Source organism: Lepidochelys olivacea (genome assembly GCF_965140295.1).
Source record: "Lepidochelys olivacea isolate rLepOli2 genome assembly, chromosome: 13".
NCBI lineage: Eukaryota > Metazoa > Chordata > Testudines > Cheloniidae > Lepidochelys > Lepidochelys olivacea.
The window spans coordinates 4508179-4652357 of record NC_140423.1 but is presented as its reverse complement, the minus strand read 5'-3'; the positions used below and the strand labels follow the sequence as shown (position 1 = coordinate 4652357).

The following is a 144179-nucleotide window of genomic DNA, read 5'->3' as shown; positions in this document are numbered from 1 at the left end:
GGCTGGGGGCCGGGGCAGAAAGCCTAAGCCCTGCTGTGTGATGCGGAGGCCTGGGGCCTGAACCCTAAGCAACTGAGGTAATTGCCCGGCTTGCGACCCCCTAACACTGGCTCTGGCTCTTATATGCAGAATAACAATTGCACAGGCGGGCACAGGCGGGCCATGGAGTTTGTATAGCAGGGGGAGGGCGGGGGGAGGAGGGGCTCCGAAGGACAAATGTTACGAACCCCCAGCTCGAGTGCCTTGCATCCAAGGATCTCAAAGCACTTTGCAAACAGTTCTCTCAAATAGGGTCTGTCAATACCGGGGACATTTGCACACCCTCGGGGCAGAGGCCCCCGCCCTGGTGCTGCCTGCGCCTTGCGGTGGTGCCGACTGGGGATGGCACCAGTGCAGACAGGGGCTAAGGCTCCCAGCACCTTTCTCCCTGTCTGGTGGGTCCTACCCCCATTCTAAAGAAGGGGAAATTGAGGCAGGAAGCGGTGACTTATCCAAGGTGTTGGGCATAGAGTCAGGAATAGAACAGCGGTGACCGAGCAGTTCTTTAACCACAAGAGCACTTCTCTTCCCCAGTAACACGTGGCCCTCACAACTCAACGCCTCGGCCACACTGTGCCCTTCTCCAGCTTCTACTGCAGAGAGTTTGCAAAAGCAGCATTTCCATGCGGTTTCACAGGAGCCAGAAAAAGGCAGGTAACATTCCCCTCCACCCCTTGCCCCATGTTTGCCCGCTCACTGCTATGCACATCACCAGCCGGAACATAGCCCAGGCGTGGAGACACAAATTAGGCAAGGAGCAGCCAGCATCTTGGTCTGGAAACCAATGTGCTCCAGGAAGCAACGTGATCTAATGTGTCCGGGACAGGCTTGGCTCTACTCCTGACTCTGCTACGGGCTAAGTCAGGCCATCTCTCGGACCATGGGCCCATCACGGATCTTCTCCGTACCACAGCGTCCCCGTCTTCTCAATGGGATAATGCTAGTCAATCTCTCTTGTAAAAAGACAAGGAGTACTTGTGGCACCTTAGAGACTAACCAATTTATTTGAGCATAAGCTTTCGTGAGCTACAGCTCACTTCATCGGATGCTGTAGCTCACGAAAGCTTATGCTCAAATAAATTGGTTAGTCTCTAAGGTGCCACAAGTCCTCCTTTTCTTTTTGCGAATACAGACTAACACGGCTGTTACTCTGAAACCTCTCCTTTGTAAAGTACTTTCAAATCCGCTGATGCAAAGTGCTCCGTAAAAGCAGTGTCTTTTATTGCACCCCGTTTTTCACCTCTGCCCTCATTTGCTTTTTAAAGGCCCACATTTCTTTAGCAAAATGTGTTTTCTCTGCTTCTTTCAAACAACAGAGGCTCTTCTAGGCTTAGAAAGCGATGATGTAAAAATCACTTCTCACTGCACAGCCCATTCTTTGGGCATGGCCATGCCGGCTCTACTGCCCTTCGTAAGGAAAATACACTTCTGTGTCGTGGTGCTCTTCTCTGCCCTGCAGAGTCAATACAGCCCTGGGAGAGGGAGCTAGGGTCTAATCTGGATCATGCATTGTCAGAAGGGTTATTAGCTAAAATCCCACTTGCAGATCTGTGCCAGCGAGCTGGATACTGGAACCAAACCTCAGCTGGGTCAGAGGTTCCTGGTGCAGATGCAGACGCTACCTTGACTGTCAGACCCCAGGCTGAGTTTGCAGAGTTGGCAGCTAGAAAAATGCACGTTTCTTCTTGTAAACGGAGCACATTGTACCTAGGTTCCTTGAGTGGGGACGTACAGAGAACCTCCTGGTAACATTTGCACAGAGTCTCTTCTACCTGTGAAAGTTTCCATTCTAACAAATGCCCCAGTGACCCAGTATCGTGTAGAAATTAAACCCAGGGATCCATGAAGCGAACACAGATTTTCCCTGTTCCTGGGGGCACCAGACCTCTGGTCTTACCACTAAGGAAACCCTCTTTTAAGTCTATTTTAAAAGCTGAGTGGCTCAGAAATGTTCCCTTCCTTAATTTCGAGTAAGCTTAAAGAACCTCTTCATTGTAAGCCTTTTTTGTTCTTCTTCTTCTCTGAGCAATTTTGCCGCCTCGTCTGTCCAGTGGTGTAATGGAAATTTTACCACAGACGTAAGCAATGAACAAACAGGAAGCCCGCAGAATGTGTGGCAATTTGCTACTAGCTGGCTCAACTCAGCCTAGTGCCGAGGAGGGCCATAAAAGCAGGCGTGGGGGAGGCAGTGGAGGAGTGAATGTGAGAGGCGGGGACCTGAGTCTGGAGCTGGGGAAGCCAAAGAAGAGAGACCAGAAACCATCAGCTCTCCTCCCAGAAGAAGTCACAGTTTCACAGGTAAGACAAACACTGCTCTGCACCTTCTTCTCCCCCCCCCCACCCTCTTTGCAGAGGTAATTTCTAAGTATCCTTTGGCATCCTGCAATGTATTTAAATGTCAAACCATTTTTATGCAATGGCTCGTTGCTCAGGAATTTGCTCAGGAATTTGCAACTGTTTCATCAACGCTTTATAAACATATTAAAGCTTCACACTGCTGCTGCAAAGGATATGGGAGAGAAGGGCACAGGGCGTATTCTAATTGATTAAATGTACCCTTGCCTTTTGGCCTTAACAAACCAGGGCATGGGAGCTAAATCAGCCTATAGAGCTTCGTGCATTTAAAAAACTTGTTGCTTAGAGATCTGGCACCCTTCAGGATAAGCGCATGGCACAACTTGGCGATTCTCATCACCCCCGGGAGCCAGCTGTTGCTTTCATTGGCGTTGGTGTGAACCCTGAGTAACTCCACTGAAATCCGTCAAGTTCACACTGGGGGAGCTGGGAGGTGAATTTGGTTCAATGCACAGTAGAGAGTGTGAAAATAATCCAATCAGGGAAACTAACCGGTAAAACCAGTCAAGGAATTGAGGACAGACAGCAGGTTCCTTTATGCATTTTTTGAATGAGTTACTGGACCTATTGGGGTTTTTCATGAAGTATTGTCAGCCATACAAAAGAAAAAAAATCTCTCTTCTGAGATGTTTCAAATAATTCACTTTTTAAGTCTGCAAAACTTAACTAAGCAGTTCCCCTGCTTGTGACAAAGTGCCTTATGATAAGACTGTAAAATGAACAGATCAAAGAGAGCATGCCTGTGTGCTGGCCCAGGTATAACGCAGCATTGCACAGAGTTAAGAAAGTGAAAAGGAGCCTTTTGGGAAGTGTGCTGGTGAATGGATGGGTGACCTCTCAAATATGCAGGAGCTCTTGTGTGGCTGAATTTCAGACTCCAAGGAGCCCTTCTAGAAATACACTGCAGCACGCGGCAGCAGCAACCCAAATGCCCACGGCTTACAAGAGTGCCACTGTGGTGCTTTGGACCACTACTGTGCTGTTAAATATGTGATCAGGAAACCCCCAAATTTTGCTCCTTTATCCGCGCTCGATGCTGCACAAGCTCGCACCAAAGTTTGCAATTAATGGCTCAGCCCCACAAGGTGGTTGGTGGGCTCTCTGGCCCTTATCCAGCACAGACCTTGCTTAACTTTAAGCGTGAGAGTATAAATAGTCTGGTTTGATCTCAGTGCGCACACTAGTTGGCTGGAGAGCTCCATCTCTATACAAGGAGATCTTAGGCTGCTGCCCTAAATTGTTCTTAAGCACTGCCTGACACCCAGCCTCTGCAGAAATTAGCATGCTGGTTTTATGGTGTGCATTCATACATAGGCACAGAAATAGGAAGAAGAGTCTACTTCTATCTAGCCCAGATAACCATTAGTGCAATCCATGTATATCTATGTCACACACACAGAGGGAGAGTACATCTCTGTGTAAGCCATAATGCACACACCTTTATGTAAGCCATAACACATGACAGAGCACGTAGTTAATATGCAGTAAAAACCACACGGGAGACATCGTGGGCCAGAATTTCAAAGAGTCGGGCACACACCACTACCACAGTGGGAACTGGGTTCTGCAGTGCTCCCCTGAAGGTGTTGGCAAACCTCCAATTGACTTAAAATAACAGCAGATTACCCTGCAGCCCTGCTCGCCTTACCTAGAAATATCTGGCCCTGCAAGTCCATCCTGCGTGGGACAGAGCCCTCGCTGGCCTCCATTTGGATTAAAAATGCCAGCCTACCATTCCACTGTCTGCTCGCACATGGTGGGAAGCTCTGGCTTGCCCTCTTTGTGGCCCGGCTTGTAGAACCTCGTGCTAACCATGCCATTGCACCCTAACGCCCTGGGCTGACTTCCACCCTGAACCTCGGCTGGTGTCTAGCTTCTAACCCGGCACCTTGTCCTGGAAATCTGTAAGGCATATTTACAACATTTAGAAATGTATATTGTCACACGTTGCTAGAGCACGGGGGTCACAGAGTAACTCTTGCCCTTCCAACGCAAATGTCCATTAACAGCACGCCCCCTCCTCAGTAGCTATTAACAGACGACACAAAGCCTTCCTCTCCCCAGCCTACATGTGCGGGTGTGACCTACCTATCTGCACCTTAGCTTTGCCGACGCAAGCACATGTGCTTTGCAAATTTCTTGCAGGTGCAAGGACGGGTGCAAAGTCTATGGGACTGCCCATATTGCAAAGCTGCATCTGGTTTAACTTCAGGTCAGAATTTAAAACCGTGCACAGCTCTTTGTGGACACTGAGTTTGGTTTAAAAGCGGCTTTCTTTGGTTTAGCTTTAGTCAGTTGGGAACAGGCTCGACCACAATAAGTTGCTTTTAAACTGGAATAAGAGTGTCTATACAGGGGTTTGCACTGGCCTAACTAAATCAGTTTCAAAAGCGTGTGAAGTTAACCAGTTACAGTGTTCCCCTGTACAGTGGCACGGGGGCCCTTGCACCTACGGGTGGGGGCCCCAGCCGGCCACGTTTGCCAAAATCCCCAATGCACAGGCGGGTAAAGTGCTGGAAGGCCTGCAATGGCAATCACACAAACACCTTGCTGGAGCACACACCAAACTGCCACATGCCCGTTCAGTGCTCTGCCTCGGACGCCCACGCCGGGAGCTGCCAAGCCTCTCCTGCAATCCCTGGACTCCACAGCGTTTTACATTCTGTGCTGGGTTGAAATGAGCCCCGCTGAAGGGGAGGTAGGCAGTGCTGATGTGCCATTCCCCAGCCCAGGGGCTGACCCTCTCTGCCCCTCCCCGCATTAAGACAGGGGGAAAAGGAACCTGTGGTCACAGCCCGGAAGGCCTGGGGTACTAATGGGGGGCCATTTAGGGATCTGGGGCAAAAATTGGTGATTGGTCCTGCTTTGAGCAGGGGGTTGGACTAGATACCTCCTGAGGTCCCTTCCAACCCTGATATTCTATGATTCTATGATTCTAATTCCACATGTGCAGCAGTGCACAGCCCTATCAGGGAAGCACGCGGAAGCATGGCCACTTATAAGACTGGAGTTAGGCATTAGACAAGCGCTTGCTGCCCAGGCTGGGGGCATCATGGAGCCAACGGTCGCCATCCCAACGGAGGAGGAGGAAGGGTCACTGCTCTCGACACAGTCAGCTCTGTCTCTCACAGCAGTGACAGCACATGGAAAAGCTTCCACAGGAAAGGGAGGGAGAGAGGGATAGCTCAGTGGTTGGAGCATTGGCCTGCTAAACTCAGGGTTGCGAGTTCAATCCTTGAGGGGGCCATTTAGGGAGCTGGGGCAAAAATTGGGGATTGGTCCTGCTTTGAGCAAGGGGTTGGTCCTGAGGTCCCTTCCAACCCTGATATTCTATGATTCTAAGCTACCCCAGGCCCAATCAAGCTGTTCTGCAGGCCCATTTGATGGCGATCATCAGCTGCCCCAGCCTCAAAGTGATATTTACCCTTGTATGGTCATAATGCAGGTGCCTGTTGAACGAGCGAGCAATGCTAATGTTACCAAAGGGGCCTTCCCTGGGGTGGGCAGGGTCTCCAATCGCTACGTTCGCCACTAGGCCAAACACAGTGTCGTGAGGCACTGGCCAGGCATAAGTACAAGGATGCCAGCAGCAGGAGAATCCCAGCATCCTAAGGTGTATTTTTGCTTTGCCAGATGGTACCCTCCCATCTATCTGCTTAGGCCTTCCCTGGCCCAGAAACCCACTCCCGGAAGCCAGCCCCTGCCCAGCCCTGTGAGGGCTTTAAGAAGGTGATATTTTACTGCATTACAGGCTGGTGTGGAGGTGAAGAAGCTGAAATGCCTGGCTGGGAATAGAGGGATTGTAACTAGGAACGTGGATCAAAGGAATGGTTCACGAAATGTTTCCTCAGCTCTTCCACCCCAAACTCACCGCGTGCAAGAACGCAAGCACAATTGCAACTCTCTGTCAGTGCTCATGCAGTTCCCATGACTGCACACGCTGTAGCCATGGGCAGGCAAGGGAGTTGCACGTGCTCTCAGGGTAACCCTCTGCACGTTCTCTTTTGCATATGGACCTTGGGTTCTGAATCCTTGATCCCCCCACAAATGCAGGAGACCAGTCTTGTGATATTTCAACCATCATCCGCCGTGACAGCAACAAGTTGCCACTGAGTTTAGGGAAGGCCTAAGATCAATACAATACATCCACACAGGCCCCCCGCTGCAGTAGGGAGAGGTCAGTAAGGGAGCCCCTACAGCACTTACAAGGGGGAAACTTTCCAGCGCAGGTATACGACTGAATGGCTGTCACAGCAGCCACTTCTGGCCTAGACCATGGTAGACAGCTACACAATTTGCTACCATTAACTCATGCCGTCAGCTGGCTGCTGTTTCGATAACTAGCCCCCTGAATGGTTATTAATACAGCGCAGTAGCCGCAGGTGGCATTGGGGGTGAGGGCTCTAATTCACTCTCGTCCATGAAGAGCTCCGACACGGTGAGCAGACATGGTGTGTAGACATTGTTGCCGGTACGTAAAGAGGGAGGGGGAGGTATAACGCTTCTCTCTCTCATCTCTACTGCAGGGGACAGGCGGGGGAAGACGTCCCACAGGCGGAGCCTGGCCGCTGCCCAAGTGAGGGGTGTTTCGAGGACTGTCTAACCTGAGAATGGTGAAACATGAAGGTCAATCTCAGGTTCGTCAGCCCATGAGACGCCTTCTCCAGAGCTGGAGAGGCAGCACAAAACCTGTACGTCGGGCTGGCGGCTGGACCCATCCCAGGGATAAGATGTTTCCATGCGGTTTGTGGGGGGTCACCCTGTCCCTCTCAGAACGGGGCACAAAGCAGCCCCACGCGGCCTTCCAGGTGAACCACAGAAATGTTATGGGTGATGCTCAAGGCACTGGTGTTACCCTATAAAGCCCTGAGGGAACCCCTCTGCCTATGGCCTACACCACAGCGAGACCAGCACCGATTCCCTTAATATAAACCAGAGGGCACTGCTGGCAGGGTGTTCTCCGGGAGGGGGTACTGAGTTGGGGACTCACTCCCCCGCCCCCGCACACCTTGGCCCAGGTGTGTAATCTTCCCCTGCACACTGCAAGATCCATCTCTCCCCCTCGTTGCTAAGGCCGCTGATGAGGGTGTGGGCTGAGGTGGAGAGCTGGATGGGCCATCCGTGGGTGTGGGGAGGGCTGGGCTTTCTAACGTGTGGGCTGGGCACCTAGAGCACTGGCTGGCGCTCAGAGGGGGAATTTTTTTTAAAAAACGGAAAAACAAATAAATGAAACTATGCCTGTTCCACGTCCAGGCGGCTGAATTGACGCACAGGCACTCATAGAGGTGCCCCAAGCATGGGAATGCATGAATTCTAACCCCAGGGTAGCCAGCCCAACAGAGGGCATTGGAGCCAAGACGTTCAGCACGAAAAATATGAACCTGTCACACCCAAGCTAAAGGGCTAAGGCCTAGATCTGCAAATGTGACTCGTCATCTTGGGTGCTTCCGGTTTAGCTGCCCAACTTGAGGCGCCTGAAAGGACTTGATGCTTCAGAGGGTGGCTTCCCAGCAATTCCTGAACATCAAACCCTTTGACGTGCCTCGAGTCAGACACCCAAAAACAGGGGCACCTAAACGTAGCTGTCCCTTCGGAAATGCGTGGCCCGAGTCCATAAGCATTAAGCAATAACAGAGTTGGAAGCCTTCTTGGTTAACCATCCACTAGATGGGGCTAAAGACTCACATTCATCTCGTTGTGGGGGTCGCAACAACATTGCCACTAGTTTGGCATCTGACCTTGGATAAGTCATTTCACCTCTCTGTGACTCAGTTTCCCCACAGTAAAATGGGGATGACACCGCCTCTGTCCCTGGGCTGTTGTGGGGCTTACCATCAGCAAAGCCCCAATGGAAGGTGCTGTGTAAGTGCAGGAGACTCCTCCAGTTACAGTGAAGGGATGTCTGCGTCTCAGTGGCAGAGTTTCCACAAGTGCAAGTTCATTTCAGTCTCTCCCCAGAGGCTGAGAGCAGCGATAAGGGCATTGACTCATCTCTTCCTTTATATCTGGCCACCCTTCAGCACTCACCAATGTTATCAGCACCGACCGCATCTCCCCCAGGGCTCGGATGCAGTCAGTGCTGATCCTACCTGGCTCATCCCTGCCCATTGCAGAGCTTTATCTGTACTGCTTTCTGTCCAGCCATACATGCCAGGGCTTGCGCCAAGCCAGGGTGGCACCTTACCAGCTCTTCTCAGCAGGCTTCAGCTGGGAGACGGGAGAAACGCGGTCAATGCCAGCTCCACCTAGCTCCACCCTTTGGCCTAGTTTTTAATCTCAAAGGGGTGAGTGGGGTTGTTGTTCTGGGGAGCAGGGAGAGGTCTCTCATTTCTTTCTCCCCACTAACTGACCAAAACCTCCCGTGCCCTTCTCTGAAAGCAAACCTTGCTGCCGAAGGCCAAGTGCCCTGGAGTGTTCCACGCTGGTCACCCAACTCCTAGTGAAATAGAGCTGCCTCAGCCTCTCCTTTGGGCTCACTGCAGCCATGCAGATCTGGGAGAGACCAGACATAGAAATGGGTTCGGACCCTGCTGCAGGTTTAATGAGACCAGTCACAGCTGTGCCCTGTTCTGCCTCCCCTCATGCCCACATAGAACATTCCCCTCTGTGAGAGCACCCAGACTGCCCCACAGGCAACCCATTGACCAACCCATGCCCTTGCACAATGTGGCGAACGCCGGCCTCCAGAACAGAGGCGAACCTACATGACATAAGCCAATGAGTCTGCTGGGGAATGAGTGCTACAAATTCCTGAGCCTCTGTTTCCGGATGTTCTCATTGCTCTGAATGTTACACAGCTAGTTTATTAAAACTTTCTGCGAGACAAAGTTGCGACACTATTCCCCCATATTCTTCATCGAGATGTTGTTATGGTATGATTATGGCATGACTATTATGTATTTTCTGCAAGATGAGGCATGTGAGGTGTCATTGGAAAGGTTCTGATTTACTGAAGATGAGTATCCTAGTTGTATGCATGTATCATTTTTGTAGCTGAAGTTGGGAATATTGTCTATGCATCTATTACAAATGTGTTTACACCTGAGGAACACCCACTAGACAGAAAATGAATCAATCTGGTTGGCTCACTGGGAAGGGACATTAGGGAAAATAATACATCTTTGAAGATGTCAATCTCCCACCAGGAAGCCTTCCTGAGGACACTGAAAGCAGCCCCTGAGCTATGACTGCAGGGACATATGACCAAGTCACCTGGTACTGGATTTCATGATAATACTAGTGTTTTTCCACTGACCAGGGGTGGGAATCAAACTGGGAGACAAAGGATTCCCACCATATGCAAAGACTATTTATAGCAGGGGAGTGACATCATCGTGATTCATTCTTCAGTGACTCCCTGCCCAAGAAAGAGGATTGCTGGAAACACCTAAGAACAAAAAGACTGGACTAGGGGAGAAGGGCTGAGCCCAAACTGGGAAGGTGTCTGGCCTTTGAAAGATATATCTGGAGTTTTAAGCTGCAAGCAGGTGCTGTTTGCCTTCCAGAATCTCTGCAATCTGCCTAAAATGTTTAGGGTGAGAATTTGCTACTTATAACCAGTTTCTTTAGTATATTAGCTTAGTTTGTGTGTTTGTTTCATTTGCTAGGTAATCTGCTTTGATCTCTGTTAGCCCTTATAATTACTTAAAATCTATCTTTTATAGTGAATAAATTTTCGTTTGTTTTGTCTAAAACCAGTGTGTGTGGAAACCATAACTGGGAGCAGAAAGCTGTGTGTATCCCTCTCCACATTGAGGGAGGGGGTGAATTTCATGAGCTTACACTGTACAAATCTCTGTGCAGCACAAGATGGTACAATTTTGGGTTTACCCTCGGGGGGGGTGCACCTCAGTAGTGGGCAATTCCTTAGCTGAGCCTTCCCATGCAGAGCTGATCTCAGCATCTGTGTGTATAGCTGCAGCTGGGTGTGTCCCTACCTGTTTGCATGCTGGTTAAGTGCGTCTGAAGCCTCAGGAAGGGCTTGACAGGCTGCATAGCAGTACAGTGGAAAGGGAACACAGGCTGGTGAGTTAGGCAAGCTCAGTGGTACCCCAGTCCCAGGTGGCACCCAGGGGGGGGGGCATCACAAAAGTATTGTCTCTCATTTGGCTGTATGGATCAGGTCTCAGCCCGGCCCCATCATGTGTAGGAAGAATCAAAACCACTTGGAGCCTCCAGCCTAAAATGTTAGTAAGGACTAAGGAAAGGAATTCCTAGTGGAGAAAAGTTTTCAGTGCTGCTAGGAAACACACGTTTGCCAGGAGAAAGAAGTGAAAATTATCCATGCTTTGCTGGAGCTGAACTTGTCATGTTCCCTAGTTCAGAACTGCCACATCTAGCTGTTCAAGAGAGGGAAAGCTCCCATGACAAGTCATCCCTAATTGGGAGGCTCTTTGAGTCCCAAGAGCCATGGGACGGACCGCTTGGATGATCCAATGAATGGAGCTGACTGATGAGCTTGACATCACTGAAAGCTTCATGAACACTTAGCTGCCTTCTGTTTTTACTAGAGGAAAACAAAATGGCATCCTTAACAATAAAGCCATAATTAATCCCCAGGCTGCCTGTCTGCATGTGCTTTTCAGCTATGAATGTGTCATTGATTCTGTGACAGAACAAAAATGTTTAAAAAATCCTGAGACGAGATCTCTAAATACTATGCACACCACTTATTAGACTCAGCTGTTGGTAAAGTTTTAAATGTCTCTCCTATGATTAAATGACTAATCCTAAAACACCAGGGGCAAAAGAAAAATGTTCCAAAGCACTATCACGCAGGATTTGCCATAAGGGAAACAGAGATACCGAGGGACAAAACTAGCTTTACAATCCTGAGGCAGCTCTGCCTGATAAATGTAATCTGCAAAACAATCTCTACTCATCGAGTTAGGATCTGACTTTCAAATTGAGCTGAAACCACTCACACCATCACACAGAGAAGGGCAGGGACGAAGGGTCTTAGCAGCTCAGTTGCTGTGTGACAGTGAGCTAGGGGTGTTTGATCTTGCAGCTAAGGCACAGGACCAAGACTGGGTTCTGTTCTCTGTCCTGCCACAGACTCCTGGGAGACTTTAGACAAGTCTCTGAATTACTGTGGCTCAGTTTCCCCTTCTTGACCGGACTGGGGACAGACCCGGTGCTGATTTTCAGAGCTGCAGGACCCACAATTCCACTGAAAGTCGTTCAGCGCTGCAGGTGATGAGCATGATGAAAATCAGGCCCCTGGCATGTTTCTAAAACCAGGCCCTGAAAAAAGGACAGGTCTGAAACTTTGGGCCCGCGATATAAAGGTCTTATGGGGGTAGATCCTCAAATGGTGAGCTCTCTGGAAGTGCAGAGCTGTTCTTAGTGCAATGCCAAAGTAAAGAATTCCACAGCGTGCCTTTGGAAACCTTAGTGTCTCCAACAGATGAGACTAGAGAGAGCTTTACAGCGAGTATATAACAGAGCAATGCAGGTGTGACGAGCTATGGTCACAAATGAATTCTGGAGGGGACAAGAGAGGATGCTGGAGGCGGACAAGCTATTTCATGTAAATACCTTCCGGTGCAATGTGGCGTAGGCTAAGCTGATCAAACGAACACATTCAGACACTTTAACAAGACACAACCTGAGCCATTTGCTTACCCTGTAAGAGATCCGGGGTCTTCAGAGTGGGGGGAAAAAACAAATCAGCCAACCTCAGGTTGTAGCTCACTTCCTGCCCTTCAGCAGCTGGTGCTGTTTACTCCACCAGTATGGGCAGGCAGAGAAGCTTGTACTCCAGAGTGGTTAGCATTGACCCCATAGCCCCAGTAAAAGGACAGAAACCAGAGGCCTTGAATTGCTGAGACATGTAATGCTGCCAGGCCCAGGCTGAAGTGTCTGCATGAGTTAGCTAAAGCAGAGGTAACAGGAAATGTAAATCAAGGGGCGTAAAGGATTTAGTGCCCAAATCCCATTGAAATCCAATAGCAGTTTGCCCCCAAAGCCCCTTAGACCAGGCCTGCAGGAAAAGGGTTTCCAGCATAGTTAGCCCTTTAGACAGCAGAGCCTAGACAGGTTCCCCAAGTGACATAAGCTAGGCCAGCAAAAGCACTTGCATGCTGGGGAAGCTTCATCTACCTCAGGGCTTTTGCCAGGATAGCACTTAGGGGTGTGATTTGTAATGCCGTTGCTATACTGCTAAAAGCCCTAGTGTGGATGCAGCTATACAAGCCTAAAAGTGCTTTTGCTGGTAGATCTTATTGCACTCACTGAATCAGTATAAGCTGCACTTTTGTCTGGAATAAGCTGTTTTTACCCTCGGTGGGTTTGCTGGTATAGCTAAGCTGGCAAAGCTTTTCTAGTGTAGACCTGGCCAAACACTCCTTGCAAATCTGACACTAAATTAACAACCTTTGCACTTCCCCACAGCCTGCACACCGGATCCAAAAGGAATCCGTGCTATCTCTACACTTTAGCACTCAAGCAGGGCTACGTCTGAGCTGATTACCTGCTCCACATGCCACCAGTGTCTCCGGCCAAATCTAGGTTCTAGACAGATTTGGCTGCATCTATTCACAAAGCAGCACCAGCCAGCTGGCTCCCTTTTGAATCTGGAGCGATGCTGCAACCTGACACCCAGGAAAATTCATCCACCTCCAGAACCACCATTTAAAAGAAAAAAAATTTTTTCAACTTCCCCACTACTCACTCTGCAGGAGCTGCACTGCTTCTCATAAACAAGCATATGAATGAAACACCAGGCCTGCAGTTCGGTGATTGCCTTCACACCCCTCCATGCCAGAGCTGTTCCCCAAAGAGCCAGAACATCCTGAGGTGCAAGCTAGAGCAGGGCTGAGAACTGCTGTCACACTCAGAGGAGGACCCAGAGCCCACTGTCCCAACAGTCAGCTCCCTGCTGGTTTTAATTCCATGTGCAGTGCTCACATAAAGTGGGGAGAGAGGGAGAGATAATCACATCAAATAGGGAAATGCTCCAAAACTTTAGTCCTCCATCTCACACTTATGGTTTCAGCAGGACCATCTGTTAGGGAACTAATTTAGGGCCTGATCCTGCACAGAGGTCCACTGCTGCCCATCATCTTCTATGCAGCTACAGGGGGTCGGCCTGTCCGGTACTCATTGCTGGGCCCTTAGGCTAGCTCATTCCTCTCAAAAAGGAGGGGAAAATATGATGGTTTCATTTTAGACTCAGTTATAAAATGTTCTCATCTGGACAGCAATTTCTTTCCCACAAAGGAATTTGAATGGCAAAAAAGAAAAAAACAACCCAGTGACCCACAATTACAGAATTAGAAGATATTCTGACACTTCTTTCTCAGGATAATAGATGGTTTAATCATCATAATACTTGTTTCTTCACAGTTTTTGAGCATATACATAAAATAAAACCTAGAAAATAAACTTGGACTTCAAGTATCACTATGTACCACCCCTTGGCAAATGTAACTACATCATACAAACTAGGACCCTGAGTCTGCCAATGTTTATGCATCTGAGTAACTTTACACACACAGGTAGTGCCATTAATTTAATTGGGACTGTTCATTTGAGTAAAGTTACTCACGTGTGTGTGTGCAGAATCAACCGCTGTCTGACTGCAAGTGACTCTTGTCTATGGACATCTTCATTCATTTATGACACTAAGAACTTGTTAAATGTTATAAATCTGTCATGGGTGCATTCGCTCTCAGGAATAACCATCCATATCAATTATTTAACGGTCGGACCTCCTCTGTACCATTCTCAGAATCAGATGTCACGAAAAGAAAAAGGCAAAACATTATGAAAGACATGGGCAATCTGTACTGAACAGCGACTTGCATTTGAACCAGGAGGGAAAATGAAGATTAAAAGCGTCTATCACCAGATCTTCCTTTTCTTTAGGTAATGATAGCTGCAAGATGCCATTATGAATGATTGCTCAGTTCCATTATACTAGGAGTTACTATAGATGATGCCTTCACACAGTAGCAGTTGTTATCTGTGTCTGTTACTTGTCATCACGTCTACCTAGGGAGAATTGCATTTTATAAGGTGTAATCACTGTAGATTGGCCTTTATTATCTGAGTGAGACATGGTGCTACCCATAACCAAGTAAAATGTGTTCTCTTGTTAACATTTTCCATGTTCAGAAGATCCATCAAAGCTTTCACTTGAGTTTACAATCCTGATCACAACCCAAATGGGACTCAGCCTCTCTCTCTCTCTCTCACTTCCCCACCCCCACCCCACACACACACCATTTCTAGAGCTCTGAGCCTCACGTTCAAACAGAAAAGGGAGACATTCACTTTTTTTTTACTAAACTTACATCAGATCCTAATATTGCTTGACAGGAAAATGGATAGGGAACTGACAGGCTGTATCAGACCTACAGTCTAGCCCAGTATCCTGTCTCTGGCCAGCACCAGATGCTTCAGAGGAATACCTAAGAACCTCACAGTAGCAGTTGTGAGATAACCTGCTGGCTACATTAGGTCTCATTCTGGTCCCCTTAAATTAGAGATTGTCTTAATCCCTGAAGCACAAGGTTTAATATCCCTTCCAGAACTAAGGACTCTGTATACTATCCCTATATACCTCCAAATCAGAAAGCCACCATTTGATCACCTGGATTGTGGTCCATGGAGAGACGGCTGGTGATATGGTCCTTGTTTCTAGCTGTTAAATGCCAAAAAGAAGCTGAAAAGACATTAAGGAGGAGATTTTTCAATGGCAGGAAGGGCAGTTCCACACCCACTCCCCCGGGAGTTGAGCGCCTCGCTCTTCTGTGTGTCTTTGAAAATCTCTCCCTAAATACTTTCTTGAAGTGACTGTGCCATGTGAGCAACTGTTGTAGTTGCCAGAGGGATGTTATTCAGCTGCCAGTGAGAGGGGAGATGGCCACAAATGGGAAGGGAGGCTTCTGTCTTCTGGCACGTGGTCCACACCAGAAAAAACATGACAATCCATGGTACATCTGACTGCCTGTCGCCCTTATAAGGCCGCCCTCTTTGGACCAGCAAACAGAGCTGCCTTTGGCCTCATCATTGTGCAAGGCCAAGATTTTCAAATGTGACTGGTAATTTTGGGTACCAGACTTGAGACACCTTAAAGGTGTGGCCTGATTCTGGGGGAAAGGGGCCATCCAGCACTTTCTGAACATCAGTCTCAAGCTGAGCACCTGAAATTACAGCCCTGGGTAATAACTGAAACCAACAAAGGAGCAGATACCAAAGAACTCCAGTAAAGGGAAAGTGGGGAAGATGAAATGTACATTGCAGTCTCAGTCCCTGGCCAATTATACTTTTTGCTGTTGCTTTAATTCAATTTTCATTTGAATGGGTTTCAGGCAGCAATGCTCAGGCTGGCTGGCAGGCAAACGCTGCTTAGAATATTTTGAATGAATAGCAAGAAAGCAGCCTCCCTTTTGTCTTCAGAACGAGCCTGCACATAGGGTCACCTAAACTAAGGATGGTGCTTCTTTCCACGCAGCCAAGCTCTGGCCTGGCAGAAATCTCTTTACCCTTGAGCTGTTTATTGAGCAGAATCTTAATTCTACAAGATCACCATAATAACTGAGCATTTCACTCCAAAAGCTGAATGATGTAAGCACCAGTGGGGGGGGGGGGGAGGAGAACCACCCCGCAAGCCACAATTTGCAGGAAGAGGCATATACCTTGGTGGGTGATTAGGCAAAGAAATGTATTTACCTCTGTACTCAGCCAAAGGAGGAAAATTGCTTTCAAGAGCGTAAGTGAAGTTTTAATCTCCATGAGCTCATAAAATGAATCACTCTAAGAGGAGAATTGCAGACAGGCTAGTCAGGTAAATCACTTCGCTTCCCAACTTATGAAAGAGACACTGCCGCTCACATTTTTCACTCATATAAACCTGCAAGGCTTCATTGCGCAGGCCAGTGGTTCTGGACCCACTGGGGGGCCCCTTGCAGCCCGGTCAGCGCCCAGCTGCAGGACCATGTGACGTGCTCAGGGCCATCCAGGTGATATAGCTACTGTGTGAATAGGGCCCCCGTAACACAGAGAGAGCTGCACACGGGGCCCGCAAGGGTAAACAGGGTGAGAACCACTGGCTCCTTCCAATGCAGGCCACGTTAGTGGCCAGTCGCCAACGTCCACCGGGCACATAGGCGGAGAGAGAAATAGAAATAATATTGATCTTTTGTCCTTTCGCACAGCACCCCCCCCACCCCAGGCATACGCCACACATGCATTGGCATATATCAGCGTGTGTGTGGACCTATATAGGTACCGGGTTTTTAAAGAATGCCTAAAATAAGCCCCCACATCCTTAGCCGGGCTCCTTCGCACTAAGTGGCTCCCTTGCAAAAGCCCTGCACACCCAGCCGTGTCCACTGCGGGGCGGGAACCCGGGCCACTTTCGGGGGCCTGTGTCGGGAATTCGGGGGCTGACCTCCGGCTCTGAATTTTGAAAATCGGGGGCTGGGGGGGGGGAGGGAGAGCCGCGGGTGCCTGTGAATTTGCGAAGGAAAGAGGGCTACACAGCCGGCTGCTGGGCGTGTCAGACAGAGGGAGCCTGCCCCCCCCCACCCCCCAGCCATACCGGCCGAGACAACAAAAACAAAGGGCCAAGTCCTGTCTTTTCGGCTACCGCCGGTTTGCTCGGGTGGGACAGGCGGCCCTGGCCCCGCGCCCCCGCCTGTCCCTGCCCTGGAAGCGCCCGCACCAGGCTCCTCCCGGGAGCAAGCCCCGCGGCGTTTCAGCACCTTGGGCAGCTCCGGCGCCCGAGGCCGGCCCCAGCCTGGCTGCGCCCGCAGGGATGGGCGCGCTAACGAACCCCCAGCCCCGGCTCCCCTGTGCGCAGCCCAGCGACCCAGCCCCGCTCCGCGGGGAGCCCAGCTCCCCTTCCCCAGCTGGTCTCTAGCGCGTCACGATTCCAGCAGCTCCCCGATCCGGGGCGCTGATCTGTGCCCCCCCCCCAGCACACGCCCGAGCAGCCCGTCACGTGGTGGGGTGCCTGGCAGGCTGCCGGGGGTATATAAAGCCCTGCCTGTATGGCTCGCCATGGTGCTCATGTGTGAGGGGCTCCTGCCACCTGCTGCGCTTGGGACCAGCGGCTGAATTCTCCAGAGAACCGCAACTGTGAGTCCCCCCCCCCCAGCGCTGCGCCCGGGGCGAGGGTCCTTGGCGGGGCTGCAGCCGTCCGGCCTCTCCAAGGGCGATGCGGGGCGCTCCTTGGCTTCCCCTCCGCTCCCGGGGCCCCTAGTCCAGCGGCTGCCGCTCAGCAAACTTGAAAGCCAAGCGGCACCGCTCTCCGGCAGATGTAACTGAAGCTCCGGGGTGGCTGGTACCCCCCTCCCTCCGCCCCCGGGGCAGGGCTGGGGATCGGGCGGGGACAGCTCCTTTGCCCTGGCTGGGGCGAGCCTTAGGAGCCTGGCTTGGAGGGCGGAGAACGGGGGGAGTTTCTATCGCCTCCCTGCCATGTGTTCAGGGGACAGGGCTGGCTCCTGGTAACCGCCCCGCGGATGGATCCGGCGGGGTGGGGTGGGGTGGGGGGCTCGATGCTGCTCGCCCCGGGAAGGTGCCTGGGTCGGGGCTGCCCGCGGCGGAGGCTTGCAGCGCCCCGCTGGCTTTGGGTAACCCCTCCCGGGCTCTCTTTGCAGGCGCCCAGCCCCAGAAGCAGAAGCTATGAGGATCCGGATGATGTCGGCTGCCTTCGTCCTCGTCCTGCTGTTTCTCCCGTCGGAGAACGGCTCCCCGCTGGAGCTGCCCCGGGGAGCTGCCCCGCAGTTCGCTCTGGTCCCCGGTCCAGCCTGGGAACTGTGGCCGAGGAGACCGGGGCTGGGGGCCAAGCCCCCGCTGCCTTCAGCGGGCACAGAAGCGGGGCTCCCCTCCCTCCACAGACTGCTCGGTCCCTGCGAGGCCGGGGGCGCGGAGAGCACCCCGGAGCTGCGAAGGAAGGAGCGGTCGCCCTACTCCTCGCGGCGGAAAGACGGCAGACCCAACTCCCTCGACCTGACCTTCCACCTCCTGCGGGAGTTCCTGGAGATGTCCCGGGAGGAGAGACTGGCCCAGAAAGCCCTGAGCAATCAGCTGCTGCTGCAGAACATCGGGAAGTGAGGGCGGGCTGGGGGAGGAGAGAGGGGGCTGTGGGGGGGGGAGCGTTTTTAGGTTGAACATTTAAATATATTCTTGTAACAAGTGTCAATGGGGGGATCGGCCCGGCGCCCCTGAATCGCTGGGGCGCGAAGCGGACCCGGAGCGCGGGGCAGGAAGGGAGATAAACACCCCGCTCTTGGGGCAAGGGGAGGGGGAGGGCAGGGGGGGCGCTGCCAGGTGTGCGTCCCACGGGGCCAGGTGTGTTCTCGCTCCGTCCCGCGCCGCTGTTGCCTGTGTTCTGTGTGTGCCGTGGAGTAAAGCATGGCAATGCCCGAGCTCGCAATAAACTCTATTTTAACAAGCCTGCTTCTCTTAACGCCCGCCGGCCCCTTCCTGGCCCCGGCTGGAGCCTCCGGGCTGGCGCTACCCGGCCTGCTGCAGGCACGATGCCAGGGGGATGGCCGGGTTCTCACAGCGGCGCCCTGATGGGCTGGGGACGCACGGAGGGGGGGGGGCGCCCCAGAGCTGCCCCCCCCCAAGGAGGTCAAAGACCGAGGGAGGCCTTTCCCGAGAGGGACAGGTTCGAACCTGCTACAGGGGCTGGATTTACACAAACTTGTTTGTTGGCATTTCGGACCCGGCTTGACTCCGGTGTTCCATTGGCTCCACACGACGCTTGTTCAGAACCAGAGTGAGACGAGTCCCCGAATGCATCCCAAGCAGGCAGCGCTGGCCGGGGCACGGATCCCCCTGGGTCCCCGTTGGCAAGCTGGGACTCAAAGGGCTTTTCAATCAGCATCTTATTCCATCTGATCCCCCTGAGCTTTCAGGTAAAATCCTGGAGGTGATGCCAGAGGCTCATGCCTTGCTGAAACCCAGGGGCTGCCAGCAAAGCCACCTTACAGTGGCAACATATCTTCCCTCCCCTCCATGCCAATTTCTCCAACGCCGGGGTGTCCAAAGTGCAGGAGCAAATGCAACCAGCAGACGCCTGGAGCCCTTCACTTTCTGTTCCCTCACTGTGCAGAATCAAGACAGCTGCAGCAATCCCTATTCACCGCCCCAGGCACAGATACAAGCAGACACTAGGTGAGCGTGCGGACGCTTGGGGTTTTATTTATTTACAGGTACATTTCTTTGCGCATTCTATGCAGCCCTGGGGCTCCCGGTTAGTGACCATCCTGGCCTTTGCTATTCTAAATGTAGGCAGCCCTGCTCCTAGCAGTCCCATGCCACCTTTCCACTTGCTCCCATGATTCAGTCTAGCCGCCTTATCTTCTTCCAAACAAAAATCCAGATGGGTGGACGGGGGGTTTCAGATCAGAAAATTTCACCAGGAAAACAAGAAACTATAACTCTGGTGGTTTTCAGCTGTTGAGCTTGGAAGGTGGACCTGGGAGAAAAACCATTACAATCGTGTTAGATGTCTGACCTGGTTTCTCTAGTGTCTGAATGAAAGACATTGAGGCGGTAACATCAGTGTCCACAGAGTACATTTCACTGAAATGGAGTTCAATGCTTAAAAAAAAACAAAAAACCACACACCAGTACTGGGTGTCTAACACCCTTTTAGTCTTCCAGACACTCCTGCTACACCAGGGCTCTGAAATGCAGGGAGGAAGACTGTGCATGGCAGAGGCAGACACACTAAATAGCTAAGGATTTTCCATGGCTTTCCCAGGACATATTTAATGAGGATTTTACATTTTTGCACATTTCCCTCCAAAGACTTCTTGATGGAGAGCACACATGGCAGATGTTTGGAGGTCAGAAGGGGCCCTTCTGATTGGCTAGTCTGATCTCCTGCACTACAGGCCGAGAACTTCAATACAAATTAGAAACAAAAGGCCGGACTTTCAGCTGTGCTGAGCACCTACAGCTTTCGCCAGATTTGTAGGTGTTCGGTGCCTCTGAATATCAGGATGCTAATGTATCAGTTACTATTACTGAGGTAAGAAACCAGCGCAAGTTATCCAGTGTGTCTCTGCCCAGTCTCAGCCAAGGGTGGCTCTACCTATGAAAATGAAAAAGGAGGGCAAGGGATTGGGGGCAATGGGGAATTGCCCACCCCAGGAAGCAGAAGGAGCCCTGCACCCACCTTGTCTTCATCTTGACATCACAGAGCAGGACTGAAGTTACTCCCAAATGGAGCTTCACTGCTTTCTTCACTCTTCCCATCCACCACAGAGGGGTCCTGGAGAAGCAGGAAGGAGCATATATTCAGTGCCGCTCCAGAGAGCAGGGGCAAGCTCCTCATTTCATCCCTTGTAACTCTCTAACCTGCTCTCTAACAGAGGGAGAGGGAAGGAGGAAGCTCAGTAACCATCTGTGGTTCAGGGTATTATACCTGACTTGAAACGCCACACTCCCATCCCCAGAGCAGTCACATGGCCACTGAGTTCCAAAGGCATGTCAGGATGATCACCCAGGCCAGCACTGAAAGGGAGAAAGCTACAGCCTGGTGGAGAATCTCTCACGCACACAATGCTGTGATCAGATGGGAATGCAGGCAAAGGAATGGGGATGTACAACAAACAGAAAGTGGTGTCCTCTGTGTATAAACATAGAAGCCGGCAAGGCAGGTACTAGTCCATAGGCTCCTGTCAATACTGTAAGCTCCTTGGGGCTCTTCGTTCTATGTTTGTACAGCAGCACCTAGCACAATGAGGTTGTGGTCTATAAGTAGGGCTCCTAAGCGCTGAGGTAATACAATCAATCAATCATAATATACCATTTTCCCCAGGCCTCTGAACTGCCCTTCGTTGTGAGACAGCTCTCTCATTCCAACACCAAAGCCCCCTAAGTCTCATAGAGATGTGAAGACCCCTCTCGTTGACTGCTGAAAATTGCTTACAGCAGCATCAAAGAGGCCTTTAGAAATCTCACCCCTTTTTCAGTTTTCTGCAGGAATCATTCTGATGGCGACCTTCATTGTGTGTCCATATCACCCCCTCCGCTCAGCTGGGATCTAAACAACCCCAGGCTGACAGTTCATGGTGGAATGGACTTTCAGAGGGGTTGGGGGCTTAATCTGTGAGTGCAGGTGCAGTAACTTGGTGCAAATCCATCCAAATAGTGATTTGCATGAGCAATTACCTGGTGCATGCACAGGCCCCTGTCTGAAAATCTGTCCTCTCAGTGCTTCATTATCTCCATTACAGAAGGGGAAACTCGCACCCATCTCTGCAAGAGCCTTTGAGATGAAAGGCACTGCACAAGTGCAGAGCATCATTAGATCACTACAATCCTTCAGAAAGAGGAGGACAGGAACAGATTCTCTAAAAATACATTTAGTTGGAGCAGGCAAGGGCAGTTCAGGTTCCCCAGCCTAGAAGGGAAAAAGCTTGATCATGGCCGAAGCAGCAGCTCGCTTTGCAGGGCTAATGCACGTGGGTTATTCTGGGGTATTTTTTTAAAAGTACATTTTTCCCCATCTGTAAAATACAATGTAGGAAATACCTAAACCCTGCTATTTCTACTGGGGATGGGAAGAATGGTTTCATGGTTAAAACAGGGCCATTTATGCACAGTCTGTGCTGGCAAAGAAGTTGCTGGTGATATTAACCCTTCACATGAGTGCACCTCAAGTTCTTAACAGCTGTAGGTGAATAGTTACATAGACTCTGGTCCAGTATCTCTCAGTTGAGAGAGGGATGAAAAGGGAGCCAGTGGCTGCTTCCCTGGTCCTGGATGGGGTTCTCTTTGAACAGGCTGATCTTCAGAAAGACCTGAAGTGTAATAACCATACCAAAGTGAACAGAGGTTCTCCAAATACATTAAGAGAAAGATGAAGGAAAGCGTAGGTCCTGGAGTACTGTATTCAGATCTGGGTGCCACTCTTTAAGAAAGATATGGACAAATTGGAAAGAGTCCAGAGGAGAGCTATAAAATGATAGAGAAGCTGACTTATAAGGAAAGGTTAACAAATCTGGGGATGTTTCATCTTGAGAAAGGAAAGCTGAGGGGAGATCTGATAGTCTTCAAATATGTTCAGGGCTGTTGGAAAGAAAACAGTGATCAATTGTTCTCAGTGTCCATTGATGGTAGGACAAGAAGGAATGGACTTAATCTGCAGCAAGGGAAAATTAGGAAGTTTACCTAACTATAAGAAAAGGAGGACTTGTGGCACCTTAGAGACTAACCAATTTATTTGAGCATGAGCTTTCGTGAGCTACAGCTCACTTCATCGGATGCACACTGTAGCTCACGAAAGCTCATGCTCAAATAAATTGGTTAGTCTCTAAGGTGCCACAAGTCCTCCTTTTCTTTTTGCGAATACAGACTAACACGGCTGTTACTCTGAAACCTAACTATAAGGATAGTTAAGCTCCGGAATAGGCTTCCAAGGGACCCCATCATTGGAGGTTTTTAAGACCCAGGTTGGACAGAGATTTGTCAGGGATAACTCGATCCTGTCTCAGTGCAGGGGGGTGGACTTGATGACTTCTTGAGGTCCCTTCAAGCCCTACTTTTCCATAACTCTATTATTCTAACAGTCAGAGGATTGTTTCTGGCATTTGGAGAACTCTGCCTGCAGAAGTGCCAAGTGTGAAAACAGGGAAGACTAATATATGAAAGGTGACCAGCGATGGGGGGCAATTCACATGCACCAGTGGGCATTCTGTTCCCTTCTCCCTTCTGCAGGGATTTACTGCTGCCGCTTGGCCAGCAGCATTGTCTCCTCTGGATCTAAAGGACACAAGTTACACCAGGTTTTGGAGTCAGCCGCACCACAGCTGCTGCAGTGCAGCGGTAGGGGGGTGCTGAACTGGCCTCAGAGCCTTCCATGGGTAAGGCATTGAATCAAGATCCCACCCACCCATCCCTGTTGACTATCCAGAAATGAAAGATTCCAGAACATTTCCTGAATAATAAAGGAACCCCCACCCCCCACCACTTACATTGAGAGCCGTGAGACTAACAGGGTTTTCAGTTCACTGGTAATGCCAAAAAATTGGGGGGCGGGGTCAGACTCGAGGGAAAAAACTTTCCAAAATTTTCAGTGAATCAAGAAGTCCATAAAAAGATCATATCTGGTCAAACTCAATGTTTTCCTTCAACCCAAAATGAAATGTTTCATTTCCATGTCAGGCTTCTTTCAGAACCTTTCGGTATTGTTTCTTTACCAACATGGGGGAGGGATAGCTCAGTGGTTTGAGCATTGGCCTGCTAAACCTAGGGTTGGGAGTTCAATCCTTGAGGGGGCCATTTAGGGAGCTGGGGCAAAAATTGGGGATTGGTCCTGCTTTGAGCAGGGGGTTGGACGAGATGACCTCCTGAGGTCCCTTCCAACCCTGACATTCTATGGTTAAAAACCTTTTCTGGTCATTTCAGCCCCAAACCATGGGGACATTTCCATTTGAAACTGCCCAGATTAAATGTTTGGATTATTTTAGGGGGGCGGGGGGGACATTCCAGCCGCCACAATTGAGGTGAAACCGACACAACTTGGCAACATGTTTCCTTGTTGCCAAATCTGCATTCCCCCCCCGCAACACACACACACTAAGAAAGAAAAATGTGGATGAAACCTTGTCTCCAGCTCCCTCTCCGGGTGTAACAAACTCGGGAAGTCGCTCCCCGGCTGGAAGGCTTCAGGGATTACTTCCCAACGGCAACAGGCGTTGCCAACGCACCCACACCTCCTGGGCCATAAGTGGACCCTGCCCAGCCCGAGGGCCCCTAACCAGCCGCAGGGGCTCACTGACCTGGCCGGAGGCAGACGCCACAGCGAGGCCCCCCTCCACGCTGTCTCTGGCGGGACCGGTACTGCCCTGGCTTGGGTCAGCACCCTTCTTGCTCCCGGCTGAGCTGTCCGAGGGGCTGAATGTCTCGGCTGGGACAAAGCAAGTGGCTTCTTCTGCCTCGATAGTTCCCCTGCCCTGGGCTGCGGAGTCAGCTGGGGTTTCCAGGGCATTTTCCTTGGGGTTATTTTGCAGGGCAAGATTTGGGGCGGTCATTTGCCAGGCGTTGCTAGACTCGGCAGCTTCGGCCCCGGAGCCCTGAGAGTCTGAAGCAGTCCCACCCGGAACAGCTGCATCCTTCGAAAAAGCAAACACCAGGGAGGGGCAAAGGGGAGGCAGTGAGAACACCTGTAAGGGAAATGCTCGGGTGTGGAAGGAATTTATACCAGATGCCTTCTAGAAACCCTGTCCAAACGGAGCCCTTCCTGGGGGAGATGGGCCTAATGACCGGACTAGGTTTGTCCCCTCTCGAACACCTCTGACACTCTCTCTGGAGGGTCCAATTTGTGTAATGACACCATCGATCGCTCGACCAAGCGTGGGCTGGGGGCAGGATTTCATTAATCCTGAGCTTCTCCACCCCCTCAGCTCTGCCACTCCTCTGTGAAGCACTTTCATGATAGCATAGGATGGGGCGGGGGGGGGTCAAGTTGGAGGGTGCAAATAGGTCTCAGGAGAGTCACAACCACCATGTGGCTAAAGGGGGATGGGGGTTCTGGTCTGGAGAAGATGGGGGCCATTGGCCTAGACCACCCTAACGGGGATTATATTACACATGTCCGCACAGACATGTCGTACACGGCTCGCTTGTATGTCATGCATGAGTGTATATCTTTGGCTTTTGAGAGGACAATCCTACCACAGCAAGTGTGGGTCCCGGGTGCTTCCGCATCACTGCTGTAGAGATCAGGAGAGTCCTGAAGCCATTACCTGCTGGGCAGTGCCCGGCTCTCTCTCAGATCCCTCTTTGCCAGCTGGGACATCCAACTCCGCAGCTTGAGCTGAACCTGGTAGTTTAGCCTTGGCATCAGCTTCCCCAGCAGTCTCACTCTCAGCCTCCTTTAACATCAGGGCTTTTCCTTCTGCCTCCTCTTCCTTTCCATCTGCAGGGACATTCAGGGTCTCCTCTCTGCCCTCACTGCTGGCCACTTGCTCGTCTGCCACAGACTCTGCTGATGCACCTTCAGCATCTCCCCACACAGCATCTTCCTCTCCTTCCTCTGCCCCTTCTTCAGATTCATCAACTACAAGGATAATAAATAGGCCTGGCAATGTGAAAGGGATGCAGAAAGCACCTAGTCCAGATGGGCACAGACACCTAGATTTCATAGACGCTGACGTCAGCAGAACTGTCAGCTGAGAAAGTCTCAGAGCAGCCGAACCCCGCAGTCTATCAATTTACAGGGAAATAGGAAAACTACAGAAAATACCTGGATGTTCCTCCCCAGTGTGAATGGACTCTGGGGAAGAACAACTCAAATGGGGATTCTGCTGAAGGGGAAGGAGCTGAGCTGGATTCCTGTTTCCCTCTCAAAGGAACTTTGGGGTCAGAGTAAGCTGAGCTGGATTTCCGTGCCCAGAATGGAATAGAAACTGGAATCCTGATCCAAAGCCCATTGGGGTGAATAGGAACCTCTCCACTGACTTCAGTGGGCTTTGGATTCAACCCTTAGGAGGAAAAGGTTCCCCAACTGAACAAAGCACAAAGGTACCATGAGGTGCTGGTTTTGTGGCATCCTACACCATATGTTTCGTTCTTCTCTTTGCTCACCAGCTGTCTCCCTCCCTCCCTGTCTCTTTCCTTCACTCATTCATGAGAAATGCACCCAGTGAACGCAGCACTGCACCTCCAATGCTTCCATCCCAGGACACAGAGTGGAGAACCCCAAGGAGGTGGCTTCCAGAGGAGCAGCCACAGGCCTCTGGTTAACAGTGATAAACATCCAATGCAAGGAGAAAGGCTCTCGGCTCCTCCCCCACATAAAGACAGGATGACGGCTGGATTCTGACACCTGTACTCACCTCAGGAGTACACATTGTCCCACTGAAATCAGCGACCAGTGAAATGGACAAGGTGGCAGAACTGGGACACAAGTGACATTAGAATAAAAAAAACGAGGAAGGTTTTTATGCTGGTTGAAGTAGCCCCAGATACCACAGTGAACGGAACATTGTGAGCCCGCAGACAGACCAGCAAACCCTCCTCTCCAAGGCCCCCATTTCTGACCAGCCCAGACCATTTCCTCTCACCTTTAATGAAGTCCAACTGATAAAGCACCCGCTCCTCGGCGTTGAAATCCACAGCGTAGTGCTCCATATTGTCATAACCAGACTCCAGCGCCTCCACTTCACAGCTCTGGGTCACCTCGGAAATTCTGGGAAAGGGAAGGAAGATACGATTCCACGTTATCCAGTCCCTCAGATAAATTGGGGTCAGAATGTGAATGTGAAAATAGGGAGTTCTACTTACTTCTGTATGAGAACTTTGGCATTCTGAGTAGCCAGAAAAGGAGAAGAGAAGAAAGGTGCGATTATGGGAATAGAACAAAAAAAATCAAGATAAAAACATGTGGCGAGCGTGTGCGCATTTGTGTGTGTGTGTGAGACAGACAGACAGAGAAAAACAGGTGGAGTTCCCACATAAGAACGGCCATACGGGGTCAGACCAAAGGTCTATCTGGCCCAGTATCCTGTCTTCCGACAGTGGCCAATGCCAGGCGCCCCCTAGGGAATGAACAGACCAGATAATCATCAAGTGATCCATCCTCTGTCACCCATTTCCAGCTTCTGACAAACAGAGGCTAGGGACACCATCCCTGCCCATCCTGCTCCTTATAAAGGACACACACTGTATATAAACCCAATACACCACCTTTGGGGTTTTGCTGAATTGTGAACCCAAACAACAACAAACAAGCACAAAGCCCAGCCCAAGTGCTCTCCTCAAGCCTGGCTGTCCTTAGGGTTTTCCCTACAGAAGCTGTCTGCCCAAGAACCTAGTTTCCTCTGCCTTAAAAGTGGTGACAACTCCTTATTCCAGAGCCACACCTTCCTGGACTTGAAGGATCTCAAGCAAGTGGGAGACTCCAAGCTATCAAGGTGTTGGTGGGAAAGGAAGATATGACTCCATTCCCATGGCACTGAGTTACAAGTCTGCCTTGAAAAGCAATGGTTGCTTGTATTTTAAAGCCAGTCTTGTCCTACTCATGACTTCCCCCTACCCTGTTCATCTCTTGGCTCTGGGAAACAAAGCATACTGGTTGGCAACAGGAGACCCAAGGTTGAACAAGATGACAATGGCCACTCAGCCTCCTGCCACGTTACCTGCACAAAGACTGTCATCTGCAGCTCCTCCATGGACTGCAGCGCTGCATCCACCAGCTTGGAGGATGACTCAATGTGTTCACTGTACAACCTGGTGAGGGCCTTCAGATGCTGGGTCTTCTCCTCCTGTTCATAGGTGATCCTTTGCAGCATGATCTTCCTCCTCTCCTCCAAGATGGCATACATGCGGTCAAACTTCTCACACAGAGCCTGCTTCTGGGCCTTGCTGTTGTCCTGCTCGAAGGATGCAAAGAGCACATTCACTAGCTCAACTGGCTTGGCTTAGACATAGGTTTGGACAGCTGATTCATGAAGTGAGGGGCAGGGGCTGAATATACTTTTTCATCAGTAATATTGGATCATCTGACATTTGTATTGAGCATTTCAAAATAAGAGGATTCCAATGCCCCTCAAAGCTATATTGGAGGCAGCATGATTTCATAATTAAACAAAGATCTGGGTAGATTGGAGTGAAAATCGGAATTTCCATCCCGTGGGAAATTCTGATATTTTGACATTTGTTTTAGTTGGGATGAAGTTGAAATCTCAAAAAATTTCACCAAATGCAATATTCCAAAAAATGTCAGTTTGGAATCATCATTTCTGGAGTTCATTTCCTGTACCGTGGTCAAGTGACTCCCAGAATGCACTATGCTGCTCAGTCCGTTGAAATCAACATGCATCATGGGAGATGCAATCCAGACAAGGAGCCTGCCCCGTATGAGAGAATGGGAGCACAAAACACCCAAACTACATCTCCCATGAGACTCCACAGTTCTATAGGCAAATACAGTCTAATGTTGGACTGATTCAAAATGAAATGTTTCAGGTCAGCTCACCAAACCAAAATATTTCAAGCTGGATTGACTGGAAGCAAAATGAAGTATTTTATACTGTTTATCCCAAGGGAAAATTTTAAAAATTGATCAAAAACAAAAATCAGCAAAGACCTTTGAATTTGCTGAAACTACAGGTCATTTTGACAAAAAATTCCTGAGCAGCTCTACCTGTGGGAGTCAGGACTCCATGGTTCTAGTCCCAGTTCTGCCACTGTGTGCTCAAGATACATCCCCGCTGCTTCCCAGCTTCCCCAACTGTCTAAGGAGTGAATGAACTTCTCTACGTCACAGGAGGCTGAGTTCATTATTGCCAGTAGAGCCCTTTGGCAGCCTCAGATGGAAGGTACCTTAGAATGGTATAGGCACTTGGCCACTGAAATGCAGCCCCAGAGCAGCCAGCCAGCCAGTCAGGACTCATTGTATCCCAGTGCAAAGAAAAAAGGACATCCCAGCAAACTTCTGCCCTGGAGTGTCCACGCAGGGCAGACAGGGACTTTGGTTTCCCAGGTTGTCTTCAAATGCAGCCAACTAAAGGAAAATGCATCTGTGCCAACAGCAGGAGCTTCCAAACTATCTGGGCCCAAAGAGCTACCCCTCTCTGAGCTCAGAAATGTTTTATGGGGCTCCCCCTCCTCCTCCCCAAAAAGGATCCTGAGAACCTGCATGCAGTACCTCGATGTTCCTGCAAGTGCCTTGCAAGTTATCAATGAAGGCCTGGATTCTGTCATTGGTGGCCACAAGGGCTCCAATCCCATCTGTCAGAGCAGACTGTGGGGGGGCGGGGGAGGGAGAAAGAGAAAGAGAGAGCTCAGATAATTTACCATTCAGCACCGAGAACATGGCCAGCAATGCACAAGACACCAGGAGATTAAGATGGTCCAGGCTCCAAAGAGCCTGCCGCTGTGACAGACCATTCCCTCATTCACTACCACCCTGGCTCCCAGCACAGGTGCCTGCTGTGGTGGAAGGCAAGCTTCACGTTTTCAGAGACAAGAGGGAATGGCTTCATGTTGTCACCATTTGTGTAGTGTTCCCAAGCACCTCTTCCAGGGGGTGCTGGATAAATAAGACATCAGTGTCTTCCCACCCCACCCCAAGACCCATCTAAGTCTCTGTCCATCTGCTGACAGCACTGTCCCAGCAAAAAACATACAGTCTGGCTTTAAATTTATCTCACCAAGTACAAGTTAGAGTGTAGGATGGGAATCAAGAGACCCACAGCATCCTGATCCCAGTGTGACCTTGAGGATGTCACGGGCTTACCTCCATGCCTCAGCTTCTCCATCTGTTAGGAGGAGATAACATGTGCCTGACAGGGGTGTTGTGAGACTTAATTAATGAGCATCAAAGTCTTTGAGATCCTTAGGTGGACATTGCAGGCATACTGTGTGCACCATCTCCCTACCTCCACCCCACCCCAATGAACCTCGGGTCTATCTTGTTGCATGTTCTGTATAGTCCCTATGTACCAGTGGTGTGAATGAACAGTAACACTGAACTCAGCACCTGAAGCTTCTGAATGGTCTTCTCTAGTGGACAGGACCTACACTGATGCAATGGGAGAGCGGCTGGTATGCATGCATCATTTTAAATCTTTGTTTTGTCTACGACCCTCGTAGCAGAGCCTGGAGTGGATAAAAGGCTGCGCTCTGTAAGAACAAGATGCCCAACTTTCTCCCCTCCACCCTGGTAGCAATGATCCAGGTACCGGGCACCCCATGAGCAAATGCCAGGGAGAAGCCAACCTTCTGTTTCATGTAGATGTCCGACAGGGGAGCTACTTCACACTCCTTGTGCTCTCCAAAGACCTTGCAGAGGGAGCAGGTGGGCACCCCACATGTCATGCAGTAGATGTTGATCTTTTCTTCCTCATGCTCTTCGCAGCTTGGATGTTCTGTCTTTAACAGAGGCCTGGAGCTACATGGGGGGAGAGGGCATGTGAGAGAGGGAGGCGGAAAGTCAAGATGGGGTTTTGATTTTTCTTCCCCCTACCAGTGCCAAGACTTGAAGCCCAACAGGGCAGATGCTACATGCTGAGAAGTCAGTACTGAGACCCAGGCTCTGGGGCAATGGAAACCAACCAGCTGCAAGCTCAGGTGAGCAGTGCCATCTGCTAGGAGTTCTGCACTGGTGTTAGCACCAGAGAGGCTCACCTCATTTCCTTCCTACCAAAACCAGCAGGAGCAGGAAATGAAATAGGGGAGGCAACATCCAGTGGACTGGAGGAGGTCAGGAGATCTGGATTCTCTCCCAGCCCCCAACTGAGGGCCAGTCACTTTCAGCTCTGTGCCCCTCTCACCCTTGGTCTGTCTCGTCTACTTGCGCTGTAAGCTCTTTGGGGCAGGGCCTGTCTCTCACGCTGCGTACATACACCTGCGGGGCACTTGCATAAATGACAACTTCTTACTCCACCAATCTATCCCGTCAGCAGCCCAGCTCTGCTGATGTTAGTAGGGAAGCTTCCCCCACTTTTTTTTACTTCTGTTAGCCCTGCAGAGCCAACCCAGCTGAGAGCGGGGGGACCAGGGTTCTATTCCCACTCGTGGATCAACAGCAGAATTGTTTGCTAAGTTCTACTTGCAGATGTGCAAACGCCCTGGAGGAAAGGGTGCTACAGAAAGCACAGTTTGGCCTGTAAGACCGTTAGTCCGAGGTGATGATGCACGAAAAGGAAAGACCCAAGTTTTTCTCTTAGATCCCACAGTGAGTTAACAGTTAGAAAAACTCTTTTTTTGACTTATAAAGTGGGCACGTTTGATCTGGAGTCGCCCTCTCATTTACACAGAGGCAGAGTCGCGTCTGTCGTAATCTATGGAATCAAAGCTCGTATGCAGGAGACATTGATTAAAGAAAACAACGACAACTATAGACACAACCAGGCTTCCACACAGGTTGATTTTTAGCTTTGACGTCTGCCTTTACCAGGGGACCGGAGCCTGTCTGGAACGCTATACAGTACACAGAGACCTCTAATGGCGGAATAATATTTTGCAAGAAGACACATTATAGAGTCTGCAGGCTGTACTGATGGATTCTCTCTCTCTCACACACACACACACAAGAAATGAACGGGTTGGGACACCTTGCCGACTCCTGTTTGTAAATATCAATGATGTTCTCCACCAGTAGATTCCTCTGCAGGCCATAGACACCGTGCCTGTCCAGGACCACTTCATGGCGACAGGATGGGCAGCGAAAGCGGCCTGCAGAGCCCAGGGTTGTCCCACGAGACTGAAACACAAACAAGGATCTTCATTAGATGCTGCTACAGGGGGGTTACTCAGCTGACCACAGACTGGTTTGATAGGAATCACATGACCCTAAGTGCACACTGCAAACCTGTCACATAGGAAGCAAAATGAGAAGAGGGTGTACTGTTAAAGAGAGGGATTGCGGTGCAGCAGCGAAGTGTAAACACAAGATATTTAATAGCCCAAAGGCAGGTGATGAAAATCCCCCAGGACAACAGAAGGATTGGAATCAGAACATGCAGAACCCCTCAGCTATGCTGAGCCATCTGCACATGACTCAAGAAGATAAATCTGGTACTGCTACCGGAAGAAAAGCCTTCTCTTGAAACGTTAAGTTAGTGCCCTCAGTTCTTCTCAGTTAATTTCAATCAAATAAGGAATTAGCCCTTCGAAGTCAGCGGTGGTCAGCAGCAAAGAGCCATGAAGGAGTTAAAAGCTATTAAAACTTCAGAGTGTATCATCACCATACCCAACATTCCTGCATGATGTGATGTGAGAACATGAACACTTCATGCTGAGGGAGATCCTGATCCAATGGCCCAAGCACAGGATTAAGAGCACCTATATTGTGATCATGGCTCAAACAGGCTCCCAGCACAGCCTTGGGCATGACACTTCACCCGTCAGTGACTCAATCTTCCCATCTGTAAAATGGAGACAGGAAGACTAACAGACCTGTCTCAGGTGTGGTGGTGCTCCTTAATGAAATGCCATGTGTTGCTGTGAATGCCCAGATTGCCACAAAAGAAAATGATGTATTACTGAGCTGCCAGTATGCCAGCCCATTCCTTATGAACACACTAGAATAGTTTCTCCTAACAGGTTTGGCATGAGCGGCCCCTCAAGTCTGTTGACAGCTCCTCCACATTTAGGCTAACATTTCTCACTCTTGCTCTGCATAAAGACGTTGCTTGACTTTCTGGGAAACTTGAGTCATTTTGTTAGAGGTCAGTGAAACACACACTTCTCTACAACACTGCTAGGTGTGTGTTATAACAGCCCGGAGCAGGCAACCATCAGAGCTTCATGTTCTCTTGCCCCAGAAATGGAGCACTTAGCATTTTCATACATTTAAAAAGGACACTGGCCCTGTAACAGGGGAATCAGGTGCATGAGTAACACTAGCTGGGTCCCTCCCAACTTTCTGCTCAAGCTTTCTGTACATTAACGTTACAAATAGAGGCTATTCCTTGTTGGGGGTGCGGGATGGGAAAACATGGGACAGATGTTAAAGGATGGTCTCGTGGGCAGGGCACTTGACTGGAACTCAGATGATCGGCATTCTAGTCCTGGCTCTGCACACAGGCTCCCCGTGTGACTTTGGCCAACTCATTTCACCTCTCTGTGAACAGGGGATAGTTCACTCCTACCTCACAGTAGGCTGGGCTGTTAATCGTGAATGTTTCTAAGGCTCCCAGGTCCCTTGACAGAGCGAGCGGTCGGCCCTGACACTTGAACCAGCAGGAAAGGAGTTCAGTGCATTACTTTCCTTTCCTGAGAGGATTGTGTGTGAGAAAATTTAGCAGAAGCTGGAAAGGGTTGACGACTAGGACGATTTGGGGGCATTCTCCTTTCCTACCCAATTGACCAATCCATATTTCAATAGCATGATCTCTTCCTGCCTACTTAGAAACACAGACACAGGACCCTGCAGTATCAATTGAATTAAATAAATAAAAAAAACCTCTCCCCACGAGCGGAAGCTGCAACTCGGATTACTCACCTGAAATATGTCATTTGCGCATTTCCGGCACAGGTTGTGCTGACAAGGCAGGATTACCACAGGTTTGGTGAACACCTCCAAGCAAATAGGGCATATGAGCTGCCTCTCCAGGCTGTCGATGGGGTGATCCCGCCGATAGGAGTTGTATTCCATTTGGATGGACATGACAAGAAAGCCAATGCAGCCCTCGACTCTCCCTGCTCCCCCAACTCCCAGCAGCACTCAAGCAACAGAACAAGGAAGCACTGTGTGGCTCGGCCTGTTTGGCTCTGGACTGTGGTGCCGAGGAAGAGCACAGGAAGATTGGATGGGGAAAGCAGCCTGCCACACAGATTAAGAGCTGCATGCAGCTGTTGGCCTAGTAGGTCTCTGGGGCTCTGCTTCAGCTCCACTTTAGGACTCCTGGAATTTGATGGCTGAGGCTACTCCCCTCTCATGTTACTATTAAGGTTCTTGCTCATCTCTGGAGGGAAAGAAGGCTCATTCAGTCTGAATTCATAGCCCAGTGTCAGCAGATTACCCAACAGAGACATCCACTATAGGTGGTGAAGCTAAAAAGGACTCAAGCACATTTTTAGTTCACACAGAGCCAGGGTGCACACATCCAGGCACACAGTACGCATAAGCTCTTTGGCACAGGGGTTTCCCTAGTGCAAGGAAAATCTGACTAGCAACCTTTGGGTGCTGCTGAAATATAAACAAATGTGAGATTGAGAGCAGTTAAAAGAATAGTCAGGAGAAAAGCTCAGCCATTTGATTATGGGATGGAGAGAGGGTTGCACAATGGCTACTCCCGACCACAGCAGCAGTCAACTAACTAGAGGATAAATCTTGATCTTGCACAGCACTCATTACTGGGACTTACATAAGAGGTTGCAAAGTGAGGAAGGATGATCCAGTGGTTAGAGCACTAGCCTACAACTTGGGAGAGCTGGGCTCAAGTCCCTGCCACAACCCTCCTGAATAACCTTGGAAAGTCACTTAGCCTCTCTGCCTCAGTTTCCCCATCTGTACAAGGGGGACAATCGCACTGCCCTACCTCACAGGGTGTTGTGAGGATAAATACATTAAAAGATTGTGAGGTGCTCAGATAGTATGGAGTCGGCGACCATGTATTTACCTGAGACAGAAGAAACCTCTCCTTTTCAATGTGTTCTTGACAGACAGGCAAACTTAACAGTTTTCCACACCCTATGAATTCTTAGCTCTATCAAGGCAAAGATATGATGTGCTAGCGGACAAGCTTCACATGATGTATGCTAGTTCCCATTTTATTCAAATGGTCTCTTGTTATATGATTAACGGAGTAATCCTTCATGAATTTTTTTTTAAGATTAATAGAATGCCAATCTGATCACATGTACAAAAAATTCATAAAAGCAAACAAACTTGAGAATAAATGTGTGTCAAGGGGTTTATTTTCATATGTAATTCTGGGAAAACCAACTATGTATTGGTAAAGCCTTATAAGTATATGCAACAATTTTGGCCATTTATGAGAGGTTTTGCATTTTTTTTTCCTTTTGAAAATTTAAGTTGTCTTCACGTATTTTACATGTTCAATATTTAAATTTGCCTACTTTTTGCATGTATGACACAAGGAACTAAAATTTAACGTTGCATTACATATCACAAAAGCCTTTTGAACCAAAACAGCACAATAGATGCTGGAATGTAGAGTTACGGGAGAAAAAAAATGGTGATTTGGGGGCCAAAGGTGAGGAAAATTGAGAAACACCAGTGTAAGGGAATCCTAAACCAGGTTATTTTAAGGAGGAGATTTAAATATTCACAAGTCAAGAGCCAACAGGTCTGTGCACACTCAGTAACGGGAAAACCTTTAGTGAAATCAAGTACAAACAAAACTCCACCTTCACCTGAAATCCAACCTAAACACCCCTACTATTCCAGTCTCTTCTGAGTAGCAACCACAAAGTGTGTGGTGAGGTTCATGATGTGGACAAGTGTTCAAAGGTGCTAGGTAACATCCTCTGTGCTGTGGTTGACATTGCAAAGTGATGCTCTTGGTAGCCAAAGAAGGCTGCATTAAAGATGGAAAGAAAAAACCCAAACAAATGTTTCTGCATTGAAAACATTTATTTTACAACAGTGGTTTCAGATAATTTAGCAATCTTTATTTTAGTTTATACTGAGACATACATTACACAAATTACCATGCTAAAACATAAAATAATTCCTTCTGCTTTAACCGTATGTATGTATGTACAGGAGCTCAGTAGTATCGAGTGTTACAATCCACAAAGTTCAGACAGCCACATTTACTTACATACAATTCAAAGTATGGTCCTTTAGTTACATAACAAAATATATATATGTCTATACATATATAATTGCTTTTCAGATGCTTTAATCCTTTGTTTTTACAACTGCTAACATTTTTTAAACAAGGGCTTTTCCCTCACCCCACCAGAGCTGAAAAACAGTGCAAATGTGAAATGCATTCTCTCATTACATCTTCAGCTCCCACAGGCTTCAGAAGAGGCTGATATGACAAACCCATAGTGAATTGCTTATCTCAGGTCCTTGCTCACATGCAAAACAAATATAAACCTTGTTGGATGTCAGTGACCAGGCAAACCAGTAGCCTCTCCTCTCCTACCTCAAAAAGGAGAAGGAGGGGATGTGGCAGAATGAATGGAATGACAGCAATTGGCTTAAGTGGCACACATGCACCAAAAAAGGAAACCTCAACAGCAAAAGTTTTCTGAACTGGGCAAATGTCAAGGTCCATCTATTGTGACAGACACATATGTCAGTTCAAACATTTAAGTAGCAAAAGGAACCCCTCCTTGATCCCTATAGATTTTCACATTTGTGCTGATTGCCATTAGCAAATAGAAAAACCAAATGTGATTTGTGCATGTACTTTGTGTTCATGCTAAGCAACACCTTCAGGGACATGGGGCCCAAGAAGGACCACCTGGCATTCTCTAACCAAGATGACTAGAAGTAATTTGGTGGTAGTAATATGAACACTGGCCACAATCTGTGTGGCTTTCAAGTCACCACTAGTTTTACCTCACAATTCATAATGAATTCCATGCCACCCTTCTGAAGTCAGTCTGTCTGTAAGCAACAAAAAATGGGATTCCTCAACCAGACAGTGCAAAGGCATCTTATTATTCAAGATACAGCCAGTCATTCTAGCAAGGAGGGAAGACTTTGTGGACACACAGAAGCTGAGAGGATTTTTACCCCCCTTACATATGGCATGACATTCTTACTCAAATACTTTACCTAATTCTATTTATACAACAGGATCTGTTCATTTTTTTCCTTCACCTGTCATTCACTCACAGATCTACTTCTTTTTCCTGCAGCTGAAAGGAGAAGTTCTGATTCTGGGCACACAAAACTAACTTCTTCACTTGTCTGGCTGAGAGTTCATAAGAGCAGTGCTGGGAAGCAAATTTCGTGTTTTACCACCAAAGAAAGACAGCAGCAGTACCAGGTGCACACACGTTGTATAAATATATACATATGTGCATACACACACACACACACAATATTGCAATCCCATACTTACAGCACAAGGTTTGGACCTCCTTGATTTGCAAACTACATTGAATCCCCCACTGCACAGGGTACAGTGTAGCTAAAACCAGCACAGGAATCAGGAACTATCAATGTTTTTTGTTACACCTCCAGTCACACAGTCTCCTGGGACAGGATCAAAGGGCAGTTGACAGGGTTCAAATAAGTCAAGTCTTTTGGAAACCCATGCTGCACACAAAATATAATCAGCAACCATCCACAAACAACAACAAGGAAACATTCTTTGTTGGTTGTGAAAATGTAGTAGGGAAGAAGACAGCCATTAATTCTTGAGCAATCTATTCGGGTTACAGCTGAATGTAACCTACCAATACCCAGCATTTCCCTCGAGGAATAAACAGAATGGTGCATGGGATATTGGCATTTTTCTTCCAAATGAAAATGTGTCTTCCCGAATTATGGAGTTTGGCATGGCGGGCAAGAGACAAACAGTTGCCCTGATGTAGCTTAGCCTTTGAGGAAAGCACCTTCTTGGAATGAAACAGGGACTTCAGGCTTGTAGTCTCTCATTTAGATAACAGTGAAGTCTCCAAATGCAGTATGTGAAACAGACTATCAGTTCTCATAGGACTTGAACACTGACAAGATTTCCTGTCTTTTCCCTTCCCAATATAGCCAACAAAATTAAACTTTCCAAGCTATCAGTGGTATTTCTTTTAAGGTGTATAAGCAGTTCAGTGGTACACTACAAACTAGAAGGCCCCCTCTATAGAAGGGAGCAGTGGCGTTCAAATGGTTATGCATGTTCAATTCATACTAACCTCACACTATAAACATCTGTACAGGAGCTGGGTTTCAGTGCTCCAGTCCAAGGATTAATGCAGGCTGAACAGCACCCAGAGGGGTCAGTAAGATGGAGGAACTGCAAAGCGGCAGAAGCCTATCAATCTACCTAGCCAGGATCCTGTGTAAAAGCCAAGCCAATATCCAGTTGCACTAGGCAGGGAAAACTGCAGCACGAACACATTTCCTAAATTATTTGGAAATGTCGAGAACACTGAAGGGGATCAGACAGATTTTAAGGGCACAGGGCACCTCTTTCAGGGCCGGTGTACACTACCAATACTCAAAGTCTAGCCCTGTAAAAGCACACACAGGTCCCACCACACTACATAAAATGACCCTAGTAAAAAAAAAATGGATCAGGAACAAACTTCAATCAGCTCCCTAACTTAGTTATATCTGTAGTGTAAACTGGCTCTGACAGAATGGGTTTTAAAAATTGTTGTCCCTCTACCACAACATTGTTGAAAGACTTAGTACCTTGTTCTAGTACCACATTAACAACATCTTTCTGAACAGGTTCTGCACATATAAATCTCAAAAAGCATCATATATTTTAAACACTGAGCACTAATATCTAAAGCAGTTTAAAAATGTTACAAATCTAAAAATAAGACTGAAGATATGGCTCTAAAATGTTACTGCATGGAATTAGCAGAAATCTACATATCAAATGCCATTAAGACGTTTACATAAACAAATTTAAATACAGATAAATAGTTAACTTCCTACATACATTACCAATGAAATTAAACTGGCATTTAACAGGCACAGTGCCCCTTCATTCACTTAAAGTGAAGATTTTGACTCATCATTTGTTGCTCTAGATGAAGTTTGGGGATTTCCACATCCAGAGGAAGAATGGGGTACAGTAAATCCATCACCAGCTACTTCAATGGCAGTTCTGCCGTTATGAAAAACTGATGGTATGTAAGTATTCGCTGATACTGAAGAGCTGCTTTGTTTACATATCCTCTCTAGGAGTCACAACAAAACTTGGAAGTAAAGTCAGTGGTCCTTAATATCACTCATTAGGGTACTCCCCAGACTGGGCTGTCTCAAAAATCCCACCTCCTAGATACCAAGCGGTTATGTTTCTATCTACTAAGGGAGCTAGTGCTCTGAATAGATTTTATGAGCTGGATGGGAACGACTAAATAACCGAAACAAAGACCTCAGGAAACAGAGAAACTTTCTCTTATAGTGTAACTTTTAAAAAAACCTTAAGTTTAAGTCTCTGGCAATACACTTAACACAGAACAAAGCTGCTTAGGTTAAGTGTTTTGGAAAGAAACATTCTGCATCTAAGCCAGTAACAATGGCCTTTAAGTTGACTTCCTTTTTTATTTCCCAGGCTTTGGTGCCTGTTCTAGCCTTCAAGTGAAGCTGCTATTCCAATTCTGGTAAGTATAATGCAGTCATCCCATAAAGTTTGGAAATGCTTGCTGCTGCTTAGCATGTAAGATTTTAGCTAAGGAACCACTATTTACATTTTGTACTCCCTGGGTGTGTGTACAAACTTTGGCCATTTTGCAATTATAAAAGTGCAAGCAGTAGTTTTAGACTTGTGGTGTTTATGTATAATGTATATGTCAATTAAAAATAAATGTGGCAAGTTATTTATTGGCAGGGCCCTTTTTTAAATAAAAAACAAAGATGAAAAGGAGAATGGATAACTTTCAAGTCTTCTGGATACATAATGCAGTTTAACATCCTTTTCTGAAATAACAAACTACATTTAAAATAACCACGTGTTTCATATAAAAACTGAGCAGTCAGGGAAAAAAGGGATGACACTCCTGCAACAAATCTTACGTTGAAAAGATTTAAGATGTTAAAAAGTAAGGGAGGGAGTGCACTATGTCCTGAGATCAGAGTTCTGGTGTTTCCCTTACAACATAAGCACATACAATGATGCATGGTCTGCTAATTTACTGTAGATGGATGTGGACACATCAACTGTTGAAGGAAACTACCACTTTCTGAATTTGGGTCTTGCTAGGTAATTAGAAAGGAGGAAATTATGGACTTATGTAGTGGATAATCAAGTATATATAAATGTGTTACAAGTCTGAATCTTGGGTTTTTTTTCCTCCCCTAACACCATTGTGGTGCACTTTTAAATGTACCCTTTCATGGCTCTTTTTCCAAACAGTGCAGAACATGAACTGAGGTGTCATCTTTAACTTTGATTTTCTGATCTTCCTCAATTTCAGTTTTAAGGTTAGTTCGTATTTAAAAGTACACAGGGCTCCTACACTGTGACATTGTTTACAAAGAATGCAGCAAGTGACTTCAGTGGAGTTTGAAGCTAGAGTTAAGAAGCCTCGTCCTGCATTTAATTCTTACATTGCACATGGAAACATCCTGATGATGTTTACTGACGCAAATGAAGTGCTACGGAAACTAAGAAATAGCATCTGTAATTTCAAAACTAACTAAAGATCAAAACTAACTTGGATCCCTGATACAAGGAGTCACAACTTCTTCACAATAAAGTGACAATTCAAATGAACTGATGTTTTGCATCAGTTGTTCTAGACCAGAGGAAGGAAGAATATTCTGCAGTGTAATTAATATATGCGGAAAGAGTCTCTCCCTCATTTTACCAGCCCCTTTTGTCAGCTATGCAGATAAATGTATAGTTAACGTCTACCCAGTAGCATTCACTGAGATGTTCAGACCACAAAAGCAGCTTTGGCCAGTAAGCTTTTAGGGAATTAAGTTTGCATATATATCCTAATGTACTCCAGAGTAGAACATAACATTAAGTACAGGTTTAGGTAGAGTCTATACAAGGCCACTGGGACCCTAGTTTTGATCTGGAAACTTAATTTATTCCCCATCCAAAGCAGTTAAATAAAGTCTTTACTTAAGCAAGGATCTAAGATCAGTTTGTGACTGATCTCTTGAAACAGCAACACAGGCCTTTTCCTGATACTAAGTACTGAAACAAAGAGCAGAGCAGTAAATCACTGGTAGCCCAAGATATGCTGGTAATAGTGTCCAAGTAACTTCAAGTTTGTAGGATTACCAACTTTACTCAAATGCTACAGGGGGAAATGGCTCATAAATGTCTATGGTAGCTAAAATCTGTTTAGTTAAGTAGAATGACAGATTCCCTTTTGATACCACACCAGGATCCAACATAGTCAAAAGCACACTTTTGCTTGCATCAGACTTCCATGCATGCAATTGTGTTCATGAACCAGCAGTTATTAGGGGGGAAAAGTCTGCTTTTAGAACAACCTGATTCAGCATGGAGAGTTGAAATCTTTTTTGGCTAATATGTTTGGCAGGATTTCAAGCCAGAGGTTTTAATTAATCTTTCACTATGTGCAAGGTTACAGTGAAGGATATTCACATGGACATTTCTGCACATCTTTACAAGGCACAAGCTACAGCCTTCAATAACAAAGAAACTATGCAAGGTTAGCCCAATTGTAGTGCTTTCCCTGCTATGGCAAGAGACCTTAGTTCAGTTCCTGGGCTCTTCTTCTTTAGGCTGGCAGGGAGACTTGAGCAGTGCTAAGCACTTTCTCCAAAGTGACCCCTCTGCCTTGTGAAAGAGCAGAATGGAAGAGTCCCAAAGGGAATGTTGGCTGGAAGGATGTCAGTCACTTTGTAGGGCCTGAAAAAGTGTGTGGTGGGGGCATGTGATGTGAAGAAACAGATGCAAAGGGAAGAGAGGAGAAGTGATATAGACATAAAAGATCAAAGCAGAAGAGGCATAACTAACTACCAAAAGCTCCCTGTGTATAAGTTTACTAGTTGTTCCCCTAAATCCTTATTCAACATTTTCTAAAGAGAAATCTGTTAAAATCAAAATATATCAGCTGCAAAGTAAATGCTTCTGTGACAGCTGAGCAAACCTAAAATTCACAAATTAAACTACAGTTTTAAACATTATTCAGACATGATTTGATTTCAAGATAGCACAGGAAACTGTTTAATAGTTTCCACAGTAATTTATGTGAAGAAAAATAAAATGTGTAAACAAACAAATCTAAACAGAATACTGTGTGCAAACTATTATTTGAGATAAACACAAAGTGAGGTGTTTTGTTCTTAAATAGCCATTTACATATTCCAAAAAGTTGTTCATGACAAAGTTAAAGGGACATGGTCAGCTTAAAAGCATTTTTTTAAAAAAGTGTTCCTAACGGTCTTACTAATAGCATTTTAGATTATTAAAAGAGCATTTTAAAAATCTAATTTGCTTTCCACCATTGCTGCTATTTGTTTACTTTGTGTTTCCTTCACTTGGATAATGAAAACGGACTAATCAGTTTCACTTTAAGATTCTCATGCACTAACAAGAGGCTGAAATAAATACTGCAGGGGAATGCTTAAACTCAGACAAACAGCTTCAGCTTGAAATAAAAAAAGTCCCTAAAAATAATTCTAACATTTGGTTTTTGTCACAACCTACATTTTGGGCCTATACTATCAGAGAATTCCCATTATGCATAAGGAGCTGTCCATCAATTTAATGTCTGAAGAGTAAAAATCATAAATAAGGGAAGCATGTCCAGGGCAGTTTTATTTAGGCTGAAAACCGGCATTAAAGAATTCCTGCCCTATCATGTTGGTGTTTTTTCAGTTCTTTGCATTGTAAACTTGCTTAGATAGAGGTGCAGGGAGAGACAGGAAGGGCTAGAAACAAAAATCTTAAGATCTTTGTGGCACTCATAAAAATGATGAGCTCTATGGTCTTCACAGTTCAACTGTATGGAAGCAGAGCAGCTTGTGACTGATTTTACTCACTTTTTAAAAGATCTTGTTTTAGGCTGGTATCACTGCTTAAAATGCAGAATGTCTCCATCATACTCTTATTGTGAAAACTCCTCAATACATAACACAAACAGACATTTAACATAACTCCATACATGCTATAAAAAAGGAAAAAACAAACAAATAAGACCATAGCTAAACTGCTTTAAATACTGCATGCTACAGCACTTCATGTATCATCAAGATACGACACTGAAGGTGACAAAAGGCTGAAGGGATTACAAAATATTCTCAGCAGGTTGGAGGCTGCCTTCTTACTCTGGCAAAACTTTTTTTCCTCCCCATTCACTATTTCTAATGTTCATGATTCTAGTGTTGAGTTGGCCATGTATTTATTTATCCATTCTAAATCAGTGTTTCCTTAACTTAGTTAAATCCATCAGTGTGGTAGCTGGGGTGAGAGTCGGTTGTGAGCTGGGTCGTCTCTGAGGCTGATGCTGGTTGTATCACAATAGGTGTGTCTGTGGCCTCTGAAAAGAAGTGAAAGCAATGTTTTATTGCACTGGGGAAAATAGTTTCCATTAATTTTTGGCAAGCAGCAGGCAATCACACTTCTCAGCAACAGTATCAACAGTACACTTCCACACCCTCTCTTCTGAAGCACTATCTTAATTCATTATTTTCAGTTGGAGTTCAAATCAAATGAGAACACCTGCATGCTAGGTACTTTATTTGAAGTAATGGTGTTTTAATTTACCTATCAAGAGCCATGCATGCATAGAGCAGCCATTACTGATTTCCCTCTTAAAAGCATTAATTCCAGACTAAGTGAACTAAATCATAATACCCAACTCAGGCTATTTCCTTTTAACTCAAAATCATTTTCTTGCCTCAAAGAAATAAGTTTACATAGCACCATGCACTGATCAGCTAAAGACTGAAAGATAATATTTTCACTCATTAACAGCTGCTAGGGTCTCTGGCCCATCCCTGGAAGATAAGCAACCAGGTACTTTCTGTTCCCCTCTCTGGGCCTAGAGCTGATATCTGTGGGAACTGGGTAGAAGAGTCTAAGCCTAGTGAGGAGAGGAGGCTGCAAAGCAGCAGAAAAGGTGGAGTGAGGTAGATCATCCGCCCCATAGCTCCATGGTAGTTGGAGTCTAGAGGAGCTAGGAGCCTCAGCAATTCAACAGAGGATGTTAAAGCTGCTCCTTCATTTGCTCACTCTGTCCATAATTCAAGAAGAAAGCGGTACACAGCCCAGCAGCTGAGGCATCAGTAAAAAAACATGAACAGAACGCAAGGTTTGCACGGATATAAACAATTTTAAAATGAAAGCTCAGATTTTGTGTTGACTGATCATATTGGACATGCTTATATGGGGAAGAATCCTTCTTCCCACATGCCTGAGGCGGTTTGCACAGCTGCTGTGACATTTAACTTAATGTGCTTTCCGTGTAAAGGGCCACTACACATAAGCACAAGAATCTGTCTGGTTTATTACTTCAGCTACCCCATCTCCAATGACCTATTCCTCACCTGCTGTTAATGAAACTTACCCCTTTCGTCCGACTGTAACTGTGCCTCCAAGTCCTCTGGAGAGACATAGTATTCCTGCTCGCTGCCTTCAGGAGGTTTAGGTTTACACTTTCCACAGCAACAGTTACAGCAGCAACACAGACAGCAACAGCAGTAGCAGCCTGTGATGAGCCCACAGAACACAAACAGGGCCTGCAGAAAGGAGAGGAACAGAAAGAATGTACACAACACATAAGCTGCATCTTCTAACAAAGTGGATAGCTCCTGTTACCTAACCTAGAGCTCTAACTACAGAAGAGGTCAGTTTAAATGGGTTAATTATATAAACAGAGATCCAGCTGCTTTGGACATAAGGCTCGTCACTGGAACAGAATCAAACAAATACGAATATGCAGTATTTTATTTCCTAATTAAGAAAATAGTCATTAACATTCTAGTCCAGTGTGAACACTGGGCTGCTGAGAAGGACTGGATACACAGGAAGAGGAACCTGAGGAGAAGCACTCTAGAGGCAAAGCAAATTAAAGGAATCTTCTCCTCTCCACCCCCTCCCCAAAGAGGGCCTAGGGTCAGGATACAAAGGGACAAAGCAACACTACTTAAAGATAAGACTCGTACATTATTCACAGCAGAATACTGCATCCTGAAAAAAAAATTCCTGAAATTGGAGTATAATGAACTACTGTTTCAGCTGCATCCTAAAGTGTAGATAAGGCTAAGAACCACTCATGAAATACTAATAGGAGTTCGTCTTGTCTTGCCCCTCTCCAGGTGCCTGTGGTGTTCATAGTGGCACCCACTGATGGTAAAATGCAACTCTTTTTGCATTGCGAACTGAGAGGGTTCTTTTATTTCAGCCAATTATCCAGTCACCGATCCATCAGTGATACAACTATTTTCTCACCCCAAAGGAGTCAGGAGATGAAGGTGCTGGCAACTACGCAGGAAAACATACCCAATGCCTGAATCATCAAGACTGGAAAACAATCTTAATCAACCACGTAGAATGGTAAGTAATGTCACTGTACTAAAGCACAGTGAGCTAGAAGAGTTCAGATTCCTACTAAGAATCAAGTGGCTCCTAAGAAATATAATTAATCATGATATATTTGCATATGACAAACATTATCATCCGCCCTCCAAAAAAAGAGAATGATTTATAAATTATATATAACTCACATCTCATATTTTCTTTTAAATGCTCTAAATTCCTGAGTAGTAAAGATCTCACAATTGCATTTCAGGGTTTGCATGCATCTGAGTGCAGCAATATAAACATGAATCAAGTAAAATACAATGATTCTTGGAAACTGGCAATGTTTATTGCCAGAAACTCTCCACATAAGATTTATTACATCTCCTCTTCAATGTGCATATAAGACTATTAAGAGTTCAGGAGGACACGAGCTACAGTGTTACTGACTACAACAATATTCAGCTCTGTTTCCATCACTTCAGAACTGGCTGGGTGCAGCAGAATAAATAAATAATCCATTGTCTATGAAATTGAAAAGTGGATTAGAGCAAACTGGCTGAAGAAATGGTGGGTGTTGAGGGAGAAGATGGGAATACTTAGTGAGCTTGCCTGTTTAAGGGAGTGTGTTTCTGATTTGTGGCTCAAGTTTGCAATCTTGGAATTTATTAGGTCCAGGGATATTTTTGTAAAGTCTAGTAGCAGCTGTTGCTTAAAAAAACAAAAACAAAAAAATAAACAAAAAAACACCACCCACAACCAAACATCGCTTCTATCTGCATCTCACTATGATGCAGAACTGGCTACTGTTATTTGTGCCTGTGTCACTTAAGACAGATTACTGTGATAGGCCTACCTGCAGTAGCACACTGAGACGCTGTGGAAGATCAAGATAGTGCAGAATGCTGTCGCCTAGCAGTTGAGCAGCACTCAGGAAGTGCACACCACCAATATGCAGACAGATACTGATGAACAATACATTTCTGGGCAGTTATCTAAGTGCCTGTTTTAGTCTATTAAACCTTAAAATGTTTCGGAACCTGGTTGCTTAAAGGACCCCCTCTCTTTCCTTGACCACGTTGTCACAGTTAAGATCAATGCAGATGCCTAAACTAGAGACCTCAACACAAATGGAAGGGCATTCTCCATGGTCTACGAGAGCTCAGATATGTTAATCTTCCTGGGCACACTGCTTATTTTATTTTCTCTTAATCACTTAGGGAGGTTGAGGGTTTACAGGCAAAGGAAACTGGAGGGTGACTGAGGTGTGATTCTATTAAATGACTAGCTATGGTGTGCAGTTCTTTGTGGGAGAGTCTATTAATTGGGAATTTGTAACTGGAAAATTGATGGATAAAAAGTATTGCATAAAAACAGATTTTCTAATGGTGTTTTAAATGTTGGGATCTGTCTAAAGTTCTGGATAGGTGCCAGATATATCAAATAAATGAAATAAAATACCACGAATATCCAATTACCAATATTGGTACAGTACCCATTGAATGGCTAAGCATCTGTTCAGAATAAATGCAAAAAAAAATCTTTATTTCATTTACCTTTGCCCACCAGCTGGATAGGACGAAGTATGTGTTCACATTCTCCTCTCCAAACTGCTCTGCTACGTACAGGCCCAAGGAGCCATACTTATCATATATGTTTCGTTTTGTGGCATCAGTCAATATTGCATGTGCATTGTTGATCTCTTTAAATTTATCTGCAGCCTCTGGATTATCTGGGTTCTTATCAGGATGATATTTCAATGCAAGTTTCCTGTGGAGTGGGGGAAAAAATTCTCAGGTGCTTTTTTGCAATTCATCCTACTACAAGAGGTAGATTGACCTGTCCATCTTTCCTCCCATCAAATCTGACAGGCTCTCCAGTCTCAGGAAAGAGTATTTACAGAATTATGATTTACTTCACTTCTACCTTTCCATTGCCCCACTGAGTCTCCTTTAGATGGTAACAAAACTGTAATCTTTCTACATGGTCTATACCACTAGCCTAGTGGAGCTCACAGGATGAATTTCAGATTGAGACTTCAGTACAAAGACAGAGGAAGCTTTCTTTTCTGCTCATCTGATCTAGCAATTTGTACTGTTAAGTTCTCAGTAGCAATGCTCCAAATGAAAGGGGGCATACATAACAGAATAGAATGCGCAACAAATCTAAGACAGGGTTCTGAAGGCCACATCTGAGAATGCTGCCACATCTAACCTGCAACGTCTAGCAAACTAAAAATAGAACTGACAATTATTTGGGATCAGTGCTCAAATCACTGTGCAGAAACAGCCTATTGTTCAATTCAAGATGTCCTTGTGGTGGAATTAACTTTCACAGTTAACAGATATCAGAAAATTATAGACTCCATTAAGTTTTCAGCAACATGGCTTCAACGGATCTGGAAGTGTATATAGCCTGTTGAAGTCACTGAATTCAGGAACAAAAGGTTCTTTTGATCTTTGGGTTCTGTTTAAATTTGAAAGTTCAGACACTCAGAAGAGAATAAAAAGAATCTCTGAAGAAAAACCGGTAAAATAACCTATTAATAGACATGAAAAGAGAAACCAATCGTCCATACTTTATTTGGGCCATTGTAATTCTGTGGTACAAAATTAGGGTAATGCCACCAAACTACACTTCAAAAAGAAAAGGAGGACTTGTGGCACTTTAGAGACTAACAAATTTATTTGAGCATAAGCTTTCGTGAGAAAAAAGGGACAAAAATAAAAGGAAAACTATTTTCTCTCAAGAGCACTCACAAGCCAAGATTACTACTGACCCCTAGTGTAATGTTCAAACCACTGCCATTTGTTAACTATAACCATACTGAACTGTAGCACAATATTTATGAGTAGCAATTAAATACAAGAACAGTATTGTGATTTTTTTCTCCCCAAAAAAATAAGATTAAAAAAATTGGACAATGCAAAGCAGTTGCAGGTTTTTTTGTTTTTTAAGGTTAAAAGTCAAATCTGGATTTTAAAAAATTAGTATTTAAAGTTTAATGTGAAAAAATGTTAACTGATTTTCACTGATACTGATAATACATTGCTGACACAAGTATTGTGTAAATATAAGTATTATATTTAGTAATATAATAATATGAGGAGTATTGATAAATATAAGCACAGACTACATAACACACTGAACGTGACATTCGGACTATCTGAAACGGTTAGTAAACATGCTCTGTGAAGTGTCAGGGACCAGACATTTGAACCTTTACCTGTATGACTTTTTTATATCATCGGAAGTGGCATTCTTATCCAGTCCTAGGACATGGTACAATGATTCTCCGGAGGTAGACAGCGAACGTTGCCTCTGGTCTGCCATGTTGAACTAACCTGAGTGGAAGAAACCCCCCATGCATTAGGGCAAAGCTATTGAAAATCCCATCTAAAACAAAGATACTTATAACCAAACAAAGTCCAGACCTCTGACTTTGTTCAATGATCAACCGCCAACTCCACTAGAGTTTTTATATGAACTTTTATCTTTCCTTTAAAAAAATTATAAGTGGGCTTTGAAGAGATGCTAAAAGTTCCAAACAAAGCTATTTACCTTGCTTTCTTAGATCTTCCAGCTTTGCATTGTCAGGGGAAAACAACAAACTATCAGGATAAATCTAGGCAAATCATAACCACTACACATTTCTGGAACTGGGAAAAATTAGAAGCTGGGGCTCAACATAAACATTATGATAGAACATAGACTCAGACTCTACTTAAACACATTCATTTATAATCCAGGTAATGAAATGGAAAAGTCAGATGCTACAGAACCATGAAACGAGTTGAGGTAAACAGCTGATGTGCATAAATTAAACGTTCATAAAACTACCTCATTAACTTCCTCCAAATCTCTCCTTAAACACTCTCCTTTTCCACAATGCCTACAAAAAAACTTGACAACAATTAGGCTGCTTGTGTGCTGAGACCATCTTTTTGTTCTGGGTTTGTTCAGTTCCTAGCATAATGGAGTCATGGTCCACGACTAGGGTTCCTAGGTGTTGACAGTACAAATAATAAATTACTTGTCTTGGTTAAATGAACTTTAAAGACTCAGGAAAGGTGTCAGATAGACAGCTTGAACAGAGGAATTCCTCTGGTCACCCACAGCATGCACGGTGTAGTGTAAGCTTCACCACATCATTCCAACAACGTATGTCAATCCTCACCCTGATTACACACACAAACACACACACAATCTCTCTCTCTCTCTCACTAACTATAGTATATATATGGCTGAGAGCAATTCAATCTCTTCCCTGCTCACTAAATCCCTGGCCTTTCCACTGAGATCACCAACAAGGCTTGCAGTTGTGATAGTGGTTTAGCCAAAAAACCAACACCACTTTTGCTCAGGTTAGCAAACAGCCATTAGACAGTAATTTTCCACCACTACCAAATCTGGGCTGTATTCAATAGGTGATCTAGAAACAAAAGGTTCTGTACCTCATTACCAGCTCTCTCAGCCATCCAGTTCACCACATAGTATTTAACTGAGAAGTATTGTACTGAAGGTTTCTTCTGACTTTTAAAACTAAATTCTAAAGTCAGATGTTTAATTAATCATAATCAAAATACCGTAACAGATTTTGGGAAAAAACAAGTTGGAGTGCAAAGTTCAAGAGAGACCTTTTGTTTAAACAGTTACGTTATTCAAATCTGAACGCAGCATAACTACTTTATGACACCGACCATTTCAAATCTGCTTACTATTGGATTAGGAATTTCAAATGCTTAGATATACAATTACCATTAGAAAAAAGTGACTATCCAAAAGATCTGCTCCATTCATGTATTGACTTATGACTGCTTACTTCACTGGCAAATAGAACAACTCCAAAATTTTCCTTTCCTCTAATGGGGAAGTCCACAGACCTCTTACAGTGGTTTCCTATTGCAGAATCAGATCCATCAGGACAAGATGGGAGTGGCTATCCCCTTGCAGGCTCCATCAGTTCAAGATGCTTTTACAGCTGTTGCTCATGTATTAAATTCTCAAAGGATTAGCAGCTTACTGAAACACCAGAAACTTAATATTAAAATTTCTTACAGCAGAACAAGTATTAATTCTGGCCTAACGCATGGCAACTGAGAGCAAAAGGAAATTAGTCTCCTGGAAATGAAAAATGCTTGTCACGGGCAAGACAAGTCTGCAGAACTTCCCACTAGAACAAAAGAAACTTTCAGTAAGTTAAAATACATTTTCCTATTCTTCTGTACAAGGGAGGTCTACAGATCCCATAGAGGTGGTACATCCAATATCAGCAAATAGCCAAGGATCGTATAGTATAATTAAGAATATGCAATTGAGTAAGACTCCCTCCCGTCTGGTCATTGTGGTACCATGGCATGCAGAACCACTTGATCGAAAGCCACACGAGGCTTGCACATCCAGCTTGTAAAACTTTGTAAAGAGGGGTACCGACAACCAAGTGACTGTTTCCCCTCTTTGTAGGATGCATATGACCTTTCAGCCCCGGAAGTAGCCATTACTGAGAGAATAAGCATGGACATTTGCGGGAGCAGGAAGGCTTCTGGCCTTGTAAGCTTCTGCTATGCACCATTTTAGTCACTGGGGATATAAGAAAGCAGCCAAGGTATCAATTCACTGATGAATAGTATAAAACAAAAAGCAACAGTAGTATTCTGAAAAGGCTAGTGCATTCAATTTAGATCTGCAGTGGTCTCCTGACAACCAGTGTATGCCATAATTTTTAATAGTGTGACTTGGATGCTGACAGAAAGATGAAAGGACCTGCGCCTATGGAATACCAAATTTACTGTGGGAATGAAAATGGCATTAGTTCTTAAAACAACTTTGTCCTCCTGAAAAGTGCAGTACTGTGGTTCAGCTGATAAAGCTTCTAGTTCTGAAACTCTTCTTGCTGAAGCAGTGGCAACTGGAAAAAACATTTTTTGTGGAAACAGATATTTGGGACAGAGGTTCAAGTGGTTTATTTAGGGTATTTAACACTAAATTTAGATGCCAAGGAGTCTGCTCCAAAAAGTCTTCCAATGTCCTGGTGGGACACCATCTTGCATTTGTCAGTAAAATGCTGGAAATTACAGCCATTGAAATTTTTGTTTGAGGTTTAAGCCCAATATGTCCTATTTTTCAATCCTTTCCTGGAAGCTAAAATGCTCTTCTGAGATCCTCGGACTATCCTTGTTTTAGCTGCCTGCAACTGAAGATCCTTCCTGAGTGGGAAAAGTAGCAGATATTAAGATGCCATCTCAATTACATCTGAAAACCAGTGAGGGGCTTATTTACCAATGAGAGGCCACTCGAATTACTCTGCCCTTTCCTTTCTCCTTTGAATTGCCTCGAAGAGTACTGCAAACAGGGGAAAGTATACAGCAATCCTTCTGGCCATGGACAAGAACACATATATGTGGCTATGGGGTTAGCGGTCCCTTCACCTAGAGAAGAAATGGGAAATCTTCATGTTGAATATGGAAGCAAAGAGGTTGAGTGATAGGTGACCTAGGGCTCTGATTATTGAGTCAAAGACCTCCAGGTGAAAACGCCACTGCCCTGGTCCTATCCTATCTGCTCAGCCAATCCACTTAAGAAAATAGAGAAGGAGTTGTTTGCTAGTACTTACAATGCATGTCACACTTATATAAACCTGCAATGGATAAACAGTAAATATCTTCTTTCAGTTATTACACTGAATATGCAAATGCTAGTTTTAAATATTACAGTCTTCCCATCTCTTACCTCTCTTGGAAAAAAATTAACATTCACTTATTTCACGCGCTTTGTAAATTTTTAGTAATAGCATTGGAGCTACTCACTGGGAAAGAGACTGCCCTTCTTCAAGTGGTATTGCTAATGCTATTTCAGATTGGGAAAGTTGCATAGGAGAAGTCAGGTGATCAGAGGCTGATATAGAAATGAGATAAACAGAGGTGCTGCAGTTCCAACTGACTAAGCTCTTTGCAACCCGAGGATACCACTAACCACCAGATGACTCATTTAAGTAAAGAAATAGAAATTAGTCCAACTGAGGTTCCCCCCACTTCACACCCCCTTGCCCCCAAATACTTCATGTACATTAACAGGCCATGATATAGTTGCGGTTGAGTTTTTTTGTTTTTTTACTATTTCCTTTGAAGGATTTTGGAAAGGAGTGGGGAGGAGAGAAAGAAGAGAGACTGCCTGACCATTTAGGTAGGAGGCAGTCTCCCCTTTAAGGGTTTACATTAAAGGGCCAAACCATGTAATATATCTTCTAGTTGAATAAAAATATTTGAACTTGAATTAACCTCTCAGTACACATACAAATATGAAAAACCCCAATGGAATTCTACCCTGTGGCAAAACATTGACAAATACGTCATGACCTTAACATTAGGAGATGAGCATTTGCCATCTTTTAGCTGCAGCCCTGGAACAAGGATGAGCATAGAAAGGAGACTTATTTTTGGATTATCTAGTTACAACTAACCCACACCAGATTAAATAGGCCTTTGAAATGAGTATTTAAAGCCTCACACCCTCTTCTAGTTAAACCCTTTACCTTCTACAGTGAAAGGAGTAATTTCAGCTCATAGAAGACAATCTAAAACAAATACCCTTTGAAAGGTTGCAGCTTTCATCACTTGGTTTTCATGGTCAATTCCACAGAAAGGACTGGATGGATTTCCGTCCCAGAGGCAAAATCATCAAGCCTGCCACCACAGCAGAGGATCTCTTAGTACCCTCAAATCATGTTCTATTCCACTCCAGAGCATTGTGTCTCTCAGCTGAAGCATCCAACAGAGAGAACACAAACACTTGAGACAGCAGAATTAAAACAAAAGCACAAGAATTCTGCAAATTCCTTTCTCTGCATACAAACCATCAAAAGTTAAGATATGAGGAGAACAAAAATAAGGGACAATGAACAATCATCCTGGTTTTAAGTAGCAGTGAGAAAGGAACCCAATGCTCAGGTGGATAGTTTCAGGGGGATAGCTCAGGTGGACAGACGCAGGGTACTGTAATAGCTAGTTAAGATAACCACAATTAAATTTCAGTTTCGCTGTTTAATTCAGGAGTGGACAAACTTTTTGGCTTGAGGGCCACATCAGGGAATAGAAATTGTATGGCGGGCCATGAATGCTTACAAAATTGGGGTTGGGGTGCGGGGGGGTGGGTGCGGGCTCGGAGGTGGGGCTGCGGATGAGAGGTTTGGGGTGCAAGAGAGTGCTCTGTGCTGGGATTGAGGAGTTTGGACAGCGGGAGGGGGATCAGAGATGGGGCAGGGGGTTGGGGCGTGGGGAGAGACTCAGAGGCGCAGGTTCTGAGCAGCGCTTACCTCAAGCGGCTCCCGGAAGCAGTGGCCTATCCCTTCTCCGGCTCCTACACGTGGAGCAGCCCCTGATCCTGCTAGAGCGCTGGAGTGGGGCCATGCGGCTGCTTCTGGGAGCCGCATGGTGCGGCCCCTGACCCAGCTGGAGCGCCGGAGCAGGGAAAAGCCTCAGACCCTGCTCCCCAGTGGGAGCTTGCAGGCCGACTTAAAATGGCTCATGGGCTGCATTCGGCCCGCGGGATGTAATCTGCCCATCCCTGGTTTAATTAGTATCAGTGGTCATTAATGTTTTAGATATGTTTCTTAAAGACTGTTGAGGCAATTAGTCTTGATCAAAAGGTCTCTAAAAAGCTGCTTCTGAACACTCATTGAGTTCTTATTTCAGCCTCACTAATCTAGTTTACAAATTTCTGTTAGTCTACTTCAATACAACTTCTTTTCCGCTCCATGATTACAATTATGAGTTACAGATGAAGAAACAGAAATGTCCACTTTCAATGTGTCTCCTGTATGCATTAGTAGGAAAATGTACATGATATGCTGGTAGTAAAGATTTACTTCTGATCTAGACATTTCACATTGGAAAGAGACTGAAGACATAAAAGAATTTTAAAAATGGTGTGAACAGAGCAGACATTTTAATTTTGAAATACTTCCTCCACAGGCAAAAATTTAAAAACTTTTTCCTCTCCAAACTCAGCGACCCCCAAGAAGTACTTTGAAGCCAAAAATTATGGTCTGCTTCCTTCTTGGGCTAGATATCATGGCACAGCAAACAAAAAAGCCTCACACACAGCAAATGCTAAAATATTTAGGGTTCTCCCCTTGCTGCATACATAACTACTATTGAGATTAACAAGAGTCATGCATGAGTATCGATGGGGAAATGGCAGCACAGCTCCAATCGTAAATCTGAAACAGCTGCATTAGAGTCCCTCCTATAAACTGTTGTGTACAGCAAATCTGAAATTCCGTACCGTTGAACAAAGACAGAAGGACGAAGTCATATTATTACTTTACAAGTGTATATTAGGAATGTAAATAAGCCACTTTTTGGGTATTCACCAGACACCAAATACTAGCTGCCATTGTACTGATCAGGCAGTACAAATACAGCCAGTCTTGTGTCGCTTAGCAGTAACTCTTGCTAATTTGCGTCACAAAACACTAGATCAACTGCTACAAATATATAGGTATGCTGAAGCATGGGAATAATTGACTGACTGGCAGGGACAGAAGAAACTCTCCCTGATTTCTTGACAGGCAATTTCAACGCTACCTGACTGCAGCATGGACTCTGCCAAAAATAGATATAAATGCCATTCTCCCTCTCTTCTTAATTCTTTAAATATCCTTTAGGTTCTCACTATGGTAATTTAGCTGTTCCCCTGCCACAGATGCTGGGTCCAGAGAAACTGAAATAAGAATGAGTATTTCTCTACACAACTGAGGAGACCTCTCAAGAAAAGACCTCCCACAACATCACTGCGACAGGAAGCCTGAGAACAGGATCAAAGACTTAATGTTTTCAAGATGTTATTTGTTGTAAGTCACCAATAAGTTTTAAAGAAGTTATTTACTTCATTGTTTCCTGGTTACTTTTTTGGCAGTCCCTTTGAATTAACTGAAGATAACATTGGAATTCTTTTAAGTGTTATTCAGACAAACGCTTCACATAAGAAAACAAAAAGTTAGATGTTAAAAATATGTTACAGTTTTGCACTTTGATATCTACATATGCTATTTTTATGAAAAATCAAAGGGAAAGATTATGGGAAAAAAACACAGATCATGTTAAGAATCTCGCTGTTCTACAATAAGCATCCCTTATAGTTTTCTGAAAGATGAAAAATATACAAAATAAACAATGCTATATATTTTGTTGACAGTTTGATAGATTATTATTTACAAACTGATAAGATTTATGTGAAAATTTAATCCAATTCCAGTATTAGTTACATCCTTCCTTATCTAACTACTTTTCCAGTAAGAATTCAAATGCCATTCACAAGCATAATTAAAGCACATATGTAACCTGAACCAATCTGTCAGTCAATGACCACAAGCCATTTGGGGTTTTAGACCCTGCCTGGTTATGTCAGTGTCAAGGGTTAACTACTGGTGTCCATTTGGTCTTTCAAACTTGCCCTACACCTCATTACACTATTTTCAGGGCAATTTCTCTGTGTTGATCCTCTCTACTAAACCAGCAAACGTGACTTTTAATTTCCTTTACTCTAATTATTAGCAGCTTTAAGAAATTAACAAATGTATTGATTTCTAGCTTCCTTGATAGACAATATTTAATGAGTAAAACACATCCATTCCTAAAATATTTTGTTTAAGAAACTGGGATGCAAGAGATAAACACACAGAAGAGTGAAATGTGGGTGCAGGGAAGGAGAGAACCCTTAATTTTCTGAAAAAGGGTAGTGGTAAATCATCAAAGGTCTCAAATGTGTGAGGAAAATTATGAAATGCTTGAGCATAAAGTACAGCAGATTTGTGTATTTGGGCATTATCTTAAGCTGAGTGAAAGGTATGAGAAATTTTCAGGAAGAGTATGCTATATGGCATGCTCAAACATACCACAGACCTTTGGTGCAGCTGCTCCCCATCTGTAGGCACTAGCCAACCTGGCTGTAGCCTACCCTGCCCCCCCAGCACACTGCAACCAGAGATATAATTGCAGCTCATTTAGGTATACCCAGGTCAGCTTTAATCTAGCTAGTGAAGCTAAAAATAGCAGTGAAGATGCAGCCATGGCAGAGGCTATATAAGCCCACTTGACACACACGCCCCCCCCCCCGTATGTACTCACGTTCCTCACTCATGCTGCTGCATCTTCTTGCTATTTTTAGCCACATTCGCTAGGTGAAAGCTAGCGCAGATATGCCTACACAAACTGCAGTCACACCAATTGCAATGTAGACCTATCCTAAGAATGGTCCTACTGCCAAGGTCAGCCTGCTGGTCCTGAATCTATCAATCTGGTAGCTAGCTAATCACACTGACCAGTACCCCATTGACCGTAAGGGATTCTCCTGCCCTTTTCACCTAAGGACAAACACCTTCTCCTTGCACCTGTCCTACAAGTTCCCCTTATGTCTAGTTACTTCTGTAGTGTAATCATCAGTGAGCACTTTCACCTTAAGTGAAACTTCTTTACTACCTCTCACTGTTTCAATACCTATTTTACAAACTTTCCCCCAGAGATCTGTGGGATTTATATCTGAGTGTCTCAGGAAGGTTTGGCCTATTAAAATTTTAAACACTAATTTAGCTCTTGAAGGAAACTGTCTATCAAGTAGGTTTTTGCCTTTACTGACAATCTAAAGATGATGAATACATGTGGCACTTTAAAACAAAACAAAAACAAAAACAAAAAAAAACCCCACTATGACTCATCGGGCAAGGAGAGAGAGTTAATAAAGTTGAAACAAATCTGAATCCAGCCTATGCATGTTCATTTATAGCCTTGCCTCAAGAATAAAGAAAAATATTGGTGTAGAAATAGAATGATAATTTATCATCTTTAAAAGTTTGGCGTTGAAAATGATTAAAGCATCTGAAAATTAACAAAGTTCAGAGCCTGGAACGAATGACTGCTATTTGAATTTATTTTTCAAAATTGAAATGCAATTAACATGCAGGCCTATAAATGAGGTATTAATAAAGTCAGCGATAAAGTGTAACCTGATTACTGTAATTACAAAATTACTTACTAGTTACAAGTAACAGGTTCTTTATTCAGATGGCTACTTGGAGTTAATTAAGAAGATGAGACTGGTGAAACACAGAAACTTTATAAACTTCAATTAAACAGAGACAAGTATAACTGAAATCATAATCAATACACATCAGTATAAAAAATAAGTTAAGTCAAGCGGTTTCCTGCAGTTTGAACTTTTTATTTGCAGCCTAACGGTGGTCAAAGACTTTTGCAGGCATCACAGCAAGAGTTTTACTTTTTAAAGGCTGAAGACCCAAGTATAGGTTACAATACACTGTAAAACTGAATGCACCAGGATATTGTCTATTCTACAGAATCTGCTCTTTCAAGTATTCTGATTAACAATATTAAGAGATGCTGTGTACCTTTAAAAAAAGTGTGGCATACCCACACACTCACCCGCCATCTGCTACATATTCTAATCAGACAGGATTCCCTGAAGAGGTTTCGCTCAGAAGGTTATGAAGACAGGTAATCCCCTGGATTAAACACCATCACTTTTAACCATCTGCACACCAAGTACCAAGAACATCATCATCCGTTAATCACCTCTACTGAAAAGTGTGCCTATATATATTTTTGCTGTGCTAAACACATTTTGGTTGAGGATTTGTTCATTAAAAATTCTTTATGTTAATTAGGTATTTTTAAATGTTTTATGTCAGATATAAATTTAGATAAACAGCCATTTCAATTCCTCACTGATGCCTTGATGGTTAGTTAGATCCCTACAGGGACTCAAATATTATTTTTTTAAAGCAAATGGCCAGCAGACCATCTGTTCTTTTTTGTGAAAGCCCGTTCCCATTCCCTAAAAGACCCACACAATATAGCAGGTACTGAGGAGAAAACTAAGCAAATCAAGTTTCTCATTGTATTCAAATTTTTAAAATTTAAAGCACTAACAAATCAGTGCTGTTAGAATTAATCCCTTAAAGCGCCAACCAAGCAATTGACAAAGTTAGTACATCTGGTTTAGAATCCAGACTACCAGAAACAGCTCTACTGTTGCTGCAAGGTAAATTTTTGCACTTATAGTTCTACTTTTACAATTCCCACATAAATCAAAAGGCCAGTTACACGTTTACACCACAGTCAAATCCTGAAAGGCGCAATCTCATTAACACAGTTAATCATCCATCTCAATACCTTTAATATATCTAACTCTAGACTTGGAGTCCGCACTATCAAACTGAGTTTTACCCTTTGCATACCAAATCTTGGTACCTTTGATCACCATCTTTGAAGTCCAATAACCTGGCAATACTTTATTTGTATCAGAGTCTCTCCTATAGCATGCATGAGAGTAAGTTGCTCAGCCAAAAGTGAATCAGATTCGGACAGCAAGTATGTATTAAATTTGTGTATATATGAACGTCTTCAACAACTACCATACCAATGCAAATCAAACCTTTCCTTCACAGATTCTGGATTACTGCAGAATGATTATCTAAATCATCAGTGATTTAGATAATGGCATAGAGAGTACACTCAGCAGGTTTGCGGACAATACCAAACTGGGTGAGTTGCAAGTATTTTGGAGAATAGGATTCAAATTAAAAATGATCTGGACAAACTGGAGAAATGGTCTGAAGTAAATAGGATGAAATTCAATAAGGATAAAATGCAAAATACTCCACTGATGGAGAAACAATCAGTTGCACACATACAAAATGGGAAATGACTGCCTAGGAAGGAGTATTGCACAAAGGGATCTGGGGGCCACAGTGAATCACAAGCTAAATATGAGTCAACAGTGTAACACTGTTGCAAAAAAAGAGAACATTCTGAGATGTATTAGCAGGAGTGTTGTAAGCAAACCATCTTCTATGAGGGAAGATTGAAAAAACTGTGTTTGTTTAGTCTGGAGAAGAGAAAAAAGGCGGTTGGGGGGAGGAAGAGACGTGATAACAGTTTTCAAGTACATAAAAGGATGTTACAAGGAGGAGGGAGAAAAAAATGTTCTCGATAACCTTTGAGGGTAGGACAAGAAACAATAGGCTTAAGCAAAGGTGGTTTAAGTTGGACATTAGGAAAAACTTCCTGTAAGGGTAGTGAAGCACTGGAATAAACTGCCTAGGGAGGTTGTGGAATCTCATCATTGATGATTTTAAAGAGCAAGTTAGACAAACACCTGTCAGGGATGGACTCTAAATACCACTTAGTCCTGCCAAGAGTGCAGGGGACTGGATTAGATGACCTCTCAAAGTCCCTTCCAGTTCTATGATTTTATGTTTCTAATGTAAGTGGTCCTTAGTATGAATTCTTTTAGTGCTGTGCTAAAACCTGGCCATGTTATTACCACAGTAAATCTGTTACACAGCAGAAGTAATTTAAAGAGTTCTCATGTCCACCTCTTTCCACAGCTGCCTGACTGATGGACAGTCCCTTAGAATGTGCATCAGGGTTCCAGGTTTATGATTGTTTTTGCAGTTTTGACAAGTTGTAAAGTGTTGTAATTTCATAATTCTATTGGCAATCCTGTGAAGCATGCAATATCTAGAAATATATACAGGTTGTAAGTAATTTACCTTTTTGTATTTTTTATTCTTTATGAAAATCAAAAAAAGTTCTCCAACACTACCTAGGATTCCAAAAAGATAAGATGTCTTGGTTGCTTTTGCAGAAACTGACAGTCAAACAAAGGCTGAATACCTTACAAATCTTCTTTGTACCATGCGTTGGATTCTTCATATAATGTCTCATTGGCCAGGCTTTCAGAAACATAAATCTGTTTTCATGTCCAGTTCATATACCATATGTAATCCAACTAAAAATTCACTTGCTACTACAATTTCACTCTCACAGGCTGCTGAAGCAATCAGAATTAAACAGCAGAGAATTCATAAGTAGTCAGGTTAGAATTGTTCAAAACAGTGATGACACTGTTATGCTGGGAAGTACCGATGATTGCTTGAATCACAAATTAACATAACTGTCAGGATGAGTTAATCAAAAGCCCTCACCTAAGACAAAAGAGATTGTGAACCTGCCCAGGAGTTTGGACTGAATGAGCAGAGTACTTTCACTGTTTTGGGTAAGGAGTGTGTGGGTGCATATGTGTTGTGTCTTTTCCCCCCCCCCTCATACATACATACATAAATACACACACACGACCCTGGAAAAAGCGAGAGTGCAAGCTTTTGGGTTTGGTGTTGGCTGACGAGGCTTGGAGCTGTAAGCTAAGAAACTGCTCCTTTTGTTCTTGGTTCCTCCTGAATTCAAAGAAGCAGCTATTTGTAACCAAGCAAAACTGCATCAAAGAAATACCTGATTGTTACAATTTCTACTTGCGACTGGAAAATCCCAAGGGCCCCAAACTTTGACTAGCCATTCAGGTCAAAAAGGGGAAACCATACCTATAAGATGACAGCCCTCCTTACCTCAAAAGTTAAACTTGAGATTTCAGCTGTATTTCTGAACAGCCTAGTTGCCACCCAAACAAACGAATGCTTCCTCAGCTCTCATCCCCTAATGCCCCTACTCTCCTTGCGCTACACTGATGACATCTTCATCATCTGGACCAATGGAAAAGAAGCCCTTTAGGAATTCTACCATGATTTCAACAATTTCCATCCAACCATCAACCTCAGCTTGGACCAGTCCACACAAGTGGTCCACTTCCTGGACACTATGGTGCTAATAAGCGATGGTCACATAACCACCACCCTATACCGGAAACCTACTGACCGCTACTCCTACCTACATGCCTCCAGCTTTCATCCAGACCACACCACACGATCCATTGTCTACAGCTAAGCTCTACGATACAACCGCATTTGCTCCAACCCCTCAGACAGAGACAAACACCTACAAGATCTCTATCAAGCATTCTTACAACTACAATACCCAAATGCTGAAGTGAAGAAACAGATTGACAGAGCCAGAAGAGTACCCAGAAGTCACCTACTACAGGACAGGCCCAAAAAAGAAAGTAACAGAACGCCACTAGCCGTCACCTTCAGCCCCCAACTAAAACCTCTCCAGCGCATCATCAAGGATCTACAACCTATCCTGAAGGACGACCCATCACTCTCACAGATCTTGGGAGACAGGCCAGTCCTTGCTTACAGACAGCCCCCCAACCTGAAGCAAATACTCACCAGCAACCACACACCAGAACCACTAACCCAGGAACCTATCCTTGCAACAAAGCCCATTGCCAACTGTGTCCACATATCTATTCAGGGGACACCATCCTCGGGCCTAATCACATCAGCCACGCTATCAGAGGCTCGCTCACCAGCACATCTACCAATGCGATATATGCCATCATGTGCCAGTAATGCCCCTCTGCCATGTATACTGGCCAAACTGGACAGTCTCTACATAAAAGAATAAATGGACACAAATCAGACGTCAAGAATTATAACATTCAAAAACCAGTCGGAGAACACTTCAATCTCTTTGGTCACTCGATTACAGACCTAAAAGTGGCAATTCTTCAACAAAAAAACTTCAAAAACAGACTCCAGGGAGAGACTGCTGAATTGGAATTAATTTGCAAACTGGATAAAATTAAATTAAGCTTGAATAGAGACTGGGAGTGGATGGATAATTACTCAAAGTAAAACTATTTCCCCATGTTTATTCCCCCCCTCCAGTCCCCACTGTTCCTCAGATGTTCTTGTCAACTGCTGGAAATGGCCCACCTTGATCATCACTACAAAATGTCACACCCCCACTCTCCTGCTGGTAACAGCTCACCTTAAGTCATCACTCTTGTTACAGAGGGTACGGTAACACCCATTGTTTCATGTTCTCTATGTATATAAATCTCCCTACTGTATTTTCCACTGAATGCATCCGATGAAGTGAGCTGTAGTTCACGAAAGCTTATGCTCAAATAAATTGGTTAGTCTCTAAGGTGCCACAAGTACTCCTTTTCTTCCTAGATACTGTAACACTGTGTTTCAGATATGCAATGAAAAACAAACAACATTTTAAAATGGATACAGAATTGAAAGGAAAATTTGGAACATGTCATTATGTAAAATCAATACTATGCCCTTCCCTGTGTAATATTTACATATAACACCTCAAAGGAAGTAGCCAAAGTTCGAGATCCTGTGATCTGTATGCCTGATCGATGACTTTTCATTTGTTAGCAGACTGAGAGCCGGACACTGAAAATTTGAGCTGCCTGGCCATCCATGCAATATAATCAAAAAGCCCAGATAAGATGATGGTTGGCAGACAACTGATCACTGAATACAGGTTTTTTAAATCAGGGCTTTTTTAGGTTTAACTCTAATTCTGACATTTGGAATTTGGGATAGAAATCACATGAGGTTTTTTTGGGAGGACAGGGTGGTTGTGATCCAAGCACCTCTTGAGGACAACTGGTAGGACAGGGATACACAGAGAGTCCATGGGTTCACCAAAAGGGGTCATGAAAAATCTCTTCTGAAAGCCTACGTCATACTGGTCATCATAATCATTGCAAGATGTATGTACGGAAAATATATGAGGAGTTAGATATACATATTTAAAAATGTGTTCTTTATGTCTGCGGTTAAAAGCAAGTCACTCAAAGGTAGCATCTCTTGAGACAAACTTCTCCAGACAGGGTGTGGTGGACCATTGTGTATTGTATGTCATACAACTGTAGTCTACTAGCATACTAAGTCAAATGCTAATGAAAGCTGGCAGAGACTTCCTGTTAATTTCCTTCTGAAGAGGTAAACAAGTGGAGGGAGCCTTATTTACAAGTGAACATCAAAGGTTTGTTCTAGTATATTTGGGTATGCAGAGAGATACCCTGGTATTTCTTCAATCTGTGAGGACAAGCCACCAGCAGGTTTGCTCTTATGAGAAGGGATTTCAGCCATACTGATTAAAAACACTGGGGAAAAGGACTTGGGTAAGCTATCTTGTAGGGGACAGGGAACGTCTTGTTAAACATAAGAACAGCCATACTGGATCAGACCCAAGGTCCATCTAGCCCAGTATCCTGTCTTCCAACAGTGACCAATTCCAGGTGCCTCAGAGGGAACGAACAAAACAGTTAATCAACAAGTGATCCATCACTTGTAGCCCATTCCCAGCTTCTGGCAAACAGAGGCTAGGGCAGGGGTGGGCAAACTTTTTTGCCCAAGGGCCACATCTGGGAATAGAAATTATATGGAGGGCCATGAATGCTCACAAAATTGGGGTTGGGGTGCAGGAGGGGGTGAGGACTCTGGCTGGGGGTGCGAGCTCCAGGGTGGGGCCAGAAATTAGGAGTTCAGGGTGTGGGAGGGGGCTCCGGGCTGAGGTGGGGGAGTAAGGTGCAGTGGGAAAGGATGAGGGCTCTAGCTGGGATTAAAGGCTGTGGGATGGGGCTGCAGATGAGGCGTTTGGGGTGCAGAAGGGTGCTGTGGGCTGGGACTGAGGGGATCGGAGGGCAGGAGGGGAATCAGGGCAGGGGGTTGGTGCACGGGGAGAGGCTCATGTGTGCAGGCTCCGGGCAGCGCTTACTTCAAGCAGCTCTTGGAAGCAGCAGCCATGTCCCCACTCCGGCTCCTACACAGAGCTGCGGCCAGATGGCTCTCTGCGCTGCCCTGTCCACAGGTGCTTCCCCTGCAGCTCCCATTGGCTGCAGTTCCCAGCCAATGGGAGCTATGGAGGCAGCGCTTGGCGCAGGGGCAGCATGCAGAGCGGAGCCCCCTGGCTGCCTCTTCACATAGGAGTCAGAGCAGGGTCATGGCGCTGCTTCCAGAAGCGGCATGGAGCGGCCCCCGACCCTGCTCCCGAGTTGGAGTGGGGCAAGCCACAGACCCTGAATGCCAGGGGGAGTTGGAGGGCCGACTTAACACGGCTCGCAGGTCAGATCTGGCCCATAGTTTGCCCACCCCTGGGCTAGGGACACCATCCCTGCCCAGCCTGGCTAATAGCCATTGATGGACCTATCCTCCAGGAATTTATCTAGTTCTTTTTTTAATCCTGTTATAGTTCTGGCCTTCACAACATCCTCTGGCAAAGAGTTCCACAGACTGATGGTGCGTTGTGTGAAAAAAATACTTCCTTTTGTTTGTTTTAAACCTGCTACCTATTAATTTCATTTGGTGACCCCTAGTTCATGTGTTATGAGAAGGAGTAACTAACACTTCCTTATTTACTTTCTCCACACTGGTCATGATTTTAATAGACCTGTCAAGGTTCCTCCCCCACTCTGAACTCTAGGGTACAGATGTGGGGACCTGCATGAAAACCTCCTAAGCTTACTTTTACCAGCTTAGGTTAAAACTTCCCCAAGGTACAAATTAATTTTATCCTTTGTCCTTGGAATATCCACTGCCACCACCAAACTCTAACTGGGTTTACTGGGAAACATAGTTTGGACATGTCTTTCCCCCCAAAATCCTCCCAACCCTTGCACCCCACTTCCTGGGAAAGGTTTGGTAAAAATCCTCACCAATTTGTATAGGTGACCACAGACCCAAACCCTTGGATCTGAGAACAATGAAAAAGCATTCAGTTTTCTTACAAGAAAACTTTTAATAGAAATAGAAGTAAACAGAAGTAAAGGAATCACCTCTGTAAAATCAGGATGGTAGATACCTTACAGGGTAATTAGATTCAAACATAGAGAATCCCTCTAGGCAAAACCTTAAGTTACAAAAAAGACACACAGACAGAAATAGTTATTCTATTCAGCACAGTTCTTTTCTCAGCCATTTAAAGAAATCATAATCTAATACATACCTAGCTAGATTTACTAAAAGTTCTAAGACTCCATTCCTGTTCTATCCCCAGCAAAAGCAGCATACCAACAGACACAGACCCTTTGTTTCTCTCCCTCCTCCCAGCTTTTGAAAGTATCTTGTCTCCTCATTGGTCATTTTGGACAGGTGCCAGCAAGGTTACCTTTAGCTTCTTAACCCTTTAAGACCTCAATCATATCCTCCCTTAGCCGTCTCTTTTCCAAGCTGAAAAGTCCCAGTCTTATTAATCTCTCCTCATCTGGTAGATGCTCCATGCCCCTAATCATTTTTGTTGCCCTTTTCTGAACCTTTTCTAATATATCTTTTTTCAGACAGGGCGACCATATCTGCACGCAGTATTCAAGATGTGGGCATACCATAGATTTATAGAGAGGCAATATTATATTTTCTGTCTTATTAGCTATCCCTTTCTTAATGATTCCCAACATTCTGTTCTCTCTTTTGACTGCCGCTGCACATTGCGTGGATGTTTTCAGAGAACTATCCACAATGACTCCAAGATCTCTTTCTTGAGTGGTAACAGCTGATTTAGACCCCATCATTTTATATGTATAGTTGGGATTATGTTTTCCAGTGTGTATTACTTTGCATTTATCAACATTGAATTTCATCTGCCATTTTGTTACCCAGTTTTGAGAGATTCTTTTATAGCTCTCCGCAGTCTGCCTGGGACTGGACTATCTTGAGTAGTTTTGAATCATCTTCAAATTTTGCCACCTCACTGTTTACCCCTTTTTCCAGATCATTTATGAATATGTTGAATAGGACTTTGCTTAATAGCCTTTGGTGAGGGACCTTGTCAAGGCTTTCTGAAAATCTAAGTACATTATATCCACTGAATCCCCTTTGTCCACATGCTTGTTGACCCCCTCAAATAATTTCAGCAGATTGGTGAGGCATGGTTTCCCTCTACAAAAAATATGTTTACTATTCTCAAATATGTGAATTACGGTGGTAAGATCCACATCAGAAACAAAAGTTTGCAATCTTCTAGAGAGATGCATTTAGATTGTAAGCTCCTTGGGACAAAGACTGTTTTTCTGCCAGGTGCTATACAAACACAGAACAATGGGGTCCTGGTACATGATTAGGACCCCTAGGCACTCCAGTAATACAAATAAATAATAAATGATTAAAAGTAGTTGTGTGCGCATGCACCTTGATTTTTTGTTAAAACCAGGATTTTTGTGGTTCATTTTAGATAGTCTCTGTAAATTTTGTGAACAGAACTTCAAAGCAAACATTCTAGCTTCTCAGGAAACACCAAAGCCACCATCATGTTCTGTATCAAGTGACAGATCTCATTTTGAAGGCCACAGAGAATGACAGCTTTGTGAAGTAGTCACACAGCTCTAAATTAAACCATCTCCAAAACATTGTGTACTCTATCAAAGGAAGCGCTGGAAACATTATCCTCAAGAATTACTCACACCTGACCCTAAGAATCAAGGACCTGAGAACTGATGCTGTACCTGGAAGAGGCTATGCAAGTTGTGGACAAGCTCCGAATAATATTTTCAATTTCAAAAACTGTGAAAGACTAGAACTGCTACAAAATCAAATCAAAATAATTCTTTGTATTACCATAGGTGTCCCTATTGGGAAAGAAAGGCCTGACCTAATTTTATTTATGGAAGAGCTATTGTCAAAATTATTAATATTACAAACCAGCAAGAACACTACACATGTAATATAGTGTGGGTAATGCAAATAGCACTCATTTTGCTTGAAATAAAGAGCCTGCTGACATATGGTCCAACCAGTTTAGCTATGCTCTTTGATAGAATCCAAACACTCTCAGTCCCAGCTGAAACCTACCTTGTCATCCTAAGCTAAAATGAATAAAAAATCCTCTCCTCAGAACTGAAGCACACAGCCAGCTGGAAACTCATACTTTCAGTGGTTTTAGGGTTGTTGTTTTTTCTCCTGTCTCATCCTAGTTACACAGCATTTTAAAATACATATATTTAACAATATAGGACTCATGAGAGCCAGATCATGGCTAGAAACAAACAGCCTTGAAGCTCTGCATCAGTTCATTGCTAACTCAATGGACAGCATTGTCCATGTGTCACTAGACCATTAAGCTTGAATGCACATTCTAACAACGGTAGCTTTTCCTTTAGCTTCCAGACTTATGCATTAAATATTTATTAGTGAAATATTTTCAAACTGGAGAGCACAAACTTGCCTCTAATATTACTTTACACACTTTAAAGATGAAAAGAAATACAAAACTAATTTGAATTAGCAAGGGTCCAGAGCAGAATAACCAATGGATTGACTGCTTTAGTCCAATTCCCCAGATGAGATACTGCTTTATAGCACATTCAAAGAGAGTCAAATGGAACTGAGGATGCTCAGCACCTCTGAAAACTTCTGCCACCCAAATTTTAAAATTTTGGGCTTGGCTCATACTGTGCAGTTTTTGCAAATAAAAATGGTGGTGTATTGTTAGTGATAAGATATTTTAGGAGTAATTTTCTGGGCATACAAATTACACAGAAACACCGAACCACCACACTTGGCTTATACATCTTTTCTTAACTTTGCTAATTGTGATTACTATGATACTTATATAAATTGAAGCTCTCTCCTTTCTGATCAATCTGCTCCTCCTGCATGATTTGTTGAGTACAGAAATTCAGAATCATTTCAAAGAAGAACCGTGATGTCACAAACACTGGACTGACATCACTGAACAAATCAAAAAGGGATGTGGAATATGGATGAATATGCAAGATAAGCCATATATCTGCAGACAGCCGATTCCTCTCGTGAGGCTGAAACACATCTTACCTATCAACCAACGTTATGTGGGGCAATTAAATTCTCCCACAGCTCTGCATAAATAACTCAGATCAAGGGTCCAACAGGGAAAAGAGCAGTTAGCATAAGCTTTCAATGAGGAAGAAACCTCTAATAAGCATTTAGTTGTTCAATGTCCTATAGATCTGGGTCACAAAAATGTCTATCAAAGATACACAACTGTTCTTCACAATTAAGTCTGCATAAAGGGACTTTTTCCCCACAATCAAAGACTGTCCTGCTTAACCAACCTGCCTTGGTATTAAGAACTAATTTAATGTACACTGTTTGGATCAAGGTGACATTTTCAAGCAACTTCCTTTGCATGTCTTCCTTAAACACTTGAATATTTCTAGTACCATTGCTTTTTCAGCTAGGCTACAGATATAATGTTGTCTACCACCACCATGCAATAAGGTATTTTAAAGATATGTAATAAACTATTCTAAGGCCTAAAAAGTTTATGCTGGGTTGTAGATCTATTGGACTCTATGGGCATGGCTACACTTGCAGATGTAGAGCACTTTGAGTTAAACCAGCCTTCGGAGAGCGCAGTAGGGAAAGCGCTGCAGTCTGTGCACATTGATAACTTCAAGCGCATTGGCGTGGCCACATTAGCGGCACTGGGAGTGGTGCATTATGGGCAGCTATCCCAGCATGCAAGAGACTGCAAAGTGCTTTTCAAATGGGGGTGGGGGGCTGGGGTGGAGTGTGACGGGGAGTGTTTTGTGTGTATGTGGAGGGAGAGAGAGACTGGGTTTTTGGGGGGCTGAGAGCATGTCAGCATGCCGTCTTGTAAGTTCAGACGGCAGCAGACCTCTCCCCCCCCCCAGCATTCCACACTAACAGTTGCTTTGTCTCGGAGCAGATAAGCAGCCAGCTGTCAGAAACGGAGCTTTCAAAGGACATATCTGCATTCCTGCAGCGATTCTAAAACAACGACAAGAGTGGTCACTTGACTTACGGGGATTATGGGACATTTCCAGAGGCTGATCAGAGCGCAGTAATGCAACACCTCGTTCACACTGACGCCCAGGTGTTTCAGCCTAGGCGCACCAAGCGTTGATCTTCTCGCCGAGGTGGAGTACCAGCAGCGCTCTAGCCGTGAAGTCAGAGCGCTCTACATGCCTTGCCAATCTGGACGGGTAGTGAGTTAGGGCGCCCAGGGCTGCTTTAATGCACTCTAACTCACAAGTGTAGCCAAGCCCTATGTTATCTGGAACTGCATAAGCTTCAAAGAGTTGTGAGAAATGAAAAATAATCCTGTAAAGGATATTTACATACCAGAAACTAGGAGTTCAAAATTTGTGCCTCAGCGGATCCACACTGTAGGATTAGCATGCCATGGAGGCATCTGAATCATTGACAGAAGTAAAAATTGACAGAATCCATGCATCTCACTCAGTCTCTAAGCCTTTTGGAACTAAAGGCCCTTCCACCTAACCAGCTCAATTACTTCCAACCTCAACAGAATCTAATTACAAAAAACCTGAAAGGTTCTTTGAGAAAAACAAGTCTCTTGGAGGCAAATATCTCCTTGGGTGGGCGTGGATAAACAACATATCCAGCATATGAAGCTGAAAAGCAAAAACATTTCTCTCAGAAATGCTCTAGAACTCATTGCTTGCTTGCTGACAGATTTTATTAGAGGAATTCATATTCTGTCCTAACTAGGTTTTTCATGGTACTAGGTAAGTGACTTGTGCAGATCCTTAAAACTACTGTGGAAAGAGGTTTCAGAGTAACAGCCGTGTTAGTCTGTATTCGCAAAAAGAAAAGGAGTACTTGTGGCACCTTAGAGACTAACCAATTTATTTGAGCATGAGCTTTCGTGAGCTACAGCTCACTTCATCGGATGCATACCGTGGAAACTGCAGCAGACTTTATATACACACAGAGAATATGTAATAAACTATTCTAAAAAGTTTATGCTGGGTTGTAGATCTATTGGACTCTATGGGCATGGCTACACTTGCAGATGTAGAGCACTTTGAGTTAAACCAGCCTTCGGAGAGCGCAGTAGGGAAAGCGCTGCAGTCTATGCACATTGATAACTTCAAGCGCATTGGCGTGGCCACATTAGCGGCACTGGGAGTGGTGCACACAGGAGAATATCTGTGTGTATATAAAGTCTGCTGCAGTTTCCACGGTATGCATCCGATGAAGTGAGGTCTTCAAACTACAATTTGGGGACTTCAATAGCACAGATATAGGTGTGAGGTCTTTTTTAGGTGTGGTGGGTGAAATTCTGTGGCCTGCGTTGTGCGGGAGGTCGGACTAGATGATCATAATGGTCCCTTCTGACCTAAATATCTATGAATCTATAAGTGAGCTGTAGCTCACGAAAGCTCATGCTCAAATAAATTGGTTAGTCTCTAAGGTGCCACAAGTACTCCTTTTCTTTTTGTGGAAAGAGGGAGTCCTTTAATAACTTCTCTCTCTCACCTTCAGAGGGAAAACAGTCAATGAATTTAGAAGAATTTTTTATTTTTTAAAAAAGCCTCTCATCCTAGCCTTTATAAGGCTATGCTCTCTGCAGCTGATTCATAGAAAGAAGAAGCAGGGAAAGGAATAAAGAAGAGCTCTATCAAAACAATAGGCTGGATACATCTCCTTCCTCTGGGTCAGACAGCAGCTCTTCCCCCTGCAAGATAGTTAGGCCAAGTGAGGAGCCCTGAAGCCCTAAGGACCTAACTATGACAGTTTCCCTTCTCAGTGAAGAACCTCCACTCAATTGCCTCCAAGAGTACAAGAAAAGGATCCAGACACCAATCAAACCACCAGAGGATAAGAAGAGAAAAGAAGTCATTTACAGGTGCTGAGGTCATCATCAGTTTCTGGAGTAGGAGAGTTCAGACACAGATGCTGAAGGGAGCATCTTACCACCAGGCGGCTGCTCAGGTGGATTTGCAGTTGAGCCATGAAAGAGGAAGCTAGGTAGTTCCTGTAAAAATGGCAATACAACCACTCTGGATAATATTTATTGAACTCTGCTAGCGGAAAGGACATAGTTTAAGACAAGGCTAAAGAGAGTACACTTCTTGCCTTCCTTTCTTTCTTTCTTGGGTTTGTCTGGAGACGGGCACACTCATTGTGTAAGAAAAGCCAGGAGAGAGTTTTAACTACTCAAAACAGAGAAGGGGTTGAAAATTAAGCACCCTCAGCCTTTTATGTGTCAAGGATCTTAGCATCAATATCAACTATCCATCTTCTAGAATGGAGTCCAAGAATTCTTATCTTTTCCTCCACTTAAAGAAAAAGAATCCCACTGGCAAGATTAACAGATACTATGATAAATGATCTGATGCAAATGGTAGAAAATCATCACAATAACAGAGTAAAATAAAGAAGTGCTATCCTATGGGAACTTTTAGCACAGCTTGTAAAACTGTCATGAAAGTATCCGCCCTCACAAAAAAAAAAATCTACTTGCCGTCCTTTACAATGATCATCATGAAAATGAAGAAGCTATCCCAGATACACTGTCCTGGAAGGCTGCTTTAGCAGATGAGCATGGAGACTGATCTGGGGCTGGGATTTTACCAGCTATTACAAACAGTACCTCAAGTGGGTGCTTTTTGCAAAATAATTTAGTGATGCTCTAGATTTTTGGGGAGGGTTTTTTATCCCACAACTGAATCCTGGCACCTGACTGCCTCTGTCCTGGTAAAATCTAAATGTCAATTACATATTAAAAAAAAGTAAACTTTCCAAATGAAAAAGAAAGTGAAATCTCAAGTTTTCCAGTGCAGCAGATTATGTAGTTGAAAACTAACACTTGCAATTAAGTGTTCTGTTTCAAGCAATGTTTGCCGGTAAAAGCCTGCATAAAACCCCGAACGATCAGCACGCGTATTAGTAAACATTGATTTATACCGTAAGTGTAATACCACTACTAGCCTCCACATCCAGTCCATCTGCTTCATGCTAATTAAGAGCAGTTATCAAGATCTGGCATCTTTCTAGGGAACTAAATTCATGTATATTTTCTAAAGGAAAAACCCACATGTCCCAGATCGTAGCACGATTTACGGTGTTTGGAAGGAGTTCTAAACTTCGGTTTCTCCTTCCACCCTCATCAAGATGTTGGGAAATTTCTCTACCCATGAAATGTGAACCATCTGCTCCTTCTGTAGTATTTGCCAATTAAATGAGATTTGCAAACTCTGCAAGAAATCAAAAAGACATTACTTACCTTAATAAATGGTCAAACTAGATCCTAGGTGTCTAATACCCGTTTCCACAGAAATTAAACTGAATCCTCCTAAGGGAAGAACACAAGCAAACCATTTGTGTATTAGCATGATGCTACAATACTGTTCTGTTCCTGTGGTTTTTTTTAAATCCCTGAAACCTTTAATAAAAAATATCACCGTCACCCTGTTACAGTTACCCTTTGTGCTATACTAGAGACAATAGATTTAAGTGAAATGCCAAAAGAGGATTTTATACTTCACTTTTGAAAAAAAATTTTTTCTTCTGACCGTTTAAATAGGATAACAATTGAAATCACTATCTCAGTATATCCTTACTGGATGTACAACTACGTAAAGTCAGTAGCAAATAAGTGACTGATTAAAAGGGACATTATCAGAGTATTTAAACACAAATGTTAGGTTTTGCATAAAAATGGTTTACAAAACCCAAGATACTCTATCTGCATGTTTATTAAAATGAATTAGTTTCCATTTAAACATTCCCATTATGCTTTGATCTAAACACTACCTCACTGTGGCAGGCCATAAAAAAAGAAAAGTGAACAGATTAATTTATTTTCATTGTCCAAGCTTAGTGAAGCACAAGTTAATGGCAGCAAATGGTGAAAAAAAAAATTAAAAAAAAAGAAACAAACATTTTAAAGAAACACTTAATTTTTTAGAAAGTCAGAGAGGTATCTGCAAATACCTTTAACTCAGACCCGTCAATATTTGTGATTTTTTTTTTAAAACTACATTTTTCTTTAAAAAAAAAAAAAGTTTTTTTCTACCCAGTTGCTACATAAAAGGCCTGCGTGCGCGCACACGCACACACATGGAAACCACAATAAAACTGACTAGACACAAAATGTTGTGGAATGCACAAAGGAAAACATTTTCTAATCTTTCCATAATTATCATTTAAGGTGTTATTTGTAACACCAGTAGCTAAAAACTTTCAAGTAGTATGATTTTTAAGTTGATGATGCCTTTTTAATAGTCTGAAATGTTTTTAGAAAGAACGTAAAGAAATTTGTTTTAAAAAATGAAAACAAAATTTTATGACATATGGTATGACCTGTTAGAAATAAGTGAACTTTAATTTTTAAATTTCATCCACAGTAAAATCTATATTTTATTTGTGGTATCACCCCATTTTTGGCAGTTTATGTACAACATTGTCCGATTGAAATTAAAGGGACTCATGCAAATGCATGGAGTAACTGAATTTCAATATGCCAATTTTAATGCCATTTTACATGGCATTAGCAACAAGAAGTTTGTAGCTTCATGCCGTGGGGACCACACTGACTCCACAACAATGTAGTTATGCCAGTGCAAATTTCCTTCATTTAGATAGGGCTTCTATTAACATAATTCCTGGAGCAGATTACATATAGCGGAAAATGAACCAGTCGCAGCCTTGGTCCACACTACAAACTTATGTCAGTTTAAGTAGGTCGCTCGGGGTGAGAATTTTCTACACCCAAGTCACGTAGTTATACCAACTTAACCCCCAGTGCAGACAGCATTACGTCAACAGGGGGACTTCTCTCATCGACATAGCTACTGCTTCTTGGGGAGGTGGAATACCTACAGTGACAGGAGAAGCTCTCCCGTCGGCATAGGTAGCACCTTCACTAAGCGCTCCAGCTGTACCATTGCAGCACTCTAAGCCCCGGTCTACACTACGAGTTTAGGTCAAATTTAGCAGCATTAAATCGATTTAACCCTGCACCCATCCACATGACGAAGCCATTTTTGTTGACTTAAAGGGCTTTTAAAATCGATTTCTGTACTCCTCCCCGACGAGGGGATTAGTGCTGAAATTGACATCGCCGGGTCGAATTTGGGGTAGTGTGGATGCATTTCGACAGTACTGGCCTCTGGGAGCTATCCCAGAGTGCTCCATTGTGACCGCTCTGGACAGCACTCTCAACTCAGATGCACTGGCCAGGTACACAGGAAAAGCCCAGGGAACTTTTGAATTTCATTTCCTGTTTGGCCACCGTGGCGAACTCAGCAGCACAGGTGACCATGAAGTCCCCACAGAATGTTTCTACGCTCCCCCTCCGTCCCTGAGGTTATTGCAGATTAGAAGGCAAAAAAAACCGCACTCGTGATGCCATGTTTTCCGAGCTCATGCAGTCCTCCTGCACTGATAGAGCACCGCTTAATGGATGGAGGCATTCAGTGGCAGAGGCCAGGAAAGAATTGCCGTGTTTGCTTAACAGCAAAAGTCTCATGCCTTGCTAGCGATCCTGCCCGAGCCAGGTCGCTGTGTCACATGCACTCCACGCTGTGTCAGCCTTGGGCGGGGTCATGACCACTTTGTGAGCAGGAAGGCCACAGATATAGACATTGCATTAGGTAGCTTCTGTGGCTAGAGAAAACATTCCTGTGAATTCGGCAAAGTCTGTGGCAAAAAAAAAAGAAGTCCCGTGACACACCAAACTATTCATAATGCACAACCACGTGTTACATAAAGTATAACAGGGACCACATGAGGGATACATTCAAGTTGGGTTTCTGTAGTGTAGTGGTTACCGCTTTCACCTAACACGCAAACGGTGTTCGAAACAGGTTCCTTTTTCTGACTTCCCTCCTGCATTTTTAGTCTTAGAACAGACCGCGCTGTGAAATTTTACTTTGAATTGTATCAATTATGAGTTAAATAATATGGAAGCTCTCTCTAAATTACAATCCCGGGTTCCTTACCCTTTCAGCTGCTCTGATAAATTAACATTTTTGTTAGGGGTGGGGGGAAATTTTCATAAAGCCTTTTATAGGGACTAAACGCTATCTAGGACTCTGAAATAATCTTAACGTGGCCCACAGAGTGCAACCCTTCGTTCTCGATTTGTCATTCCACAAGTTGAACTGCTCCTTACTACTCTCCAGGCTTCATGAGCCATGGGAGCAAGGTGCAGGCTGGGGCAAGCACGGAGAGCAGCCTGAGGCAGAAGCCTCCAGCTCGCATGATATTCCAGGCAGGACTGAATCTCCATGAGATGAAACTTAAAGAAGAGAATGACCTGGAGTCACTCCCATTCGGTGCTCTACGAGGAGGATAGCCATGTCTGTCCAGGCGCCCCGATCAACCTCAGGAGCACTTCTATAAAATCGACCTGATTTCGTAGTGTAGACACACCTTAAGTGTAAACAAGCTCTCAGTAACTCATGCTTTAGCATACAAGGAGAAAAAATGTGCGTCAGCAACATAAGCTGCTCCCCTCTCAGTGTTCTAGGTGAAAGGTGTGAAGATTGCTGCTCGTCACTGGTCACACATAAGTGATAAAGAAGAGAAAAGTCAAGCACCAACTACAGTGAATGGATGTGAGAAGCTGCAGGGTGCTACATAATGTGACAATGACTCAGGAAAATAAAAATGGGATACAGAGTTTTTTTGAATAAGAGGCCTTTTCTAGGGGCAAATCTAGTCCAAGTCAATAGTGACTGAAAGTTGTTGCCATCCGAAAACTGTATAGTAGTTTTAGTTAAATGACTGAAAGGTGGGGGTCTCAGTCCAATTTCCAACAGGCAAGAGTATACATCTGAGTTATTCAAAACCAAAAATTCTTGTTGTCAGACACCAAGAAACCAAAAATTGAAAGAGCTTGAATGTGAACTACCTACTCGCCCCAGAGGTGGGCTCTCTACGTCAAACTTGGAGTTTATTAGTCAAACAACAGAAAGAAGCTTACACCACTGCTGGGCATGCAGCATCTATTCTACTGTAAAACAGAAGACAATTTCTCTATGGGTGTCAATCTTTCACAAACACTGAGTACGGTTAATGAAGAAAACTGATGCTAATTAAACTCAGTAGCACCCCCATACTAAGGGAAGAATGAAGAACCCTAGTAAACATCCATCCTGGTCTTGATAAATCCCCTTGCTCACCTGATAGTTGTGGGTCGGAAACTCTCTCTGGGACATGGGGGTGTTTAAGCCACCACTATCAGTAGAATAAAAAACTTTCCTTTAGAAAGAGTTTCTAGCCTGTATTGTTGCAAAGCCCTGGCTTACACTCAAAAGTTAGGTTGACATAGCTACAGCACTCAGGGATGTGAAAAATTCACACCCCCTGTGCAACATAGCTATGCTGACCTAAACTCTGGTGTAGATGTGATTAAGTCAAAGGAAGCACACTTCTATCAACCAGGCTACCATCGCTCAGGGAGATGGATTACCTACAGCAACAGAAAAACCCCTTCCATTACTGTAGAAAGCATCTACACTACAGACTATAGCAGCTTAACTATGGTGCCAGAGCAGTGCCATTGTAGCACCGGTAGTGCAGACATGGCCAAAGATAACCTTCCAAATACAAGTGGACATAGTGTCTCCTTTAACCTGCCAGCAGTTCTAGTGCCTCTGTTCAGTTTCCTCCAGCAAAAGAGTGAATTGATAAGATGGATGTTTCACAGGTGCTATTCAGAAATTTGCAAAGATTAATGAAACTTGATAATGTTGTCAATTAGGGTTGGGGTTCCCGGGATCTTTAGGAACTGGGATGGGCTTCTCATTAGGCCACTGGGCCTGGACCTTGTATGTGGTATACCCCAAATCTATCGTACCAGCCTCTAGCTAGGTGTATCTTAAGATTTTTCCAAGCCCTGCTCCCACAAGTACTGTAATTAGTACATCTGTTTCAACCTGAAACTTAAGTTTGGTGAATTTAGGAGATCAGGTAAAACTGCAGTACAGCACTAATACACAGTTGAAAAAAATCTATGAACAAGCCAAGCTAGATGTGTCAAACTGATGTCTATAAGGGTTGTTTTCACTCTTCTGCCTCTGACGAAAGTTTCACCACAGACAAGAGTGCATGCAGTGTTTGACTGTCAATGACAAGTGGAGGAGTACTAAGCAAGGCAAGTACAAGATACCAGCACTGAGCTGCCCACGTGCTGGCAACAGGAAACATTTTTCAGAAATAAAACATACAAAAAAAGCTAGCTGGGGAAAAAACAAAGAGAAAAAATGTGTGAAAGAGAAAAAAATTTTTCATGGTCTTTCTTTTCTTCAAGAATTAGCTATGGAGCTTGTTTGCTAGCATCAATTCTATCTACATCCAGAAAAATTCTTTAGCAGCAGAAAAAATAATTTGCAGCTGGAAACTACTTATCAAAACCAACATAGTAAATTACTAACAAACTTAATTCTGTTAAAATACAAACATATGAACAATCCCTGTCCCGGATATTCCTTACAATCTTCTCTTTCCAGAAATCGTATCACAGGGTCCAGTCTCACTTATTCATAGCATTCTCACATCCACCAATGTGATATATGCCATCATGTGCCAGCAATGCCCCTCTGCCATGTACATTGGTCAAACTGGACAGTCTCTACGTAAAAGAATAAATGGACACAAATCAGATGTCAAGAATTGTAACATTCATAAACCAGTCGGAGAACACTTCAATCTCTCTGGTCACGCGATCACAGACATGAAGGTCGCTATCTTAAAACAAAAAAACTTCAAATCCAGACTCCAGCGAGAAACTGCTGAATTGGAATTCATTTGCAAATTGGATACTATTAATTTAGGCTTAAATAGAGACTTGGAGTGGCTAAGTCATTATGCAAGGTAGCCTGTTTCCTCGTTTTTTCCTACCCCCCCCCCCCCAGATGTTCTGGTTTAACTTGGATTTTAACTTGAAGAGTGGTCAGTTTGGATGAGCTATTACCAGCAGGAGAGTGAGTTTGTGTGTGTATGGGGGTGGGGGGATGTGAGAACCTGGATTTATGCAGGAAATAGCCCAGCTTGATTGTCATGCACATTGTGTAAAGAGTTGTCACTTTGGATGGGCTATCACCAGCAGGAGAGTGAATTTGTGTGGGGGGGTGGAGGGTGAGAAAACCTGGATTTGTGCTGGAAATCACTTTAGATAAGCTATTACCAGCAGGACAGTGGGGTGGGAATAGGTATTGTTTCATATTCTCTGTGTATATATAAAGCCTGCTGCAGTTTCCACGATATGCATCTGAGGAAGTGAGCTGTAGCTCACGAAAGCTTATGCTCTAATAAATTGGTTAGTCTCTAAGGTGCCACAAGTCCTCCTTTTCTTTTTGCGAATCCATTCTCACTTATTCATAGCATTCACTGTTCAGTTCAAGGTCCATCTGCAGTACAGATTTCTGGGATTTTACTCGCTTGGTTTCTGTTGCAACTGGCAACTCTAATTTAGTGATTCAGGAACGTTTTGATCCACATGTACAATCCAATTATTCATTATTCAACAGGCCAGATCCACTGACCCAGAGATCTACATAATACCCAGCCTGTAATCACTTGTAAATACCTTCCCTCATTATTACATTGTGTTCAGAATAAAAACAAATGGGGCTGAAACAGAAGGAAGGAACCCCGAAACGAAACAGAAAATGTTCAAAGACAAAATTAGCATATGCTCCAGGGTTGTCTGTCCCATTTAAAGACATAGGAGGAGCAAGAAAGGCCAGTGAGGATAAACAAGTGCTCGAAAGGCATGTGATAGATGAACAAAGCCCTGGCTGGGATGATTTAACTGGGAATTGGTCCTGCTTCGAGCAGGGGGTTGGACTAGATGACCTTCAGGGGTCCCTTCCAACCCTGATATTCTATGAACAGGTATATAAATCAAACAAAAAGATTAAAGAATGCCAGAGCCAAGCAGGTTGCAACTGAAAGCAAGAGTACAAAATAGCAAAGCAAAATTCAATAATATACTAATATTAATGTAAAAAGTTTTTTAAAGTCTACATGAATTTTGGTTGTGGAGTATCCTTGTCCTGTTAACTGTGTGTATTATTTATTCAAAAAATTTCTGCCTGCCTCATTTGCTCTAATTCTTTGAATCAATGCAAACTATCGCATATTAAAAGATAATTTTCTCTGCTTCCCCTCTATGCTTTGCCCCAATTAGTGTTTTCAGCATCTCTTCTTTGAAGAAAATCAAGCAAGCCATATGTTCCCAGTTTTTCTACAGATTCCTAACTCCATCAGTTTTCCTGCCATGTTTCTGATTCTCTTTAGTATTTCCACTTCCTTGTGAAAGAAAAAGTATGCCTATTTCTGACACCTGCGCCACTCTCCTCCCACACACAAGAAGAGCGGTTTTTAAGTAATTTCGTCTTTCAATAAAATACTGTCATCAATCTGAGTCCAAACCCTGATCCTCACTTTTTGTTTATGTATCATTAAAATATCTTACCCTGTGATGTGATATATCAGCACAATGAGAAATGGATAAATTCACAAGGATTCAAAGAATCAGTGCAAATAAGGTGACTGTATTAACTATTTAAATAATTCTAAGAGTTGTATACAGGGAAACTCCAAACCATAAACACGGATTTGGGGGGAAAAACTTTTCATATAACACTGCACCGATGATCAGTCTATACCAGCAAGCATGATATGCTCACAAATTTGATTAGCTAAAACTATTACTGTAACTAGATATTGTTCTGAGGCGACATCTGTAAATGTCAAAAGTTTGATGAAAAGATTAAAAAGGTTGACTAATGAAGTGTAGAAAGGATTAGTATTGTCAGATGAAATAGACTACAGATGAAACAAATTGCTAAAAGCTAACCACCATACACAGGAAGGCTTACTGTTAAAACACTCTAGATACAGACTGTTTTATCGGTCTTAAAATGGTAACTGCAAGTATATTGATAAACAGACGGAGAAGATGGCTTGGTTCATTGCAACTTCAAAGTGCAGTACTTCCACATGCTCTTCTGCAGTCCTACTTATAACTTCCCATAGCAGTGTCCTTTTCCAAATCACAATACAAAGTCTTTTGGCTAAGATCTAGTATTCAGTCTGCTATCTGATATGACCTTTATCAAGGAACAGATGCTGCCCTTGCAGGAGGATGCAATGTCTATTAGGTACTTCCAACTCTAAGTGCTATGTTCCTGTGGGTTAAAGAGGATAGATCTTAACTATATACACAAGAGGAAACTGATGAAGCAAACAAACTGCCAGCCAACACAGCACGGCTTAAAGAGAGCCCAGCTAGCCCCACACCGCTATAACGGCAGCCAACGCCAGGTCTGGAGTGGGGAGAGAAGGAGAGAACCTGGGTCACCTTGGGGCTGCGTGGAGAAGAGGCAGGAGCTACCCTTCCCTACCTGAGGGGAAGAGATGCTAGCCTGCCAGCCAAGGTAGCCATATGGGAGTAACTACTGTCTCCTCAGACAAGGGAGACTGCAAAGGAGACCTAGGAGACTCTGGCATCTAAGGTAACTAAGTGAGAAAAGCCCAGAGACATTGTGGGGTTTGGCCTGACCAACTTGCAGCTGCCCCGCCCAAAGGAGCCAGGGACCACGGCAGGGCACTGCCCAAGATCGATGAAAGGGTGCTATGGGAGACAAGACACTCAGCAAATTGGACTAGAGGGGCCACACCACAAACTGAACAGAAAGTGGTAGGAAGTAGCCCAAGGCAGTGGATTTAGACTCCCTGCTAGGATGACCCCACAAGGTTCAGGGGTCGACACACACAGGGCCCTGGGCTGGGACCCAGTGGAGAGGGAGGGCCTGGTTCCCCCAACCACTGCTGCCTAAAAGACTTAGGATCCTCAACCAAACAGGGAGCAGAAAGCTAAGCATGCCAACCACTAGGCCACCCGCCCTCCAAACCACCTGGTAGAGAACCATTTTTCCTTTTTAACCAAAGGGACACTAGTAATTTGAAGCATTGTGCTTCAAGCCACTAACTGACCTAAGTGTAAGTCTGAACTGAAGTTTGTGTTTTAAAAATTAATGTGTAGACTATTTTTGTGTTCTAGAAAGTGAAAAATAAATGCCAGTGACTGAGCCAGACATAGCTGCAACAGAAATCCTCCACTTAAATCCTGATCTACAACTACCCTACTATTCTGGTCATGAACTTCTCAACACAGTCTCACTGTGTCAAATTTTGTGATGAAAATAGAGAGACCATGATGAGACCAAACTCATTTTTCACTTGGAATAGAACCTAGGTCTCCAACAGTGAAAGACTATTGTTCTAAATACTAAACCACTTCTCTGAAGTGGTATGAGTTACAAAAGTGTTTTAAAAGAAGCAATGCAAACGACTAAATAAATAAATAAATAAAACACAATACTAAAAACAAGGCCCAGGATAAACACAGCTCCTCTGATTAAATTTAAAGTCTGGATTGATTTTTACAGACATGAACCCATAAAACAGGGGCTATGTTGAAACTTAACTACAACAGTACAAATGCCATCTCCATAATAAGCTTAGCGGATTAAAATTTAGCCATTTAAGGCTGATTGACCAACTTGTTATAAAGACTTGTGACCTTGTACAATCCATTGGTGATCTATACAATCCATTGGTGATCTTCCAGAAAACATCATCCTGGCCACTACGAATGTGGAAGCTTTCTACACCAACATTCCGCACAAAGATGGACTACAAGCCGTCAGGAACAGTATCCTCGATAATGTCTCGGCAAACCAGGTGGCTGAACTTTGTGACTTTGTCCTCACCCATAACTATTTCACATTTGGGGACAACGTATATCTTCAAGTCAGCGGCACTGCTATGGGTACCCGCATGGCCCCACAGTATGCCAACATTTTTATGGCTGACTTAGAACAATGCTTCTTCAGCTCTCGTCCCCTAACGCCCCTACTCTACTTGCACTACATTGATGACATCATCTGGACCCATGGAAAAGAAGCCCTTGAGAAATTCCACCATGATTTTAACAATTTCCATCCCACCATCAACCTCAGCCTGGACCAGTCCACACAAGAGATCCACTTCCTGGATACTACAGTGCTAATAAGCGATGGTCACATAAACTCAACCCTATACCGGAAACCTACTGAACGCTATACTTACTTACATGCCTCCAGCTTTCATTCAGACCACACCACACGATCCATGGTTTACAGCAGTGGTCTCCAAAGTGGGGTGCACAAGACGATCGATTGGGGGGGCGCAGCAGGAAGAGCGCCGCCAGAGCAAAAGGGCGGTGCGGCAGGAGGAGCACTGCTGGGGGCGGGGGAGGAGGAGGCAGCCCCGAGTCCTCCGGCCCGTGGAGGAGCGGCCGGAAAGAAGCAGCACTTCCCCCTTCAAAGCTGGCCAGAGAGAAGTGGCGCTTTGAAGGGGAAAGCGCCACTTCTCTCCAGCCGCTGGCTGCGTGGCTGCCCCTGCTGAGTCCTCCAGCCCATGCTCTCAGGGCCACATTCCGAAAGGGGCTTTAGAGCTGCAGGCCAGGGCCCCAGGGCCCCCTTAGCCCAGGGCCCTGAAGCCCCTGCGTTCCGGGTGGCCCTGCCTGCCGGGAGGTGGGGTGGGGTGGGGGGACGGGACGACAGCTCCCAGAATCGTGGCCATGGGGGTGGTGCTGTGCTGCGTAGAGCCACCTGCACACCCCTGCAGTAAACAGGAGCTGCCCCAGGTAAGTGCTCTGCACCTCCTGCCTGCCCCAGCCCTGAGCCTCCTCCCGCACCCCCACCCTGAGCACCCTCCCAGACCCCGCACCCCTACCCTGAGCGCCCGCTGTATCACAAAGTGTTAAACCAAGATTTTCAAAAATAATAAAGCATATTCAATCACATTGCTCTCACTAAAAAGATTAATAATAATTTTTTTTAGTGAGAGCAAAAAGGTTTTTTGTACCGTTAATAAAATAAAAAATTTAAAAAATATTGTTTATTTCATCTTTATCTCATCGTTTTTTAATTTCTATTTTTTGTGTATGTTTTATAATTTACACAATATATTAGTACAGTAGTACATGTATATAATTTATACATAAATAAATATACATATATTGGGGGTGCGTGCTCAAAAAATTTTTACTAATGGGGTGCGCGATCAAAAAAGTTTGGAGACCACTGGTTTACAGCCAAGCTCTATGATACAACCGCATTTGCTCCAACCCCTCAGACAGAGACAAACACCTACAAGATCTCTATCAAGCATTCTTACAACTACAATACCCAAATGCTGAAGTGAAGAAACAGATTGACAGAGCCAAAAGAGTACCCAGAAGTCACCTACTACAGGACAGGCCCAACAAAGAAAGTAACAGAACGCCACTAGCCGTCACCTTCAGCCCCCAACTAAAACCTCTCCAGCGCATCATCAAGGATCTACAACCTATCCTGAAGGACGACCCATCACTCTCACAGATCTTGGGAGACAGGCCAGTCCTTGCTTACAGACAGCCCCCCAACCTGAAGCAAATACTCACCAGCAACCACACAACAAAAACACTAACCCAGGAACTTATCCTTGCAACAAAGCCCATTGCCAACTGTGTCCGCATATCTATTCAGGGGACATCATCATAGGACCTAATCACATCAGCCACACTATCAGAGGCTTGTTCACCTGAACATGTACCAATGTGATATATGCCATCATGTGCCAGCAATGCCTCCCTGCCATGTACACTGGCCAAACTGGACAGTCTCTACATAAAAGAATAAATGGACACAAATCAGACGTCAAGAATTATAACATTCAAAAACCAGTCGGAGAACACTTCAATCTCCCTGGTCACTCGATTACAGACCTAAAAGTCGCAATACAACAACAAAAAACACTTCAAAAAACAGACTCCAACAAGAAACTGCTGAATCGGAATTAATTTGCAAACTGGACACCATTAAATTAGGCTTGAATAAAGACCGGGAGTGGATGGCTCATTACACAAAGTAAAACTATTTCCCCATGCTTATTTTTGCCCCCTACTGTTACTCACACCTTCTTGTCAACTGTTGGAAATGGGCCATCCTGATTAATAGCTCACCTTAACTGAGCACTCTTGTTATAGTGGGTATGGCAACATCCATTTTTTCATGGTGTGTGTGTGTGTTTTCCTACTGTATTTTCCACTGCACGCATCCGATGAAGTGGGTTTTGGCCCACGAAAGCTTATGCTCAAATAAATTTGTTAGTCTTTAAGGTGCCACAAGTACTCCTCGTTCTTTCTGCTGATATAGACTAACATGGCTACCACTCTGAAACCTATAGAAGAGTAAGATTCAAATCTACTAAAGAAGAACTTTCACATCTTGAGGAAAGAAATACCTTAAATGTAGTTCAAATTCCCATTTAGGTGCTCCATCCTGACTCTCACCTTTTCCCCAATTAAATCAAATATACAAAAAGCTTTGTTTTAAATTTGCATTCATTGTTTAAAATCCCATTCCTCCTATTTAATCCCGCAGGAAAGTTCAATTATTATTTATGACATTACTGTAATTTCCACAGCAACATAATAGTGGCACAGATAGGATACTGCAGCAAACCCATAATTAAGATGGAGAAGAAAGCACTTGATCTGAAGTGGGGGAAAAAAGGCCAGAGGTCCATGAAAAACTGCAAAGTAACTTGTTTTTTGTATTAAGGTTTTGGTTTGCTAAAATCCCCTTTTAAAGTTTCCCTATATTGGTCTGCACAGTTTTGTACTAGTACAACTATTTCAGTCAGAACAGAATGTGCCAATTTTTACTTTTCCTGTGAAGAAGTGAGCAAATTACACTGGAAGTTGTCAAAACATAGCCAGACCTTGAAAGTGCTCTCCCAAACTCTTCTCCCACTTGCAACAATTTTGCATGGGATTCCCAAACATTGAAAGAAATGAAGCTAGATCAGAGGTGGGCAAACTACGGCCCAGGGGGACTGTCCTGCCCAGCCCCTGAGTTCCCGGTCAGGGAGGCTAGCCCCCGCTTGTCCTCCCTTCCCCGCAGACTCACCTCACCCCGCCGCCAGTGCTCTGGCCCGCTGCTCGCAGCGTGGCTGGCTCTGGCTGGGCTGCGAGCTCCTGCTGCTCTGAGCAGCATGATAACAGGGCAGAGAAGGGGGTTGGAGGGCTGGATAAGGGGCACAAGGTCCCGGGGGCAGTCAGGGGGGATGGGGTTGGATAGGCATGGGAGTCCCGGGGGGGCTGTCAGGGGAGGTTGGATACTGGGCAGGGGCCAGGCTGTTTGGGGAGGCACAGACTTCCCTACTTGGCCCTCCATACAGTTTCGTAATGCCAATGTGGCCCTCGGGCCAAAAAGTTTGCCCACCCCCGAGTTAGATGGAACGCAACATCCAATATGCAAAAAAGCAAAACACAAAATCCATTCCAACCTAGCCTTCCCAAAATAACATCAGACCAAACAAAAAGCCCAGTCTCTATTGACTGGAGGAGACAGATTTTTGCATGTTTTGGGACATGCTTCAGTGGAGGGTGCCATATAAAAATCTAGAAGAAAAAGACTGTAAGCATCTGGATCTTTCCATTTAACAAACTGCATGTGTCAAATTATGGCTATACTAGATGAACTGAGTTATCTGGGAAGAACAGAGGTTAGTCCAACAAGCTTCTTTCCCCAAAGCCAGTTTTGAGTAGTCAAAAATAATTGCAAACAAGTTATAAGCAAATTAAAATTAGTGTTGTAGAGAAAATCTAAAGAAAAACCACCACCACCAGAATGGACTAAAAAAAAATAATGTCATCATAATATTCCAGGATATTAACACATACTTTAATTAATGTTAGTCTGCCAAGTAAAAGCAATTACTTCACCAGGAAAGGCACAGATTTACTGGAAATTCCCCTCCCTATCTACCTCCTACAATAGTGGAGAACAGAAAAAGGAGACAAATGTTTTATCTGTCTTCATAAATAATTGTTGCATTCATAAATAATTATTGCAGATACTATAAAGTAACAGAGAATTACTGAAAAAGTGGATTTACAAAAAAAAAAAACCCAAATAATGCTAAATGGCCTTTACAAACATAAACAAAGGGATCCTGTCAATTCACTTTTGGCCCCAAAATTAGATTTTTATGTAAAAGCTTCTCTTTACAAAACTTAAACCCAAAAGAAATGTTTCCATGATTTAGTTACTAATTCCAATTGTAACAGGCTTTTAGTTCCCCCTCTCCGCCCAACAAACATTGCCTTGCACCATTTCAATCTGAGCATTGCAGAACTAGTACAAGAGAACCTGAAAGCAAAACTGACTAGACTATTTTAATCGATCAAGCTGAGAGGAAAGGAAGAAATTAAATCATACTAAACAGTAAAAATACAAATATTCAAATTCTCAGCTGTATCTACCCAAGATCTTATTGGTAATAGATGTAAGGAGGTTAGTCAAGACCATGACTGTTCAAAAAAGAAAGTTTCTTTGTGAAGAATTAGCTTTGTTTGTGTTCAGTTTCTTTTCTCTAACATTCAGTTCTGCACTTCCTTCAGCCATGTGAGCACACATCCTTACTTATGATGAGTCTACTCTGACATCCAAGAAAGCAAGAAAAAGATCCATCAGAACCCTTTGGGATACTGATGTCCCTTCTTGAGCAGTTCAACGCATTATCAAAGAATGCTGCATGTAATTCTGGTCACCCCATCTCAAGAAAGGTATTAGAATTGGAGAAAGTACAGAAGTACAATAAAAATGATTGTGGGTGTGGAACAGCTTGCACATGAGAAGATATTAGAAAGACTGGGAATGTTCAGCTTGGAAAAGACAACTGAGGGGGGATGTGATAGGGGTCTATGAAATCAAGAATGGTGTGGAGAAAGTGAATAAGGAAGTGCTGTTTACCCCTTCACAGAACACAAGAACCTGGGATCACCTAATGAAATTAACAGGCAGCAGGTTTAAAAGAAAGTACTTCTTCACACAATGCACAGTCAACCTGTGGAACTCATTGCCAGGGGATGATTTGAAGGCCAAAACTATAATGGGGTTCAAAAATAAGTTCAAGGAGGATAGGTCCATCAATGGCTATGAGCCAAGATGGTCAGGGACACAACCCTATGCTCTGGGAGTCCCTAAACATTTGACTGCCAGAAGCTGGGACTGGACAACAGGGGATGGATCACTCAGTAAATTGCCCTGTTCTGTTCACTGGCTCTGAAGCATCTGACACCGGCCACTGTCAGAAGACAGGGTACAGGGCTAGATGAACCATTGGTCTGACCCAGTATGTCCATTCTGATGTTCTTACGTTCAGAGCAACAGAGCCAATTTTAAGCATAAGCAATGCAAGCAATTACATCCCCGTCCCCTAATGCTAACCTAGAAAAGGTCTCCCCACCTCATGAAATGATATGCTGTAGTGATCCTCCCTTGATACATCAAGTTCGAAGAGAGAGACAACCCTTGGACTCAGGAAAAGCTACTCACCGTCCAACCCTTCTCTGCCTGGTAACTTGGTCCCATAGAAACCAGCTCCAGAAACAGAATAGCTTAAGTGTCTTTAAGAAGTCACCAGGAATCTACTGCAACTATTCATGCACAGACCATGAGTTTGCCCCCGCCCTCCCTCTCCCACACAAACACTTCCTATTTCATAACTAGTATTAAGCCGTTTGTGTTGTAAAAAGGCAACGGTCAAAAATGATTCCTGGATGGTAGGACTAAGTCAATTTTTCTGAACAACAGTTGCATTTTCAACAATCTTAAAGATGGTCTGCAAAAGGATTATTTTAAAATATGGCTTATTTTCAGTTTTGCTTCTTCATGATTAATAGAGGGAATTAAAAGTGTGGGTTTGGTTTTTTGTTTTTGTTTGGGTTCCCCCCCACTTTCTTTTACCTCAGAAATACCTGGTAAATCAAATCTGGTCTTCCCCAAGGTCTCAGAGGATGTATATTTAATTCTCACACCTTATATGAAGGGGTATGAATGTTGAAGCGTTTCTTTCTCCAAAATTTTAATTGATCAACTTAACCAGTGTTAACAAATACCAAAAATCTAACTTTTGAGCAGTATGTCTAAAAACCCATCCTCCTCTCAATTTTCACTCTCCCAGCTTTTGTAATGTCACAATTTCACTATATCTCTAGGCACTAGAGAGACTTCCAGAAAAGACCGGACTTGAATTTCTCATGCAAAGTAGCCCAGGGAAACAGAGCAGCAATTAGTAAAGGGACACAGTATGAGGCTGCTATACTTAAAGGGTCCCTGCGTTGGGACCCGGAGCAACGGGTGGGACAGGCCCCCTTCCAACCAACCACTGGGCAGAAGTAGCTACACCCTAAGGAAGGGAATTAGAACTGTGGCACTCCACAGAAGGGAACCACACTACTGGGACTGACTTAGCGGGGAGCTGTGGTTAGCAAACTGAGTCCAAGCAGGAATGCTGGGCTCACTGAGGCCCCAAGGAGAGACAAGGAGTCCCCAGGGATGCTGTTCAGTACTAGAGGAGGAACCTTGCAACCTAGCTGGACCAACTGAGGGTACTGTGATGGGTTAAAGACTGAGCCCAGGGAGGGCTGCAGGACATTTTAGACTCTATACCCCGGAAGGAGTTAGTTTGTTTCACACATGGACAGAGTGTGACTCGGCTGGAGGGCTCGGTCACGGAAGACCCACCTGACAAGTGCAGAGACCGGGGGATACTGCGTGAGGAGAAAAAGCTCCAAATGAAGGCAACTATGTTTCACAGTGTAACAAAGGGCACAAATTAAAAACAATGGTGTAGCTGAGAATCTTTATTACTGGTGATAATTAAGAAATAGCACAGCTTGAATTTCAGATCCCAGTTTCAGTCTGCAAGCTGGGTAGTTAGAAAAAATATTCTGCATCTGAAATGAGCAAAACTGATATAGAAATCATTGGGACAGTAAGATGGAGAAACCTTAAATTCCACTTTTATAAACTCAGTTTTCAGAGCAGAACCACACTTAAAATAATCTTCAGGGGTTTATAATACAAGTACTCATATTACTCTACTGCATCATTACAAGTCACTCCCATTCTCAATGTATATTGGTTTTAGTACTGTAAGGTATCAAGTTATTAAATGTAAACTTTTATTTCCCTAAAGAAAATAAGAGAGATCACGCTGCCAAAATGATGACTGGTCTGAGACTAGTTTGAGTGAGAGCAAAATTTTGGATCTACTTTTTTGGTGTTGACCAACACTAGAACATAAAAAGCATCCTATTATTCCTCATGCCATACTGCTCTCCACAGAATACAAGCATCACCCCTATATATTAACCTACTGCTAATCCCCCTAAGAAGAGTAATACCTCCAGAGAATCCCCGTCAATTTATTGTTTATACAATGTTTTGCGATCCCCAACTGAAAGGTGCCACAGAAGTATTATTGAATTCAAACGGTCAAACTAGGGAAGGAGGGAAAATGATATAGATCAAACATACTGAGGGAAAAATACAATTCACAACCCACTTTCCCCCACTACTCCTCTTCCAATAGTATCTTTACACACCCTGACATTTTATTTATTTATTTATTTTTAACAAACCCTGCCACATGACAGCAAGGAAGGAAGAGTGAAATCTCTTTTGCAGGATTTGTTTAAAAAAAAAACACTCAAGGGGGACAGCTAAGGTACTACAGTAAAGGGTGCCAAGAACAGAACGTAAGGAAAGGAACGTGGTTTAAAATAAGAAAGGACACAGGAGGCTAGGGTGGGGAGGTGCACATGAGATGACAGCAAGAGATTAAGGGAAGGAGAGAAGTTGGATTTTTATCATTTCAAATGTACACAAATTAATGTTACAATTCTCTCAGAGATATGGTGACAGGAACAAAACAAGATAACTTTGCTCACAGTTTATACTGTTACCAGAATCCCTTAATGCAACTACACTTTATGTGTTGTACAATTGTAAACATATTATTCTTCAAGCAATGGCTGACAAAAATCCACTTGCCTACTCAGAGTTTGCAAGTTAAAATCATGAACTAAGTGTTGTAGCAAAATGGTACTTACAAGTATAACAGGAACTCTTCCCAACAAGAGAATGGAAATCAGGAGTTCTATGGGATAAGACAGAAGGAATAAAGCATAGTAGGTCAGGTATAAGGAAGTGAAATGAGAAATCTAGTTTGTTAGTAATTAGGGATGGGACATTTTCTTACAGTTTACAAAGGGCTAGGATACCAGAAGGCAATGTGGATGGTGATTTTACATTGACTACAAGAGCTCCTTGCAGGCTTTCATAGACACGTGAACATTTAGCTATTTTTGTTTTCCCCTCAGATCTCTTGATCATCACATGCCTTCCCCCATAGGAAGTAGACTGCCACTCTCCAATACAATATTTGAGGAAGATCTTACATGTTCACTTTGTCTGCTGACAGCACTTCTCCCATGTTTCTATCAGAACTGAGAACCAAGCAAAATTACACTGAATCCATGACTATGGAGGAGGAAAAGGACTAAGAACCTCTAACATGCTTCCCCCCACCACCCTCATAAAGATTTGCTTTAACTCTTCATAGTACCTTAAATACTGTGATTTTTTTTAAAAGATGTAAGAATTATTTTGGGAAAGTTCAGTGTCCTGCCGTATATAAGGGGTGACACTAGATGACCACACTGGTCCCTTTTAGCTATGATAGCTGTAACTTTTATTTATAAAAGCATCTCACTGGAAGCACTTGAGGCTATTAAGTACTAGCAGTATGAATTTCCTGTACCTGACACATTTCTAGATAGTTACATACACTCCTCTCTCTACTTACTGCCCTTAGCAATTTTTGTATGTCAGCATTTTTTCCTGCAAACAGCTGATTCAATGGTTAAAAAGCAAAAATGAACACCAACTTTTCCTTTTTACCTACAGCTTAGTTTCTTCTTATGGCATTATCAACTGATTTGAAAGCAAAAAATCTTTTGATGAGTGTAACAATCTGTGCAAAAGCTCAAATATATTATAGAGTATGGGTCAAATGTTTAATATTTCAAAGCCAAGAGAAATATTGTTACAAGATATCAATTAAGAACAGTAAAAAAAAAAAAAAAGCCTAAGACAGAAAATAGCATTTGGCTTCGTGTTACAATACGAAAAATGGAGAGGAAAGGAATATTTTGTTGCAAATGTGATGTGTCATTCCATATTCTTTATGAAAATATGCTTATGACAAGAATATAACATAACTGAGATGTACTTCATGCAAGACAGCTCATGTGAGATATCATTGGAAAGATTATGATTTACTGAATGCGATTATCCTATTTGTACGCCTGTATCATTTCTGTATCTGAAGTTAGGAATATTCACTATGTATCTGTATTTCAACTATGCTACTTTAGGTGACACCCACTGCTAACACTTCAGGTACAACAATGGAAAAGCCAGACATGGCGGAGGGCCCATCGATAAGAACAATGGACTGTGAAAAGTTTGGCTTTCCTGCAGAAGCTCCATGCTGCCAGTGACTCATGGAAGCTATGATACTACAGAGTCACGTGGTCTTGTCACCTGATACTAAACATTACCTGGAACTTCTAGTAACTTTTAAAAAATAAAACAGACTGTGCTTTTGTCAGTGATTACATTAACAGAACCAAATAGCTTGAGAATAATATGAACTTCATCATACATTTTATTTTTACTGACACATTTCAAATACAAAATTTATTTAGAATTCTGTTTTTTGGGTATTTTCTTGTAATAGATTACTTCTGATAGCAGAATTTCTTTCAATTCCATCCTTATCTGATTCGTGCTTGCAGTGTCCTTTGGTAAGACACAAAAAAATAAATCTGTACAGCTTAGTATTTCTGAAGCAACTAAGGAAACCAAAGTTGTTTTTGAAACATGCAATAACCTTGTTTAGAATAAAAGAAGGAGCAGAACTAAATTATTTACGTAGCTCACTCATCCAGTGGAGATTTGACATAATGGGCCTATACAAGGAGTGGCACCTAGCTTCTCAAAGTGAGGCTTGGGCAACAGAAAACCAAGAAACCTGGAAGGGTACAAGCTAGTTTTCCTACAAATTCCTTCCTAATCTGATTTGAGGAAATTACACACGACATGTCTTTGCATGAGATCCACCCAGGCATACAGACTCAAGGTAGGTCTACACTTAAAACACTGTAGCACTTCAGTGCAGACACTCACTAAAGTGATGGGAGAGATTCTGCCATTACTATAGGTAATCCATCTCCCAAAAAAGTGGTAGCTAGGTCACTGGAAGAATTCTTCCACCCACCTAGCACTGTCTATACCGAGGATTAGGTTGGAATAGCTATGTCTCTCAGAGATGTGTATTTTTCATGCCCCTGAGAAAGGCAGCTATGCCAATGTAAGTTTTAAATGTCAATTAGCTCTCAGGAACTGACTTTTAAATCTCAAGAGCTCACCTGAAATACAGGTTACAGACAGGTGTCAATAGATCATCATCATCAAGGTAAAAAGTAAGTCAAGCTAAATTTACAGATATCTGTTCCTTTCTTGTTAAAATAGGAACAATAAGGCCAGGTCTACACTCAAAAATTAATTAGACCCAGCTACGTCGCTCAGGGGTGTGAAAAATCCACACTCCTGAGCGACACAGTTAAGACAAACGAACTCCTGATGTAGACGCACAAGGTCAACAAAAGAATTCTTCCATAGACCTACCTAGTGCCTCTTGGGGAGCTGGATTAACTACACGGATGGGAGAATCCCTCCCACCACCCTTGTGAGTGTCTACTCTGAAGTACGGCAACTGTGCCACATTGGAACTTTGTTGAAAGCAAGAAATATTTAAAGGGACACTGCTTAAAAATCAAACTTCAGTCTGAAATTACCTGTTATTGCTACACAAATTAGTTAAGGATATTATAAATGAAAGGAGCAAAACCTTTCTACCAATGTGATATATGCCATCATGTGCCAGCAATGCCCCTCTGCCATGTACATTGGTCAAACTGGACAGTCTCTACGTAAAAGAATAAATGGACACAAATCAGACGTCAAGAATTATAACATTCAAAAACCAGTTGGAGAACACTTCAATCTCTCTGGTCACTTGATTACAGACCTAAAAGTTGCAATACTTCAACAAAAAAACTTAAAAACCAGACTCCAACGAGAGACTGCTGAATTGGAATTAATTTGCAAACTGGATACAATTAACTTAGGCTTGAATAGAGACTGGGAGTGAATGGGTCATTACACAAAGTAAAATTATTTCCCCTTGTTTATTTCCCCTCCTACTGTTCTTGTCAACTGCTGGAAATGGCCCACCTTGATCATCACTACAAAAAGGTTCCCCTCCCCCCCGCTCTCCTGCTGGTAATAGCTCACCTTTCCTGATCACTCTTGTTACAGTCTGAAAGGTAACACCCACTGTTTCATGTTCTCTGTGTATATAAAATCTCCCCACTATATTTTCCACTGTATGCATCCGATGAAGTGAGCTATAGCTCAGGAAAGCTTATGCTCTAATAAATTTGTTAGTCTCTAAGGTGCCACAAGTACTCCTTTTCTTTTTATCGATACAGACTAACACGGCTACCACTCTGAAACCTTAGTTTATTATGATTATTTAAAAATTGATTCTAATCTTTGGGTTCTTAACAAACCGTTACTATAAAACTTAAAATATTATGCACACAATTAAACGAACAAATTATTTAATAAATTGCCCAGAACTCAGAAAACACCCATCGTCATTTTTAAACTAAGGGCTGGAGGAAAGCCAAGAGGTGCAGAGGAGGTTCGGACATCCCTTAGGGGAGGATCTATAAATGGAGATTCCCTATATCCTAATAAGGAGGAGACAGAGGATGGAAGATGATAAATTACAGGTAGGATCTGATGAGAAACAGTCAAAAGAAAAAGAGTCCCATTCAATTACATCATGTAATGGCGGACAGCTAAAAAGTGACAAGTTTTTAAAGTGCTTACATATCCGTGCTAGACATCTAAATAATAAGATGGGTGAACCAGAGTGCCTTGTATTAAATGAGGATATTAATATAATAGGCATCACAGAAACTTGGTGGCATGAGGATAATCAATGGGACACAGTAATACCAGGGTACAGAATATATCGGAAGGACAGAACAGGTCGTGCTGGTGGGGGAGTGGCACTATATGTGAAAGAAAGCATAGAATCAGATTCTACGACAGGGAAGTTTGGGCACCACTGACCTAGAGGATAACAGGGTTCTGAGAAATAGCCAGCATGACTTGTCAAGAACAAATCATGCCAAACCAACCTAATATCCTTCTTTGTTACTGTTACTGCTCCGGGGGGGGGCTGTAAACATGATATATTTTTATTTAATACAGCTTTTGACACAGTCTCACATGGCTTTCTCATAAGCAAACTACGGAAATGTGGTCTATATGAAATTACTATATGGTGGGTGTGTAACTGGTTGAAAGACCATACTCAAAAAGCAGTTATCAATGGTTCGCTGTCAAACCAAGGACGTATCTAGTGGGATCATGCAGGGGTTCAGTACTATTGAATATTTTCATTAATGGCTTGGATGATGGAGTGAAGAGTATGCTTATAAAATCTGAAAAATGACACCAAGTTAGGAGGGGTCACAAGCACTTTGAATGACAGGATTAGAATTCAAAACAACCTCAACAAATTGTGGAATTGGTCTAAAATTAACAAGATGAAATTCAATCAAGACACATGCAAAGTACAACATTCAGACAGGAAAAAAACAAATGCACAAATACAAAATGGGGAATCACTGTCTAGGCAGTAATACTGCTGAACAAAATGAGGGGGTTATAGTGGATCACAAATTATATGAGTCAATGTTCACGCAGTTGCAAAAAAGTTTAATATCGTTCTGGGATGTATTAACCAGGGTGTGGTACGTAAGACACAGGAAATAACTGTCCCACCCTGTTTAGCATAGGCGAGGCTTCAGCTGGAGTACTGTGTCCCACTGTGCGTGCCACACTTTTGGAAAGATGTGGACAAACTGGGAAGTCCAGAGGAGAGAAATAAAAATGATAAAAGTTTAGAAAACCTGACCAATGAGGAAAGTTTTTAAAAAATTGGGCAGGTTCCATCTTGATAAAAGAAGACAGAGGGGGCACCTGATTAGAGTCTTCAAATATGTTAAAGGATATTATAAAGAGAATGGGGATCAACTGTTCTCCTTGTGCACTGAATGCAGGACAAGAAGTAATGGCTTAATCCACAGCAAGGGAGATTTAAATTAGATATCAGGAAAAACTTTCTAACTATAAGGACAGTTATGCACTGGAATAGACTTGCAAGGGAGATTGTGGAATCCCTGTTACTGGAGGGTTTTAAGAACAGGTTGGACAAACAACTGTCAGGGATGGTCTAGGTTTACTTGGTCCTGCCTCAGCGCACAGGTCTGGATTAGATGACCTCTCATTATATGACCCGCCCTACGTTTCTATGATGCTACGATTTTTGTTACCTATATTTGAAGTTTACAAAGAAAGCAAGTATGATGATCAAAGGCACAAGCATCAATTATCAGAAATACTATCTGCCGAACAGGTTAAACTGCAATAATTCAACTAGGTCAAGATTTTCAAAACTAGAAACCTTAAGCTAGGATCCCCAAAATCATATTTTTGGTACCTCCCTAATTTTCCAAAGTACTAAGCACTCAATAACTCCCACTGATGACTTTATAAATGCTTTAAATACAGATACAGGAATAAAATCTTGGCCCCATTCAATAAGTAATTTCATTCTCTCTCTGATTATAGTTGTCCAGAGCAACTATCTGCCTGGCTGCTAATCATCTTTGGGTGATGAATCCTCAGTGAATGCTCCGGTATGACAGCCTCACCATCTCATTTACAAACTCAGTGAAATTACCCCAATTACTGTACTTTATTTTTGTAGCTCAAGTGCATTAACTTATCAAAATATAGGTTTCTTGGTATTTTAACTATGAAAGACTGCAGGAGATGCACTGATTAGTCATATTCTTTTGAAAGGCCTTCTGACCCCTGCACAGCCAAGGCATGTGTTAATGACCTAGTAAAGTGTGTTTTGTCTCTTGCTGTTTCTTTCAAGCACACATTGATAAAACACATATATTAAACTACAGAGCATACATACACCATGCATTTAGGTCACCCCTGTGTGGGGCATCAAGGTACTTAGACACTATTACCTAGGACTTGCCAATATGATGTATCAAAAACATGGAGCAGAAAATAAATGGTGTCAGACTAAAGTGACTCATCTACAACATGTAGTTTTATTTTCTTCACCACCACCACCATACACAGTCTTTTGCTCAGATTGTGCTTACCTTTAACAGTAAGATGAAATATGCAAGGAAGGGGAGGATATTTATTTACTTAGTGCTCATAAAAAGGAGCTAGATCAACAATCCTGAAGCCCAAAGACCGACTTATCCACAGAACAAATACACCATGGATATCGGTAGCACAAGTTTCCCTACACTGCTTTCTTAAAGTTAATTCTACCTTCTGTGTCTTAGTTATGATTTCTTCCCAAATCCAGCTTTGCATTAAGAAAAGCAGCACAGTTATAATTCTTACAGAACCCGCTCATCAGCATCGCTGGTATCTATCCCCCAGCACTAGTTACTCTGTCTAAGACCAGGCCACTTCTAACAACAAAATATATGTACACAATGACCCTGGGCAGTTTGAATGGTCGATATTAAAACATGAGCTTGTTCTTACAGTTTAACTGAATTTCTCCGTTGCTTAACAAATCTAAAACAAATGCTTCTTATGCACAACTGACAATATCCGACAGCCATTTGACCTGCCTCAGTGCACTTCACATGAAATAAAAAACCCTTGGCTCTTTTTAGATTTGCATGCTTATCATAGCTTAATATACCCAATGAGATGGCTAAAATGTTGCCAAAGCCAACCACTAAGTTGGCTTCAACCTAAAAGTTTTAGCTTCAATGGTAGCAGATTATAATAAATGTCAGATATACTATAATTTCACTTTTTCTTTTCCCAAAAGAAACTGTCGTAATAAAACACCATCGACTGAAGAGACAGATATATGCTATAAATTCATGCTCATCTTTGTATTTCTCCAAGAAGATCTTTTGAATTTGTCATTCACACTTACATACACATTTTATTACAGATTACAACCTCAGAGAGAGCATTAAATACACACAGACAAACCCATAGCAATGACTTTCTGCACACTCTGCAGACTGATGCTTCACTGAATCAAATGCAAGCAAAAGCTGAAAATCTCCTTGTGTGTCACACAGCAGCAGCATCACGCATGGATGGCTTTCACCTTTCTCTCTGAGGGAGAAATGGCTCCATCTCTATATTATACGCCAGTAATAAACCAATTGCCTTGTGTTACTATGCATACAATTGCAAGATCTAGATAAAGCATAAGCAAAAAACCGAAGTATGTTAGTAAACTGACTACCCCATCCACATTGTTACATCCAGACAGAATACCATTGGAATCAAATTGTCTTCATTAAAGCATCACAAAAAGCAGCACAAAATAAATCAGTTCTCCCTTCTCTCCAAATTCCTGTTTCAAAAACTAGGTTTCCCGTTGGTTCTAAACGCATCATTTAACAAAACTCAAGTGTGTAATACTCTGAGCAGCCACTAATTATAAAAATCCCAAGCAGCAACATAGGGGGAGACAACATCTGAAATCCCGAGCTGTCATTTGTCATTAGGAGTCTCAGTTAACACAAGCCCTAAATCCAAAGTTATTATTTATATAGTCTTTGAGGACTTTTTATTGTCATTTTGAAGTCCAAAGACAGAGGACACAAGCACACAAAAACATTGCAAGTCCCCCTGGTACCAGGTATGCAGGAGTGGGAGGAGGGAAGGGGAAGCTGGGCTTTCTTCATCCCCCGCCCGCCCGTCCCCGTCCCCCCACAGCAAGAGGTTCCCAGGGAAAACACAATGTCCATAATTTTTAATACCTTATTATGAACAGGTTCCGTAGCTATGTGGCATTTATGACAAATTGAGATAATCCCTTGTCCCCATACACACATATTGCTCCTCAACAGCTAATCCCCCCCCCCCCCAGTACAAAGACAGCTAATGTTTAACAGTCTCTGTTTCATGATCCAAAACGCAGCAGAAAGCAAAGGGGGTGGCAACTGGGGGTGGGATGAGGGATATTCCGCTTTATGATGAGGTCCCCTATTCTATCCCCCCGCCCCCCCCCGCCATTCCCTCTCCCCCCGCCCCCCCGCCCCCCTGCCCCTCTCCTCACGCCCCCCCCGCCATTCCCTCTCCCCCCGCCCCCCTGCCCCTCTCCTCACGCCCCCCCCGCCATTCCCTCTCCCCCCGCCCCCCTGCCCCTCTCCTCACGCCCCCCCGCCATTCCCTCTCCCCCCGCCCCCCTGCCCCTCTCCTCACGCCCCCCCCGCCCCCCGATGTGCTGCAGCGTCAGACCCTCCCCCTCAGCAGCATCAGCTCCATCTTGGCCTCCAGCCGCCCAGCCGGCCCTGGGTGCGTACGAGGCTCTGAGGCGCCACAGACCGGTGGGGGGGGGGCGGCGGGGCGAACGGACCCTGCTCCCCCCTCATTTACCTGCGCCCTCCGCAGCGGGCCGGCGGGTGCGCAGCTCCAGGGAGGGGGGTGTCGCCGGGCGGGGGGAGGGGCGGCTCTCGACTCCCCCGCGGGTGGTTGCGGGGGGGGAGGTGCGGGGCGGCGGCGGCTCCTCCTCACAGGCCGGCCCGGGCTCCGGCGGCGTCTCCTCAGCAGCCCCAGCCGCCGCCAAGCGCCACAAGCGAGCGGGACCCGGCGACGCGGAGCGAAGGGGGGAGGAGCAGGGCAGAGGGAGGCTGCGTGCGCGCTCACACACGCGCGTGCGCGCCCTCCCAGTTCCGCGGAGACGAGCGCGCCACATCCCAGCGGGGCGGGGCAGGGAAGGGGCGGGGGGGGTACGCCAGGGGGCGGGGGCGCGCGCCGGAGGGGAGCCGTGCGCGCGCGCGCGCGCGAGGGGCGGGCTCCGCTCTGAGGGGCGGCGTGTCCCTGCGGGGAAACACCCGGGGACCGGGACCAGCGCGGGGGCGGGCGGCTGCTCCCCGTGCTCTTCGTCCGGGCGGCGTTGCGGAACCGGGGAGCCGGTTTCGCCGCTGGCCCGGCCCGTCCCGGCCCATCGCTGCGGCGAGCCCCCGTCCCGCCCGGCTGGGAGGGAAGGCCGGAGGCGCCCCGGGAAGCGCTGCCGCGGAAGCTAGGGGCGGGGGTAAAGCTGCGTGGGGCAAGGAGGCAAATCAGCGCGGCCGATGAGGGTTTTTGAACGGGGAAGCGTAGAGGGGACCCTTAAAAAGAAATCACCTTCCCTGACCGGGAATCGAACCCGGGCCGCGGCGGTGAGAGCGCCGAATCCTAACCACTAGACCACCAGGGAGTGTTGGGGAGGGTTCTTCACACAGCCTTAACTTCCTATCGGTGTTTCACTTTCATTTTCATAGTCAATACGCCATGGGAGAGAAAGTGGGTGAGGTCATATCTTTGACTGGTGCAGTGTCTGTTGGTGAGAGAGACAAGCTTTGGAGCAGGCCCTGAAGAAGGGCTCTGTGTAAGCCCCAAAGCTTCTCTCTTGCACCAACAGAAGTTGGGCAAATAAAAGAGATGACATCACCCACCTCCTCTCTGTAATAGCTGGGTCTAACTGCAATACAACATAGCAAAGTGAATGCTTAGCCTGCATTTAATCTGCTATATCAATGCAAAAAGAAAAGGAGGACTTGTGGCACCTTAGAGACTAACCAATTTATTTGAACATAAGCTTTCGGGAGCGACAGCTCACTTCATCGGATGCACAGCTCACTTCATCCAATGCATTCATCCGATGAAGTGAGCTGTCGCTCCCAAAAGCTTATGCTCAACTAAATTGGTTGGTCTCTAAGGTGCCACAAGTCCTCCTCTTCTTTTTGCGAATACAGACTAACAGGGCTGCTACTCTGAAATATGTCAATGCAGTATTTTTAAATAAGTGAAAGGTATTATGATACACTGAGTGCTCCAAAGAGCAGCACCTTTCTTTCAACTATTGTCGGATCCTCCAGCCTCAGACTTACATATTAAAAATGCCCAGCATGTTACTGATAGTAGTCATTTGATCTATTTCTCCGCAGTTCCATGCATGACATTTCTCAGCAATGAAAAAGTCACCAACGCCACCATCCCCAGCCAAACAGAAGGTGAGAGGGATGGCAGGAGCCTTTCCTCTGACGCCTCCCCAGAAGCAAGTGGGGCTAAGCTGCAATCAGGAGCAGCTGTGGTGCTGGGACAGCCGGGCACAGAAGGGAGGCAGTGCCTGGCAGAAAGAGGGTAGGATTTGCTGGGAGGTAAAGCCAGGGTGCATCACCCTGCGTGGGCAGGCCAGGGTGAGATTGATGGGGCAGCAGGAGTTTTGGGCTGTCTCCCTTGTTCCCCATTCTGCCCTGTCCTTTTTCAGCCTCTGCCCCCATTTTGTCCCATGTCCCCCACTTCAGCCTCTTCTGTCCCTGCATCACATCCCCTCCCCCTCATTCTGCACTCACCCTGCTGTGGGGGTGGGGCCTGCAAGCACAGGTAGGCGCATAGAGACCCCTGGCCCCTCTGCCTCGGAAAGGGGTGGGAAAACTTTTTGGCCTGAGGGCCACATTGGGGTATGGAAGCCATGAATGCTCACGAAATTGGGGGTAAGGATGCAGGAGGGGTTGAGGGCTCTGGGGTTGGGCCAAAAATGAGTTCAGGGTGCGGGAGGGGGCTCCGGGTTGGGGTGCGGGAGTGTGGGCTCTGGGGATGAGGGGCTTGGGGTACAAGAGGGAGTTCTGGGCTGGGATCGAGGGGTTTGGAGGGCGAGAGGGGATTGGGGTGCAGGAGGGGGCCTCAGGGGTGCAGGCTCCTGGCGGCGCTTAGCACAGGCAGCTCCCAGAAGCATATCCCCGCTCCAGCTTCGAGGCACGGCCAGGTGGCTCTGCGGCCCTTCCTGGTCCACAGGCACCACCCCTGCAGCTCCCATTGGCTGGGAATCGCGACCAATGGGAGCCGCAGGGGCAGTACCTGAGGACAGGACAGCGCAGCGAGCTGACTGGCCACACCTCCGTGTACTACGTAGGAGCCGGAGGGGGGTCATGCTGTCTTCTTCCTGGGAGCCACGTGGAGTGGGGCAAGCTCCCGACCCTGCTCCCCAGCTGGAGCTGAGGGCCAGATTAAATGGTCTGACAGGCCAGATGTGGGCTGTGGGCCATAGTTTGCCCACCCCTGGCCTAGGAGCTGCAGGGACATGCTGGTGGGAGCTGGGGAGCCCCCCAGATAAGCACTGCCCCACACCCAAACCCCCTGCCCCTAGCCATGAGCCCCCTCCCACACACCCAAACTGCTGCTGCTCCTGCTGCCCACTGCGGAAGTCATGAAGATCACGGAAAGTCACGGAATCTGCGACTTCCATGACCTCTGTAACAGACATGCAGCCTTACTTATAGCATGGGAACATAGGAATTGCCAGACGGGATCAGACCCCAGGGCCATCACATCCAGAATCCTGTCTCTGACAGCTGCCAACACCTGATGCTTCAGAGGAAGGTGTAAGAAGTCTGCGGTAGCAGATGTGGGATAATCAGACCCCCACATTGATCTCATCTTAATCTCTAATAGAGATTGGTTTAAGCCCCGAACCACAAAGATTAATATCCCTTCCAGAATTTTTGTTAGCGTAATTTATAAGAGCTCTAGATATTCTTGTGATCCATATAAATGTCCAGTCCCATTCTGAGTTTTGCTAAGTTCTTGGTCTCAACTTTGACAAACTTTAACTGTTTGGAACTAATATTGCATGCTTTCTCTCTGCCTCAGCAGGGATTTCATTTTTTTAAGTTTGAGCAAAAGTGATTCAGACAGTTTTGAGAAAAGAGATCAGTGAAATATATCATCGGCAATCCCTCAATTCGAGGATGATCTCTACTACAGATTTACATATGGGTCTGAGATGACTCAGGAGTCTGATCCTGGAACCACAGATCTGCCCACAGTAGATACAGATATTTCCTGATGGGTCAGCTGCCTGCTGGGAGAAATTCTTTCTTTTTCCTTCCTTCTCTCTCTTTTCAGCTTTAAGGGCAAGACGCTTCTCCTCAAAGTGGGCCACTGCCTGATGGAGGATGTGGCACCAGTGACATATATACATATCACTCTCAAGCCTCCCAAAATCACACCAACTGGTTCCATTTAAGTCTGCTTTAATGGCTCAGCATTCACCATATACCAATGTCATATGGAGTTCAGATGGAGAACACAGTAGAGGAGCAGGTAAAGTGAAGACTTTTTTACTGGAATATGCTTTATTTACTATTCTATATCACAGCAGATCTATGTTTCTTGCAAAATCACTTTGGATGCTAAAAAAAGTGTGTATCTGATCTCTCTGAGGCCACATCCATGCTCCACTAGGGCTCCCTGATAGCTCACATCAGAGCATTAGAGTAGAGCTGATTGACATGTTGGTTTGGTTTGTATTTTAAGTCACCCAGAGACATTTAAAGTTAGTTATTTCTCAAGCATCTGCCTTACTTTTTTGGCATTTGGCGCACAAAAATAAATGCAGCTAATTCTAAACCATATTTTAAGGTATCTTTAAAAGCATCCTTTTTTACTGTAACCAACCTTTAATCATGACTGTCAATTTGTGGTATGTATTTTATTTAAAATTACTGGAATGGTAAGATGAAAAGATGGCAGCTATAGCACAGACATGCATTACTTTCATTTTTTTTTTTTTAAACACACACACACACACAGGCTCAAAGTCTGGGTGTTTTTCCCAGTAGCTTAAATTTCCAGGATTCTTCTGTTTATTCTCCTGGTGGTGATATCATTGTCCATGTAGTATGCTGAACTTGTGAACTCCCTTCAAGCTTATGCATTTGGAAATATGAGTTGTCAAGGTTCCTTCCCCACTGATCTGTAGGGTACAGATGTGGGGATCTGCATGAAAACCCCCTCAGCTTATTTTTACCAGCTTAGGTTAAAACTTCCCCAAGGTACGAATTATTTTACCTTTTGCCCTTGGACTTTATTGCTGCCACCACCAAGCGTCTAACAAATATATAACAGGGAAAGAGCCTGTTTGGAAACGTCTTTCCCCCCCAAAATCCTCCCAAACCCTACACCCCCTTTCCTGGGGAAGGCTTGATAAAAATCCTCACCAATTTGCATCGGTGAACAAAGACCCAAACCCTTGGATCTTAAGAACAATGAAAAAGCTATCAGGTTCTTAAAAGAAGAATTTTAATTGAAGTAAAAAAAAATCACCTCTGTAAAATCAGGATGGTAAATACCTTACAGGGTAATCAGATTCAAAACATAGAGAATCCCTCTAGGCAAACCCTTACGTTACAAAAAGACACAAAAACAGGAATATACATTCCATTCAGCACAGCTTATTTTATCAAAAAAAGAAAAGGAGTACTTGTGGCACCTTAGAGACTAAAAAATTTATTTGAGCATAAGCTTTCGTGAGCTACAGCTCACTTCATCGGACGAAAGCTTATGCTCAAATAAATTTGTTAGTCTCTAAGGTGCCACAAGTACTCCTTTTCTTTTTGCAAATACAGACTAACACAGCTGCTACTCTGAAACCTTATTTTATCAGCCAATTAAACAAAACAGAATCTAACACATATCTAGCTAGATTACTTACTAAGTTCTAAGACTCCATTCCTTTTCTGTTCCCGGCAAAAGCATCACACAGACAGGGAGACCATTTGTTTCTCCCCCCCATCCCAGCTTAGAAAGTATCTTGTCTCCTCATTGGTCATTTTGGTCAGGTGCCAGCGAGGTTATCCTAGCTTCTTAACCCTTTACAGGTGAAAGGGTTTTTCCTCTGGCCAGGAGGGATTTTAAAGGTGTTTACCCTTCCCTTTATATTTATGACATGAGTCCACCATTGTTTAAGCAGGGAGCCCTGGATAACCTTTCCAATGTTTCATTAAGCACTGCATAGCTGGGTTACAGCACCGGGTCTCAAACAAAAGCCCTGCAGAGTTGAGTAATCTTTCAAAACCTAAGGATCAAACGGTTTCACTTGCACCAACACCTTTCACATTCAGTTCCAGTTTGCCCTTTATTACCCCTTAAGAGGTCAATTAAGACAAGTGCACAGGTGCAAAATACTACAGTTAGGAAGGAAAAATCAAATGCACAAACACAAACTGGGGAATAATTGGCTAGGAGCCATACTGCTGAAAAGGAGATGGGGCTGTAGGAGAGCACAAATTGAACATGAGCCCAACACTGTAATGCAGTTGCTAAAAAGGCTAATATTCTGGCATGTGTTAAAGGAGGGCCATATGTAAGACATGGCAGGTACCTGTCCCACTCTACTAGGCATTGTTAAGCCTCTGCTGGAGTCCTGTGTCCCGTTCTGTGCGCCATAGTTAGAAATAGGGGAATACTTTCTAACTATAAGGATAGTTAGGCTCTGGAATAGGCTTCCAGGTAGCTCGTGGCGTCCCCCCACCAGTGATTTTTAAGAACAGGTTGGACAAATAACGGTCAGGAATGGTCTAGGTTTACTTGGTCCTGCCCAGCGCACGGGTCTTGACAAGGTGACCTCTTGAGGTCCCTTCAAATGCTATATATCTTTGATTCTCTGATATCTGGGCCTTGTGAGATCTCCACATTATATGCATTAGCACAGCTTCTGGCCTTTCACAGTTCTAACAGGCCTTTTCCCATTTGACTACTCTGACCCACATTTTTAAAGGAATAAATTATAATGCATTTACTAACAGAATAATCAGGCTGAATCCTGTTATACTGCAGTAGTGCCATTCATTCAATACATCAGTGGGCACATGCCCATTATCTTGGTATGCACTGAAGAGCCACCAAGCAAAATTGAGCTACTTTGTCACCTTATAGTGCCCCAAACAGGTGAAGAAAGACATATACACACTTATTAGTATTCCTTGAATTGATCACATGCTGGGACAGATACGTGGTCCATCCTGTCTCCAACTGTGGCCTGCTCCTGAATGGAAGATACTTCATTATTATTCAGTGATGTTTCTGTTCCTATAGCATCCAGAGACTCAGAAAGAATCAGTTCCCCAGTGCATTAGGGAAAACAAAACCTGTACAAACAAAGATATGATCCTACTCCAAATTGCTTACGTTCTAAAAGTTTTAATTTCATCCTTGCTCCCATTGTTGATCCATTTTTTCAGAGTGAAGCCTTTGTAATTTTGTTCTCCCTAGTCTAAAATAGAGTTGCTATTATTTATATCAAATTATTTTTTCAAACAATATTTGCTTTAACATTAGCATTGAGTAGTAAATTCCACAACTTAATTGCATGTTATGTAAAAAGTAGTTCCTTTCAGCTGCTTGGAATTTGTTGCCTTTTAATTTCAGCGCCTGGGATCAGACAAACAGGAGAAGCACTACCTTTGTAACCTTCACTATTTTATATACAACAGTCGTATCCCCCCTTTACTCACCTAACCAGACTAGTAAGGGTTATTTATTTATTTTCCACCCTTTAATAGACATTTCTCATTGATGTCTCCAAATCATTTTTTGTGCCTCTCTCTGGTCCTTCGAAACTGAACACCATGTTGAGGGTAAGGGCCTAGATACCTTTTATCATCTGTTATGACTGTAGAAGACTTCGCACTTGAAAATTAAAAGAAAAATCAGATCTCGGTCTGCGTTTTGCTTAATTGGGACCATTGCAATATTTGGTGGAGTTTATATATAAATTACTAATGTCCCCGTGTTTCAATTACTACAAATATTTTCAGGGTGGGGAGGATTTATTGAAAACAGATAAAAACTGAAGTTACAAATCAGCTCCATTGAAATCCCGCCATACCCTAGTTTGATGGTTCACTTTTCCGTTTCCCATCTCTGCAGCCCTTGGTGGATGCGTGTTGTAATTCCTGGTTCTATGAATCTCCATTTTGACATTATGAATTTTCATACTGGCACAGGGAAGAAGCCAAGCCTTGCTCTCCTGAGTTACTTCTCTACGAAAGCTCAGTTCAGACACTGCAACTGTATTATTATTTTTATGAAGTACCTACTTCTCCTGGTTGAGATGAATCTTTGATCCATCTTTGTTATATGAGTGGTTGATCTTCGCAGCGGCGTGGAGCAAAAATATTTTCCATCCAACGACTGTAACCTTGTCTGCTTTTCTGGCTGCACTGATGGAGGCCCAAGATCATGACTCCTGACCAGGGGCACACAATAAATAGATACCACTGCATTAATGCCCCAATGGTAGGTGCTTCAGAAATACTACACATTAGGTTGGGTCCCAGAGTTTTGCATCATGAACAACATCTTCCTTGCAACAGTGAAGTGATGCAATGAAAAAAATTTACCAACTGCTGTGAAAGAAGAACCTTCTCAGCAGTGGAAGGGGGTCCAAGATGCAGGCTAACTGCTGCACAGTCAACAGCACCAGTGTAGGAGGAAATGTCAATATTAAGTAAAAGGCGTCGAACCTGGTAACATTAGCCCCAGAATCTGACAAGCAGTGCTGGGAATACAGATCTTATAAATTCAGAGCAATGAGGAAAAATAATCAGGTTTTAAAAAAAAAACCAGAGGAATGGGAAGGAGGAGATTCTGAAAGAAGTGATGATGCTCTGTAATAATTTATGAATACTGTATGGTGACCTGATTATTGGGATGTTTGCTGTATGAATATATTGATTTAGATTAATAAAGGAGTTGTCAGGGAGGGAAAAGGGAACAATGGCTCAAAATAAGCCACTCCTCAGAAAATGGTTGATGGTTAATGGTTGATAAGAGACAAAGGCCTGAAGTAGCTTTGAAGATTCTACTGCCTAGTTCCAGCTAATTTACAGAACTGGTTTGGGTGACTGGGGCCAACGCCCGAAGTCACAAGAACAGAGGAGCTCTGGTTGGATTAAAAGGGAGAGAGCAGAGAGTTGTCAGACCAGACTGACAGACAGGTCCTTACAGGGGCAGGATGTCTTGGCTGCCATCAGTGGGTGACATGCCATAATGTAAGATAGACGTGTGTAGTTTGTGTTCTAAAATCCTCTAAATGCTTTGTTCCTACTGTTAAAACAGTATTTTGGCTTTAAGACGACTGTTTTGTCACTGAATACCACTGGTCACAGACTGGCACAAGGAAGAACGACAGGTACCACACCCAGTCAGACCTATTAGGAAAGCAAAGTTAGTACACAGGGTATGGTAGCCGAGGGCCTGGTCTAAAAGTAGGAGAAATGCAGATTTCCACCCCAGGGCATTTAGATTTGAGGCCTGCCAACTGAGTGCAGGGTGCACACCGACCAGAAAGGGGTAAAGATGCAGCTAGCACTGTAATGGTAACAGGGTATAGGTATGTGGTCTTGGGTATTGTACTTAACCCTTCAGGGCCAGAGTTTTAAAAGGCAATTAGGTGCATAACTCACATTGAAATCAATGGGAGTCAGGTGCCCAAATACCTTTAAAGATGTGGCCCTCACTCCCATTTCCTCTTCTGCAAAAGGAGGACAAATTTCCTAATGACAGCTGTAATCAGACAGTTTATTAGTGTTTGTAAAGCACTTTAAGATCCTTTGATAGAGGTATTTACAAACACAAATCTCTTCTCCCATCAGTGCTAGCACCTACAGCAGCTGTCTGGGGGTCTGTACTTTCTGCTTGGAACCTGCCTCCTGCCCTCACCCTGACAGTCCAGCCTTGCCATAAAATGTCTTCAACTGTAATCCTTGAGTTAACAGCTGTGGAAAAGCAAACATTCTTCCCTTATTGCTCAGCCTGCAAGGAGATGTGCCAGGGACTGACAAGTTCTCTGCCTGACCGTGGATGAGGAAGATATATTGATAGTTCATGGCTAGGTGGGGATATTGAGAACTGGAGACAATAGGCCAAATCCTGTTCACGGAGGAGAGCCATTGCCCTCCTCTCATGGGACCAGCTGAAAAGAGATGCATAAGACCATGCACCCACTGCAACAGAGAGGCTCTTTCTACTGCAGTGTCCAAAACACAAGGGAGTACACGATATTTCCTCAAATTACCACCAATTCAGAGAGACATTGAAGAGCAATGGGAAAAGCTCTGCTTGACCCTGGGAGAAAGGAGATGGCACTATATTATGTACCAACGGACTACCCGATCAAATATAAGCAGTCGTGACAGACAGACAGGATCAAACCCCAAATCCAGTGTATCCATCCTGGGCAGGTCATAACCACATCTGACAACACAGGGCTGATGTTCTTATTTTTACCCTATGTGAAGCTGGTCAAGCCACAGTTTAATTAAATTGAAAACTGAGTTGGTGCTCTGGCTCTCCCCTCCACCCACCTTTTCTACGCCACAAAAGAATCCAGCATCTGCGGAGTGAAGTGCTTTCAACAATATTATGCCTATGATTGTTGCTCACAACTCATGTGGATGGCACTGGGAGCTGCATGACCGGATCATGATAGACTGTGGCCTCATGTTTGGAAGTGAGGCAGCAAATATGAATAAAACCAAATAGCTTTTGTGGTCGGCCAGTGGAAGTCTCCAGTTCAGCCACCTGGCTGCCCTCTGAAAGGAGAAAATATTTCCCTATGAGGTCACAGAGCTCTGCTGTCTTTCCCTGAAACATATGTCTACTCCATATTCATCCTTCTCCAAATGTTGTGCAGCCTTTGGAGCAGTTCCAGACTAATCAGAGTCAGAATTTCCCTTTTCCTTGCACTGCTTTAGTCACACATGACTGTCAACACAGTTTCCAAGAAGCTATTTTCCAGGATTATCATGCTAAAAATTTAAGCCAGTGTTTCAGCTGCTGCTTTTCCATATTCCAAGTTTCTCTGGCTTGAAGAGCTTCCAGAATTGTTGCTGCTGCTGCCACCAAAGCTCAAATATGGGACAGAAGCCAAAAATAAGGTTGAGGAGGAATAACTGGAAGGAAGCTTACAGTCAAGTTCAATTAATCTTTCGCATACATTTCTAGCAGAGTGATGTATTTGAGATAAATTCCCAATACAAGCAGATCAATGAGATGGAAGCAATGATGAATCAATGGCTAGGATGGGAAAGAACTGACACTCCCCATGCAATGACAGCCCGAGCAGCCCACTGGCACGGAATGTTTTCATTCAAGACCTTGCTGTTTAAGAATTAAAATGAGGGGCTTTTTAGGCAGTGGGGTACACAGCAGGTTAACTTTGGTTACTCTGGCTCATTCCAGTGGCGAGAACAAGAGGAAGTTTAAAAAACAACACCTCCCGCCGTTTTCTAAACTATTCCCAGAGGGAATGAAAAAATGCCCACGTACAACTGAAGGCAGTCTGCAAGGGTATGAGAGTGACCTGACTTTTCTGAAGAACTAACCTGGGGCTCACTCCCCTCAGTCACTTTTTGGCCTACAGCTTTTTAACCACTTGCCAGCATCGCCTACAGCTGTGGCTCTCAACCAGAGGGACGCAGAAGTCTCCCAGGGGGTACATCAACTCATCTAGATATTTGCCTAGTTTTATAACAGGCTACATAAAAAGCACTAGCGAAGTCAGTACAAAATAAAATGTCATACAATGACTTGTTTATACGGCTCTACATACTAGACACTGAAAAAATGTAAGTGCAATTGATTCATTTTATAATTGTACGGGAAAATGAGAAAGTCAGCAATTTTCCAGTAACAGGGTGCTGTGACACTTTTGTATTTTTAGGTCTGATTTTCTAAGCAAATAATTTTCAGGTGAGGTGAAACATGGGGGTATGCAAGAAATCAGACTCCTGAAAGGGGTACAGTAGTCAGGAAAAGTAGACAGGCATTGATCATTTACACATACGTTATTTTTAATGCAGCACTAGCATCCTGCAATGCTCCTGCATCTTTTCCCTTCTCAAAACTAGGCCCAGGGTTTCCCAAGGGAGTTGTACGAGAAGAGTGGTTCCCAAACTGGGGTTCGCACAACGTTACAGGGGGTTCGCCAGAAAAATTTTACTCATGGCAGCCAGAGGACCCCGGGCATTGGAGGCAGCAGGTGGGACCTGGTTGCAGGGCAGACAGCCCGAGCCCCAGGGAGAGCGAAGCAGGGCAGTTGGTGCTGGCAGCCCGAGCCCCTCCATCCGTGGGGGAGCCAGCTGCCTGAACCCTAGCGCTCCACACAAGACTGGCAGCCTGAGCCCCTGGCTGACTGGGGCCAGGCAGTTGGGGCTGGCAGCCTGAGCTCCTCCGTCAGCGGGGGAGCCAGCCGCCTGAACCCCAGCGCTCTGCGCGGGGCTGGCAGCCCGAGCCCCAGGGAGAGCAGGGCCGGGCAGTTGGGGCTGGCAGCCTGAACCCCGGCAGTCAGCGGGACCTGTAGACCAAGCTCAGTTGACTGGAGCAGTCAACGGGGTCCAGCAGCAGAAGCCCCATGGAGTGCGGAGGAAATTTAAACTTAAATCCCTGGAAATATTCATTTTTAGGAGGGGGTTCATGAGATTTCACAATTTAGTGAAAGGGGTTCGTGGCCTGTTAACGTTCGGGAACCACTGTACTAGACTGGTTTTTCCTGCTTTGGTACCTACTTTGCTTTGGTAGAAAGTATGTTCTGCTCTGTGCCTCAGACGATATGATGTACTGAGCTCTTTTCTGCTGATTCATTGCAAAACGAAATTGTCGGCTCATACCCTCATTCCACCAAGTTCCTTTTGGTTCCAATCTCTCCTCTTGACAGGGGCCAGCTCCTCCAATTTTGAAGCTGCATGCAAGTTCCATTACCTCCTTTGGTCAGTTTTGCACAAAAAGTTCACTGTATGTATCAACTGATGTTTGCTAGTGGCTGTTATAGGGAAGTACTAGACTGGAAGTACCAGTTCATCAGCTAAAGCATACCACAGGCAGAGGCTTCTAGAGGCCAGAATGACGTACATTACACAGAAGTCACCAGTTTAGGCCTCCCTCCCAAAATTACTCTGCTAGTTGGATATTGCCCTTGATGGGTTCGTAACCTTTGCACTTACTCATTTAGATTTCTAAGTATAAATTCAGGACCAAAAATTCAAGTAATTTGTTTCCCAATGGAAAGCTTTATTGACAAATTTCCCCAACATTCACCTGTAGAGAGAAACAGTTCAATATTTAAGCTCCAGCAGTCCCCCATTTAACTGACACTGTTTTCCCCACATTGCGGGTAATTTCAGCCACAAACAATAAAACCTGGTAAATGACACTCTACACTCCACCTATTTCCTATCACATCTGCCTTCTAATTTTTCATAGTATGCTTCCCCCAAACACCTGCAAAATGGGGGAACAAGCGTGGTTATTGAGGTTTATGATCAGCAGATTAAAATGTCAAAACTTGCTTCTCTAAAGGGCAAAAAAAAAACTTATCCTAGAGGAACTCAAACCACAGAAACGAATTTGATATGTATGTAAGCAAACCTAAAGACCTGAGTAAGTCCCACTTAGCCTCTAAGGCACAGAATTGCTCACTCTAGGTTTTTATACGGAGGCACCTTTGCCGAGAATAAGATCAGGCCACCATTGGGTAACCTTTCATTCTACGGCTCCTGAGTGATAGTGTCGGACAGCAGAATAGCAAAACATCCAGACGCTTGAGCAATAAGTTAGTCTCCAGGATTCTCTGCAAGTACTGTAAACAAAGATTATGGGTGGAGATATTAGCCAAGAGAATGTACCATCAGATTTAGGACCCTCCAAACTGAACCACCTATACAATGGCAGGGTAGAGACAGGATTCTCCAGTACAGTGCCCACATTGCTAGAGACAGAGTTTTGTCCTTTTCTAATCTGGCCACACTGCTAACTGCCTTCAGAGCTTCTTCCTTAAAGGACGATGAAGGCATACACCCAAGAACAGAGAAGCAAGTTTTATACACTCAGGCAACAGAGTGCACCAATGAAATGAACACAATAACTGGCACATAGGCATGCTGCTACTATTGTATGATGCAAAACTCCAGTGCTCCAACCCCAACTTTGTAACCCTCACATTTCTCTCTATATAAAAAGATTATAAAACAAATAAAGCATAAGGTGATGTAAGGCTTGCGATTCAACTTCAGCGTCCAAGGTATTATTTCCCTATATGATGCTAAAGCTCTCTCACTTAGCTTTTATTTTTGAAGTTCATTGCATTTAAAAATAAAGATTTTAGTTCTGTTAAAGCTAGAGCATTAGTGTAACAACTAGGCAGTTATTTCCTTTTTGGGAGCCCAGAGAAAATGACTGTTTACCCCATTCCCATCTTAATGAGAGAGAAGATTTTCAATGCCTCTCAGGCCCTGCTCCTCTATGATAGTGGGAGAGAGCAGTGATGGGAGACTGGGAACTACTTCTCTTCATAGATAATTTAGAACAGAGGGCTGCTGCCAGAAATTGAAGATTTGTGTTTCCCATGCAGCTGGCTTCTTCCATATTTGCTCGTCCCACCCAATCTTGCCTACTCAAACAGGTTATCACTGAGTGAGAAATGCACGTGTTTGGCACCAGAAATGCTATTTCTGGACTAGGCTGAGTAAACTCCATTTTACCTGCTCTCCCAAAAGGACAGCACAGTGATACATTTCATCTACAAACTTTAGTGTAAAATATTTGTGTACAAAACATTTTTATTTTACTTGACTCCAGCAGCAATGTCTGTGTATGGATGTATGGATACTTCTCTTCAGAATGGGAACTGCCCCCTTCCTGTATTTGCACGCTGTTGCTGTTGTGAAGAACTAGTGGGGCTCCTGCAGTTGTGCACAGCCGTGCAAAAAGCCACACTGAGGGGTTAGAAAGGAGCGTTGTCCTGGGGGGACTTGTCACCAGAGCCTGTGGGGGAGTGTGGGTCAGTGCTGTTCTCCCTGCTGCCCACCACTTTGGACTGCAAAAGGAAGAAAAGTTGTTGAAGATGACAAGAGAAGGACACTGGTCTTGTGTCCTCAGTGCAGACAGTTAGCACTTCTCCAAGGGGTGTACTGACATACAGTAAAGTTATTCTCCCCCCATAATCTATTACCAATTGTTAGCCTTAGAGACTGCACACTCTTAAGAACAGGGGCCCCAAAGTGCCATTTACCCCGGAAGTTCTCTGTAAGCACTAGAGCCCCTTTGACAGGTTTAAGCTAGTTTCACACAGACTGTCTTGCATGGGGATTTGCTTATCATGGGAGTTTAGCAACAGGAGAACAGACAGTTACCTTTATGGTTCCAACTCGGTCTTCAAATGACTTGAAGGTCGTAGAGTTCCTTGAAGGAAAAAAGGCAATGTAAAGTCAAAAGGGGTAAGCTACTGGAGCAACTGGTTTTTAGTTTGAATTGAGCAGGCTGAGAATATCAAGCCTGTGAAAGTTCCTTGGCCATTCAAATGCAAGAGCACCACCGCCCACAACACACCTAAGGCAGTTATCACTCCAGTCATCTTGCCATCTTCCTGCAAGTTAGGGTTCACTATCTCGAACTAGCCAACTGCATTAGACATGCTATACTTGGCATACAGCAAGGTCTGGAAGGCAGATATTTATACCACATTGTATTTTTCCCATTGTTTGAATAAAGGCCACTCAAGCTAAAAACCTAAAAGACAGGCTGAGTTCCATTATGAGTCAACGGATTACAGATTAGGTAAGAGGGGAAAGCCTCATAGACAAAGGAGTGGTTTCTCGTTTATGTAAGAAAGCCATGTTTTTAGTCCAAAGGGGAAGCTGAACATTTTAGACAGGCTTGAAAAAAGTCTTTCAGCTTTCTACATTACCTACTATTAAGCTGAAAAGGAAGGGCTTCTCCGGAGCAAAAGAGATTAACGGAACATTGAGAGTTATAACCCAACAAGAATACATGGGACTCTATTCTCTGACCACATGACAGAAGTAGTCACTTATGTCAGCGGGAGAGATTTGTGTCCTTTGGTATGAGAACTGAACCTTAGAGGTAAGCAAATAATTTTAATTCACTGTTTGATAAATGTACCCTTTCTGCTTACAGAACGATCACAAATGTTTCAGGAGTAGTAGTCTGTATTGAAGAGTTATGATTTAGCACATATATCATGGGGAATTGTTCCCGCGATGGACTGCAGTGCACAAGCTCTTCTAACAAGAACATTCACGAGAACAGAATTCAGTTTCTGTTCCTAGACATTGCATACAAGACTCATTTTGAATATTTGCACCCATGCAACAAACTTACCTGCTTTAGTATGCCAGAAATGCAAAAGGTGCGAGTACAACCAAAGCAAAATTCATCTAAGAACCTGAACAAGTGAAAAGGGTCTGCACTCTTTGCCCAGCTCTACTCCCATCATACAGTTCATTCATCCCCATGTGTGGGAATGGAGATTACAGTTTATACCAGATTCTGCTAAATTCTGAAATTTAGCTAAAGTTTTTACTAGAAAATGAGCAGCTTTAAGGATAGTTTTGACTTGTAAGATACAGGATTAAGCTTCTCAACTTTGTGGAGATTACTTAAGAGTGGAAACGATTTGTATTGCTAACTCCTATGAAGATGAAAACACAAAGGCACATTTCTGTTCAGGGAAATTATACTGTCCCAAACAAAAGTAAACTCATGCAAAGGAGGCACTAAGGGAACATTTTTCTTACATGTTAAAACCAGAGCTTCCAATTAAACATTTTATTGTCAAGAGAAACCAGGCTTTTTAATCAGTTTGTAATTTCTTCAGTAGCTAGTGATCATAAGGGTAGTTAAATTTTGGAAGAGGTTACATGGGGAGGTTGTGAAATCTCTTGCATTGGGGGTTTTTAACAGGTGAGCAAACACTTGTCAGTGATGGTGTACATACACCTGGTCCTGTCTTAGCACAGAGGGATGGACTAGGTGACCTTTTGAGGTCCCTTCCAGCTCTATACTTTTATGATTTTACCACATAAGGAAGACATTGTTCTACTGCAAAAGTCAGGGTATTTTGGCATGCTGGACCATTAGCTTGTAAACCAGGGATACAGCGGGAGGTCAGAGAGATGTCATCTGCACTACTAGTTACAACTGTATTGAAATTCTAAAAAAAGGATCATAATTCTCTTTAGGGACCTTTGAAAGCCATAAAATTGCAATTCGAGTTTTGGCAGGGTTACAACACTTCACTTGACTCCTCATTAAGAGAGAGTCTAACATAGCCACTAATAAACCTATGCAACAGGCCTCAAAGCCCTGAACTAGAGGGGCTGCAGGAGACATTACCCCACAGTGCACATTAGAGGTCAACTGAAGGAAACAGTCCCAATACACAAAATGAAAGTTGAATTTAAAGGCCCTAGAAATGGGTTGGAATTAACTACGTCTCCCACTCATCCCACTTTTATAGACATTTCGTACGTTACCTCATCGCTGGCATACTTATCGAATGGCGAATGGAATAACTGCTACTCGGAAGCATTAAAAGTGGAGAAGGAAGAGTTAGACAATTCAAACAGACATTGGGAGCATATGAGGTTAGGTCTTGCACAATTTCCAGACACGTACTGTACCCAACAACATTAAGGCTGCTGCAAATAGCTGAGGCAATAGAAGTAACCCACAAAAGCCCCTCTCTCCTGCCCTTTGACACACTGTAGTCCAAACTAGTTTTGTAATTATAGACTAGTTAGCCTGAATATCTCTAACTCAAGAATGCAAGATATGGACAGAGTGAATGGTGTTTAGAGGCTTTATGCTTCAACTGCTGACAGATTTGCTTATGTCAGTACAAAGAGCCAAACCTCCCACAGAAAAAAGTTTAATTTAGGAAAAGCTTTTTAAACACCACACTACGCCCAAGAATATCCAGAAAAGGCATCTGGCCCAAGATCCAGGACTAGATTATTTTTATTTGAGAGAGAAGAGATGTTGCATAGGCACCACACAAAAAAAGAGCTGACAGGGTCTATGACTGGCTTTCTTGCACCAAGTTACTCTGTTACTCAGGGTTTAATTTTAAGAGGCAGGATATTCCCAGAATTTAGGAACAGCAGCGAGAAGTACAAGATGTATGCAGCGAGCCTGAGAATGGAACCACACTGAGCTGTCAGCTTTCAAATAAAAAATCTGCTGTAAACTGCCTACAGCCCCATCTACACTACAAATATGACCAAGTCAAGGGACTCAATTACAGCACTGCAATTATTTATGTTCAACCCTCTACCAATGGCAATCTCATTGTAAAGCCAGTCCAGGGGCATCTGTTGCAACCAAGTTCCCTAACTCGTCTGTATTACCAGTGCAGATGGCCCCACAGGTCAGCTCTAAGTCTGCAGTGCCCCCTGGAAAGATTAGCAAAAAAAATAAATAAGCCTCCTCTTTTAGCACCCCTGGAAAGCATCTTACCTAAAGGAATGCGAGAAGGGATGAGCCCTGGAAGAACCCATCGGCAGCAGCAGGAGAGAAAAGTGAAATGTTAGTTAGGCCCCCGTGTCCAGCTGACTGCCCCACTTAGCTGCCCATAAATCTTGCATACAAATGCCTTAGACAGAAAGCCCACCTATCTACAACAAAATTTGCCTCAAGAGGGATTAAGAAAAGCTGCCCAAGACGTATTTCTTACCCTATGATCTTATATTATGTGAACTGAGGTATGAAGTTTTGCAAAGATCAATAATGGTACTGTCTGCAGTAAGAAGTTACAGCCAGATCACTGCATATTCCAGCACTACTGAATCTAGCCCCTGCCACAGAGCTGTGTTCACACACTCAAGCCTTGTCTTCATTAGAAAAAAAGGTTTTAAATCCACAAGTTGTCAACACTTGGATTTTACCAAGGGTTAGCAAACAATGGAAAACCCACCTCTACCCCCTACAGTGGCCACACCCTAAGCTTTAATTTAAAAAGCTTTGCTAGCCTTGCTGTTGTGAATACTCCTTACAGGAAACAAATGAAAGCCAGGGCACTGTTTTCTTCCTGAGTCTGCAGACATGGCTGGTGAGGGCATGATAACAAGAACTGTTCATCCTTACTATAATTTATGCCACAATCCCAAACTGCCTTCCACCCATTCTTGGGTGCCAAGTCACAACTACTCCACCCCCCAAGACTAAACTATCCTATCCAGGCCCGTGACAGCTTCTACAATGGTTACATGTTGCCAATACAAAAGAGTCTAAGGCATGATGAGAACATGGAGATGGCGTAAAATGAATTTACAAAGAAACACCACTGCGGCTACTCTGATTTCTCTTTCCATTTTATATTATTTAAACGTAGCTGTCAGAGCTTCATCCTTTGCAGCCAGTGCAGTAGAAACTAAGTAGTCTCGCCACACACTTCAGACAAAAACTTTCCATGGAGAACAAGGGGCTCTGATTACACCAAAGCCCAAGAAGTTGTGGTTTTGCCCCCAACATATATTAAGGCCATCTCTTCAACAGCTAGAGCCAGAGGCAAAGCCAAAACATTGGTATGTTTGAAAGTCAGAGTTTCTACAACTCGTTCCTGTAAAAAGATTAACAGCTTGGACAATATACACAAACATGCACCACTCCCAACATCGTATGTATTACCACAAGCACAGCTCAGCCTATTTAGCACCTAAAACGGAACTTTTGAAGATCTATTTGTGCTTTTTGTAGCCCTTTTCCTTCTTTGATAAAATGTCTCCAGATTACATAAATTCAGGAGCTGTCCTGCAGCCAATCATCAGCTCAAAATAATATTTAACAATCAGTATGCTTGTAGTAGTAGTTACAGTAGCAGACTACTTCAAACATTGAAATGAAATGTATATTAGAAAATATACATTCTGAAAATTATCCTCTCTAATGAGGAAGATGGCATTCCCTTAAGATTAGTTTACTGAAATTATACACTACAGTAAAATGCTGTAAGGTAAGAATGCCTGAGACCTGCATCAACAGAGAATGCAGAGATAACAGAGAAAGCTAAACTGGCTAAGACTTTTGTAGCTTTAATAGCAATGCTGTACACTACTTGCAGAACACCCATTCCCATTAGTTAAGCTAGCCCCCATATGGACTAGTCTCAGAGATTAGGCGGCTGGGGAAGATGTAATAGAGTAACTAGCAACATCAGTCCTCTTATACATAGACAACTTCAAGTACCACAGGTTAACTATTGAACATGATGAATTCTAAAGCTATTAGATTTCAGACAATCCAGCAATGCATGGCAACTAACTGATGTACTGAAGATGTCTCCCAACACAAGTTATTTTGATTCTATAGTGGCAACGTTTTATACAAGGGAATTGTGACCAAGCGTTCTGCACATTTATGTTGTCATTACCCCCTTCTAGCATTTTTCAGTAGCTAACGAAGGCTGACAAACAGTCTGCAGTGTCCCTTTCCGTTACCTCAATCCTTCCAGCAGATGGGAAAATAAATGTCTGGATCCTTTTCTTATAACAAGTGCAGGATGAAGGGACAATCAGAGATAAAGCCCCAGGAGAATTCTAACAAGCAATTACAGTTAAAGGCTAGCACCGAGATTCACTGAAAACAAGTAACATCTCACCCATTCAGAGGAAAACTGCTCACTACAAGAAACCAACCTCACTCACTGTAATCTCTGATCACGTTTCGACTACCAACAGTTTACAGTTCTATTTCAAGGGAACATTGCTACTGAAGACTTTGCTCCAAAAAAAAAAAAAAAATATCAATTGAATCTGTGTTGAAAGTCTCAGGACCGTATTTTTTCCCTGAAGACAGCAGAGAAGTACAGACAGAGAGCAATATAGGTGTACACACACAACAGAGGAAGACTGGAAGAAGTGTTATTAAATCTTCACAGGAAAGAAGCAAAGGTTACTTTCATCTATTTTCCACTATAGGGCCATAAATCCACAGCAAATCCTGCTGAGTTATTTGGTAATGCTTTGACTGATGTTACATATTTCTGACAGAGAAGCTGCCCACAGACCCACCACTTTGTCTTCCAAGAAGGAAGTGCTAATGGCACTAATGTAGGGTGTTTCCACAACCTTAGTGCTGCACGTTTAGACAGGAAATTCAGGAGTTTCTTTAATGTAAATTACAATGAACGTGTGCCTTTTTCTATTCACTTTTTCTTGCTGAACTCATACTACGCAGCCTATGGCTTCTGATGGGGCCACTGGCATTGCTCTAGGAAACGTAAAGTTACAGAGTTAAATAGAGAACTAACAAGTTCACACTGCTGAACAAATAATATTTGTGCACGCTTTAGTCATGCCAGATTCGTGGTAGCACAAATGCTCCCAATCAGACTGTGAAGGGGTTGTGCTTGGAGGGGACAGAATTCACACACTTCTGCCACAGCTACCACATTTGGTAGGTAGACCCCCACATTTATTATGCACTTATGACACTGGCAAAAGGAACCACATTTTGCCCATTTCAGTCTGCTACAGCATTAAAATAAATGGGAGAAAAAAAAGAGTTATACAAATTGCGGTGTCATTAGTAGGAAAGAGGAGTCAAATGTACACTAGAAAGGTTAGAAACTGGACTAGTTCTCTGCCCAATTCACACAAGCTGGGTGCTACTGAAGATGTGCACCAATATCTGCTAGTCCAGGAATGCCATGTACAACTCAGTGAGAGTAAATCTGGAATATCCAGTACTATGATCAGAGATTACATCAAGTGCTTACCACCTGGGTACTCCCAGCCACAGAGGAAAAGGACAATCTCTGTGAAGAATGAGAGCTGTGATGAAGCAACTGCCCAATCTGAATTTTGTCAAATGTCATGTTTAAAGACAGTTTTATTTTTGAACCAAAAAAGTTATTCTAATAAACTAGGCAGCTGTGTATGCAGAGTCCAGGGAAGAGTTGATATCCTGCAAAAAAACTCTAGAGAAAAAGTTAAATACTGTATTTTACAAGGTATCTTTTCTGTACACTGTCATTAACTGTCTGGAAGACTTCTAACATCATCTTTCCCCATTATGTTTGGCCCATGCAAGACAGTTCTGGCACAAAATGGAGTAAGTGGGTTTCTGCTGTTCTAACACCTTAGTGCAAACACTTTGATCACAATGCTTTTGCTCTGACCCTGTATGCAAAGTACAGCTTTACAAAAAACACACCATGTAACTCCCTTAGGACTAATACACATGTAACAGAGTTTAAGAGCAATGGCTGAAGTCATCCCGAGACTCTTTTCCCCCATCCCCCCTGGAGGGGATTACACTCTACAATTACTAGATACTAGTTTTGCATGAAGGTTCTGGACTACATATGACAGGTTTCAGAGTAGCAGCCGTGTTAGTCTGTATTCGCAAAAAGAAAAGGAGTACTTGTGGCACACCTTAGAGACTAACAAATTTATTTGAGCATAAGCTTTCGTGAGCTACAGCATTCAGCATCCAATGAAGTCAGCTGTAGCTCACAAAAGCTTATGCTCAAATAAATTTTTTAGTCTCTAAGGTGCCACAAGGACTAAACATGATCACATTTAGTAATCAGCCTTGCAAGACCGAGGCAACTAATACTCAAGCACAGGCAATAATAATATTTAGAGATGAGCTAAAATTGCAGTTGTTCATCTGAAGACCTTTGAATTATTTCCACTTGAACCACTGACTCAAATCTGCCCTTATGGTTTGGTTTCCCTGTTAGACACCATACTGATGGGTGCAATATGGGCACTTAAATCAGAGCAAGCACTGCACCTAAAGCCAAACAGATAATTTTTCAGTTAAAGTGTGGCTAAAATCTAAAGAGTTTTTTTTAAAACCAGTCTGAACCCTAGTTCTAAGCTGACCTTGAACCTGAAGGGAAGGCTAAACCTTATACAGATTTGAACAGTAACTCTTCGATGCATCTGAGTTAGAGATATTGTCAACTTAAGTTACCTAGGAATTCTCTTAGTTCAGTGAAGACTGTTAACTTGGAACTTCCCTTTGCATAGCTACGAATGCAAAAAGCACTGGGCTAGTACAAGAGAACTAGAAACTGACTAGTTTAGCCATCCAAGCCAAGTGAAATGTTAGAAAAGATTCAGCAGAAAGTGAATCACCAGAGTTTCATAGCTCAGTTGAAGGAATTCATAAAGAAATTAAATTACTTTGTCAGTATCCCTTTGAGATAGGTGTTTTATTGACTGATATTTCCTGCCCTCAAAATCAGGTCAAACCAATACTAGATGGCACTTACTGAAATCCTGAGTTGATCGCACATGAATGCCTGGGAATGCCTCATTTCCTAACTTGCATTATTTCATTGTTTATAGCAACCTCAAGTCATTAGAGATATTTATGAGGTTAAATATCCCCCATATCTAAGTGAAAGACAACTGAAATACAATTGGTTTTGTGCTCCAATGGCTAATATGAACACTGGCTTATCCATAGTTTCTAAAGCCACCTTCTGCTGTCCCAGGGAGCTACCTCCTCGGCTACACGGTGAGACATTAGCAGCCTTCCTGGTACAGTAGCTAATACAAGTGTCTAAAACTTATGCAATAATTTAATATTAGCTTTTACATCTAAAGATGTGAGAATTTTGGGTAAGTGACATTAATTTAGATCTTTAAACAATTCCTCCTGTTCCCTTTCACCAAATTAGTGGGTTTATAAACCTCTGTAGTTACTGAACATGGAAAGGAAAAGTTCTAGTCCATATTAGTAACAAACATCTGGACTGAGTCACTTCCCTTATTAAACCCCCCCTACTCCCAATACCCATTCCCCACTGTGCTAGGTAGTTGTGCCCATCAGCAAGGAATTTTAATTTTCCATACATCAGAGAACTGACGTATATTATTTTCGTCCACTTTTCTCCATCTTGAGGTTCTCTACATCTCTGATGGAGCCAAAGAGCTAGACTCTATTTTAACGCCAGCATAAGAAGTGAGAAAATGGAGTTCCATTTTCCTGCAGAAGAACAGAAAGGTCTCCCCTCAAATCTTTTCAACACCACTATTCGAAGAGGATGAATGAGCTGCAATGGAACAATATGGTACTTCTTCCCGGTATGAGGGAGACTACAATATTTTATCAGTTTGTGGAACAAGAGAATCAGATATTTAAATGTTCTGGGAACTGCTGAAAATTAAAGCGATAAGTGTTACCAAAGACAGACCTCTCAGAACACTGCTGGGGAAAGCGATAAAGAAAGGATTCCTGAGAATGAAGCTCTGACCAGAAATAGCTTAGAAAAATATGTATTAAACCCTGAGCGATATATACCGGGTCACAGGGAACAGCTGTATCAGATTAATTTTGCCATTAACTGCAGTGCACAGAACTGAAAATGGAAAAAAAACTAGGCATGCATTCCAGATTTTTAAACCTCAACGTTGTGTTAATCCTGGACTCCAGTGCTATAGCGAAAGTGGAACAGAGCTCTTACCTCATGTCACCAAGTTTACGGCTGATAACAGAGCCCACATTGGAAAGGGCAGCTGAAGTCTTCTGTCCTGCCTGGGACAGGGTTTCCTGAGTCTTCTTATAACTAAGCAGAAAGAAGTTGAACAACTGAAGGTTAGTGGGGGAAATATTACAAGCAGCAATGTGAGCAGCACCTGCCAGCATTTTGGAAAAGATGCCGAGGCAAAGAGAGCGGGGCACTAGGTTAGCAAGTTGCACTGACATGGCTGAAAGCTACTCTTCTGGTCTCATATGTACTTACGGCTTTGAATCTTAGCAAGAAAATGCAAGTAGATTTAATTTATTTCTTCATATTTACTCTATATTTTTTACGATGTTGATATTTTAGTTTCTCTCTAACCATTAAATCTGATTAACATCGGATATTTCAGTGAACATTTCGAAATTTCCAGTTTGGGATTTTTTAAAATGCTTATAGCTCCCCATTCTTCCTTTTCTCCTTTTAAGGAAAAAAACTGTCCCCTTCAGTATTAAGTAAATTGTTCTCATAAATAAACTTTCAGCCCTGAGTGAAGAGAAAGCATTTTTGTTGCAGAATTCAGTATGGAAGAAGAAACTGGTAATACCGACATGTTACAAAATAGATAAGAATTGCAAGAATGAGCATCACCTTTGCAATTGCAGCTTAGAACCAATAGCTAGAAAAGTTTCCAGTCAGTTACCTTTAACCACAGGTAAATTAGAAGTCTTGGACAGCTTTACATCAGTTTGATTTTATACATATTTGAAAAGTTCATAAGAGGGGTCAAGAGAAGAGGCACTTCAGAGCCTTCCTATTTCAAGCCATGCTCTGGGACCACAGGTGAACAAATACATGCTAAGCCACTTGCACAACTGCATCCTATCCAAGTTACTCTTGAGTTGGCAATTAGCATCTAGATCTACAACAACTTCAACTTGTTAGAGAGAAAAAAAGTCAGCTACATACACCAACAAGAGAATATTAAATTTGGGGTAAATTAAATCTGGGTTTTCTGGCTCCTGAATATTTAAGCCTGAAGTTATCCTTCTTACATAAACTGTGCTAGAGTATTTTGGAACAGGACGTGTAAGAGTCACCCACAACTCTCTCAACCCTCAAATACCAAAGCAAGAAGCAACAAGTTCAAGTAGACAATTTAGGCTGACAGTTATTTCTCTCTCTCTCTCACTCACTCTCCAGATGGGAGTGTGGGAGTGAGAACACTGTGGCACTTTGAGCCAGATTCCAAGAAGTCCTCTTAAACTATGCTTTTTTAAGCCCAACAACCCACATTCTGTAACATGAACAGGCCTCTTGACTCAACTACAGTAGTTACTGCACATGCCTAGTACTTCACAAAGCTCAGTAATGAACCAACTTTACTTCTTCACCCCCCAGTCCCAACAAAAATGACTATTCATATTGTGTAATCTAGTCATTTGCCAAATTCATGCCCCCCAAATTCAGTCAACAAAGACATAAAATCCGCGGGACATTGGATGTCTAACATCCAAGTCTTCCAGCTTCACTCATGATCCTTCTCCACAACACAATTTGTTTTGTAAGAAGTGGTGGTAATTATATGATTTAAGGGTGAGAGATATGTATTGAATGCTGTTAGCTTTAACACAGGCTTTTGGGCATTGTTGCAGCTAATGAATTTACACCTGACCTGCAGAGTCAAAACTTCCTTGGAATACAAGGAATTCAGGCCCATCCCTCCTGGGTACTGGGCATCTCCCCTGAGCAGGCTGTCACGCTGTTCAGTAGTGCTATCCAACAGAACCGTGACAAGAAATGAATCACACCACACATTAATTTTTGGACTCCAGTAATGCCCATAAATTGAGAGGCCTTAGGCTCCAATACAGGTTGGGACAGCAGGTTGCACATATTAATGAAGACCAGTACTATGGCAGTGGACACATATGCAATATTATACAAACTTAAATTGGCCCCATATTTCATTTTTATGAAATTGAGAGCACTGGGAGCATTCCACATGTTTAAGATGTAATCTTCCTTTTTTAAAGTAATGCAATGTTTGGGTTTCCAACACTGCAGCATTAGGAATCTGAAAGTAGATCCAATTAACAAAAGTTAGAAGCATCATTAGTTTCCATTGTCCCAGCTGACAGAAATGCAAGAGTAAACAGAGTGTAATTAGGAACAGGAACATTTTTACCGTTAACCCTCTAGTCATAATAAAGCTTAACAAACGACTTCAGTAGACTGCCTCCAGTAGGGACAACTCCATCCTCACTTAAATAAGGGCACGTCTACACTTTAGCTGGGGGCCTAATACCCGTGCTAGCGATGAACAAGCTCAAGCACTAAAAATAGAGTGTAAGCACAGAGGTGCAAGGGGCTACCCATCCCGAGTATGGGAGTGTCCAAGAAGCTAGGCACACATTCAGGGCAGCTGGCCCCTCCTGCTGCAGCTACACTCTTCAAGCTAGTGCACTAAAATTATCAGAGCTAGTACGGGTATGTCACAAGCTGGGAGTTACAAGCCCTGCTCAAAGGGTAGATGTGCCCAGTTACACCCCACCCCACGTCACACAAGCCAGAGAAAGATGGCCTTGCACTGTACTATAAACAGGTCAAAGCCAGGCACTGTCAGATCAGCAGAGAGGGGAGCAATTCCTAGAAGAGAGGGCAGGCCCTTTAATAAGTACACTGTCATCCCCCTTTCCCACCCCAATCAGTTATTTAAATATGGGAACTACTACCTTGAGAGCCCTTGATATTCTTAACAGCTGAGGTCAAAGGCAAAAAGAGAGGCAGGTCTCTCAAAGAGCCAGGACTCAACCTATACAGGACTTCAAAGTAAAAATTTTATTGTACCTGGAAGTGACCAGAAAGCAAGAACTATTGAAGAACTGGTCCAATATGTTCAGTGCAACTGACCCTGCTAGGCAGCAGCAAGTTACAGCTAGTGCAGAATGCAAATGGTCTTAAAAGGGAGAACACATCAGATTATTGCTATCTGCAAGCCAAAAGCATGAACTACTGTAGTGAGGTATGGATCCTGAAAACAGACTTGCAAATTGATGCTATATGCTGCTGAAGGGAGGTAGTTTTGCATATGTCAGATAGGTATCCAGGAGTATCAAAGATGTAAGAGCACTTTTGAACTGCATACCTCTTGGACAAATCCCTTCAACACAGCGAAGGCTTACATCTAGACCCATAAAATCCTCCCTTCTCCCACTAGCATCACCTCCCCCTTGCTTGCTCCCATCCAGCTACCAGTGTGAAAGACAGAGAAAGCAAAAATCACAGAACGTCTACAGCTGCCACTGACAGTTCTCTCATCTGACTAAATGATTCTGCAATCTCCCCCACCCAACTCATGTACACATTAGACAAGTGCACCAGCTTCTACCCTCTCTCCACATTGCATGCTTTGATTAGATGGCAAACCACGCTCTGCATCAAGGACTGGAAGCTAAGAGAAGCCTCTCAACAATGCACAAAGGATTTCTCTTCGAAAGTGCTATAAGTGTCATAGGTTAGGTCTTTGTTTTCAGTTCAGTCAGGAAGCTTGTAAGTTATGCTGCCTAGCAGCTCACGCAGTGGTACAGCAGAAGAGTCCCAAGAAACCTGGCAGGAAAAACAACCTTGTATTTCTTGAATCTGACTACTGGCATTTATTTAATCCTAGATTGAGGAAATGGGAATTCTGCACTTGTTTCCCAGAATGCCCTAGGAATATCACTTTTCATCCCTTCCCACTTTATTTTAAATTTGTGTTTAGCTTGCTAGAGTGAGACAAGGCAGATGAGGTAATATTTTTAATTGGACTAACTTCTGCTGGAGAGAGAGACAAGCAAAAACTTGTCTCTCACCAACAGTAGTGAGTCCTATAAAAAAAATATTACCTCAGTCACCTTCTCTCTCTAATATACTGTGACCAACACGACAACAACATTGTCTAGCTTGCTAGCATTCCAACTGCCAGATAACATTCTTTGCAGTGCCAATCCAAGCAGGAAGACTGGCTTACAAAAACTATTTTAGGTGTAAACAAACAGCTCTTGAACAAGCAACATAGGCAGGCTTCCTACTGCCGTTTTCTGCCATTTATTATCAATGACTGCAAGGAAACAGATCTAACAGGAAGTTTCTTATTCTAGGAGAACACACCCATGGACTGAACTCTGATTAAATGCTACCAGGGAAAGTTATTCACTGACTTAGGTCATAACTAGCATTTAAAGAACAGTGCTCAATATCACCAAGTAACAGAACAGCCAGGGTTTACTCTCATTTTGTAATACAAGTGGACAGTCTACTTGGAAAGTAGAACCCCACACACTGATAAGTTCTGATGTTTCTCACCCCCACACAGTCCACACTGTATTACACAATGAAAAAAATCTTCCATTTGCTCCCATGACAGGAAGCCATCTTTACGCTGACACACACACTGGCAGTTAATATAATTCAAGTTACCAGAAAAGAAACTGAATTCCATACCACGAAGTACAGAAAGGAGTTCAGCTACAAGTGACCCATGACCTACATCTGCCTTTATCTAAGCAAAACTGGAAAATTAAGGAGATCCTACCTACCTCTCATAATCTACTCAGCTACAGTCCATTACAAATGGAGATTGCATTAAAAATGTAATAAGCAGTTTGAGGGCTACGGATAATTTTTATATTATATTGGTAGCATTTACTCCAGAGAAAACTTCAGTCAGCTAAGCAGAAAAAAATAAAAAGTAGTCTCATTTAATATTCAGCTCCAACCAAGGAAACAAATTATGTAAGAACTCCCACAGTCAAGCTACTGTGCAAGCAGGCAATTTTGGCCATACTATGACAGGCAGCAAGGCTATTATGCAAGCTAAGCAAAGTTTATCTTTAGAAGACAGTAGTTACTAGGATTCCTGAGGAGTGAGATGTAACAATTTGCTTAGATATGAGTTAAGCTCACAGGTTAGACCCAGATTTTACTGCAGCACTGTTAACACCCTAAAATTAGCATGGAAAGGAGGAACCTCAACCCAAAGAAGGGATTGCTTAACATCAGAAGAGTGATTAAAGGGCTATTTGAGATTGACAGACAGAATACAATAGCTGTGGGGTTCGTAAGCTTTTAACATTTACTCGATGCTCTTAAAATGGTGTACTGAATGCCTTGGAAACTGAAGCCATATTGATTCTGAGATCAGACACCAAATAGGAAAAAGTGCATCCTGCATCACAACAACCCATTACTACCCCTCACCTTGTCTAGGTATTAGATAGCTCAGCCTGTCTCTTCAATCCATGGCTTGTCAGGTCAGACTGACAAACCCAGTGCCAACTCTGAAGATGGTCAGAGTGATACGGATCCCGTCCACCAAAAACAGGAATGTATCAACTCATTTCTCCCAGGTCAGCAGACAGATGTTGGAGGGTAAAGATGTCACTACTGACCACAGTTGGATTTACATCAGTGACTTGAATATGAAATGTGTATTGATTGCAGGGGCGGGCAAACTTTTTGGCCTGAGGGCCACATCCGGTTTCCAAAATTGTATGGAGGGCCGCTTTGGGGAGGCTGTGACTCCCCAAACAGCCAGGCGTGGCCTGGCCCCCCGACCCCTATCCAACCCCCCCCCTTTTTGCCCCCTGATGGCCCCCCCGGGACTCCTACCCCATCCAACCCCCCTGTTCCCCGTCCCCTGATGGCCCACCCCCAGGACTCCTGCCCCATCCACCACTCCCTGTCCCTTGACTGCCCCCGGACCTCCTGCCCCTGACTGCCTCCCACTACCCCATCCAACCCCTCCTCTCATTCCTGACTGCCCCCCCCCGGGGCCTCGCCCCCATTCAACCCCCGTTCCCGACCCTCTGATCGCCCCGCCCCCTATCCACCCCCGCCCCCCACCCCGAACTCCCTTGCCCTCTATCCAACCCCCCCGAGCACCAGTGGCTGGTGGCGCTAGAGCCAAGCCGCCCAGCTGGAGACAGCCATGCCACCATGCAGCTCAGAGCACCTGGTCAGGCCGGGCCCTGCAGCTACGCTGCCCCAGGAGCTTGCTGCCCTGCCGCCCAGAGCATTGGGCCAGCAGCGCAGTGAGCTGAGGCTGCGGGGGAGGGGCCTGTAGTTTGCCCACCTCCGATTTATTGGGTAAACATAAAAGGGTTTTGTCGGTATAACTTTATGGGACTAGTCAAAGCAGAAAATTGTTAGCTTGGAGCAGAGAGTTAGTGACAATGTGCTTTTTTGAAAGGTGGTTTACACTAAACGTTAAAACACTCACGCTTCTGATTGGGTTAATTTTTCATTCCAGTCCTCCAGTGTGCTGCTGGCTGAAAGATATCTACAAATACAACGGAAATTAGAAAAGGTGCCAAAGCTTTCAAGACAGATGCTCTCCTTCCTGGACCTTCCACATAACTAATGCCTCTAGATGTTTAAGGAAACAAGTGCTATTCCCATGTGATAGACGGGGGGAGGGAATGGCTATTAGAGGAAAGAATTATAAAACACTTTGTTCTTTTAGATGTGGGCAAACATCCAAGCCCAGGTTTCCTCTTTATTCAGATAACTGTTGATGGCAAAGAAATTGCACAGATTTAAGCTAGGAGATTTAAGCCAGAAGATATCAGGCCAGTTCAAAGTTGTACCGTCTGCCACTTTGCCTCCTATGGGGAATCACTCCCTCCCCTCCACGCACTATATAGCGGCTACACTGCAGCATGGTATAGCACAGAGCATAGGAACCAGGAATTTGAGTTCTATTTCCAGTCTGATACTGCCTTGCATGACCCTGTGCAAGTCATGTAACTTTTATCTCCATTTCCTCATCTTTAACAGGAAATTACATAAATCCAAAAACTTACAAGATCTCAATCGCTAGACGTTCTACTACATGGCATAACCTACATTATTTTAGAACTAAGATCAATGAATGCCTAAGACAGATGACCAAGTAACTAGAAATGCATTGTAAGAACTACTGTCTGCTAGTAATTGAATTTCTACCACACCACACCAACTAAAATTCACAGCATTCTAACCTATACTCGCATCCAACAGATTAACAAAAGGCCCATATTTGTAAACTGTCAAAGTCACACGAACATGGTAGCAGCTACCAGTAGCTAACACATACATGCCCAAGTTTGTTTGGCCCTCATTCCGCCTAGGACTGAACACATCCAATTATCTTGTCTACCTTTGTGGCCAGAAGAATGGAGTCAGTCAGCTGGTCCCCAAAGTGTTTGCTATGATTTTTATGGAGTGAAGGGGAGAAAGTACAGATTAACTTTAAAACAGGAAATGCAATGTTCACTCTGATACGGCATGGGACTTCATTCACACTTGGCCTAACAAGGGCTAGCTGACAGGCAACAGTAATTCTTAACATTTCATACTTCATTTTATGTAAAGTGTGTCCTGGTAACTGACTGGAATTTTACTTCAGCTATGGCAACAGACAGCTAAAGAGATGACAGCAATATCTTTTGCTTCCATCATCTCTGCAGCCGTTGAAAGTCAGGTACATTGTTAATAAGCAAGAGCCTTGAACAGGACTTCACTGTGCCCCAAGCATACAATCAACCCCTTAATGCCTAAAAGAACAAGAAGCAGTACAAATTGGAGAATAGCGTGAGGAGCAAGTAGGTGGTGCTGATGACCAGAGGAACTCACAGTTCAGACTGTGTCACTTTCTCATTCCATTCTCCAAGTTTCTCAGATGTTTTCGTATAACTAGAAACAAAAAATCTGATCAATCATATTTTAAAGTGGGAACATTTTCATAAGGATAAGTCATCACTTTTGAGATTTAAGTGACATGTTGAAACCAGCCAATGATCAGAGACTGAGGGGAGAAGAAATGGGGAGCAAGATGTAGAGCAAGAAAGTCCTTCCCCACATGATGGCATTATCAGTCAGTTCAGATTCTAGTTATAGTCAACATGAGAACACTTATATTGGATAGGGTTCCTCTGGTTGCAACGCCTCCTTTCCCTCTTGATCATACTCCTAATGGCAGTCAATTGCGGTGCTCTTAACTCACCTCGTTTGCATGTGCTTCGTACTGCCAGACATAGGAAAAAATCTCAGTCTCAACACTAGTAGTGCCAGTCAGGGATACAGACAGTCTGGAATGACTCATTAGGCTGTCTAAACCATGACCTCACATCTTTTCATGAAGTTTAGGTGCCTCACTATATTCTGTTCCTGGATGCAGTTTGCTGTAAGTAGGGCCCTACTAAATTCATGACCTTGCAGCCTCCCAAAACTCCTTTTTGGGTCAGGACGCCTACAATTACAGCACCGTGAAATTTCATATTTAAATAGCTCAAATAATTAAATTTACGATTTTTAAAATCCTCTGACCGTGAAATTGACCAAAATGGAGCGTGAATTTGGTAGGGGCCCTAGCTATAGGGCTCAAAAATTGGTGACCTAAAGCAGGGATTGAGTAAACTGTGGTTTTCTACGTATTAGAAATGCCTTGTGCCCTTCCCTCTGAACAGTGAGGCTTTGTCTACACTATCACTTTTGTTGGTCAGGGATGTGAAAAAAAGCAAAAAAACCCACCCCAACCAACATAAATTCAACCAGCAAAAGTGATGGTGCGGACAGCGCTATGTCAGCAGGAGACGCTCTCCAAGAGGTATAAAAATGTAAAGAGATTAGACTGTTCTGTTTAAAAAAGGAGAGATCTCTGCAAGTTCTTTAATAGCAAAACTATTACGGAATGATTCACCTGAGCTCACAGAATATTCCATTTAGGATAAAATAAATGGGGCAGCTGTAGCAATGAGATTTAGAGCTCAATTACAGTTTGTTTCTCTTCACCTCTGTGCGTCATCAGGTGAGCTCTACTGAGCATTACATGCACTAGGCCATATGCACTATAAAACCAATTCCAATCCCTGCTAAAATATGAAATTAAGAACATTAAGCTTAACCAATGGAACACAGATCCCCATTGAGCCAACATACTGGTTTACATTACAAATACTGAATAATAGTTAGCATTTCAACGTTTAAAAAGAAAATACTTACTCCAGGACCATTCCAAATGATCACGCCTCTGAACTATGACATGCACTCATTAGAAAATGCTTTACCCAAATCATTTCCCAGATAATCACAAGTGATAGATTTCTGGTACTTTTTGCTTGGCAGTCACATTTTACTATGACAAGCAAATATTGTGAGTTTCTTTACCCTCTCTCCACTAAGAAAGTCACAGAGCAACCTCACTGGCAAGGAACTGCTTTTTACAGAGAGTTATATACATATATATGTTTGAAATCTTTGGCACAGGGAACACCTACGCATTGGAGACTTGGACATCATGCCAGCTCTTTGACAGGTTCTGCTTCAGCCCATCAAAAGTGGTCAAACCCAGTTTTCTCTTCAGCTCTCCACAGTGCCTCTCTTTGGCAGCCAATACCTGACGTAAGGTACCAATTTCCTCTTCCACCTACAGGACAGGTTCCCAGTTAGAAGCATGCCTTAGTGTTACAGAAATTCAGTTTGATCACAACTTTTAATTAAGTGGTTAAACATGGAAAAATAGGCAATTTTTCACAGCTCGCTCAATATAAATCTGATATATTTATATACTGAAACTCTGCTAACAAAAATGTGAGAAGAAATCTAAATTCCACAGACACCAATTAAATTTGATTTTAAAATTTTAGACAGTTTAACTTAAGTATGCCACTGGTAAAAAAAAATTGGAGGTTAAGTTAGGAAAATTTCCAGAAAAATAACCCTACTGGGCCACTTAATGTCACAAAAAAGTAACAGAAGCCTTTTCTAGGGCTGGATCATCAGTTAACAGTAGATTCTATTAACAGACCTGAAAAACTGCAGAATCCTGCATACAAGGAAAATGGTTTGTTTTTATAATTCTGTTTCTTTGTTTTTATTAAGAAACTAAGATCCATCTTTTTCTGTGGTTTATTTTCTGGTTTCAATCCTGTTTGGCATCAGAACTGTAAGCGTCAGAAAATAAGTAGCAGCAGAAGGAAACAAATCTTAACAAGCCACAACTCAGTACCTCTGGACTACTTTGCATTATTGAAATTGCGTTCAAGTCAAACAATCAGACTAGGTTTCTACAGTGAGTTCAGAAACTACAAGAAAACAGCTGTAGCTCTCACTTCCTGTTTTGTTTCAGGTGCAAGTTAAAGAGGTCACCTTCATTATTTGCCCATTCACATTTGAGTGTAAATTTGCAAACCCGCAATATCTTAAAAGCTTTTAGATCCAAAGCCATTGCCTATAATGGGAAGGAACATTAAAAGGAACTCCATGTCCTCATAATTCAAGGGTAGTTTCTCCCCCACACTCCACCTGTTTTCTCACTCTAAATGGAGCTTGACGTTAAATGGCTTTTTGTTTAGCCTCAGTTTGGGGAAAAGCATTTTCCTTGTAACTTTGATGTCAGGAAAACTCTGATAAAGGTGCTAAGTGCTGTAGCAAAACCAGAAGGGAGAACATGAAATAAAGCATATTGTTAAAGTCTACAAAGTTAGCAATTAATTTTATTCTTCAGCAGTGAAATGATGGATTTAGATTCCAGAGGAGAGATTAACATTACACCATCGCTGAAGTGTCCCTTAAGCTTTCTTACAGCGGATAGAATTACCACTTGTCTCTTTTACTTCTCTCAGATATAGAGGCACAATCTAAACAGAAATGGTAGCACCATTTTACCTTGGCAAGCTCAGATCTTAACTCCTCTTCCTCAGCTTCAGTCAGCCCCTCTGGTGCAGAGGTCCTTGCACGAGCAGTATTATCCACGGGTACGTCTGTCATGGTATCCGACAACAGACCTTTGTTGGGAGAGTTAAGGTTGATATCTGTCACAGACAAGAAGCAGAATGTGGAAAAAATAAGCTGCTAGCAAGCAAAGCATGTTATGCAAGCAGATGTGTTCAGAGTACATACAGATGGAGTCCAGGGGAGAAAAAGAGGAAGAGAAACTTCTCATCTAATAAAAGACTTAGCATCTTTCAGAAGTATCAGAAGAAAAATTTACTTGTCAAAAATATTTTAACAGCTCCTTGGCCTAAAGTAACACATTAATAATCACTGAGCACATGCATTGCTAATACACAAGGCAGGGTAAACAAGGTGCATCTCTCTACACAGGAGTGATAAGCTCTGGATCAGAAGTCAATTATAAACTGGGCAATCCATCGGAACCTATAACACATCAGAGAGAGACGGTCCTGCAGGGAACATCTGTGCCAATACGTCCCCTGAACTAGCTTGAAGCATCTCTCTCATTTACGGAATGTGTATAAGGGAAGGCAACAATTCAGCTTCCATTTAATTAACAAGTGTCATGACCTCAACTAGTGGTTTAGTGACCTACATGCACTACACTGCAGCTGATACTGTTAGCATTGCAGAGGCAAGAACCTTTGAAGCCATTCCAGCAAGCGTGCTCTCTAGAGCAGCATGGCATCTACAGACTGACAGAATCAAACCGTAATTACTACAAAGAATGGAGTCAGACGCCCTCATTCCTATAATTGCAAATACATTTGTTTATAGCCTCATCCTCCATTTCTCAGTCTATTAAAAATAGGGGTGGCTCCAGCTCCAGGTGAGTTTTCTAATGCATGAGAAATCGTAGAAGTTAAGACATTTCCTCTTCCACAGAGAGTTCAGCCGTGATTCTTCCGGTCTAGTATCTTCTAGACAGTATCTCTTGGGTTTCTGCCTAATGCCAGACAACATAATCAGGGTAATATCAGACACCCCCTCACTCAGCCAGGCAGGGGGATGGGCTTCCCCAGGGGAGGCCTTCTCCCCCGATCATTACTGCCCGGGGCGGGGGCTCATCTCCAGCGGGACCACGACCGTGGCTGCCAGGTTGCCGGCGCAGCGTGCTGCAGGCGGAGCAGCCCTCATACGCGCCCGCGACAGGAACAGGAGCGTCCAGCCCTTCCTCGCTCAGCCCCGCCCCGGGCGGCAGGTAGGGAGCCAGGCCGGGCCTCAGCAGCCAGCGCCCAGGCACCCCGACCCGGGCAGGGGAGGGGAGGGGAGGGGAGGGGAGGCGGCGGCATGGCACCCTCCCCCCCCCCAGTCCCCCTCACCCACCGAGACCCGGCCGAGCCGCTACAACCCTGAGAGCAGGCGCCGCCTCAGCTCGGCCAGGGGCGCCCCAGCTGCAGCCGGCCCGCCCGCGAGCCCCCGTCCCCAACGGGCGCCCCTCCCCTCAGGGCGCGGCGGCCCCGGCGCAGTACCCTGGCTCGCGCTCTCCATCTCGGGCCCGGGCCCGCTGAGCGGCTGCAGAAGGGGAGCTGCGCCGCCGCCGCCGCCGCCTAGCACGCAACCCGCCGCGCGACCCCTCAGCCGCCCGCTTCCGGGGAGGCGCGGGCCCAGCACGTCATCAGCTACGCCACGTCCCCGGACCGGAAACGGCCGCTTCGTGGGTGGGGCCACGAAAGGGGTGACTCGGGCGTGGTGGGCGGGGCACGGAGCAGAGGAGCCGGCCAACGTCATGGGTAGGGGGCGGGGCCAGAAGGCACCCGATGACGTCGGGACGAGGGAGAGGGGAGCGAAGGTTTAACGGGTCGGTTGGCGAGAGAGGTGGGGGGCGCTCGGGGTGAGGGGACCTTGGGTAGGTTGAGAGGGGTCTCATGGCCTGATGGGAACTTGGGGGGCCAGGGACGGGGGGGGCTGAGGGGATAATGGGAACTTGAGGGCAGAGAATTGGGGGCTGGGAATTTGGGGGGCTGGAGGGGTTGGGGTTGTTGGGAACTTGGGGGGGCTGGAGGGGCTGGGGTCGTTGGGCTGGAAAGGGTTAGGGGTTGTTGGGAACTTGGGGGGGCTGGAGGGGCTAGGGGTTGTTGGGAACTTGGGGGCTGGAGGGGCTAGGGGTCGTTGGGCTGGAAAGGGTTAGGGGTTGTTGGGAACTTGGGGGGGCTGGAGGGGCTAGGGGCTGTTGGGAATTTGGGGGGCTGGAGGGGCTAGGGGTCGTTGGGCTGGAGGGGCTAGGGGTTGTTGGGAACTTGGGGGGCTGGAGGGGCTAGGGGTCATTGGGCTGGAAAGGGTTAGGGGTTGTTGGGAACTTGGGGGGCTGGAGGGGCTAGGGGTCGTTGGGCTGGAAAGGGTTAGGGGTTGTTGGGAACTTGGGGGACTTGGAGCAAAGGATGCTCCTGCTCCTCTGCCAGGCAAGCGGCTACTTTGTGGCTGTGTTCGTGCCCAGCACAGGGGTACCTCTGGATAGTTGACTGCCCTGGGGAGCTTCTTGAGTCCATGTGGGGGCACTGTGCACATCTGTAGCATTTTTCAGCCTCTGCAGGCCATGGCTTTCCTGCGTATTAGACCCATTAACTTATCCCACAGTGCAATCGAGTTGGGCTCCAGCCCTGCACGGGCTGCTCCCTTGTGCAGCTGAGTAGGCCACATTGAACCAGAACAATATGCCACTCCAAGCCCCAGTGCAGAACTGAATAGGGGCAGCAGTGGATGGGGAATCAGCACAACCCTTGGGTTCTATTCCTAGCTCTGCATGATCTTTGGCAAGTCTCTTCACCCCTGCAGACCAAATTCAGCCCACTAAAGTCACTTACACTACAGCTGAATCTAGCCATCTTTGCCTCGGTTTCTGCATCTCTGGAATGGTGCTAATGCTTCTCTGCCTCAGCGATAAAGCTTAACTCAGATACGTTATGCTGAGAAGTGCCTAGAGGCAAAATATCATCATGTTCTGCTGGCTTGCAACCTGAGCAGTAGCCAATGTAAAGGCCGTGCCATCAGAAATACAGTCAGCTTTCTGTGGGCCTGCCACTTGTCAGGGTGCTACTGGGAGAGGAGAATTGACAGCTCCCACTATATGCTGTCTGAGTAGTTATACCAATTTCCCAGATTATGAAACAAACCTAACAGCAACAACCCTATAACACAGTTGGGACACCTAACATTTCAGTTTGCTATTCTATAGCCCCAAACTAGCACTGATTATCAAAAACACCCTATCAAAGAAGTATAAGATGGAAGAGATACATTATGCCATTTAGAAAAGGAGTACTTGTGGCACCTTAGAGACTAACAAATTTATTTGAGCATAAGCTTTCGTGAGCTACAGCTCACTTCATCGGATGCATTCAATGGAAAATACAATGGGGAGATTTATATACATAGAGAACATGAAACAATGGGTGTTATCATACACACTGTAACAAGAGACTGTCCAGTTTGATCAATGTACATGGCAGAGGGGCATTGCTGGCACATGATGGAGCAGGTCCTCAAAGAATCAATCCTGAAGCACTTGCATGAGAGGAAAGTGATCAGGAACAGCCAGCATGGATTCACCAAGGGAAGGTCATGCCTGACTAATCTAATCGCCTTTTATGATGAGATTACTGGTTCTGTGGATGAAGGGAAAGCAGTGGATGTATTGTTTCTTGACTTTAGCAAAGCTTTTGACACGGTCTCCCATAGTATTCTTGTCAGCAAGTTAAGGAAGTATGGGCTGGATGAATGCACTATAAGGTGGGTAGAAAGCTGGCTAAATTGTCGGGCTCAACGGGTAGTGATCAATGGCTCCATGTCTAGTTGGCAGCCGGTATCAAGTGGAGTGCCCCAAGGGTCGGTCCTGGGGCCGGTTTTATTCAATATCTTCATAAATGATCTGGAGGATGGTGTGGATTGCACTCTCAGCAAATTTGCGGATGATACTAAACTGGGAGGAGTGGTAGATACGCTGGAGGGGAGGGATAGGATACAGAAGGACCTAGACCAATTAGAAGATTGGGCCAAAAGGAATCTGATGAGGTTCAATAAGGATAAGTGCAGGGTCCTGCACTTAGGACGGAAGAACCCAATGCACAGCTACAGACTAGGGACCGAATGGCTAGGCAGCAGTTCTGCAGAAAAGGACCTAGGGGTGACAGTGGACGAGAAGCTGGATATGAGTCAGCAGTGTGCCCTTGTTGCCAAGAAGGCCAATGGCATTTTGGGATGTATAAGTAGGGGCATAGCGAGCAGATCGAGGGACGTGATTGTTCCCCTCTATTCGACATTGGTGAGGCCTCATCTGGAGTACTGTGTCCAGTTTTGGGTCCCACACTTCAAGAAGGATGTGGATAAATTGGAGAGAGTCCAGCGAAGGGCAACAAAAATGATTAGGGGACTGGAACACATGAGTTATGAGGAGAGGCTGAGGGAGCTGGGATTGTTTAGCCTACAGAAGAGAAGAATGAGGGGGGATTTGATAGCTGCTTTCAACTACCTGAAAGGGGGTTCCAAAGAGGATGGCTCTAGACTGTTCTCAATGGTAGCAGATGACAGAACGAGGAGTAATGGTCTCAAGTTGCAGTGGGGGAGGTTTAGATTGGATATTAGGAAAAACTTTTTCACTAAGAGGGTGGTGAAACACTGGAATGCGTTACCTAGGGAGGTGGTAGAATCTCCTTCCTTAGAGGTTTTTAAGGTCAGGCTTGACAAAGCCCTGGCTGGGATGATTTAACTGGGAATTGGTCCTGCTTTGAGCAGGGGGTTGGACTAGATGACCTTCTGGGGTCCCTTCCAACCCTGATATTCTATGATTCTATGATTCTATGATGGCATATATCACTTTGGTAGATGTGCAGGTGTATGAGCCTCTGATAGTGTAGCTGATGTGATTAGGCCCGATGATGGTGTCCCCTGAATAGATATGTGGTCATTGGCAACGGGCTTTGTTGCAAGGGTAGGTTCCTGGGTTAGTGTTTTTGTTGTGTGGTATGTGGTTGCTGGAGAGTATTTGCTTCAGGTTGGGGGGCTGTCTGTAAGCAAGGCATGCACTGAATGCATCCGATGAAGTGAGCTGTACCTCGCAGGGCAACATGTACATTCATTAAAGCTGATACAATAATAAAAAAAATACTCTTCCCAAATCCAGTAAACCTTGTTTTTAGGCCCAGTGTGTAATTTTCTTTGCATTTTTAGGAGATATATTTCATACAGAAGACACATTCATCCAGCCCTCCAGCCACGTCTGGCTGAGAATTGGGAGGTGGAGAAGAAAGGGCAAAGCAACAAGAGCTGGCCACGGCTGTTTTTCTTTCAGCCTCTTCCAATTCTTGCTTGCTATGTCCTTGTTTGAAGAGGAGGTGGCAGCACCAGCAAGAGAATCCTCTCTGCCCACTTGCCAGGACAAGTGCTATTTATGTTATTTTTATTATTGTTCCACCCCAATTGTGACCTAGGTATGAGCCAAAGCCATGATGTGGTTCCGTTTAAAAAATCCCCACCTTGTCCTTCGTCATTGGAAATACCCCTTCTTCCACCACCCGAAAAAGAATTAATAGGAAAATCCATTTTACTCTGATCCATATTTCCTTCTCTGTTTTCAAAGGGCCCCCTTGCTCCAGTCATTGCATAACTACTGTAAGCCATCTCTTCCTCTGTAAGAACCCTTCACAAAGGAGTCATACCCCAGCACCACTGAAAATAGCAAAGCTCTCTTAATCTAGGACTTTACTTGCCACAAGGAGAACCCACAGCTAGCTGTTGTCTTTACATCTTGTGCCTTCATTATCAGCCTTTATGCAGGACCACAAAGGTCATTTCAAGACAACTTTGCCGTTAGCAACCATATGGCTTCCATACCATGTGACCGCAACGAGACAAACTTCTTCCCTGCCAAGTGGAATTCTACATTTCCTTCCCAAGAGGGAATGAACTCTCAGGGTGGCTCATTAATTCACAATGAAACATTTCCAGTCATCCTGCCCATTAGTCGCCAGAGGATTTGGAACTCCCATAGTGATCAGGACCTCCCTAAGAAATGCAGATCCCTTTGCTAACCCTCCATGTCTTAAGGACACACAAACATCCAATGAGAGAAAAAAATATCTCTGAAAAATGAGGTTTTTGCTCTATGTTTGTATGTGCGTTTGTGTGTGACATGTGCAGAGACTCTATATGTAGGAAATACCCCAGTTACCGAGAAGCAGAGCACAGAATATATAGCAACATGCTCTTCTGTATCATACCAAAAGGCCACTGCCAGGTCAGAAATTTAGGTTTTGTTAAAAAGAATGGCTTTATTAATAATAAATGATGATAATACTTATAGAACTTTCCAGCTGAGCATTTCAGTGCTCTTCACAAACATTAAAGGGGCATCAGTGTCGTGAAAATCCCACTTCTATGTAAAAATGCTCTATTCTGGTTAGAAGTAACACAAAGCTGCAGAGAACTGAAAGGAGTTAGCAGGAAAAGAACACTCTTTTCTATTTTCACTGTGTTCCCTTTATGCTGTTGGCAGCACTTTGCTTATACTCGGTTTCATGGTTTCCCTGTCAAACAGGTCGGCTGCAACCCTGCACATGTTTAACTTCGATTTCTGTGGGACTGCTCACAGGCTTAAACTTGAATACATGCCAAAGTGTTTGCAGGATCAGTGCCTCAGTCAGTTTCTCCTTTGCTGAAAAGAGCCTGATAACAGTTGAAAGGGGATCAGGAAAGGGCTCGTCGGTTGCATTTTTCTTTATTTTTGCCATTTGGTGTGTTGAAATATCTAGTCAGTTGTATTTTTGTTTTTAGTCAGTTTCACGTTCTGATTTTCTGCCACTAGTCTGTTTTCATTGCCCAAGATAAGGCACGTGTAAAAAGGCAAGCAAATAGAAAAGGTGGAAAGTGCATTCGTTCTCCAACATTATTTCCAATAGGAACACATGCAAGGCTACATGATGGTGCAGTGGCGTATAAAAGTTTTCTCAGGATGAGTTTGTAATAACCCCATTATTCACGAGAGGCGAGGTCACCAAGAACTTATGCAGGTCATCCCAAATGAGTGCCCAAAGCTCCTTTATGCCACATCAACACACATCCTGCACATGCTGGATAGTTTACAGAAAACGTTTTTTAAAAATGTTGTAGGGAGCTTAACATTTTGTATTGGGACTATTTTTTGCATCCCTCCATCGATGTAGGTATGTGCCTGAGTTAGTATGGTCCCGATTTTAAAACAGCCCAGCACCCAAAAGCTCCCAATGAAAACAATGGGAGGGGGCCACTGAGTGCTGAGCCCTTTTGAAAATCTGGCCACTTCATTGAGATGCCTAGTCAGGAACTGAGCTCTTTTGAAAATCTGGCCACATGAACACGGATGTACAGGGCTCAGGAGGAGCCATAAAGCACCCTACCATTACCTCAGATAGCTTTGCTGTACATAAATGTACTACTTTAAAGTCCAGTATCTCCAGAGGTAGGAGCAAGAGCTGTGTGTGTCCCACTGGGAAGCTGGGACTCTCTCCCTTTCCAATGGTATAAAGCTTCTGTTTCTAGTTTCACTGGATCTCAGGACATTGGGCCTTAAATCTGTCCCAGGTGCTGCACTGATTAGTCCCTGTTCTGCCCCACTGGACAGTGAAGTTTTGAGGGAGGGAAGGTGCAACTCCACATCTGGGGGGAAGAAGAAACCATTTTTGTGCCAGGCTGATTTTTTGTATTTGAAATGGCATCTATCCGAAGCCGCTAGATGGGCTGGAAATGAATTTGTGGGCAGAGTGCAGGTGACCCGACCAGGTTGCCTGGTAACTACAGTGTATCCCCTGGCTTTGCTGTCTAACTCATCTCTGCAGGTGGGATGGATATTGATATTGACAGCTAGAGTTGTAACCAGATGAACCTGACAGCGTCCCCTTAAAGCTGGTTCCTAAGAGCACAGTTTACTCCAGCAGCGCCCAGGATGCAGGGCCGCCAGCGCTGTGCAGTGTACGTGCCTCCCCTTTGGGATGTGTTCATTTCTAAACTTCCAAACAGCCCTTTTCAGAAGCATTAGCTCACTCTCGCCACCACAGACCGGCTCGCTACAGACCGTCCCGGAGTTCCCTTTTTACTGTTGTGGCGTTTGTCATCTGTGTGGGTTTGTCGCCTTTTCTGCTATTCAACAGCAAACCGTGACATTTGCATCAAGCCTGGACCCTGTTGTCTTTCAGTTCCCTGCGCATGGGGCCATGAGCAGAGAATGTATAATTGATAGATTTATTCCTACGCCCCCACAGGAGCGGTGTGTACTCTCCCCTTCCACACATCTAATCCCTGACACACACATGCACACACAGTGCTTCCCAACTGGGCAGTGCGCTTCAAGAGCAGCTGGGAATGGAGAGGGAGAAGGCGGGGAGGCAAGCCTTGAAGGGCAAAGGGAACATCCCATTGCTTTCTGAGAGGCAGGTGGAATCTAGCCCACGTCCCATGGGCCTGCTACATGTCTAGAGAAAGCAGAGGGCTCCGCGGGGCAGCACACCTTATGCCAGCCCTGCTCAGCCAGAGTCTAGCCACAAAACTTCCTTCTTCATCAGCTGTGAGACCTGTTTGTTTTCTAGCTGCACTAGCTGCAGCAAATGAAACCCACAGCCTTAGGAGTAGATGTGCACTGCACTTCTGCCACCTGCCCCCGCTCTCTGAAATCAGAAGCCAGTGTTTGCCCAGGGCTCAGGCTCCTGTTGGCACCAGCTGCTTCCAGACCATGGGACAGACCCAGAATCCATTCCAGGTGGGCACAAGCCTTTCCAGTCTGTCATTTCTCCGCGTCTGTTCTGCGCTCAGGCAGACTCTCTCTAGTCTGTTGAGTCCCTTGGAATCAGAAATGAATTGGGCTCAGTGCCCCTCTAAAAGAAAACCCTGACCTAGATTTCACTGCCCACTTGCCATGCCCATCCAGTACCGCTCTCTCCCATCCTTCCCCCTCTGCTGGAAAGGGCGAGGGCCTGATAAGGGGCCCTATAAAGCCATCTTGGCCTGCACTCATAAAAAGCAAATAGAGCAAGTCCTGTCGGCTGATAGGGCCATATCACTGTTGCCTAGCACTGCACATTTCCAAAGCATCTAAGAATTAACTCAACATCTCTAAAACACCAGTGTGAGGAGGGGGCGCAAGTGTTATTATCCCATCTGGGATGGGGAAACTGAGGCACACAGTGGTGGATGGCCATATCTTCTCACTAGCACACAGTCCAGGGGAAGGGGTTCCATGCTGGGGAGGTCACAATCTCCCCATCAAGGCAGCAGAGCCACTCCCCAGCCGCCACTAAGGCCTCTGTCCCTTTCCCCCAGGATATGGTTTGGCTGGGAGATCTGCATGGTTCATGTTTGCAGCATTCTGGACCTGCTGCAGTCCCTATTTGGGCCACAGGACTTGGCCCTAAGTAATTTTTCCAGGACTAGGAGCGGAACTCAGCAGTCCCTGCCACCAAGGCCTGCTGTACACAATCCTCTCTTCCCTGCAGACTTCCCCGCAACCTGCCCTCCAGCCAGGAACCCCAAATGCCCTCTCCAACCGAAGTCACACTCTCTTTACCCTGCCGTCCAGCGGTGCTTCCCTTCTGCTCCACCCATGGGTCTTTAGTGGCCCTGTCCTCTTCCATCCAAAGCCCCAGTTTCTTCGGACACTTACCACGTCTGCTGCTCCTGCTGGTGGCAAGCAATCGCAGCTGCCTGCTACTGCCTAGTGGGGGTAGGGGAGTGATTCCCCACATGAGGAGCTCTTGCTCCCCCAGAAGAGGCCACAAGATGGGTTGGTGGGTTCCAAAGAGCTGCCGGCCACCTGTATCCACTCCCTGGCTGCAGCACGAGATTCCTGCAGTAAGGGCAAAGATGTGGCAGGCTGCTCTCGGTCCACCCTGCTCTCCCCTCTGGCAACCCCTGCTGCCTCTACCCCACTGCCTCCCCTTGGGGGCCAGCCAGCCCCCATGGAGACTCACCATGCCCTTTGTGACAGCATCAGCTCCTGTAAGGTGCCTCCTATACTCACCCCCTCCCTCAGGCCCTGCAGAGGCTACCAGGGTGTGGGTCATGCCTGGGGTGTTCCATCAATTATGTCTAGCATTACGGAGCAGTTTTACATGAATGTGACTTAATGTCACCCTGTCTGGTCTTAAAAAGCTACATCCTCCCCACACCTCCCTGAGACCTTCATCCCATTCCCTAGAGAGCCCCAGTTCTCCCCATCTCTCCACTCCTCTCCCTACAGAGATTCTCTAATCTCCCAGGTCATCGCTCTTGCTCCTGTCTCCCAGAGCCCTGTGCTGAGCACTGAAACTCACCCCACATATCAAGTCTTTAAAATTTACCACCCCCACCACTCACAAACACCTCCCACAGTCCCACACCAAGGTTGCAGGAGGCGTTAAGCGAATGACAGGCCCTAGTGTGAGGACAAACTCGTCTCTTTCCCATCTATACCAAACGTTGACTGGTTTATACAAAATCTGGTGCTTCAAATGCAATGTGACAATTAGCTGCGAAATATTCCAACCACGATAGGCGTCCCATCCAGCTTAGACCCCTCCCGTGTGATGATGTGGCTCTGCCGTCCCACTCCCAGGAGGCCACATGCCCAGTGGGAGAAGGGACGAGCAGGGGAATGGCAGATGGACGACAGAGTGGGTGGGGTAATTCACCACTGCTGTCCCAGTCCCACCACTCAGCACAGTGATGTCACAATCCCACTTCTCAGGTCTATGAGTCACAACTCCATGCTCAACAACACTCTGTCGCAGGGCAGCAGCTGAGAGGGCGGGAGGTGGATAAGGTGGGTAAGTGGACGGGATGAAAAACCAGTCAGCTCCTCCTCCCCGGCCTGCTAATCATTTTCAATGTTGTGTGATCTTTTAACCACTTTATTTTGCATCCATCCACTCCCCGCTGGGTGAAATAAAGCCCCTCGGAGCCTGCAGAGCTTGTCACTTCACCTTTACTGGGTGCTCAGATGGGAATAATTGGAAACGCACACAATGAGCATATTGAAGAGGGAAACCCAGCTTGTTAAGTCCCTCTTTCTCTCTCCTGGGAAAATCTCCCCACCACTCCCCAGCTACAACTTCCAGGGCATCTGGAATTCATTGGGCAGTAAGAGAGACCAGTGTGTGGCCTCCACATTCTTCATGTGCTTCCTGGCCAGAAACAAGGCCAGCTGCTGCCTTCTCCTAGGGGTCACATCCCTCCCGACCCTCCAGGGGAAGCTGTCTTCACCTCCGAGACAGGATTTGTAGCCTTGCAACTTGCTGACACACCAGTCATCATCCACCTCAAAGCGCCTGCAGACGGCCTCTTCCTGCCTGGGGTTGGAGGCTCGCAGCCAGTGGCGGACGGCCGCCTCCCCTTCCCAGGACATGACCTCGGGGTAGCGGGACTTCAGCAGCTGCAGGAGCAGCTCATTGCCTCTGTTGGACCTGATGTCAGCGAGCTGGTCTGCGGCACTGATGCGGGTGGTGGTGACCTCATCCTCAGTCCTCCGGATCAGCAGCACCGGCCCCGGGTAGCGGCAGAGCTGCTCAGCCACGTTGAGGTTGAAGTGCTGCCGTACCGTCCGGACCACCAGCTTGGTCCAGCTCTTGGGCATGACCTTCAGGGCCAGGGGGAGCAGGTCGTCGAAGGTGGCGTCCAGCACCAAGGCCCCCAGCTCCGGGTAGGTCTTGGCAGCCCAGGTGGCTGTGTAGCCCCCCAGGGACCAGCCATAGAGGATGATGTCTTGCACCCGAAAACCCAAGCGGCAGATGGCATACTGGATCACCACGTCCACAGCGTTGGCATCATTCTGTGGGAAGGGCAGGCCCGTGCTCCCAGCATAGCCGGGGTGGTTCCAC

The 144179-nt window shown here is 44.5% G+C and overlaps 5 protein-coding genes and 1 long non-coding RNA gene across 16 annotated transcripts in view; 2 read left to right on the top strand and 4 right to left on the bottom strand.

The window, feature by feature from the left end:
* Positions 1–17406: 17406 nt before the first annotated feature.
* Positions 17407–18462, top strand: LOC311529304 (urocortin-like; the record flags this gene model as incomplete). Its single annotated transcript, XM_084645194.1, is given in 3 exon segments — positions 17407–17424; positions 17426–17484; positions 18006–18462. Coding segments are annotated over 3 exon segments (534 nt in total).
* Positions 18463–23089: 4627 nt separating this feature from the next.
* Positions 23090–33475, bottom strand: LOC311529417 (tripartite motif-containing protein 54-like; the record flags this gene model as incomplete). The annotated part of the gene is made up of 10 exons (XM_084645393.1): positions 23090–23130; positions 24146–24482; positions 25116–25429; positions 26436–26560; positions 26656–26678; positions 27510–27743; positions 29021–29116; positions 30094–30265; positions 31419–31579; positions 33323–33475. 10 exons carry the CDS (start codon positions 33473–33475, stop codon positions 23090–23092), a joined length of 1656 nt encoding a protein of 551 aa, XP_084501519.1.
* An 8275-nt stretch (positions 33476–41750) lies between these two features.
* On the bottom strand, positions 41751–98183 carry DNAJC5 (DnaJ heat shock protein family (Hsp40) member C5). 4 transcript variants are annotated; one of them, XM_084645522.1, is made up of 7 exons: positions 97944–98183; positions 89399–89445; positions 71675–71743; positions 48154–48271; positions 46484–46697; positions 43975–44146; positions 41751–42945 (listed from the first exon to the last, which is right to left on the bottom strand). In XM_084645522.1, exons 4-7 carry the CDS (start codon positions 48258–48260, stop codon positions 42842–42844), a joined length of 597 nt encoding a protein of 198 aa, XP_084501648.1. In that variant the 5' UTR covers positions 48261–48271; positions 71675–71743; positions 89399–89445; positions 97944–98183; the 3' UTR covers positions 41751–42841. The 4 variants fall into 4 exon arrangements, with proteins under 4 accessions (XP_084501648.1, XP_084501650.1, XP_084501649.1 ...); XM_084645524.1 differs by lacking the exon at positions 71675–71743; XM_084645523.1 differs by lacking the exon at positions 89399–89445.
* Positions 98184–98414: 231 nt separating this feature from the next.
* LOC311529538 lies at positions 98415–110958 on the top strand. Its single transcript, XR_014713836.1, has 5 exons — positions 98415–98728; positions 99497–99692; positions 101457–101654; positions 105338–105629; positions 106988–110958. It is a non-coding gene; the product is annotated as an uncharacterized lncRNA (long non-coding RNA).
* On the bottom strand, positions 110382–134094 carry TPD52L2 (TPD52 like 2; the record flags this gene model as incomplete). Of its 8 annotated transcripts, none has more annotated exons than XM_084645517.1 (10): positions 110382–112206; positions 112523–112571; positions 114665–114706; positions 115647–115673; positions 121609–121710; positions 127868–127927; positions 130905–131053; positions 132295–132413; positions 133083–133309; positions 133836–133958. In XM_084645517.1, 9 exons carry the CDS (start codon positions 133108–133110, stop codon positions 112114–112116), a joined length of 669 nt encoding a protein of 222 aa, XP_084501643.1. In that variant the 3' UTR covers positions 110382–112113. The 8 variants fall into 8 exon arrangements, with proteins under 8 accessions (XP_084501643.1, XP_084501644.1, XP_084501642.1 ...); XM_084645518.1 differs by having other exon boundaries at positions 133129–133309; XM_084645516.1 differs by lacking the exons at positions 127868–127927; positions 133083–133309 and adding an exon at positions 129262–129321 and having other exon boundaries at positions 132295–132440; positions 133836–133989.
* Positions 134095–143407: 9313 nt separating this feature from the next.
* ABHD16B (abhydrolase domain containing 16B) overlaps positions 143408–144179 on the bottom strand; it is a gene marked incomplete at both ends in the record, with an annotated part of 1347 nt that continues 575 nt past the window's right edge. The window contains one exon of the mRNA XM_084646419.1: positions 143408–144179. This exon is cut by the window's right edge and continues 575 nt beyond it. Coding sequence (XP_084502545.1) covers positions 143408–144179 — 772 coding nt within the window.

Bases quoted from the DNA above. Each gene is read 5' to 3' on its own strand.
- DNAJC5 (XM_084645522.1), bottom strand. From the start codon at position 48,260: ATGGCAGACCAGAGGCAACGTTCGCTGTCTACCTCCGGAGAATCATTG. The intron at 46,698-48,153 runs GTAAAGGTTCAA...CCCACTCCACAG, and splicing joins GATATAAAAAAGTCATACAG to GAAACTTGCATTGAAATATC. The intron at 44,147-46,483 runs GTAAATGAAATA...TCCTTTCTGCAG, and splicing joins TATCCAGCTGGTGGGCAAAG to GCCCTGTTTGTGTTCTGTGG.